The 144179-nt window shown below is 39.1% G+C and overlaps 1 protein-coding gene across 5 annotated transcripts; it reads right to left on the bottom strand.

Annotated features, from left to right (window-relative positions):
• Positions 1 to 37313: 37313 nt before the first annotated feature.
• On the bottom strand, positions 37314 to 111386 carry SATB1 (SATB homeobox 1; the record flags this gene model as incomplete). 5 transcript variants are annotated; one of them, XM_080715830.1, is made up of 11 exons in its annotated part: positions 37314 to 37829; positions 39444 to 39539; positions 40145 to 40348; positions 67954 to 68109; positions 76683 to 76895; positions 84441 to 84895; positions 87203 to 87314; positions 105498 to 105621; positions 106389 to 106515; positions 107287 to 107463; positions 111176 to 111386. In XM_080715830.1, 11 exons carry the CDS (start codon positions 111384 to 111386, stop codon positions 37314 to 37316), a joined length of 2391 nt encoding a protein of 796 aa, XP_080571956.1. The 5 variants fall into 5 exon arrangements, with proteins under 5 accessions (XP_080571956.1, XP_080571957.1, XP_080571958.1 ...); XM_080715831.1 differs by having other exon boundaries at positions 37314 to 37826; XM_080715832.1 differs by lacking the exon at positions 39444 to 39539.
• Between the last annotated feature and the right edge of the window lie 32793 nt (positions 111387 to 144179).

Raw genomic sequence — 144179 nt, 5'->3', positions numbered from 1 at the left:
GTGCAGGGGAAGGAAGTTTCTAATGGATGGCACTATATACGTAGCAAAAGGGAACTCTGACAATTGGTATTTCTTGAAAGTGCTGAGTTGTGCTCAGTGACCAAGTGGTTCCATCTGGCAAAGGGGGAGAAGATGGAGTGATTAGCATAAAATGTTCAATAGCAGCTGGGCGAGGTAGCCCCTGCCTGTAATCCCAGGACTTGGGAATCTGACATAGGGGGAATCACAGGTTCAAGGCCAACATCAGGAACTTAGCAAGGCACTCTGCAACGTAGTGAGACCCTACTTTAAAATGAAAAAAAAAAAAGGTCTGGGGGTGTAGCTTAGAGATAGAATGCCTCTAGATTTAATCCCTCGTAACACACACACACACACACACACACACACACACACACACGCAATGTTCAATAGAGCATAAAGATGCTTATTATATATAAGTTGTTTTGGGGTATATGGTAGGCATATTTTCAATAAATATTTGTAGATGAGAGTGTGGTATAGAAAGAAGGAGAGGACACTATTCTGCAGATATTTAACAAGCACTCACCCAATGCCAGGTACCTTTCCAACTGCTGGTAACAACGGAATGGAAAATAAGACAGACACAACCCGCTTCTATCCTAGCAGGCAAGACAAACAAAACAAGTTTAAAAACTAAAAAGGAAGCCACGCCTGCTGAGTGGGTCGCCCAGAGAGAGTGGCCTGGAAGACCCTGTCTGAGATGGGACTTCGGTACTGAGGTCTGAATGAGGAATCTCGGGAAACAGCATCCCAGGCAGGATATGGTCACAGAAGCCAGAACAACCTCGGCATTTCTGAGTAATCAGAAGGTGGTCACATGACCAGAACACAAGGCAGGGGAGAGAGAAAATAGGTTGGCTGCAGAAGCAGCTGCGTTTTATTAAACCCACAAATTAGGGTGGAACCCTTACTCCAGTGACTGTCGGACAAAGAACACTGGGATTGTAAAGAGGGGAATCCATTATGCACGGCGCTGGTGCTAGGTGCTTAGAGGAGGCAGAGCCACGTAAGTCCCAGTCTCTGCCTCTCAAAACTCCCTGGCTCGAGAAGGAGGATCCCAGATCAAAACTGATTCGGGAAAAATCTACAAAGAGAACTCACAGTGTTGAACAAAAATATTCTTAAAGCAGCAAACCATTAAAGAAAATATTCTTTTCATTTAAAACAAATGTATTGCTATGCTTCCGATGTGAAATCAAGGACCATGTTGTGTCTTCCAGTTTCAGTCAAGCTAGAATTTGGAGCTAGAAGTAATACCGGTTACCACTGATATATTTCTTTTAATTTAGAAAATACATTTTTCTACAGAGGAAACAAGAGAGGGTAAAATAGCAGCTCAAGATCCATAAACTGGCACATGCCCATCCATCTTTTTAGAATAGATCTTTTTTTCCTTTTTGCATATCGTAGTATGACCATAGATATTAACTTTGACCAACATTCTACACATGCTGAGATCCAACTTAAAAATCTGAGTCAAGCTGGGCACGGTAGTGCACACCTGTAATCTCAATACTTGGTAGGCGGAGACAGAAGGAGCACAGGTTCAAGGAAAGACTCAGAATTTAGTGAAATACTCAACAACCTAGTGAGACATTGTTTTACAACTTAAAAAATAGGGCTGGGATGTAGTTCAATGGTAAAGCACTGGTACTGGGTTTAATACCCAGTACCCAAATAGGAAATATAAAAAAGGACCCTCCAAAAAAATCAAGCTTAAAAAAACTAATAAAAAATAAAATAGGGCTGGCTGGCAGGTGTAGCTCAGAGGCAGAATATCTCTGGGTTCAAGACCCGATACCACAGATACACAAAAGTATGGGTCAACTGATTTTATTCCTTCATTCATCTATAAATATTTATTGAAAATATGCCTTCCATATATCACAAAACAACTTATATATGATAAGCATCTTTATGTTCTATTGAACATTTGTGTGTGTGTGTGTGTGTGTGTGTGTGTGTGTGTACTAAGGATTAAACCCAGAGGCATTCTACCCCTAAGCTACACCCCAGCCTTATTTGTTTTTCCTTTTGAAATAGGGTCTCACTAAGTTGCAAAGTGCCTTGCTAAGTTTCTGATGTTGGCCTTGAACCTGTGATCCCCCTGTCTCAAATTCCCAAATCCTGGGATTACAAGCAAGGGCCACCTTGCCCAGCTGCTATTGAACATTTTATGCTAATCACTTGGTCAAAAGGACCAAGTTAAAAACTTACAGTTGTTATTTCTCCTTATCTAACGTAATGGAAAGTAAGAAGTCATTATAAGTAGAACTATAATTTTTCCTGAAGCATGGCAGTAATTCTGGGCTTCCTGTCTATAAATAGGTCGGTCCACTCCAAATGGAATCCACTGCACTTCTTCAACTCACAATTACTAAGTAACTATCCACGAACAGCTGATGTTGGAATTACAGGATCAAGAGGCGCAAACTTCATCCGAGGGCATTTAAAGATATGTCTGTGTGATGACTAATCGCCTATACGGAGAGTGAAATGCTCAGCTGCTCAGAATTCTTAGCAGGTCTCTGAATTCTGTCTAAAAATATTGTCAGGAACATCTGCCCTCATTGTCAATGCACGTGGAGAAGGCTTTCACGTTTACCCAGAACAGGTAGGCTCTTGGCTTTCAGGAGGTTGAATAAAGATCCTCTACCCAGCAATCTGTATAGAATTTAAACTTCCTTAGAGATACTGAAAGCTACTGGAAATTTTAATTTTAGTTTCAGGAAGATTGGTATTTACTAAAGAACTCATTCATTGAAAGTCAAGAGATAGGTGACTAGACATCACTGATACAATCAAGAGGACCATGGATTTGATCATGGTTGTCACCCACCTGCTTACACCATGCCTTTGGGCCACATAGGAGCCATGTGTGGATGGTCTTTTGATTTCCAAATGTATAATTTTTTTCTCCCCATTTCCTTTTACCAAGCTGTTTCCTTTGTTCAGAAGCTCATTTCTTTATCTCCTTGTCTAAAACAAGAGAAAATGATAAAAACAAACTCCTCTCATCTTTGAAGGCCTTGCTCAAAATTTACTCGTAACTTTCATCAGGAAAAATGATCACATTTCCCCCACAGTTCTATAATTTGTCATAGACAAGCTCTTACCTTGTGCCATATATGTCGCATGTATTCACTGAATCCTATTCTCACAACTATTTTTCTCTCAACTACAAAGGAGGGAAACGAGAGCCAATACCTAGTTGGTAGCAACGTAGCAGAGCTGAGATCTAGACTCAGGAATTTCTGATTCGAGACTCCATGGAGTGACTCTTTTATTTTCTGGCTATCTTGCTTCTATCCTTCAAGTCCATCTGAACTAGCTTTTCAGATCTCTACACTATGAAGTATGAACTCTTGAAGGACCAGGATGAAGTGGAGTCAGAGTTTGAGGAAAAGATCAGCTCATTCTATGAATTCGAGGTGATGTTCTACAACCCTGGTGTCAAGAGTAAGATCTGCTATGGTAGTAGTAGTGATTAATTGGGCGAGTTTGAAACTAGAAAGTACTAGTTGTTATGGACACACAAATTTTGATACTTTTATAATTATTCATGTATCCAATAAATACCTAGTGAGCATGTATTATGCTCAAGACACTGTAGACGGTCCATAGGGGTGTAAGGCAAAAATATATGCCCTCAAAAACAAACATAAGTGAAATACAGCAGACGTGACTATAATGAAACTTTGCTAACCGTTCAGTTTTAGGGAAAATATTATTTACATTTCATTAATACAGAGTTTTACTTTTAAGCTATCATTGGCTTGCAATCCACCTGCATTCTCTTGCCTAGCAGTTGAAAGTGAAGGTCAGGAAAACTTAAGAGACAGACCATAGAAGGGACGATCGTGTACACGAAGGAAAAAAAAAAAAAAAAACAGGCATGAGACACCATGATCGTTCTGAATAAATGTCTCCCAAACTCATTTTCACTTGTGTTGCAGATGACAAGTTTAAAGTCAGAATAGTTAGAGTCAGATGGTGCACCACCCAAAACATTGCCCAGAATGGTAACAATATAAATACATAATGTTTTCTCCTCCCACATACATATTCAACTACAACTGACATAGAGTTGAGGTCATCAGCATCTCGCCAATCTGGGGAATTTTTCTATTCCTATAGTCCTCACTCTCATTCCTTTAGGCAAATTAGCAGAGTTCCATCAGAATGCATTCTTAATTCATAAGCAGATAATACTTTGAGCTGGCAAGTCTTGTAACTGTGTACGGCTCTGGCATCCATTTCTTATCCAACACACCAGCAAGCTTCATAGCCAAATCCCCCGTTAAGCCCTGCACCACACTGTTTACGTCTCCTGTAGGGCCTCCAGAATATATTTTGTGCATCTAGTTTTTGCCATTCCAGAGCTAGAAGCCCAGCAATATTGGCTAGGAGAAACAAGCGCTGGTCAATGGGTTATTTATTCTTATATTCCACATGTATGTTGACAACCCTTGCAATTCCTTTCCTGATATCACCATCCAGAGACATGGAGAGTTGGTCTTCCTTTGTATTTTTTGAACTCATGGCTATAAAGAACACCTGTTGGAATTTATACCTTTTTTTTTTAAAAAAAAGATTGTGGGGTGTGTGTGTGTGTGTTTTTCTGGGGATTGAAACCAGAGGCATTCTACATCCAAGCTACACCCCCAGCCCTTTTTGTTTTTCATTTCAAAACAGATTCCCATTTGGTTGCTGGGAGTCTCACTAAGTTGCAGGGGCTGCCTTCAAATCTGCAATCCTTCTCCTCAGTCTTCCAAGATTACTAAGATTACAGGCCTTGCACCACCACACCTGGCTTTTAAAAAGAATTTGAAAGAGAAAATTTATCATTTCATGAAACTTGTTTATCTCTTGGCTATAAATGACACCATAGATCTGAAACCCTGCATTTGTATTAAGGTGACACACACAGGACCACAAAGCCTTTGGAAAGAGAAACTGCTGTATTCACTGAACTCTGTTTCTATCCCTTGTCCTTCACCCAGTGCTTCCAGAATGGCTGCTCAAGACATTTGAGTTGAAATTGACTGCATTAAAAAAAAATGTGATTCACTGTGTTTATGCCGCAGATAGGAATCTGCTGCTGATGTCGCACAATGAGAGGGGAATTTGCTGGACTTTTAAAGAACTTAGGTAGCAAGACAAACAGCATATGACATCTACTCAGAAAAGTTTTGCTTGGAGTTCCCCAAACTTTTGCGAAGTCGTTTAATCAACATACTCCTACATTTGCTCCCCTGGCTGATACTATAGATCCTCCCCCAAACTAACTCATTATCAAGTTGACTCTTGGATGAAGAGACAATCCAAAGTGATGGTACCTATGTTTAAACCAATGGTGGGGAGTACTGCAGCACCATGTCCTCTTGTGCGCTAGCAGAATGCTTGACCTTTACAGACACTGCCTTCTGCAGTCTTATAACTTAAGTGCACACTTTAAAGCTGACCTGTTTTGTCAGGCATATGATAACTGCAGGAAGATATAGCAGTTGTGTGGCGTGGAGAGGGGGCAGTGTCCTGGCTTTTTTTTTTTTTTTTCTGCATTCACTTTATCAGCCAGAGGAGTAAGTTTTCCCCTGTGGCTCCTTTCAGCGTGGCCATCATTTTTTAGCAGTGAAAGCTCCGTCAACAGTGCAGCCGAGACTGCCGAAGAAAGAGGATCTGCCACTTTAAATTTTCAGCTGGCAACTGGCATTTATTATTTACGTATTTCATGTCATTATGTTGGATAATATAACAAATGATGCAATCAGATCCACGGGAAATTTAAAGTGGTGTACACCTGTTCTCACCTGGGAGAGGAGCAATAGCTCATACACAACTTCCCCAGCTGAAAACCAGCAGTACACAAAGCCTTTGCATAGAGCCATGCTTCCAGACTGACAGGCCAAGCTGGAGAACATGAAATAAATTCCTTTAACCTTCCATGATGAGCTTCGAACTTATTTTTTTTCTATATAAAATGGCATTTTTTGTATTGAAAAAATCTTTTTTTTTTTTTTAGGTAGTAAAATTGATTCCTTAAACAGTCCTGAAGACAGGATGGTGAGAAGCAAGCATAAAATGGGGCTGCTTTTTTAAAGTTCCTGGCTGAATTTGACTGCTAGCCCTAGAGGTGGACCCATTTGTCAGTAATGTTGTTACTTGGATCTGAGAAGTGTGTACAGGGAAATCATGATTGTTTTTTCTGCAGTTAGTAGACCAGGAAAATATGTTTCTCAGAAGAAATTAATCATGGGCATCCAGACAAACTGATTTTACCCTCATCCCTTTACAGAATTCTAGAAATTGTGTGTGTGTGTGTGTGTGTGTGTGTGTGTGTGTGTGTGTTATACTGGAGATTGAATCCAGGGAGCATTCTACCTCTGAGCTGTACTCTCAGCCCTATTTATTTATTTATTTTTATTTTGAAACAAGATCTCACTAAGTTGCAGAGGGCCTTGCTAAGTTGTGGAGGCTAACTGTGAACCTATGAGCCTCCTGTCTCAGCCTCCCAAACACTGGGATTACAGGCATGAACCACAATGCCTGGCCAGAATTCTGAAGTTTTTTCTTAAATGGCTTAAACACACAGGTGGCCAGGGGCTGTAGCTCTGTGATCTGTGAGCTGCATTGAGAGCATGATAGAATGGCTGGAGGCCTCAAATGGAAGCACCCGGATAATTCGGCCATTCACCTACTAGGCCAGCTGTCCAGACAGAGGAAGAACATTTAGGCAAAATATTTCTTTTCCTTTTTTGAGACTGTCACAAATCCTTTGGCCTCTCCTAGTAAACTAAGTTTATCTAGTAGGGCTGTCAGATACAATACAGGACACTCAGCCAAGCACGGTGATACATACCTATAATCTCTCAATATTGGGAGACTGAGAAGGATTGCAGGTTTGAGACCAATGTGTGGTTACCTAGTGAGACTCTCTTTTGAAATAAAAATGACTGGAGGTGTAGCTCATGGGTAGAAGCCCCTGGATTTAATCCCCAGTATCACACACCAAAACCAAAAACAGAACACCTTATTAATTTAAATTTCAGATAACCAATAAAAAGTTGTATAAGTATGTCCCAGATACTTCATGCTAGAGGTATATGATTTAATTCACACCATCCAAAATATATAGTGAGGTGAGGATGTAAACTCATGATAAATCTTTATCACATTGTAAATGTTTATAAGTAAAATAGTTTGTATATTTTATACAAAAATAACTCTTCCTATATAGAAAGTTCCAAACATTATTTGGTACATATTTATACTAAAAGATGAGTTATTAGCTATTTGAAACCCAAATTTAATTGGGCATTGGGGGTTTTTAAGTTTGCTTTTGTTAAATCTACAACTCTATTAAGAGAAAAGTGATTCCCAATGGCTGAGCTGCCTGTAAGCCTAGGGTCAGTGCCCTCTGGGCCCTTCCGTCTGGATGTACCCACACCTCCCCATCCCATACACATTACCTGCCCACGCGCTAGCAAGGCACACCACAAATGGGGAAAGAGAGAAAGAGGCCACAATAGGTGTGTGTGACTTGTTCAGCCTGGGCCTCACCACAAAGATGTCTCTCCTCCCACATAGTGGCTCAGTCAGACATAGATAAAGAGGAAGGGAGCCTGGGCAGGGCTAGCATCCTACCAGGTGTCTGAGCTCTGGTACCTTCAATCATCACCCCTAAATCTCTGCCACTAAGTGCTGAAGCCCAACAAATGGCCTTAGACATTAGCATCTTCCTTCCTCCGGGGTGGGGTAATGGCAAAGCACCACCACCAAAGCAAAGGGCAGCAGGTTGCTGGCCTCTGCTAATCCTTACATTATGATGCTGTTGGCCAGGTTCGCAAGGACTTTAGAGCATGCATCGTATTTTGTATTCTTTATTTTCCACAATAAATGCATATCCGAACTACAAAGGAAATGAGATTCTCCTTTGCTGAATAGAAGCTCTGCTGCTCACGATGTTTCTTGTTTCTTAGTGATCTTACCTGTAAACGGCTTTTGCCCTTCTCATAATGTCTATGCTACTATGTCTATGCAGTGGACTCAAATCTGAGTATATCAGGGCACATTAAAACACAGAGTTTAAGCCGGAATGGTGGCACACACTTGTATTCCCAGTGCTTGGGAGGCTGAGACAGAAGTGTAAGTTTGCAACCGGCCTCGGCAACTTGTGTGGCCCTCTGCAACTTAGTGAGACCCTGTTTCAAAAATATAAAATAGCCGGGCGTGGTGGCGCATGCTTATAATCCCCGTGCTTGGGAGGCTGAGACAGGAGGATCGCACAGGTTCAAAGCCAGCCTCAGCTACTTAGTGAGGCTCTCAGCAACTTAGTGAGACCCTGTTTCCAAATAAAGTATAAAATAGTTCTGGAAGTATAGCCCAGAGGTAGAAAGCCTCTGGGTTCCACCCCCAGTACCATCAAAAAAAAAAAAAAAAAAAAAAAAATAGGGCTGAGGGATTTAGCTTGGAGGTAGAACACCTCTGGGTTCAATCCCCAGTGACACACACACACACACAAACAACAACAACAACAACAACAACAACAACAACAACAACAACAACACTAGAGTTTCTAATTCAATCTTGAGGACTTGTGTTTGTAACATGAGTCCAACTAATGCAGCTGTTGGTGGTTCAGGGACCACATTTGGAGACCCAGTGAGCTTCCTTATTGTGGCCAAATATTGTCATTCTCACACATAGAAGAGACCAGTATCATACAAAGTTGCCATTGGATATGGTCAAGTCCATTCTAGAAGACACACATATATGTGCATTTGTGCACACATTATTAAGTATTAATGACTTGGAAGGACAATGAAACTGTATCTAACTAGTGTTTCATTAAACATGGAACACTGTGGTTCTCACATATCTTTGTTCTTAGTTGGACACAGATATTTCTCTGCATACCTCAGAATACATCTCCTTTTTTATCTCCCAACCACTGTGTGTGTGTGCGTGTGTGTGTGCGTGTGTGTGCGTGTGTGCGTGTGTGTGTGTGTGTGTGTGCATGTGTGTGTGTGTGTAATATTGTTTGGAGAAAATAGAACCTTTGTAAATACATTAATTTGTAGTTATAAACTGTTCATTTAGAAGTAAAGTCACTTTCCCTATTTTAATAAAAATACTTAATAGGCTTTTGATAAAACATTTAAAAATAAACAAGACAAAAATTTTAAATTGTAAACAAAGAAAAATGTTCAAAATGAAACATAAAAATTACAACTGATCCTGCTGACTAGGCAAGATTTGGGAATGCTTATATATATATATATATATATATATATATATATATATATCCTGTCTTTTTGCTTTCCTTTTTCCTTTTTGGTTGTTTATGAAATTAGAACCATATTGTACATACTATTGTATAATTTTTAACCAAATAATAAATTGTGGTCATTTCCCTATGCCATTAAGTATGTTTCGACAATATGATTTCTAATGATTATAAAGTATTCTTTCACAAAGATAGGCCATGATTTAGTTTTCTTGTCCTCTATTGGTGGGGGTTTAAAGTATTTCCCCTTTCACTAATATACGTAATACCAAGAGAGATTTCCAGATTAAAATGCCATCCTGGCTGGTCACCATAATACGGCTTCCTCTAATTTCCAACTAAAACAGCTATCGAGACCAGAACAAGATGAGAACTCACAGAAATTTCTAAAATTTTGATTTATGAACAACTTAATGCTAGAATCTGGAAGGAATGACTGCCAACAATAAAGAGAAACAACTGAATAATTTTTTAAAGCTATTTAAATTTTACCTTGTGAGATGCCCAACCTTTACCACCTGTGAAACAGATGCCATCAGAACATGAAAAAAATAAGAATCAGGAGAAGATTCTGCATGTACCCCACTGCCTGGCTGCGCCCGGAACCTCAGATATTCACCAAAGTGAGAAGCTGTTCTTTGGGCTGTCACAGTTGCATTTTAGGGTGTCACAATTTCCTTTTAGTACCCCTCTACTGTGCACCTTTGCAGAAAGTGTTGTACCCAGCATGCCACAGATAAGCAAATTGTATACTGACACTGAAAATAATTCCCATACTAGTACATGTAGCCTGGCTATAGACTCAAACCTTGGAACTGTGAGCCAAAAAGAGAATTCTTTCTTCCTTAGAGATTGTTTGTTTCGGGTGTTTTGTCACAGCAACAGAAAACTAGCAAAAATGAAAACTTGGGCTCTTTACCAGATTATAGAGGAAAAGAACCCACATAGTGAAGTTGCAAAACAGATGCAAATTTAGAAAACAGAAAATTGAAAATCATTTGCAGTAACAATTGGGATTCATGAAGAAAAGCTGAAGCAAATCAACAAAATAAAATGCCAAAATTATTATTAAATTTTTTTTCTAAGCTAAGGAAAGATAAGATTTCATAAGCTAATAATTTGTAGAAAAAAAAATCAGTAAAATAATTCCCACAAATGGACTTTTTCTTTGTGGTGGTTTTAAAAACAATGGTCACAAATTCTTTTACATTTCTCCTCCAAGAGGTGGAACTTAATTTTCCTTTCCTTAAGTGTGAGCAGATTTAGTGAGTTACTTCCAATAGAATAAGGTGGAAATGGTATAGTGACTAGAACGTCAATAACATAGAGACTAGAACATAAAAGGACCCTCCCATACCTTGTTCTCTTCTCTCTCTCTCTCTCTCTCTCTCTCTCTCTCTCTCTCTCTCTCTCTCTCTCTCTCTATTTTAAGAAAATATTCATCCTCATTCTAATTTAGGTAGAATTTCTCCTTCAACTTATTTTAAATTAAAATTTCTTAATTTAAAATGCAACTTACATATTTTAAAATGTATGAAAATCCATGAAATCAGCAATGTCAAGAAAAGTCCAAGAACAAACATCAAAGGGGCTTCTCAAAGCTATCAGGCTTTCTCATAATGGGAGTATCATTTAGAAATAGTAACAATACCAATAAGGAATGGCGGCATGCTATTGACTTTCATGTGTTCATAAGCCCCATTGACTTGCATGTGTTCATAAGCTAAGGACTTTACATTAATTGTCATTTCAACCCCAAACACCAACTCTAGAGTACAAGCATGATTTTTCTGCAGTTTCAGATGAAGAAATTGAGGACGGAGATGCTAGGTCACTTTTTCGAGTCATCCAGGCAGAATTTGTACTCAGGTCTGTCTGATTCCCAGATATGTAATTTTAAAGCATTGAGCATTTCTAGTTAAGACACTGTGTGACCTTACTAGGGGAAAAAAAAATCCAGTAGCTTTGCTGTCATTATTTGAAGCAGCACATGATTGATTTATGTACTTTATTCAAGAAGTCTCTAGAAGAAAAATGTTCAGCATTATAATTCATCTTTATATAAAGTGAGTGTTTCATAAGAATTATAAGCTTTTGTGAATTAGGATAAATAACATTTATAGTGCTCTCCATGGTTTGCTAAATACAAAACTTAAACATTTTTTTTTTTTTGCTGGATTCTTTATCCAGCATTTTACCACCTGGTGGGACCACCCCAGCTCCTGAGTGAATATTCCTAGTTTTCACATGTGTAAGAATACGTTTAAATGTTTGTGCAGTATTCTTTGTTGCTCATCCCCCGCCCCACCTGCACACATTTATCTTCCAGAAATAAATCTGAATAAAAGAGATGGTTATTTTTTTCCCTTTTATTTTTCTGGTAAGCTGTTTTAGTACAAAGGTCTCACTTCAAACACATTGCCCCAAATAGATTTCCTCCCAGCTTCCCCCTACCCACTAAATTGTCATATAATATGTGTGTCCCCATCACGTTGACCTTGCTAACAGGATAAAGTAAGTACCACTCCTCTTGGACTTTGAATCCAAAGGTATTAACTGTGAGTCTCTACCTAAGTCAATGTTTTGGAAGAAAAGAACCAACTCTTCCATTTTCTCTGCAATGCTCAAAAGATAAAGGGAAATAGATTTATTATTGATATATGAGATATGGTTGTTAACTTTTGCAGCAGAAATGCCCCAAATTACAGTGGCTCAAATGATGTTGGAATCGGGGGTTGTTGTCATTGTTATTTAGCATATTATAGTCCACGTTATCACGGCAGCTCTGCTTCATGAAGTTGGGAGGCTGCCCATCATTCTTCTACATTTGCCCATAGATATTTTGCCTTCAACCTCATGGTTCATGGTTCACATTTCCTTACATAGGGAAGAGCAAAAGAAAGCTTGCTGTTTTCTTTCAAAGGTGCAGCCTAGAAGTTGTGCAAGTCATTTCTTCTTATGTCTATTGCCCACCTAGTACAAGGAAGTCTCAGAAAGTAGATCTGTCTTGGGTGGCCATGTGCCATGACAAAATAATTGTAGGGATCGGAGGAACACTTTTGCAATCAAAGAGAAGAGGAGAATGAATATTGGGGGGGTATACAGAGCTACCTACCAGTGTGGTATGATGACAAGTATCATAAGCCTAAGATGAAAAAAATTTCAGCAGTTGGTTGCCCAACAATGGAGTATAGTTAGCACTACTGAATCAGATACTTAAGAATGGATAAGGTGATAAATTTTATGGTTCTTTGTATTTTACCACAGTGAAAAAAAAATCACAAAATTTAAACCACCCACCTTAACCTAAGAGACATGAGTTCTAGTGCCATCTATAACATAATTAGCTCTGTGACCTTGAGGGGTGTTGGTATCATTTAGGTTTAGGATGCCTCCCCCAAGCTCATATTGAAAGCCTGGTCCTCAGTATAAGATTCAGCAGGGAGGCATGAATGGAGGGTGGATCATCGGGGCATGGCTTTGAGAACTATACACATTCCCAGGCACCTCATCTCTCTTTCTCTGCTTCCAGCCACCATGACGGGATGTTGACATCTCTCACATGCCTTGCTGCCTGATTTTTGCCTTGGAGCCAGCCTATTATTGATTGAACCTCTATAACTGTGAGCCCAATAAACCTTTCCCTCATAAGCTGTAATTATCAGATACCTTGGTTAGGAGCAACAAAAGCTGACTGATATAGATGATTTTAAGTTTTTCTAAACCTAATTTTACTCACTTATTCATTTAAGGAGTATTATAGATTATATTTTAGGTATAATTTATTTAACTCTATCTTGGCTATTTTAAATAAAAGTGAATTAATTTTAAAAATGATTGGGAAACTAGAAGATCATGAGGGGCAAGGTGGCTTAGGTGATCTAGGAAAAATGACTCCTGCTTTGTAGATACACCAGGTCTGGCTTTGTCCACGCTACCACTGTGGTGAATTAATTCTAACATTCTTGCTATTTACATTAAAAAAAAGTCCTGAATGAGTATGTCCACTCATAGATCTGCATTGGTCCAGGGATAGAAAATAGGGACTCCCGCTCACTAACAGAACCCCCAGTGAAGAAAAGGAATACATCCTTAAAAGGACTTTTGCAACTATCTGCTCACTTAACTCTCCACCTTCTGACTTTTGAGTCCAGCCTACCCCACTAATGTTACTGGACTGATTCCCCCCCCCAGGTGGTACTGAGGATAGAACCCAGGGGCATTATACCTCCAAATTATACCTCCAGCCCTATTTTTTATTCTTTTTATTTTGAATCAAGGACTCACTAAGTTGCAGAGGGCCTCACAGCTGAGACTGGCCATGAACCTTGATTCTCCTGTCTCAACCTCTCAAGTACTGGGATTACAAGTGTGTACCATACACCTGGCTTGAACTGATCTTTCTAAACACAAGTTGGTATCTCCTTTTAGAACACATCCATTCCTTCATAGCCATTATATGATGGTCTGAAAATACAATCCTTCGTGTCTAACCCTACCACTCCTGACAATCTCACATGTCAGTCTATACTCATGCACATATTATATACAAGATTATAATACCCTTCATTTACTATCCTTCTCCTCCTCCTCCTCCTCCTCCTCCTCCTCCTCCTCATTCTTATTCTTATTCTTATTCTTATTCTTATTCTTATTCTTATTCTTTTGGTACTAAGGATTGAATCCAGGGATATTCTACCTCTGAGCTACACTCCTAACCCTATTTCATTTTATTCTGAAGTAGTCTTGCTAAGTTATTGTGCATCTCACTAAGTTGCTGAGGTTGGCTTCCTGCAACCCTCTTATCTTGGCCTCCCAAGTACTGGGCTTACAGGCACACACCACCACACTCAGTTTCACTATACACTTTTACACCAATAAATTATTGAATGTGCCTTTTCCCTTTGCCTCAGATGTTCTCTTCTTTATCCTCCTGGTGAAATCTACTCACTAATCACAACTCTACTTTGATGTCCACTCAAGAATCATCTTTTCTGCAAGCTTTTTCTGGTACTTGACCCATTCTTCTTTAAACATTAAGACCTTGCCAGGGCACTAACATTTTGACTTGTTCCTGACCCTCTTATTATCACAGTGACCCTTTCACTCCCTGCTCTCCTCAGGCCATCCTGGTCTCCTCAGAGATAATGCAGCATAAGCCAGAGTCAAACAGGTTTGAGTTCTGATTTTAATTCTGAGGTTCTCTGCCTCTATTACTGCCTGAAGGTTCAAAATGTAGTTGATAAATGATAAACTCATGAGAGCCATACACTGTTCATCTTCAACCTAAAACTAGTCAAAAGAGTTGAGGAGACCCTTTAGTGCAGTATACTTAAACAAGCGACTACTGGAGTTAGTATCTTTAAATCAAGCCAGAGAAACTGACCATTATTGCTGCTTATAAAAGAAGGTTTTGAAAGCTGCAATCATAATGCAAGTTAAGTTGAAGAAAATTCCCAATAAAGAATTAAAATGATTGTATTGTGTGGCCTTGTTTTAACTTTTTGAGTAGTTCTTCCAGCATTACTTTAAAAAAAAGGGGGGGAGAGTCATATCAGATGCCACAGTTACATTGATACATTGATTTAATATGTGAATTAGCTTCGGAGTGTTACCATTTTTAATCTTGGAAACGGTCCAGTTCTGCTGATTGGAATTTCATAACTTATTTGAAACTTTGCATCATATCTGATGGTTTCAGGGGACTTTTGGGGATGGAATTTGACCAGCATTATGAAGCTTTCCACTGACCACAGCTACTCAATCATCAGTATCTGTGTTGTAAAACTGTCAACATCAAAGGTCAAATGTTTAAACCTGAAAGTATAAATCCATAACTTAAATTGTCACTATTTAAAATAAAGAATAGTCAGACATGGGGGTGTACACCTGTAATCTCAGTACTTGGGAGGCAGAGACAGGAGGATCACAGGTTCGAGTACAGCCACAGCAATGTAGCAAGGCTCTCAGCAATCTAGCAAGACACTGTTTCAAACACACACATACACACACACACACACACACACACACACACACAGCCAGGCGTGGTGGTGCACACTTGTAATCTCAGCATTTGGGAGATTGAGACAGGAGGATCGCGGTTTACAGACCGCCTCAGCTACCTAGTGAGGCCCTCTGCAATTTTAGTGAGTCCCTGTTTCAAAATAAAGAATAAAAAATAGGGCTGGGATTGTAGCTCAAAGGAAGAATGCCCCTAGGTTCCATCTCCAGTACCACAAAAAGGTGGTGGGGGGTCTGGAGGTGTATCTCAGAGTTTCAACCCTCGGTAACATACACAAATAATAATAACAATAATATTAATTAAATAAATAAAAGATACTAATGCATTTGACTTCTATGTGGAATTAAGAAGTCATTGTTCAGTAGAGGTAGAAGAGTCTAGGCTGTGATCAGCCAATGCTTTCGATAAAACTCCAGAGTATGGTGGTGCATACCTATAGTCCTAGTACTTGGGAGAATGAGGCAGGAGAATTGCAAGTTTGAAGCCAGCCTCAGCAACTTAGCGAGACCCTCTGCAAATTAGTGAGATGCTGATTCAAAATAAAAAATAAAATAGAGCTGGGGATGGAGCTCAGAGGTAGAATGACCCTGGATTCCATCTCCAAAACCATAAAAAATGACCCGAATAAATGTCCCCTGCAGCTTCCTCCCAGTTTCTTTCCCCTCTGCACTTTCGTTTGCCACTTATGCAAGACTCTTGTATATAGTAGGTGCATATTTGTCCCTCTAAGGACTGATGCTTTTTTGTAAGCAGAAATGGGTATTTTTCTGACTTGGGATTCAGGTGACAACTGGTAGAAACAGCAGACACTCTTGAGCCGGTATCCAGTGGCATCCACTGACATTCATGAGAATGGTCTTTCTGTGACTGCTTGAGATAGAAGATTTGGTTGAAGGTGGAATCCACAAAGTGGAGGGCTTGAGTGCCCGGCAGAGGTGGTAACCCCAGGCATGCACATGGCACTGTGGCTGCATTCGGGTCTGCTGTGCAGCCCCTGAGGATGCTATGACTCCTTTCATAAGGGACTTTATGAAGCTCTGGGCAGAAGCAAGTTTTCTTCAGTTCCTAGGTGCCAAGCAAGGTGTAGCATGGAGTGAGAGTCAGGGTCGCACTCCCTCCCTTTGTGCAGTCTTCTTGATACACATAGAAGACTTGCTAGCCTGGGAGCTTTCAAAGCAAGCTTTTCCACACTGAGCTCCACGGGTACTGGCAGGAGTGAAAAATGAGAGTGGCTTTTTGAAAGACAGACCATTCCTGTGCAAAATATGTAGGGGAATGAACAGGGGCCAACAGCTGTCCATTGCGCATAGCCCAGTTTGTCAGCACATACAGCACATATTATGCATGCAAAATATTTTGGAGACTGGGGATTAAACCCCAAATGGTCTACCTCTGAGCTATACCTCCAGCCTTATTTTATTTTTTTATTTGGAAACAGGGCCTCACTAATTGACAGACGGTCTTCCTGAGTTGCTGGGGTGGGCTATGAACCTGTGATCCTCCTGGCTATGAACCTGTGATCCTCCTGTCTCCTCCCAATTACTGGGTTTACAGGTGTGTGCCAGTGTGTCCAGCCCAGCTAACTCAAAATATATAACAATTCATACAGCATGACACTATGACAGCCAATTAGACCAGATGCCAGCTGTCAAGAACTTGATGATCAGTACCTGGCAGCCAAAGTCAGGCAGTGTGTGTGTGTGTGTGTGTGTGTGTGTGTGTGTGTGTGTGTTTCTGAGGACTGAACCCAGGGACATTCTGCTCTGAGCTACAGCCCCAGTCCTATTTTATTTTTTTTTTACTTTGAAACATAGTCTTTCTATATTGCCGAAGGTCTGGCTAAGTTACAAAGGCTGGCCTCAAACCTGTTATCCTCCTATCTCTGCCTCCCCAAAACTGAGATTATAGGCATGCACTTGCAAGCCCAGCTATGTAGCAATTTTTAATCACTTCATTTTAGGATATTTAGAAATAATAGCAACTAATGGAACTCTTCCTCTTGGTATAGCTTCTCAATAATAGTCTTTTCCCAAAGTACAAAATTTATTAACAATTTACACAAATGTGCATTGGTTCAGGCATTGATTTTGCTTTTATCTTTATTAGGGCACTGTTCAGATATCGCTCAGTTAATATATATCTGGAGGTTTGTCACCAGGCTTCTCCCCCTCAATTTTCTCTGAGGTCAAAAGGAACTTCCATTTGTACCACTGACTCAACAGACAGGTACTGTGGTATAAAATACGGTCTCCACATCGACAACAGGTGAGAATTTTGGGTGGCAGTATACCAGCCAAAATAGGTTTGGGTAGATGTCTTATTACTACTGGGCATTTACTTCTGAATTCTGGTCTGGATTCTGTCATAAATTAGCTAGGGAATGTTGAGTCTTAACTGCTCTCTCTAGGACTTAGTTTTCTAGAAAAGAAATTGACATGAGAAATGTTTTATAAAGTGCAAAGGATGGGAAGCAGAAATTGAATGAGATGCTCCTTTTCAAGAGAGGCCTACAGTCAGAGAGGTTGGAAAATATCAGCATCCATTCTGAGTCCCTGTTATCACTGTCAAAAATCATGGAATCCTTTTTTCAGGTTTATGCCTAAAATCTACAGGGAAGCCTTAAGAACTGCTGTATTAAGTAAATCTACATGACTGTATTCAGCTCTGAAAATTTCTTACTGGTATTTTAAGCCTTATGAAAATTAACAATAATAAACAAAACCATTAAATAAAATTTTAAGTAACCTAAGACTTTAGGAAGGTAGGCACACCTTTATAATTAGAGATAAATAGTAAGGGAATACACAAAATAAAAAAAAATAATTCTGTTAGGATGATACTATTAGGCTTTTATCTTTCAAAATAAGTTCTTGGCCAAGATATTGTGTTATACTTAAAATAACTGTTGCTGTAGAAATGAAAGCTTCCTTTATGTATTTTGTTAAAAATGTCATGCTGATTTTAGGTTACTCTTTGACTACCAAACTCTTGGCTATCTTTTGGTGGGGTGTAGCTAACCTAAATAAGCAAGTGGACATTCCAAACATTCACTGACTACTGCTACAAAATGTAGCCATTACCCAGGGGATCAGAAAACCATCACAAACACATGCACACACACACACACACACAGACACACACACACACACACACACACACACACACACACACACCTGCTCCAACTTACTCGAGCTGCTTGGAGGCTTTGTTCACTGAACTAGAAAGAACACACTGAGGTCATCATCTCAACCTGTGTTCATAATCTGCCCTGCCTGCCACACTCAACCGATGTGTGTGCCCACATGGATGGGCCTCTGCACCCTCACTGGATTCCCTTTGCTTATCAAACTTTAGGTTGGGAGGCAGGCTTTAGATAGTGCCTTCAAGTATAATTGGTTAAAGATGAAAAGAGTTACGTCAGCTTAATTTCTGCTTTCAATGCATTTTGTAAGCAGAAATGGGTATTTTTCTGACTTGGGATTCAGGTGACAACTGGTAGAAACAGCAGACACTCTTGAGCCGGTATCCAGTGGCATCCACTGACATTCATGAGAATGGTCTTTCTGTGACTGCTTGAGATGTCAAGATGTGCCTTTGACTAAAATTTTAGCTGCTTAATGGGTTGTCTTTGGCAAGAGTCTCAACCTCTGTGGTATAATAAATAAATAAATAAATAAATAAATAAATAAATAAATAAATAAATAAAATAATGAAAATCGGTCTCAGTGAGCCAAGTAGAGGTTTTCCTCTCCGAAGAGTAATTCGTTGCTGATCCAGATAAAATTAATGTTAAGAGCAAAAAAGTCCTATTTTGTGATCATAGTGTCCCAGAAGAGAAAAAAACTTCTCTATTTCTTTCATTCTGGTGGTGAATCCCAACCTGATAAAGAAAAGTAGAACTGAAAGTAAATAGCATTTACTAGCAATTGGAAAGAGTGTGCATTAGGTGGAGGAAGAATGGCCAGTACATGCTGTATGCATGTATGAATCTACAACACCAAACCCCATTGATATTCACAATTAATACACATTCAAATTTTTAAAAAGTACTCAGAAAAAAAGGAGGTGCTCTCTTGTCTTTTCAATGACGATAGTTCAAGGAGCACATCACACCTCCAGAAGAATCTTCTCCCCCCACAGTTGAGGACAGTGTAAGAGCTTTGTCTTCTCCCAGAGCTGGCCCTACAGGGAGTGGACTGTTTTTCTACTGCACTTGTGGGTTGTTTCAGAAGCACTCGTGCAGGTCTGATGTTGCCCCAACAGCTCACTGCAAGGGTTTTCGTCACCTCTGACTCCGGTGTTCTAGTATTCTGTCAACCCCTTTTTTCATATTCCAGAAGGCTAACTAGAAGATATTCATTTCCTTACTAGCCCAAGATTAGTGGAACCAAACATATCTTGAAGGGCATTTAAGTTAAAATAATAAAAATGGCTGGCCGTGGTGGTGCCCATCTGTAATCCCAGCACCTGAGAGGCTGAAACAGGAGAATCACAGGTTTGAGGGCAGCCTCAGCCATCTAGTAATACCCTCTGCAACTTAATGAGACCTGTCTCAAAATTAAAAAAAAAGAATGTAAAGCTAGGGGTGCATTTCAGAAGTAGAATGCCCCTGGGTTCAATCCCTAATATCAAAATAAATAAGTAAATAAATGCAACTCCGGACCTCTAATTTTTGGAAAGAACATTAACTAATTCAGTCAATGATAAATATTGGATGTAATAGCTTTGCTTCTGTTGGTTCAAATGATTCTGACCTTTCCAGACTTGGTGATTGCAGGCCATGAGATGGTGAAATCATGGTCGTTACCCCTACTCTGAAAAATCTAACCTCACCTACAAGAGGAACAGTGACCTTCTTAAACACATTTGAAACCATTTGACTTTAAGTGAAGGCAACTGTGGTTTTTCAGAAGCGTTCCCAGAGCATGGGTCTACAAATGACCACGGAAATGCCCCAAATCCTGATTTGGGTGTTACAAATAAATGTTAGCAGGTTGGTGAATGAGCGCATGGAGCACTGGTGCATGAAGAGGATCAGCTGTACATGGAGTCATGCAGAAAGAAGGCGGTCCTTTGAGACCAGCTTTATTCTCTCAGCACAGTGCTTTTGTGATTTGCCCAACCTGTCTCACTTCTCAAATCTCATTTCTTTTCCTGTTGCTCAGTAGTAGCCTGTTATACAGATTTACTGTAGTTTGTTTGGAGAATAACTGGATTGTTTTCCGATTTTGATAACTGTGGATAGAACTACAGTAAACATTCATGTACAGATTTTTGTGTGGACATAAGTCTTCATTTTATTAAAGTACTTAGTAGAGGACTTCTGGGAAGATAGCGATGGGGAGAAGCGGTGTTTATGAGTCCCACTAACAATCAATCTCTATTACCACAAAATCAGTGCCTTTCATAGCCAGAAAACACCATCAGCAGAGAAATAAAAACTGTAAATACAAGGGACAGAAAAAAAGAGGGCTGGAAGAACAACCAGACACCAGAAAAGAAACCAGCCTGCAGTGCCGTGGCCAAAGCCAAAGCACGGAGCCGCGCCGACGCCATCTTACCTCGCAGCGCCAGGCTCCAGAGAGGAGGGGGACTCAGAACTGAGCTCAAAACCAGAGAGGAGATACACCGGCCTCACGGCCGAGGACACAGCAGCAGTGCCGTATTGCCGGCAGCAGCTGCAAATTCATCAGACGGCTCCAGACCAGCACACTCAACAAGCCACCAGGTTCCAGAAAGGAGGGGTGGACAGCAAGCTGAGGTGAGCAGCTGCAGAACAGCTGGGCTGAATTCAGCAGTTTTTTCAGCGCAAGGAGCATCTAACGCTCCCAGGGGCCGGGCTCAGCACACCCTGCAGGGTCTCAGAGTGGAGCTCAAAACCAGAGAAGAAATACACCAGCCTCACGGCCAATGGCATGGCAGTGGCACCATATTGCCAGCAGCGACAGCAGCGAGTTCACCTAGTCCACTAGAGCTCCATCAGCATACTCAACAACTGTGAGTCAAATTGAGGTCCCTAGAGGAGAAATCCCAGTACTGCACTCCCAGGGACTTGCGCAGATAGTCTCCCTGGGTCAGAGATTTTTGCAGTCCAAGCCAGTAGGGGAGTGGCAGCGGCAGAGATATCACACCATAGTTGCACCTCCTTGTGGGAGAACGCCCAGCCTGGCACCCCCATGGTCTAAAGCAGCCTCGATTGACTCCCTGGGTCTGAGACTTTGCAATACAACCCAGTAAAGGAGTAGTGGTGACTGAGATACCACAGACTTGAGATCCAAAGCATCTTAAGTGAACTCGTAGTGACCCAGGGAACAACCCAGAGAAGGCACAAACTTCCAAAATCATGGGAAAGAGGAATAACAATGGGGCAATGAATGCCCACAACCCCACAACATCAGAACCTGATAACACAGAAATTCAGAGATCTCTAAAAGATCAAATCAGGAAAATAACTGTAGAAATAATAGAGGACTTTCGAAAAGAATTCAGAGAGAGTCAAAAAGAGATAAAGGATGCAATGATTGAAGTAAAGTCCTCAATTCAAAGTATAAACAATCAATTAGACCACATGGGGAATAGAATCTCACTCCTAGAAGATGATCACTCCAAAAATGAACACATAGTCTCTAATTTAGAAAAAAATCCAGCAGCAGGAATTTGACATTGAAGAAATATGGGCCCATTTTAAGAGAGCTAACCTAAGAATAATTGGAATAGAGGTGGGAAAAGAAGGTGAAACCAAAGGGATCAATAATCTCTTCAAGGAAGTGATAGCAGAAAATTTTCCAAACATAGAGCAAGAGGTCGATACACAGGTCCAGGAAACTTATAGAACTCCCTTTAGACAGGATCAGATAAGAGGATCCCCACGCCACATAATTGTCAAAATGACCAATGTGGAAGCCAAGGAGATAATCTTAAAGGCAACAAAAACAAAAGGCCAAGTGACATTCAGAGGCAAATCAATTAGAATCACTCTTGACTTTCCAAACCAAGTCATGAAAGCCAGAAGGGCATGGAGTAACATATTCCAAACTCTGAAAGAAAACAACTTCCAGCCCAAATTTTTCTACCCAGAAAAACTATCTATCAAATTAGATGGGGAAATAAGAAGCTTCCATGGCAAGCAGAAACTGAAGGAATTTATGTCCTCAAAACCAGCGCTAGAGAAAATAGTCAAGGAGATTAACTACAAAGAAGAAATAGGTAATACATGCCAGAACCAAAGAAACAAGATTTCCCACCCAGCAGACAACTAAGCAAAGAAGAATAAACAGTATCTCAAACAGAAATAAAATCTTAACATGTTAGGAATTAAAAATTATCCCTCTATAATCACACTGAATGTAAACAGCCTCAACTCCCCAATAAAAAAGACATAAAGTGGCAAAATGGATTAAAAACCAGAACCCATCCATCTGCTGCTTACAAGAAACACACCTTACAAGTAAAGATAGGAACAAACTCAAGGTAAATGGCTGGAGCAAGGTAATCCATACTAATGGAACTCGAAGACAACCAGAAGTAGCAACTATGATATCAGACAAGTTAGACTTCAAACCCAACTTATTAGAAGAGACAAAGAAGGCCATATTTTACTGGTAAAAGGAATAATCCAGCAAGAGGAAATAACAGTAATCAACATCTATACCCCAAACATAGGTGCAGCTACTTTCATAAATCAAACTCTTTGTGACATGAAGTCACACATAAATCCCAATACAATAATACTGGGAGATTTCAACACACCTCTCACAACACTAGACCGATCTTCCAGACAAAGGGTCAGTAAAGATGTCTCAGAACTAAAGAACACCATTAACCAAATGGACCTGTTGGACACATATAGAATATTTCACCCAACTACAGCGGAGTTTACATTTTTCTCAGCTACTCATGGAACCTTCTCCAAAATAGATCACATCCTGGGACACAAAATGAGCACTAGCAAATTTAAAAAATGTTACATACTTCCTTGTGTCATTTCAGACCATAATGGAATAAAACATGAATCAACTATAAGAAGATCCAGAGAAACAACATAAACATGTGGAGACCGAACACCACACTTCTGAATGAAGAATGGGTCATAGAAGATGTAAGAGGTGAAATCAAGAAATTTCTAGAAACAAATGAAAATAAAGATACAACATATCAAAACCTCTGGGACACTTTGAAGGCAGTTTTAAGAGGAAAATTTATAGCACTGAGTGCTCACATAAGAAAAACAGAAAATCTTCAAATAAATAACCCAACGACACACCTCAAAGCCCTTGAAAAGCAGGAACAATTGAACCCCAAAGCCAGCAGAAGACAGGAAATTATTAAAATTAGAGCAGAAATTAATGAAATGAGAATAAAAAAATACAGAAAATCAACAAAACCAAAAGCTGGTTTCTTGAAAAAAATTAACAAGATAGAAAAGGAATTAGCCAACCTAACTAAAAAAAGAGAGAGAGAGAAAATCAACCCAAATTTATGAAGATAAGGGATGAAAAAGGAGAAATTACTACTGACAGTGTAGAAATCCAGAGGATTATCAGAAACTACTTTGAAAAACTATACTCCAACAAAATGGAAAATCTGGAGGAAATTGACAACTTCCTAGATAAATACAACCTTCCTAAACTGAGTCAAGAAGATATAGAACACTTAAACCAACCAATAACAATCAGAGTTGAAACAGCAATAAAGAGCTTACCATCAAAGAAAAGTCCAGAACCAGATGGTTTCCCAAGTGAATTCTATAAAACCTTTATAGAAGAGCTAACCCCAATACTCCTCAAACTATTTCACAAAATAGAAAAACTGGGACTCTCCCAAATACATTCTATGAAGCCAACATCACACTAATACCCAAACTGAATAAAGACAGTTCAAGGAAGGGAAACTACAGGCCTATATCTCTGATGAACTTGGATGCAAAACTATTAAACAAAATACTAGCAACACACATTCAAAACCACATCAAGAAAATCATACACCATGACCAGGTAGGGTTCATCCCACGGATGCAAGGCTGGTTCAACATACGAAAATCAATCCATATAATTCACCATATAAACAGAACCAAGGACAAAAATCACATGATCATTTCAATAGATGCTGAAAAAGCATTTGATAAAATTCAGCATACATTTGTTGAAAAGATATTCTTGCCCGGTGTGGTGGCACACTCCCATCATCCCAGGACCTGGGAGGCCAAGAAGGAGGATCACAGGTTCAATACCAGCCTTAGCAATTTAGTGAGGTCCTCGTTAACTTGGTGAGACCCTGCTTCAAAAAATAAAATAGGACTGGGGGTGTAGCTTAGAACTAGAATGACCCTGTATTCAATTCCCAATACTGCAAAAAGTAAATAATATATATAAAAATAAATTATACTCTACTGAATTGTTTTTGCAACATTGTTAAAACTCAGGTGGGCATATTTATGTGACTCTATTTCTGGCTTCTATACTTGTCCCACTTACCTCAGTGTCCATCCTGAGAATTGCTGGCCCAATTCAAGGTTTCTTATGAAGGTTCATGAATCCGTAAAACAAAATAAAAAAATTTTAAAGGTGGTATCAATAAGGTTAGTTTCTACTCATTAAACTACATAAAGAAGTAGAAAATAAATATTCATCTCATAAATATCTTCTCCTTCCTTCCTTCCTTCCTTCCTTCCTTCCTTCCTTCCTTCTTCTTTCTTTCTTTTGTCTTTCTGTAGTACTGTGAGTAAAACCTAGGAGAATGCCCCTGGGTTCCATCCCCAGTACCGCAAAAGAAAAAAAATTTCTCACTTTGGCCAGTGGAAATGCAGCCTGACATGGGCCCCTGTGAGCAGACGAGTGTAAGTGAGGAAACTTCTGTTGTCCGTTGCTTGTCTTGCAATAGTGATTTGTTTTGTTTTTGTACTGGGGATTGAATCCAGCGGTCATTCTACTTCTGAGCTACACCCCTAGCCCTATTTGATTTTTATTTTGAAACAGGATCTCCTTAGGTTGATGAAAGTTACTACTTGCTGAGGCTGTCCTTGAACTTGCAGTCCTCCTGTCTCAGCCTCCTAAGCACTGAGATTACAGGCACGCACCACTGTGCCTGATCTGGCAATGGTGATTTTGAACTAACCATGCCTGCCCTGTAGAAAGAAGAGTATAAAATGTTGCTAAATGAAATCCTCTCTAGATTCATTTTGTGGGGCTTGCAGAAAAAGGTAAAAAAAAAAAAAATTACACAATTGGTCTGTAAGAGCAAGTTGCGGGTGATTTCGTTCAAAGCACCCCGTCATGCTTTAGCATGGGGCTATAACTATCTTCTATATTTCTGTCTTTTTAATCAACTTTCTTAAATCTTTAAGAAAAAAAGAGCAAGTTGCTTTTTTTGTGCAAGACACTGAGACACTGTCCTACAAACACCCAAGTCTAGAGCAGTTGTCCAATATGGCATTGGAGCGAGTTCTGTGGGGAAGACTGAAATGGCAGAAGTTTGTTGCTATTTGGGGGTAAAGTTTGATTATGTCTTTCTTGTATTTTCCCATTTTTAAGTCTTTATTGATTTTTTTCTCGTACCCAGAGGGTATTTTGATGTGTGAATTGGGGGCAAATAATAAATAAATACAAAAATACAATTTAAATAAGCATTGGGTGCAATCCAGACAGAAAATTAGCCTCTGCAGCTGCTCTCCTGAGACATCCTGCCAGCGCTACCCCATCTCTACAGGTTTCGTGAGCCCGAGCTGAGAGCCAAGGCCAGAGCCCTGGGCTCCTCCTTGTGCCGGGATGTGGCCCATTCACTGGATCAGCAGAAATGGCCTTTGAGAAAGAGTGGAGGTTCTCTGTACAGGGAGGAACCAGGTGAATTCCCGCCGTCTTGGTTTACTTGAATAGAACTAACTCTCTATAGACTGAATTGTTTCCCAAAGGACCATCAAGCCAAGTGCCAATTTCATCTTCAGTCCTCAAAGGAAAAGCTTGCAGTTGTCAGTAATGCATCCTCCTTGGGATGGAAATGCGAGGAGCTCTAGCTTTCTGCCGGGCCAGGCAGCATTGATTGCAGGAGAGAGCGAATGCTCTTACAGTCTAATCAATCTCACAGAGCAGATGGATCCAGCAATTAGTGCAAAAATAATTTTGCCAAGAATATTAACACTTCTAGAGTTTATCAAGAAGGGGTGAAGTTTCTACTCAAAATTCTTCTAAATTTATAGAATATTTACTTGTGAGCAACAGGATTTAAGATCTCTGATATTATGCTTTTGTGTAGGCCGAGGTAATTAGAAGAAACAAAAGAATTAGCTTCTCTGCACTCACCAACTGAGGTGTAGGATTGAGAGCAGAAGAGAGTCCTGGTTAATACACAATATAACTCTTTTGAGAAGTACTGACATGATTTTTTTTTCATTTTCATTCGTGTGTGTGTGTTGTGTGTGTGTGTGTGTGTGTGTGTGTGTGTGTGTGTGTGTGTGTTACTAGGGATTGAGCTCAAGGGCATTCCACCTCTGAGATCCTTGTTGTATTTTTAATTTTGAAACAGGGTCTCACTAAATTGCAAGTTGCGGAGGGTCTCGCTAAGTTGCTGAGGCTGGCTGTGAACCTGTGATCCTCCTGTCTCGGCCTCCCAAGCACTGGGGTTGCAAGTGTGCACCACCGCGCCCAGCTTACTTTAGTTCTTTGCCTTTGAAAACCTGGTTTAATAAGCTAGGGCAAAAGTCAACAAACATTTTCTGTAACTGACTAGAGAGTAAATATTTTGGGCTTGGTGGGCCACACAATCTTATGCACAATCACTTTAAATCTGTTGTGGCAAAAGTCAGCCACAGAGAAGATGAAAATGAAGGCGGGTAGCTGTGTATCAATAAAGATTTCTTTACAAAACAGGTGGCAGGACAGATTTAGCCCATGGACACGTTTGCAGATATTTGATAAAGGGAAATGATAGAATCGTTCTATCTCTAATACGGTATAGAGCAAAACATCCTTTTTCCAAAATTAGGGCATTTATTGGAAGTTCCAAATTTTTAAAGATGCAGTGTCTCTACAGTCATCAAAAGAGATCAGTTTGCCTTGCAGTTTCTGGAATCTTTTTCAGAAGGCAAGCTTCCCCTTGAAGAATCTCACGAGCCAGTCAATGTTTTCTTATCTTCTAACAGGTCTTGTGTCTTTCTCTTCTTGTGTTCTTTTTCTTTGCCTGGCTCTCTTCTCTTCTTCCTTTCATCTTACCATTTTGTCCAGTCCTTCTTGTACTTCCCTTTCCATATTTGGACTTCATTTTGGTCAAAAAGGATTTTGTGGGCTAGCCTGAAAGCCCAGTCTAAAGCTGATGGTTAAAGCTATATCCCTGGGTCAATTAAAAGTAGAGCAGAAGAAGACCAAGTCACAATCTTCAACTGCATTTTGAGGGGCGAAGAGCTGTTCTATTTGGGGGGGGGCAGTTATATAACTTCTCTGTACCTCAGTTTCATCAAGAAAATAGCATTAAGGATGAATCTACCTTATATGTTTTTTATGCAGATTAAGTGAATTTGTATGGTAAAGGGCTTAACATTGTTCCAGTGCATAACTTTAGGAGCAAAGATTAATTTAGGAGCTCATGTCATTTCTATTCAACATTGAACTGAACATTGTAAAAAAAATTAAAAATTTCTTTGTGTTTCCCTGTACATGAAACCATTGAAAGTCAAAATTTAAAAAAATACAATTTGTAAAGAAATAAAAATGACATAATGTAAAGATAAACCTCACCAAAATATACAAGGACTATACACTGAAAAATATAAAACATTCCTGAGAGAAATTAATATCTAAATAAATGGAGACACTGATATGTTCATATATCCAAAGGTTAACTGTGAACATGCCAGTCATTCCCTAAATAGCCTCTAGACTTAATCAAAACCTAGAATATTTTTTTTATAGAAATTGACAAGGTGAATCTAAAAGTAATAGGGATAAGGAAATATCCATAGTCACAAAAATAACTTTGAAGAACAAACTTAGGAGACAGATGACCTAAGACTCACCATGAAGTTGTAGTAGTCAAGACAGAATAGAAATGGGTAAACTTCCAGACACACTTCAACCAAACTGGCCAATAACAAGCAATAAAATGAAAACAGTAATAAAAAGCCTTCCAACAAAGTAAAGCCCAGGATGCTCCACTGAGTTCTACCAGACATTTAAGAAAAAACTAGCATCAATGTTTCTCAAATTATTTTATGAAATAGAAGGAGAGACTGGAATATGTCCACATTTATTCTATGAAGCTAGTATCCTCCTGATAGCCAAACCAGATAAGGACACATTGAGGAAAGAAACTAGAGGCCAGTAAAATTCATAAACATAGATGTAAAAATACTTAATATTTGGCCAGCGTGGTGGCGCACGCTTGTAATCCCCGCGCTTGGGAGGCGGAGACAGGAGGATCGCGCTGGTTCGGAGCCAGCCCCGCTGGTTTAAGAGACCCTGTTTCCAAAAATAAAAAAGTACAAATAGGTCTGGGAGTGTAGCCTGGAGGTAGAAGGGCTTCCAGGAACCCCAGTACCACCACCACCAAAAAAAAAAAAAAAAAAAAAAAACCCACTTAATATTAGCAAGTGAAATTCAACAGGGCATAAATAAGATTGTACATCATGACTAATCTGGGCAATGTCTTGATTTGAGACTGTAGCTCTCCAGAACTATACAAGAATAGATTTCTTTTGTGTTCTTTTAGAGGGTTTGTTTGGTACTGAGAGGATTGAACTCAGGAACATTCTACCTCTGAGCTGTTACACCGCAACCTTAATTTTTCATATATTTACTTATTTATTTGTTTGTTTGTTTAGTTATTGTGTGTATGGTACTGGGGATTAAAGCCAGGGACATTCTACCTCTGAGCTACACCTATTTTATTTTTATTTTGAAACAGGGTCTGTCTCACTACTTAATGATTCTGTTCTTGAACCTGTGATCTTCCTGCCCCAGTTTCCCAAGTACTAGGATTATAACTTGTGCTACCATGCCCAGCTGTTTTTTTTTTTTAAATTCATTTTGTTTTGCTTATTTGTTTTGAAGCAAGATCTTAGTAAGTTGTTGAAGCTGGCCTTGAACCTGTGATCCTCCTGCCTCAGCCTCTCTAGTACTGGGATTACATTGAACGTGCCATGGCACCCCATTGAGTCTTAAAGACTATCAAAAGGTTCTCTGTATTTGTCAGAAGCACTACTGAAAGGATGGCCATGAAATATCATTCTCACTCCATATTATAGTCCAAAATTTCTGCTAAATTGTCTGATCTCATTAATTCATTCACCAAATATATTTCTGTGGCAGGATTTGTGTTATTCAAGCACATATCATTAAGTTACTGGAACGGATATGCTTGATTATAATGGTAGTTTAAGCATTCCATGAAAAACTTCAGACACGAGAAAGTCATAGTGACTTCACATGCAGAATTTCACCGTTGTAACGGTATTTTCTTCTTAAAAGTTCAGTGGGAAAATTTTTTCTCAGAATCATCTTGACATGTTCTAACATTTGAGTGGTTGATTTTTATTTGATGTATTATCCTTTAAAAACATAGGATAAATGCCAAATGCCTTTGTGAACTTCAGTATTTATAGCATGAGATTCTTAATTAAATTTAACTCTTTTGAAAAAATAAGTTTACTGGACTGTACCAATTGGAATGTGAATTAATTTGATGTAGTTTGAAAGACGAAACTACCAAATCTGTATAATTATCACTATGTTATTTCTACTTCTTAAAACACAAGCCCCTGTCCAGTGATATTTTTCTCTTCAGGCAAGGACAATTTGGGTCCTTTTTAATTTCATATTCTTAGCGTGTTGCAAATATTCTCCTTCACTATGTTTTTCATTTCTATTGTGGTAGAGCCAATTCTTCATTTTCTTTGCTTCTCGTCTGTTTCTGTCTATTTATTTGTGTAGAAGATGTCAAAGGAAAATGAAAAGTAACACCGCAAAATACCACCTTGAAAAAGAAAATGCCAACAAATTCTTTTCTGCACCTGAAGCTTTTAATTCTTTAATCCACCATGGACTGTTGCTTAATTACATATTTTATTATGCATAACTGTAATTTATGTACTTTAGTTTCAACAATGATATGAAAGCACGTATTGTTTATAAATAAAGAGAGGCTGGTTTTTCTTTATTTTTTATGTTACAAATATTTGCGGAATTCTCACAGGTTCTCCTAAAGCCTGGCTTTTTGAAAAGTCTGACAGAGCTCTGAGAAAAACTTCAGATATAGTTAATGTTTTCTTTGGAAATCAAAAAAATTCATTACTTTGCAGAAAATAAGATGATATCATAACATTATTATGGGCAAAAACCATTGAACATTGGATGTGTTGGTAGAAGCTTCCTCTCTATTGTAGTGGGGTTTTCAAAGTGTTTATTCATAGAAAAACATTACAGTTGTTGAACTAGATGATGAATCCACAAGAGTTCATTATCTCTAGTTCTTCATATGTGTTTGAATTTTCCATAATTAAGTTTGTGGATTGTTTTGAAAAATAAAATTTGGTGTATGTTGGGTGCAGTGGCACATGCCTGTAATCCCAGTACTTGGGAGGCTGAGACAGGAGGATGGCAGGTTCAAGGACAGCCTTAGCAATTTAGTGAGACCCTGTTTACAAAAACAACAAAAATTTAAAAAGGGGCCATTGGTGTAGCTCAGGGTAAAATACCCCTGGGTTCAATTCCTAGTACACACACACACACACACACACACACACACACACACACTGGTGTGTATAGATCACATACTAGAGAAGCATAATTTTAACATTATTTCCCAATCTTATGGTAATCTTAAAATTACCATACGATTGATTTCGATTGCTTAGAGATCAATTTTTTTATTAACAAAATACATGTTATAGTTTATTTCTGAATTTTGGAATTGCAACTGTGGCTTTCTGCATCTCAGAAAGCCTTCATTAAGAAGAAAAGAAAGCTAGACACTTGAAGACTCAGAAGCCTTGGGCTGGAGACTACTGTGGCTACTTGAGAGCTGAGGAGATCTGCTGACCTATTTGGTGTTCCCTTATCAGCAACCGCCTGCAGTGCCTCCTAGTGGAGTGGAGGTTTTGACACAAGATATGGTAGTGCCTTAGAAAATGAAACACTCTAAAAATGGTGCTATCATCATTTTAAACATGGTTGAGGCCATGCAAAAGCGAGCGGGTCTCAGGAGGGAGGATGCTTTCTACTGGAGCTGGCAAAACACCTGCAACTAAAAATTGGAAACAAAAGTAGAATAAGGGAACAGGTTTGTGCTCTAGACAAAAGCTCATTGGCTATAGACTCACTGAGTTAAAGCACATATCTAAATATTTGAACTAGGTGAAATCCATATTTATATTTATCTTTAAAATGTGGGACTAACAGCAGAGTAGGTTGTTACTGTAATATTGGGGGGAGGATGCTGAGACCATCTACCTGCCTTATACTAACTACACTTAGGAAAAAGTATTACATATGGTTATTTTGTAACTTTAAGTAATATTATTTTAATGTTTCTTAACCCTGTTCTACCATTTCTTGTAGGCCTGTTAATATAGCAATACTTTGGTGATAAACTGCACTTAAGAACTACTCTTTTTCTGTTTTGCCAAGCATGCATTATTTTGTAGATATACAGAGCAAGTATGTATACAATTTGATAAAGCTGAGGTCACAAATATTATTAATAGAAGATGTAAGAAATTCCTTCTGGTCTAAACGTTGGTGTACCCCTGTTTATAAATTATTTGCCCTGAAGTTTCAGAAAATAGTTTCTGAATTTTAAAATTGCTGCATTCGTGCAGCTAGCACGGCAGGTTATCAGAGATCAAAGGCTGTAATAATAATAATACATTTTGTAAATTATAAGCAAAGTTATTTTTATATTATATTCTTTCTAATTGCTCATTCTGATTATTTTTGTTTTCATCTAGGCATGGAGATTCAGTGACTGCCTTGGAAGCATACTGAATTTTCTTTGCTTGTGTGTTATTACTTTTATATGTAAACTCAACTTCAATTAGAAGACTATTGAAATATACATATGTTTCAGGATATTTGACCTGCCATTAAAAAAAGAAAACAAAGGTAAATATTTGAACTGTCTTAATCTAGCAGGTACTTTGGGTTCTTTTGTTAGTAGAAAATCAGAACAGCCTGGGGGTATATCATTATTATTATTAATTGTTATTATTAAGGTCTTGCTAGGTTGATGAGGGCCTTGATAAGTTGCTGAGACTGACCTTGAATCTGTGATCCTCAGCCTCCCAAGTACTGTGACTACAGGCCTGTGCCACCTCACCAGGCTATCATGGAATGACTTAGATTCAGTCACTGTCATTAAAACTTCTTATTTGAATATACTTCTGTAAAACAGTAAGTTCCACATTTAACTTGATGCAAAAAAGGCCACTTTAGTGTTTTGTCTTTACTTTGCAAGGCATGTCCTCAACAACCAACTCTTTACTCATTGACATAGAGCAGGGCCCAGGCCAAGTGCTTCTGACCAAAGTAGGTTCTTTAGCAGCCAACATTAACTGATGGAGAGGGTGTCATAACACACAGGCTTGGTGCACGGCACCAATCCCCAACTGAGTCTGGGTGGCGATCTTTTGATAAAATCAATTTTGGAGCTAGATTCTACATACACAGAGCAATGTAAGGAAGGTTTATAAATGTTGCTCCTCTTTTAAACATAATTCCAAACTTAATAATTCTACTTAATGTATGTTATTGTTAAAACAAGTATAGTGTTCTGGACATTCACCCTCTACGTTTCTTTAATAAAAGTACCTTATATTTTATAAAAAATATGCATATTAATAGACTGTGGTTTTAGCTTTTGTCAAAAGACATGCAAGAAGTTAGTGTTTACATTAAAATGATTGCTTCGGAAGAAACACTGAATCCATGATATGCCCCATTTAAAAGTCAAAAATATTTATTTGTAAGGTAGAATATAGTATCAATATTTTCTGGTATTTCAGATGAGTAATATTTTTGGACCTCTGTGGGTTTCCATACTGTCATGCAAATTTCTGGCTTGCTTTAACACAATATTCCTATTTCTATCAGTTATGGTAGGGTGCACATATTTAAACTGATCTTTTTGAAAATATCACCAGGCATTTCAGAGTATCTCATTTATTGAAAATATTGCGACAATCAAGGACCTTAGTACCAGCTAGACGTTAACAACAGGGAATAGGGCAGAATTTATAATAATGAAATTAATGGGATTCTCGTTTTTACTCAATCTTGAACCATTTAAATATTTTCTATTCAAGCTATGTATTTTAGATAAACACAGATATCGATATCACTACTTGGGAAAGGAAAAAAAAAGCTTCTTAAGCTCAGAATTCCTTAGTACTAAGTGCTAATCAATACATATTTTATACATAACATGTACAGAACTTTGTTACTAAGTGCCACACAACTAGGGCACACATATTAGTTACCTTGGTTTTCAAAGGTTATGTGTCAACTCTGCATATTATGTGGCAAGAAGATACTATCAACATTATTTTTTGCATAATGTGCAAGTATTATATGGCCACAGAGTGTAATACAAATTAGTGGCAAAGTGCTGAGTGGAGGAATCCATGACGGATTCAGATGCACAAGGTTGAATATTACCCGTAGACTACCTGACTCTGCGAAGGTTGTAACAGCGCAAAGCATTATGTTATGCCCAGCTTTTCAAAGTCTCTAGAAATACTTAGACACCATGGAGCTTGTCCAAGGGGTTTGACCATAACCACAGGCAGCAGGAGAGCTGGCTCCCGCCATAAACGACTTTGGGGGAGCCATATGATCGCTGGGACAAATCTTTTCTAAAAGGTGCCATTTTCCCTGAAAACCCTTTTGCTCGTGCCGTCCTGACCAACATTGTTTATTAACATGTGCTTTATACTAAATTAGCAAAATCATGCTGACCCTAAAACGTTCGGATATCTACGTGAGAATGCTGTTAGAAATAGTATGATGATTTTCTAACACCTTCATTTCATTGAAAACCTATTTCAGAAAAATTTAGGTTATTAGGAATGGAAAAAATCCTATCTGCAACCCAGTTTCTCTTTTCAAAAATTTGCTAAATTTGATTTATATTTAACACCTTATGTTAAGTGTTGGGCTGGTTAAGAAAAATAGATATTAATTCCATTCACTGCTAATCGAGCCCTTTCTCTTACACTTAGGGAAATATGAGGTTTTTTCTTAAGGGCATACTAGCTGATTTTATTTTCTGTTTTTTAAATACACAAAGTCTACCTTCTATTAATTCCAATTCCTTTGGTGCAAATGATTTCTGAATTCTCGCAAACAAGAAAGTTGCTATTTTCTCTTTGAGTAAAAGAACTGATAACTCGTTTGCAGCAAGCCAGTACCTCTGAGTTGCCCAGCTATGCTTCAAAAGTAAATGGGACTTTAAAGCTTTATAGGGAATGTCTGACAATCCCACTCTAGTTTCTTAAGAAAAAGGTCAACATTAAAGCAGCCCAGTGGCTTACCAATGAGCTTGCTGGAGGCAGAAAGAGAAAAGGGGAGACAGAGAGAGAAAAGGTGGCCGCAGAACCCTGTATCCAGGAACCCAGATACCCCAAACCTGAAGAAGAGGAAGCAAAGGAAAGGACACAACAAACAATTCAAAATTAAAAGGCCAAAGAGGCATGCCTCGATTCCTTCTGGACCTTAGCGCCTCATTTTACATCCTGGCTAAGTTTACTAAGGTTTTCATGTAACAGGAATCTTGAGGATTGTGCTTAAATTCCAGGTGTGTTATCTTCTTCTTGTAGTTCTTATAGTTATGATATACACAGTAAAATGAGCTTAGGACTTATAACTTGTCAAAGCAAAATAAGACGAAACAATGCTCACTAAGAATGTCCATTTTCTCTCCCCTACTTATTTTTTTTTGTTGTTGCTGTTGTTTTGTTTTTGGTGGTACTGGGGTTCCTAGAAACCCTTCTACCTCTGGGTTACACTCCCAGACACCTCTTTTTTATATTTTTATTTGGAAACAGGGTCTCTTAAGCCAGCGAGGCTGGCTTCAAACCTGCGTGATCCTCCTGTCTCCGCCTCCCAAGTGAGGGGATTACAAGCATGCACCACCCCGCATGGCTCCCCTACTTATTTTATGTTACTATTAATGACCTTTAAAAATACAACTCAGGTTAAGAAAAAGTGCTGCCACAATTGAAGGATTGTGAAATAGGAGATGAATCCATTCTAACTGCATGACTGCTGGAGACTAGTTTGTATTAGTCTTTTGACCTCTGCTTATTAAGGGAAATGTTAACCAAAGAAGTTAACCAAAAACAGGTTATCATTTTCTATAAGTAGAATTTTCATATCTATTTTAAAACATGCATACTGCCAGGCACAGTGGCACAAACCTGTCATCCCAGTGAGTTGGGAGGCTGAGGCAGGATGATCTTAAGTTTGAGGCCAGCCTTGGTAACCTAGCAACACTGTCTTAAAACAACAAATAGAAATAAAAAGGGCTGGGAGTGGGTCCTCCAGTGGTAGAACACAGCTGGGTTCAATACCCAGTACCATAAAAAGAAGAAGGAAAAAAAAGCTTATGTTTGTGATTTAAATTTACGGTGTTTCCAGCGATTTTTCAATTGCTCTTTTTAAAGTCAATAAAATATCAAGAAAGTTTGTACTGGCATACACCTAAAGGAGAGGACTATCTTTTGACTCTGTTAAAGTTACTTCACATAAGCAGACAAACCCTACCATGTCATACCATACAAACAATTTTAATTGTGTAGTTACAGTCAATAACCACTCCTAATCAGAACATTTCTGCATAAAGAAAATTGTGATACACTTATAAAAACAGCCAGCTGTAACAAAATAGCTGGTGTTTTCATAGCCATAAACTCATAAAAAAGAAATACACCTTTATACAGAAATTTTATACAGATGTAGCTTTAAAATTGATTGTAAACCAAAGGAAGACACATTGCAAACATCAATTATTTTCACATTAATTGCATAATTTTCTAAGGTGATCTATTAGTTTTATTTACCTAAGCTTATTTGCATGATAGTAAAAATTGCATACAATAATAAGAGTGAAGCTTATAGTATGAATTGCTTGGATAACATAGAGCACTTTTTATAGGCAACTGTGTAAAGCACATTTTCTCTATTTAAAACTTTTAAGACACTTTGTTTTACTGCCCATCAAAATACATTTATAAATAGAAAAAAAGAATCAGTATGGTAACAAGAGAAGCAATATTACATTTAACGGAAACTTCCAAAAAATTAATTACAACATGATGCTGCAGGTTCTACAAATAAATAATGAGGACTAAACTGTGTTTTCACATTTTCTTTTCCTTTTTTAAAAAAAATTCATGTAACAATGAGAATGAAAAAAATTACAGTGAACTTTTATTTCCAAAATAAAAACAAATTTGAATTACGGCAGTGCCATATAATACAAGGCATTTGTTGGCATATGTCATCTTTAAACTGCATTCCACAGTCAATAGTTCTTTTGTAACATACAATAGAGTAGGCAAACTCCTTTTTTCTTTTTTTTTTTTTTTTAAATAAGGGGCGAGTTTCCAAAGATCAGTGTGGAGTGTTACAGAAATAATTAAAGGAAAGGAAATCATAATCACAGAAGTTATAATGCTTGAGGCTCCATAATAATAATAATAATTAAAAAAAATCTCTGGTATCATGCTTATGGGGTGGCACACCTTGGCGCATCCCTTGAACACAAATTTTAATACCAAACAATCCTCGATGCTTCACCTGGGGCTGCTAAGCAGTTTGTAAAACAGAGTAAAACATTTAGTACAGTCTGTACTATGATTTTCTCAACACTCCTATTTGTGCAAGTTTCTGAAGAGTCATCGGCCAGACAACGGACAACCAATGTTTTCTGAGCAAACACAAGTTGGGCTTTGCGTTGTGTTAGTAAATACCAGTGGCACTGTTGAATGAAAATAATACTCGGGTCTCAGTCTTTCAAATCGGAATTAATGTCTGTGTTTCCTTCCGCTGAGAGCTCTTCTTCTAGTTTCACCGAGAAAAGGGTGTTGGCGTTTTTGTCTTGGCCACTCTCTTCCAGATCCTTCAGCAACTCCTCTTCTTTGTATTCTGCCACATCCACCTCTAACCCAGAATTGTCCTTGAGTTTGCCGTGATGCTTGAGATAATACCGCTGGTTCTGAAAGAACTTGATGATGGTGTACTTGGGGAGGTCGAGCTGGGCCGACAGAGTCTGGATGGCCTCCTCATCCGGGTACAGACCCACGTCTTGGATAAAACTCTGGAGGATGCCCAGGGCTTCCACTGAAATTTTGGTTCGTGGCCGGGTCTTCTGCCGGTTCTCCTCGTCAGACTCGGCAGGCGAGCCCACGGTGGGCTGCCGTGGGGGGAGCCTGGGCCCCGCCTGAGGCTGCGGCTGCGGCTGTGCAGGCGGCGGAGCCTGTTGCTGCTGCTGCTGCTGCTGCTGCTGCTGCTGTTGCTGCTGCTGCTGCTGCTGAAAAGAAACAAGCAGACGATCAGAGCTCCGCTTTCCGCAGTTCTACACAAAGGCGTCTAGAATTAGCACACACGTGCCTACGATTCCCACACTGAGCTTCCTTGACAGGGACAAAGATTCAGGGTAAAAAGGCAGGATGGCCACACCGCGGCATTTAGGGAAATAAGAAGTCAAAACTGCCCTTCCTTATCGGGGATCAGTGGAGGAGGAGGAAGCTCAGCGCCCTGTAAAGGTGAGGCACGATCAGCACTGGAAAGCTACGCATCAAAGGCAAAGAGAGCAGAGTAGGATGTAAATAATTAACACAGATTGGAAATGAAGACTGAGAAGCAAGGATTTCAAACGATTTTAGAAGGCTGAGCAACAGAGCCACAGGGAAAGAAGCTTGTGTTCTGCCCTTTCTCCTGAGATGGTGAATACAAGGAGGAAGGAGAGAATACGCATTTGCTCTTAGACAGCATTCTCTCCTCTAGGAGTCCAAAGGATGTGCCCAAGTCACACGTTTGCAAACTGTCTACGAGTTGGCTCCAATTTAATACACATATAAGTTCTTACCAAACTACAAGAGGCTGACACTGTAAATTTTGATTTCCTTACCCCCAAATAAAGATTCAACCCACCGTACAATGGCTAGCAAACTGTTTCTTCTACAATAAACTCCGATGTGATTAGGATTTAAATTTGGTGTATCTAGACTTTTTTTTTTTCATAATGAGTATCTGTATATGTGCTCCAATTTCCATACAGAATTACACATACAAAAGTGTGACACACACACCCACTGTGTCCTCGACACCCACAATTCTTATAGGCGGAGCAAATGGATCTGCGTAAGCAGCAAAATCCTAGCACGTTTGTACCATGCCAGAGCATCTCCTTTTATCCCCCTAAGAAGCAATTTTATTAAAAACAATTTACATTTTCAAACAAGTACTATTTTTATTACTTAACATATCTTTCTCTTCTTTGTTTTTGCTAGAACAGTAAGTTTTTCAGGTTTTCACGATTATTTTAGCACTTGATATCCTAAGGGATTCTGTTTTTCAATTGGTTTTATCTTTAATACACACTCAAGGATTTTTTTTTTTCCTGGTGGATGGGTAACTATTATTTTAGTTCTCATGCTCGCTTGCGTGCGCGCATGCGCTCCCCCCCCTCTTTTCTTTTTCTATATGTGCTTTTTTTTCTCATAGCAATACCAAGGAATAATGTAGGTGATCCAACAAAGTAGGATTCTAGAACTCTCAAAGGTGATGGTATTTTCCCACAAAGGAGAAAGCTAAAAACATCCCCTTAGATTTAACAGAAATAAGTTATGTAGTTCAAATTCAATTGGAACACGCCTTTTAAGCTACTGAAACCATAAGAGCCCCAATAAACTATCTGACCCCAGAACTTGCCCATGTGCATTCAAAGGGTGCCCTTCAGCAGATGAATCGGGACAAGTCCCATGCTCAGTGTGCTAAGCACAAGGCTGAATCCTTAGCCGCACAGCACGGTCGCTACGTCCCTCACATGTCTGAAGCTCCTGATCAAGGGAGGATTCTGCGCCACCCCCTCCTGTCCCCCTCTCTGGCTGGTATATAACCTGTGCCCGCTCACCTGAGGAGCAGCACCGAGCCATGGTGCAGGGGTCGGCAGGCCTGGTAAGAAACCGCCTCTAGACTCTCCTTTCCCAAGGGTGGTGGGAGAGGGGCTCTAAAGGAAAGACAAACAGATATGACTCACCCCTAACCTGTACTCTGTGAGGGTGTGGGGAGACGCTATGGGGCAGAGGAAGGGCCACAGACTGCAAAGCAAGGTTCCAGCAGATTTCCCTCCCCATTTCAGTTTTGGACAGAATCCAAGGCATAAAATTGTGATTCTACAAACTTCCTCTACAGAACCACAGTAATTCCTTTCCTTGGGGGCAGTGTGGTATTAATTAGAAAATAGGTGGTGTTTTAAAATCTGATTTTTAAGAAAAAAATACACATTCACACACACACAAATTTCTAAGTTTTCACAGTTCTCACACACAAAACCCAATACTAACAAAGACACATTTGTCAAACAAGAGGTGCCAAAAGGGGGTTCCTGCCACTTTGGGGGTGGGGAGCTGAGGGGCAAGGAACACAATACACACATTGGGAGAAGTGTGTTAATTTTCCTTGTATCCCCTGGAGCAAGATGGCAGTGTATTTTTATCTCATGCTAAAAAGCCCATGTTTAGAGTGGCAGGAAGAAGAGAAACACTAATTTCCCTGCTAAGTTTAAAGCTTTGTTTACTTAGTGCTATACTGAATTGGCCAAGGTAAACGAACCTGGATCTGTTCTGCAGGGACATGGATGATGTGGGGCGGCCTGTCGCCATGGTGATGCACGGCGTTGCTCTCCTGTTCATAAATGGCATCGCGCTCGGGTTGAGGAAGACTGAGGAACCTTCGGATCATGGACAGGTTCTCCCACAGGGTTCTGTTTTCTGGAGAAGGGTCTTCTTTCCAGCGCAGCAGCTCACACAACCATCCCTTAAAGACAAAGCGAGAAGAAAGTCAACTTGTGTGATGGGTTGGGAAACTGGCATTTTCCATCAGGAACTAAACAGGAAAGACCCTGGATATTAACTTGTTCATTTGTTCTCAACATTCCAATCTGCTTTATAATTTTTCTTTTCACCTGCTAACAGAGGACAGCTATGGTTGTCGAGGAGGCAGCCAGGCTGTGTCTGATGGATATTTGGATTTCTTGTAGGAAAGACTTATTTTTCATAAGACTTATCATGGATTTTGCAATATATGAAATAGGAGAACAGCACAGATAAGTGTGCTTCTGGTCTTGACTGACCTTCTCTGATGGTGGCCATCTGAGGACACTGGAGGTATTTAAAAAGGAGTAGGACAGTCTAGAAATAGGCTGTTTTTGCGCGCGCGCGTGTGTGTGTGTGTGTGTGTGTGTGTGTGTGTGTGTGTGTTGTTACTGGAGAATGAACTCAGGGGCATTCTACCTCTGAGCTATACACCTAACTTTAAATTTTTTTAAAAATAGGGTCTCTCTCACTAGGTTTCTAAGAGTCTTACACTGCTAAGGCTACCCCTGAAACTGTGATCTTCCTGTCTTAGCTTCCCAAGTACTATGATTACAGGTATGTGCCATACCTGGCTCACATGCATATCTATCTATACACACATACATACACATATATGTCTATGTATATATATGAAAACTAAATACGAATATTTGTGTGTATGTATATGTATGAGAGAGGAGGGGCACATGCAATGTCGTGAACACTGCACGCGCCACACAGAATGCTGTCTAGTTTAGGCATAATAAACAGAATGGGCAACAGGGAAATTCTCCAAGGAAGAACCTTCTGAAAAGAGACCTCAGAGTCTTACCCCTACGATGCGTCCTGAAGCCTGTTTTCAATCCTATAATTACCCTTAAAAATTGAGTGCTTCCATGGACACTAAGCAATGGGGTAAGGAGAAAGAGGGCGGTAGCAGCTCTCAGCTCCACTCTCCTCTGGAGAAATGTCTTGGAGCCGTCTCATTTGGAATGCGGCTTGGCCTCCTGAATGTTCCCCTCACCAGGAGGGGCCGTGGATTCTCTGACTTAGTGGTACAAACCCTTTGCCTTCATCTGGAGTGGACAAGTCATTCTACCTTCCAGGGACTCTCCAGAGAGTCGCCCCCCATTCCCTTGCGACCTCCCTCATCTAAGGCTAGGCTTTACCTGAGCCCACATCTTACAGGACCTACTCTTCCCACCCTCTTTGCCTCAGGGCACATCAAATCATGAGCACCGGAGGCCTGCCCTAGGCTCTGCTTGTTGAGAACCTGACCTAAGACAATGGGGTTTCTTGGAATGAAAATTTCAAGTAAAGTTAGTTGGATAGGGATGAACAGAGTAAAGTTTATTATGTGACTTTTTCTTTTTTAAGATCTAGCCAAGGAGGGTTTTATTTATCTGCTTTTTTTTTTTTTTAATATTACTGGGGAATGTGACCAGAGGATGACATGGCTTTCTTTCTTTTCTCAATCTGAAATTTCTTCTTCTATCTTTCAAGAGACAGTGAAAAGAAAACCAGGCCTGTTCTCCCCAAAATGGCCTACTGGAGAGATTTTAAAGAAAAGATGGTAATAGAATCATTAGCAACTCAAAGCCCACCAATGGGGACTGCCAGCCAATGGGGACTGCCACTAACTCTCAGGAGAGCTAAAAAACTTTTTAGAGTTTTCTTTATGTAACAAGTCCTTTGAATAAATGTATATATAGGGATGTATATATTTATTCATGAATTAATGTGGTGTCCCTGGAGGCATAACTCAAGATGAAGAGAGAAGGCAGAGAAACTGAAGATGTATCTTAAAAAATATCAGCTAAATTAAAAAAAAAAATTCAAGCCGGGCTTAGCGGTTCACGCTTGTAATCCCTGCATTCAGGAGGCCAAAACAGGAGGATTGAGGTTCTCAGACAGCCTCAGCTACGTAGTGAGGCCCTCCGCAACTCAGTGAGACCCTGTTACAAAATAGAAAATAAAATATAGGGCTGTGGGTGTAGCTCGAAGGTAGAATGCCCCTGGGTTCCACCTCCAGTACCACACACACACACACAAAAAAAAAAAAAAAAAAAAAAAATTCAATATTGGATCAACAGTGTCACCAATTATACATTTTATCCTCTAACTTCAACAATTCTATCCTTATCCCTAGGATACTATAATATGATGTATTTAACTCTATTTATGTGATCCAATATTAAATAAAAACAAGATATGAGTATTTAAAGTATCTGAGGTCCACCTGCTTTTGGTACCCTGGAGATGTTTATTTAGGTCTTATGGGTAAATACTTACTACATGAATTAAACCATACAAATATTCTGTGTTTTTCCTACATCTACGTTTGTTGTAATGCTGCACTTCTAAATTTTATTGCAGTGTAAGTTTAGAAACATATCTTCATGGAGGCTCAGATATTAACCACGGTTAAGATTATGGTCCCCCTGCATCCGTCAGCTATGACAACTGACAGGACCCTGAGCACAGCAAATCACTCAGTTTCAATTACCCGTCAAGAGAAGTTAGAAGGTTCCTCAAGAACAGAGCAGAAAAAGATTTTTGTCTTGACTTAGCTAATATTCTACTGGTGCAATAAATGCTAAGCACTGAGCTTCTACAAACCTCTTTTTTTTTTTTAAGAAATAAATGCTTGTAACTAAAAATTGCTAAAAGTTAAATTAAGAATGAGTCATGTAAGAAACACTTCTTGGAGAGAGCTGCAGAACTCCAATGATTTTCACATCCTTTAGAAACTTTTTAAAGTAATGCAGAGATCAGTTAGCACTTGGATATATGTGAACAAGCATGTGGTTCACAGATGTTCTTTGGAAAAGAAAATCATTAGTTCTTTTAAAATGGCTAATAATGATAGCTAATTCCTAAACAATCACACTCATGCTGGTTTAACAAATATTTCAGAAAAAGAGCCTTGACTCACTCAACAAATATTTTGCTTATATTGTCACTTCTGTGTCTCTATGCTTATGAGACGGATCCTTATTTTTATTAATTGCCCATGACTAACATAACATTTCCAGTAGTTTGCTATTAACCTCTGCCCTTAAATAATACTTCTAATTCCTTATCTAAAAATAATTTGAATTCTATGTTGAAGCATGTCTCCGCTAGCCTTTCAAGAGACACGATGATTTAAGAGACTGAAATCAGATGCTTGTTAGAAAAATATTTAGTGATGCAGCTGGGAACTGTTAGTTCTACACGGGTATTCCAAAAAGGGGAGGGAGGCTGCTTTTATTGATGTGCGTATCTCTTAAGAAATAATGGAAAACAGGCATTTTGACATGTTAGTTCTTTGTCTGTGTAGAAATCAACTGGCTCATTCCCAACTTACACTTGGACTATTTTGACTACTGACAGCAACCTGATCTAAGTTTTGCAGAAAGTGACTACGGAAGCCAAATGCTTTCTGATTCTCCAATGCCTTTTCTTAGGTAAGAATATTTGCAATATTTTTAGCAAATAATTCTCCAAAGTGCTGTGCTGTTTTTAACATAATAAGTATACGGGATTTACTTGGGAGAAGAAAATCAAGGAATAAAAATCAGTGCTTTGCTAGAAAAGAATGTGAACATAATTATGTTTTAAGAAAGGTCTCTGGGACTTGATATACTATGAGACCATAGGCAAGAAAAGCCAAAAACTAGTCTCGAAATAAAATGAGATCACAACTGCTTCGAATGGCAGAAAAGACAAGGGCTTAACAGCCTTAAAATAGTGAGACTGATCCATTCTCAGAAAACTAAAATGGTACAAGGAGCAACCTAAACTTTAAGTGTAGTAAATTTGCCAAGCAACATTGCACTGCATATAAAGAGGGCAAAATATAAACAGTAGCCACATGTAAATAAATTAGTAAAACTTTCAGGATGTTACTACTTTTCAAACTGACAAAGTTTAATTTGACACCTTCTGCTCTAAACCCTTTGTTTCTATTCAAAATCACGCCTTGAGCTGTTGCTATCAATCACAGCACTCCCCTATTACTTAAAAAAAAAAAAAAACAACTGGCATGGGCCCCCGAATACTCCGAAAATGTCATGCAGATGAATTCTGAGATAATATGTTCAAACCTGTTATATACAACACAAATCCTGTAAAGTTATGTATTGTAAACCAACATTTATTGAGAACTAAAAGTCTTAAATCCATCTGCCACAAAGGAAATACTGTTATGTACTTTATAGTAACCAACAACCATCTGTAAATGTCTTGCTACCGTAAGCAAGAAATAGTGCAAAAGATGCTAAACCTAAGACTGCAATAAATAACATTCTTTTGGTTAGGGATCTATTAAAAAAAAAAAATGTAACATTGGAGGGGGGAAAAAAAAAAGGAAAAGAGAAAATGCAAAACGACTGCCAAAACCAGTGCTGCAAAAAAGGAAAACAAACTCACTGACAACACAATGACGATTTATTATGGTCCATGAAACACATGACTGTATGCTCATTTTAAAGGAAAAATTAGCAGTTCTAAACTCAATATTCTAATGATGTGCTTTACTGACAAAATCTTGTTTTACCACATTTAAATAAAAATCCTGGCACCTTCGTCTCTCAGCTGCTAATTTCCAACCCAACTCAATCTCTGGTTTCGACTCCCCTCTTTTTAGAACCGTTAATTCAAGTCAATTCACTTCTAACATTTTAACGGAGAAGGGACGCACAATGATTTTAATTGAGTAAGGAAAGTAATGTCCTTTTATGAATGAATTTATTGTAACTTTAAAGCCTCACACACATAGAGAGAGAATCCATATAGGACCTGGTCAGTGCCGAAGCGGGGAGTTTTTTTTTTTAACACAACTAGTTTTCCAGGGAAAAACAGACTATGGCATTCGCTCAGTGGAGGAAAAAAAAAAAAAAGTCATTTAATGTAATATCCATATATGTATATATTACCATTATGTACCTATACATCTTAAAACTAAGCTATAAAGAGAGAAAGAAAATGACAAATAATTCTTGCTGCAACTAAGAAGGAAAAACACATTTAAGAAATAGAGTGGTAATTTAAGTTCTAAAAAGCAAAACATTTTATAGTCTGTATTTATTCCCCCTCACCCTCCTCTTTTATGTGTTATTTGCAGGAGTATTTTGTGTCAATCTCTGGGGCATATAGTATAATAATATATGATATTAAAAGAAATCAATCTAAATAGGAAAGTATTTGATACAAACATTTTAGCAGAAAGCATGAATTACATTTTTGCAAGTAGTAGGAACAAGGATTAAGTATATAATCCATTAAACAGTACTTCTTACCAAAAAAAAATCAGTATTGTTGTAGACTAAACTACACCAGGCATTCTGAATGAGTACATTTTCAACAACAACTAACTATAAAGCTAGCAATTTATCATTCACCAAATAATTTTCTTCCTTTAAAAGAATTGTAAGTGTTACTTATGCTAATGAAGACAGTTTTTAATCTGCCCACAAACATGCTAATAGAGGGCATTTTTTTTTTTTTTTAATTTACAACGCTTTCGGCACTCACGGGCAATTTCATATCAGTGTTCTAGAAGCCTGGGTGGGGGCTGGGGAAGATATGGGGTCTCATTGTCAGAGCGACAGAATCCTTTACAATATCACAAATGATGGCAACTGGCTGACTGCTGATGTTTTAAGCACAGCGTCAACATTATCAAGGGTTTCCACTTTCACATCTTTTATGCTTTATCCGCACTGTCCCTCAGATGTAGTGTTTAAACATATTACTTTTGAGGACCCTGAAAGCAGACACCCAAGACGCAGCTTTGAGCAACCCTACTTCTAAGTGTGAGGCCTGGACATTTCGCACACCAGCGTGCAATCTTTTTTTCTCCAACAATCATTACACTCTCAACAGTGAGAAACACCAATGGTGGCAAAGCCATACTGAGAGCATTTTAAATTATTTACTAGGTTAAAAGGGTGACACGATACTTTAAATACATCAAATTTCATCATCCAGGCCATTTTTTGGTGGCAAAGTGGTATTGATCTTTCCAAATGCTTAAAATTAACTATTTTCCAGACGGTCATTATTTAATTAAAGGCATTAAAGTTGAGGGCATGAAGCGATGCGCTTTTTCTTCTCCATTCAAATCACTCCATAATTTAATAAAAACAATCCCATCATGTCCTATAATAAAAACGCTTGTCTTAAGATACTGTTCTTTACCTAACATATTAACCTTTAAATGTTGTAAAGTTCTTCCGAAGGAAAAACCTTTGCTAAAACAGATTATTCTAGAACATAATGAGAGGCCTCTACCATTAACATTAATAAAGATACATGTTCTCCTCTATGGATTAGTAGGAAATGCATTAATCTTTTCCCCCAGTTTAATAACATCTACTTTGTGTCAAGCAAAGAGAATCTTAGAGCACAGGAATAACTTTTTTTCTGCTAAGTTAACACTGGTCTTATTAAAGAAACATGAAAAATAAGTCTGAACAGAGACTTACCAGTAAGTGCGTTTTCCATTCTAAAAGTAGTACATTACACTCATTTTATTCAAAGATGGGTTTTAAAAAGAAACATAGTTTAAAATGCATACCTGAGTCGGGCATGGTGGCACATGCCTGTATTCCTAGTACCTGGAAGGCTGAGACAGGAGGATCTCAGGTTCAACTTATTAAGACTCTCTTTTAAAATAAAATAGGGCTAGGGGTATAGGGTAGGAGATAGAATACCCCTGGGTTCAATCCCAGTACAAAACAAACAAAAAGTCATTTGTGCATATATATCATCCCCACAATATATTTATTTTCACAATGTGGTTTCTGATTCTTGTATTTGTTGAAGAGAAAAATAATGAAAACATTTTACATCGTTACTGTTTTAAGTTCCAACTTTTACTGTTTTTAAATGCTCCCAAGGCCTCTGGTTTATTTAAGGGACTCAATATCTTAGCCAAAAATCTGAGGCTTTCTATATTGGGGTAATAATAGGATGTAAATTGGCTCTGCAGAAATTTTTCACTCAAGTAAATTTTGCTATTCTGTCATTAAGAGGTTAAATAACTCTAGCAGAGTTTCTGGAGGTTTATTATTAGCATAAAAAAAGTCTAAGGGAAAAGCTTCCATTAAAATTCTGTAAATTTAGAAGGAATATTCAGAGCCACTGGTAAATGATCTAGATTTTTCAATTTCACTTAAAATTTAATCAGATAAAAAAATGAAAATACTTGCTGTTGTGGTTTTTATGTTCACCTCTTTTCTATCTTCACTAAGCCACTGACTTTAAGACACAAAAATATGGTGGGTTTCTCCTGCTACAAACTGTTTTTGTTCATAACAAGATTATCAAATAACAACCTGGCCAGAGTTGATACAAATGGTTTTTACTTAAAACGTTGGAATGCAAGGAGAGCTCACATTTTAAAGGATATATAAGGATATATATATATATATATATATATATATATATATATATATATATTTTTTTTTTTTTTAAACAGGAAAATTTGAAAAGGGAGGAAAAAGGAATGCAGATGAAAGTATGAAATTCTAGACAATCTATTACTAGCTAGCAAGAAGATAATCTCTTACTTTGAAATGGGTAATTTCCAATGGAGTTTTGACTTTTAAAACACTAGACTTAAAAAATACTTAGAAATGTAATTTTTACAAAGAGTTCAAACCTGCATTCGAGATAGTTTCTTTAAAGTGGAAACAAAATACATAAAAATCTGGCTCTTACATATCTGATACTTGAATAGGGATCCTGAAAAAGAATTAGAATTTACCTGTTTCTTCTCCTCAAAAAAAGAAAAAAAAAATATATATATATATAGTTGACAGTACATAAATTTCAGTGATATGAGATATGATCTGACTCTTAACTTTATACACTGTGCATACTGTGCATTTAAGACTTAAGTTTTTGTTTGCTCCTGATTCTTTATAGATGACATAATTTAAAAATAGAAAATAAGCCCAGGGTTCATGCTATAACATTTCATCAGTTTTAGTTTCTGCTTCTACCATCAAGAACTCTTCACTTTCTATTGCGCCTACCACTGACTTATCTGAACGGGGGCAGCTCTTTTTTGAATTAACCTCTTAAGTAATTAGTTCTCTTTTTAATTAGTGCCAATGGAAAATTGTTTTGATTTCTGAGCAGGAAAGCAGCTTCCTTTTCCTTTTTTTTTTTTTTTTAATACTGGTGATTGAATCCAGAGGCATTCTCCCTCTGAGCTATACCCTAGCCCTACTTTATTTTAAAACAGGGTCTCAGCTGGGCGTGGTGGCGCATGCTTGTAATCCCCGCGCTTGGGAGGCGGAGACAGGAGGATCGCGCAGGTTTGAAGCCAGCCGTGCTGGCGTAAGAGACCCTGTTTCAAAAATATAAAATAGGTCTGGGAGTGTAGCCCGGAGGTAGAAGGGCTTCCAGGAACCCCAGTACCACACACACACACACACACACACACACACACACACACACACACACACAAAATAAATAAATAAAATAAAACAGGGTCTCACTAAATCGTAGAGAGACATACTAAATTGCTGAGGCTGACCATGAACCTGTTATATCACGGATAGTATTTAACTCTATGAAACTGAGCAAATTGCTTTTTAAAGGTTTTGTGGAGTTCCTCCTCAATAAATTCCAGATAATAATGGTATTCATCCCATAGGATAGTATCTGGCATCAATAAAGTGACATATACTCAGCCCAATGCCTGGTCTATGATATCTTCAAAAAGCCTCCAATGGCCCCTAGTCTATTGAAGAAGATCAAGAATTTCAAACTACTAGTCCCAAGTGGTCTGTGATAAAAGGTCACTGATGAGCAGGTATCAGTGTGGAACTCAAGTGGAAGCAGCAATGGGGTGAGGTAGCCAAGAAAGTCTTCGGTGATACAGAGCAAAACTGGGTTGGCTTTGCAGAATGGAGTAGCCAAGAAATGGGGTCTAATACTAGCCTGGCTTTGCAGAATGAAAAGTACTTAAGAAAGTTGGGATATTAATGAAAAATAAATAAAACCAGGGATGAGTTAGCAGAATGCTGGGAAAAATACGTTAACCAGTTGCTTTTAAATTGAGTATGCTTCCTACCACCCTTTTACTATAGTTAACTCGTTACCGTATGCTTTTGAGCACAGAATTTAGTTACTGCAACGTTTTGCCTTCTATATACTATACTTCCAAGGTCTCTTTAAGAAGCCTGGGTTTTGAGTTGAATATCTACTATTTATTAACCCTACAAACTTGGGCAAATCTTCAACTTCTTTGGACTACTATTAATTCTTTTGTAAAATTGGGTCTCATTTTAGCACCTAATTCATAGGGTAGTGAGAAGTACCTGAGCTCATCTATGGAAGGGGCTGGGCACCTGCTAACAGCATAATGAATGTCAGCTCTTACCGTTTTTATTATTGTTCTCACTATCTTGCTTTATCCCAAAGGGATGTAAATATCTAAGCAGCTAATAAAAATAATATTAGCACATTTCAGTCTTCCTCCCAAACCAGGTTCACCTCCTAGGTAGTTTAACTTAGTAGCTTTATTACCCACCTAGTCAGGTAGGCTGAAAATCTGTTAAGTATGAACTGGAAGTCCAATGTGAAGTTGCAGCATGTATTAATGTCTAGATACTACCTTCACAACAATCTTTTTTGATTCCTCACTTTTGAGGGTTTATCCTAGCAAAATTATGATCAAAGAGGTGCACAAATATTTAACAATAATAATATTTACATTAACATTATTTGTGACTGCAAACGTTGAAAATAATCTAAATTCACCTCAATAGAGAATTAGTGGTAAATATAGCATAAAAATGCACTTAAGATGCACATACACTTGTGTAGCTATGCATACATATACATATAACTGCATATGTGTGCATACCAAGAACATAAGCCAGGATATTAAAAGTGTCTTTCTCTAGGTGATTGGGATTATGCATGTTTTTATGTCCTTCCTTATGCTTGTATTTTCTGATTTTTCTATAGTGGCTATGCACTGCTTCTATAATTTAAAAAAAAAAAACACATAGCAAATGGCTTTAATTAAAGACCTAATTTTTCGTGTCTGTTTCCTCCATATTCATGATTTCCTATTAATTCTACCCTTTCAGAACATCTCTTGGATCTGTTCCTTTCTGCCATTCCTACTGCACCAATCTAGTCCCTCAGCATTTCCTCCATGACTGGTGATTTCCTTCCTTCCTTCCTTCCTTCCTTCCTTCCTTCCTTCCTTCCTTCCTTCCTTCCTTCCTTCCTTCCTCCCTCCCTCCCTCCCTCCCTCCCTTCCTCCCTCCCTTCCTCTCTCTCTTTCTTTCTTTGTGGTACTAGGGTTCCTGGAAACCCTTCTACTTCCAAGCTACACTCCCTGACCTATTTTTATACTTTTAAAATTTTGAAATAGGGTCTCTTAAGCCAGTGCGGCTGGCTTCGAACCTGCGCGATCCTCCTGTCTCCGCCTCCCAAGCGCCACCACGCCCGGCAGGTGATTTCTTTATTCTAGTGCATCTGCAACCTGCAGAGTTACATACATCACCAGCAAATGTCAGCGTGAATAGCCCTTGGAGTGGCACACTCTCCCCTGTCCTTCAGGCCCGGGGACCTGGAAACACCCGTAGGCTCAGGCTAAGAGTGAGGCAAAGGACTCACTACAGCCAACTAAAATGGCAATAAGTTGAGGGGACAGAGAAAGATATACAAATGGCACCAGTGGGGCCATTTAGTTGGTGGTTAAAAAAAAAACAACACAAACAACTGTGCAAATCTCTGTGATTCTTGAGGGCTCAAGTACAGTAGCAAAGTCCAACAATGTAAATTCTTAATTATATTCCTATGTTTAAAGAAATAAGACTCAACCTGGATTCAGCTTACTAGGCTTAAGGAGGCTTAAGTCAAAAGCACATGCAGTTGGACATTTTAAAAAAGACGTTTAATGGGCTGGGGATATAGCTCATTGGTAGAGCACTTACTTGGCTTGCATGCCTGAGGACCTACTTTAATCATCCACACCCCCCAAAATAGAAAACTTCACTTTTCCCAAACCCCTGAACTCAAATGAATACATGTCCTTATGAAATAAATTTCTTATCACGCTGCTTCCTAGAGTCATTATTTAAAGTTTGCAATGAAGCCGAGCATGGTGGCGCACACTTGCAATCCCAGCATTTGGGAGGCTGAGACAGGAGGATCGCGGTTCTCGGAGAGCCTCGGCTACTTAGTGAGGCTCTTTGCAACTCAGTGAGACCCTGTTTCAAAAATAGAATAAAAGGAAATAGGAGTGGGGGTATAGCTTGGAAGTAGAATGCCCCTGGGTTCCCCAGTACCGCAAAAAGAAAAAAGAAAGTTTACAATGGTTATTTTTCTAAAATTCCTATCATTAAAAAATATGGCTGAATATTTGTGTATGTTTTCTGCAAAAAGTACATAGAATAAGAACTAATAAAAAGAATAAATTTTAGGTGATGATTTACCTGATAAGGTGGTTTGGTTGCTTACAACAATAATTTATTACATTGTTTTATACAAAGATTTCTGCCTTGCATGTTTAATTGATTTATATAAAACTTTTCAACACTGCAGATATCTTCTAAAATGAGCTTTATTCCCCATTATGCATATTCAGGGGCCGGGAATTAAAAATTTAAATCTTCCCTCTATGATGTTCTAGGAGAGATAACAAAGACTTTTTAAAACTAGAAGGCGGCACTCTGGGATTGTAAAAGTTATGGGAGTCGTATCCTAAGAGGAACAATCAAGCAGGGTCATTATGAGCTCCAACTTGCTTATGATTTTGCTGATAAAGTATCACCCATTCTGTGGCCAAAAACCACATCATTCTATCCATTATACAAACCTGCTAATCAGAAGTTGGCTTAATTTGATACCCAAATCTTATGATTCACAAGTATACATTAAAAAACAGAAAGCATAAATATTTCTAGAAGCATCATGTGGGCCCTGGTGATAATGTTTCGGTTATCATTTTACCAATAAACGGCGATAGGGAGGCTGAGGCTGTGCACAGGCTGTCTCAGCTACCCTCACAACTGCTGGTGCACTTTACATGTGGGGAGCAGAGAGCCAGCGGGAGACAGTGGGAGAGGAGGCTGAACCTACTCTGTCCTGAGTCCCCTTCAGCTTCTCCTAGCCCTTCCCATGCAAACTCCTTTAAAGTATTCTGCCTTAAACTGGGCGTGGTGGCGCACACTTGTAATCCCAGCATTTGGGAGGCTGAGACAGGATGATTGCGGTTGGAGGACAGCCTCGGCTACTTAGGAAGGGCCTTTGCTACTCAGTGAGACCCTGTTTCAAAATAAAAAATAGGGCTAGGGGTATAAATTGGAGGTAGAATGCCCCTGGGTTCTAGCCCCAGTACACACACACAAATATTCTGCCTTCTGTGAGGGCAAAACTGTGAGGAGGTGAGATCTGCTTTTGAATGATTTCATCTTTCCAGAAATAATTAATGAGTGCCATCTACCAGCAAGTTAAGAGGTGTGGGTTTGGTCATAATTTCCTCAATAATTCGTGTCCAGTGAAGTTAAAAGTGCCAAGCTTTTACTGGTATCAAAGGTGTAGTTCAATTGGCAAAGAGTTTCTAGTTGAGAGGCAAAGGCATCCTCTCAAAGTCCAGCACTGGATGTGGGTCTCTGAAGGAGAGAAGGTCACTGGTAAGGTTTCTGTTATTGATTTGAATGCTATTACAATACTGGAACCCTGCTTATGTATTTTGGTGTGGAGGCCACTTGAAAAAAAAAGCACACCAAAAAGCAATAAATAAATTTTTTTTTAAATTCCCCAAGTAAAAAAAAAAAAAAAAAAAAACAACCAAACAAAAATAAAACACCTCTTTACTCTCTTTTGTGCCACAGACCCTGCCTGCAGCCTGGTAAAATCCATAGCTGCCTCTTCAGAGGAATGTTTTTATGTGCTCAAAATAAAATACGGAAGACTACAAAGAAAACTAATTATACCAAACTACATAATTGGTGTATATATAACTAGGATAGCAAGGTTGGGGGTAGACTGGAATAAACCAATCTATCAAAAAGTTATGTCAAAATAGATGTTCTTTATATTAACACACTAAATAACAAGATAGAGCAATAGATCTAATAACCATTTTAATTTTTAGTGAAGAGCAAAGAGGATGTCTCAAGATCTCTACAACAATCTAATGTAATAGAAAAATATGCATATTTTTTATTAGTAAAAAATTCATACATATCACTAATACTACTGAGATTTGTTGCCTATGTTGATAACTGAGTATAATGCCAACTTCCGGTCAAAGGTTAGAGAAAATAAAGATGTATTTTTCCCACCCAACGTCATGATCCCCTTGGAGAAAGTGAGACACAGGTTAAGAATCTCTAGATGGGATGCTCCCTGTATGGTGTGTGTGTGTGTGTGTGTGTGTGTGTGTGTGTGTGTGTACATCAAATATGTAAACACATATTTCAAACATTTCCCAGAACTAACTTATATAAGCTCTGAGTAGATTAGAAAGCTTGTTAGGTCGGTTCTGCAAACCAATTTCCTTTTTATATGTGAGGACTACAGGACCATGCCTCCTACAGACAGGTTAGAGGAGCATAGTTCATCATAATGGAGGGTTCCTAGAGTGCATGCTGAGGGCCCCTGGGCTTCCATCAGAAGTGTCTCAGTAGTATCCTAGACATGCATGTGTGTAGAGTGAGGGCTGATAATAAGGTCAATGGAGAACGTTGATCTGAGATTTCATTCATAAAACAGTGGTTCTACCATTTATAAATGTTGATGGGTGATGGACTCACATATATACACTACCCTGTTTTTCTGGTCCTGTAACAAACTCAGAGAATGGGTTTATAAGTCTGAAGACAACATCAGCATTCTAACTTGGTTAACTTCATACCTCCCAAGTAACTAAAAAAAAAAATAAACAAAGATTAGAAGAATATCCTCTGAGAAATGTCTGTCATGAAACACTCAAATAGTCTTCCAAAGACACATGGGTTTCCCAAATGGAAAAGAAGAAACTAGCTGGGCAGAGACAATCCAGAAGCAGGTAAGGAGAGGAACAGTGGCACAGGGTCTGGACCACACACTGATCCTTGCTCCCCCTCACTTCTCCAAGAGCAAATGGCTAGAAAGGCAGCTGGCCATATGTAGGATAAAAGAAGAAAAAGTAAATAGGAAAGATGGTAAGGGAGGAGATGGGTAGAAGATAACTGAACCTGTACTCAAAACTTGGTATCTTAACACGAGTCAATGCCAAATCTACTCAGAAATACAGACATAAATCTGTCTAGAAATTCAGCTTGATGGATAAGGCTTTAGTTCTTATAGTTATCCAGGGCTCAAATTATTTAGTCTTTTTAATCAAAATGCTAAAATTTTTAAAATTCACCCATTAGACTATTATCCTTCCCCCAATCTCCAGATATACAAGCAAAAATTAATTGCAAGCCAGGAAGAAAGAAAGCGATTCTGACAGTAACAGCTCGGCACAGATTAAGCTGAATTTACTAATAGCATTTTTTGTTTATGAATGTATATTTTACTTACAGCCTTCACTTCCTTGACCTTACTGAGAGTAATTTATTTTTTACCTAATCTGCATTTAATTTAAGCCACCAAATATTGTATCAATGAACCAGCCGAGTACCACTCATACAGGCACCAGAATTGACTGGGGAAGGTCTAAAGGAGACATACATGTAGGGATGGGCACTCCTCGGCACTATTAAATACTACCGGTACCAAGCAATGAACCTGCAAGTGCAGGCTTCAAGATCTGCTCTCAAGTGGGCTGCCATGCCCTGCTTACTTTTTCTTTAGATTTATTCCTATTTCCCCAATGTCTTCTAAACCAGTGATTTCTCATAGAGCATACAATGCCCTGATTTTTCTGTCCTTCCAGAAAATCACCTATCAAAAACAAAACAAAGCAAAACAAACAAACAAAAAAAAGAAGCAGTTAAAGGTGGACTTTCAGGCACCGGTTAAGAAACACAAATGACATGTTTAAGGAGGAGACTCTTCAGTAACTTTTAAATCAGACCCTGCTGGTGACTACCACCCCCCACATTTTTAAGCCAAGTCCACTCCCCAGTTGAACCCAGTACAAACCTCATCCTTTGTACCGGCCTGGCTCTGCTAGGGTTCCCGTATAATAAAAAGGAGATGCTTCGATTGACTATTACAAGTCTCACATGAAGAGGAAATCTTGAGTTGATCTCACACTGTGTAGCATGGATTTATACGCTGGACCCCAACTATCAGTTCTCCTACGTGCCATGTATAAATAACCCTTTGGGGCTACATACCCCCAAACAGCATTCTTACCCCCAAACGAAGCCTTTTTATTATTACATCTCTTACCTCCTCTGTGACTCATTTCAATAGTAACTCACTTCTCAGCCACAAACTCACAGAAACTAGACCTACAAAGGACATTAGGAAAAATGTGACCCCCAACCTATTTTACCTTCCTGAAGAAGTAGTTCAAAGACCAAGAGGTTAAGCAACCTGCCGGGAGCTACAGCACTTAGCAGAGGAACTGGGACCGACGTGCTGCAAGTTTCGATGTTTTCCCTGAAAAAGGAGGTCCCTACACACATTGTTGCATAAATCATCTGTGTGTTTGCAAATTAGCTACCATTACCCTCTTTCTATCTGATGAAGATAATCAGGAGCCATCCCCTCCAATTCCTTTCAGCTCAGAATACAAATGTGAGTCACACTGTAAATGATATTAATGACTTCAACAGACTTGATAAAGAATGAAGATGGTGAGTCCAAAAGAAAACAGCGGAGAATATGAAGAGAAACCAGTCTTCCTTCCTGCACATTTTCATGCAGATCTGAGAGCCTGGACGAGGGCATTTACAGATTTACAGAATTAGGGATTCTGGGCTGTGTTAGGGCAGGATGAAGTCTGTGAACTATACTTTATGGAATCTTCATTTGTGACTCGTTTATGGTTTATAGAAACCATCTCCTTGTTACAAAGGAACTGAAGCAGTGTCTATAAAGAAAAATAAAATATTTCTTTGAAAAGAGAGATTCTCCTAAGAAAGTTTAATGGAAATATGTGCTCCTCTTCCCCTTTCCTCAGAATATTAAAAATTCTCAAATTTCATACACAGCACAAGGTCCCTCAATGACAACTTGATTTTTGCTCCTTTTCTCGTTCCTTTTTGCATCAACAGGTGTGCCAGGCACAAAGAGATTCGAGCACACAAAACCTCAAAGCTTGTAAACACAAGAAGCCAGAAGGTGGTTTTTTTTTTCATGTTGTTAAGTGAAACTTCTCATCTGCAGAGAAATCCAAGGCTCTTTTTAATAGTGACGTCTACCAGTGATTACAAAAATTCTACTCATATGCGGTCTATTCCTCACAGACCTTGAAGTAACTGTGGAAAACCTTCCGTGTTATTAAATAAGGGCAGTAATAACAAAGTCCTAAGTTTTTTTTGTGTGTGTGTGTTTTGTTTTCACTTCCACTTTTCTTGATTCTTGGACTCAGCCTCACACAACTATGTTATGACTATCGAACCCTTCTTGGGAATCTTTTGTTTTCTTTTGGTTTTTGCTTCTACTTTTTTTGATTCTTGGACTCAGCCTCACACAACTATGTTATGACTATCAAACCCTTCTTGGGAATCCTAAAATATAAGTGACTATGGCAAGGATGGGCTGCCTCACTGTCAGCGATGGGCACCTTCTCTTCTGGGTCTCAAAGGACTCCAGGGTGATATCTAGACTCAACAGAAGAGTGCTGTGAAATGGGTTATGTGGGGATTCAATCAAATCTTCTGCCATAACACCATCCTGCAATCGACTACAAAGGAAGGTGAAGTCAGACAGACGGGCAGAAATAAGGAAAGAAAACCTAATTATGTGAACTCATTAGCAGCTTAGGTAGAAGGTTCTGAATAAAAGGCCAATACTTTATTTTCCCTTTAAAGCAATATTCAGGCCCAAAAGAAAGAAGAAATAGAAAAATGTCAGATTTTAAAGTCAGAAGACAGCATGGGGCAAACACAAAACACATGGAAAATCGGCCGGGTCCAGAAAGTTATAGTGAAAAAAAACTAGCAAGCAAAGATTAAAGGAAAAAGAAAATAATTTCAGAAGATTACTAAACAAGAGGAGAAAATGTATAAGTGAGAGAAGAAAGGAAAAGACCCACTCCTCTACGGGGAATGGCATTCTTAGCAGTCGGATAATAAGAGCCCTCACCGAACTCCAGGAAGCTTCTAAGTCAGGTTCATAACTGAAGTAGTAAAACAAAAATAAAGATAAAAAGAGAAGAGTGCATTTTATTTGGCACTAAAAGACATTTAACTAGGCTATATCTGTGCTTTAAATGTTCTCCAAAGTAGATTGTTGCAAACCTCCTCTAGAGGTCTGACGCTAAATCACCACCGATCCTTTTTCCCTCCCTCCTCTTCCAGGTAGGTTTCCACCCGTTTATCTGCCTGCTTATGGCTCCAATACTCTAAATCCTTTCGTGGCTGGATTCTTCCAACACTGGTGGCAACTCTGGTCCCATACAGTTACCTACTGTCGGGGCTCTCCAAGGCTCTCCAGGAATCGTATTTCATTTCTACCTTTCAAAATGATTCTGCAAACTAACAAGCATCTCTAAGAAGTAGATTTCCTGATTGGGATCATTTTTAAAGTTTTAGGATTGTTTGCTATCTGACTAGAAAAACTAAAATAACACCTTTTCCTAAAAAAAAAAAAAAAGAAAAAGAAAAAGAAAGAAAACCAGTTCTTTAGAAAACTACATATGCCCAATCTTAGAAATCCTTTCAGCATTTATATCCAAATAAAAGGTTTAACACTGGAAAAATAAAAAGACATAGGGTCAAAGGAATATTATGCTCCCACCAAAAGAAAAAAAAAAACTATTAACAGGGGAAAAAATGTAGAGTCCAATCGGAAATATGATCTTTCTTTCCTCCCATTTGAGTTCTGGTAAAAGTACCAAAAAAAAAAAAAAAGAATAGATGAAGGTTTTGATAAAAAAAACCACCTGGAAAAAAAAAATCTAGGCAACTTCTCCATTTTTCTAGACACTTCACTTCTTTGCAGTGAATTTTACTTTTATTTAAGCACATCTTAAATACATCCGTTTATATACCCCAACCCTTAAAAAAAAAAAAGGGCCTGAAATTTTAGTTACACCACATGTGGTTTTCATTTGTGAAAAATGAACAAGCTGTTTGTGGTTAAACTGTCTAATCGCCTGTTATCAATCTAGCGCTGCATTCAAGATTTACAGGATACATCAGCTTCTGTGCCGCATTAGCAGCAAAGGGGGGGTGGCGGGAGGAAAGAGGAGGAGCGAGTTTATCCTGAGGAATAATATTTCCAAGGCAGCCACACTCACACTACATCTGGTTGTGCTGGTAGCGGCAGTTAAATTGAAATATTTCACAGCGTGTGTCAGAAACATGCAGAATGGTAATTATGACAGATCTGATTAAGCCGGAGTGCCACGAGCTCCCTGGCCAGCGCCGGTTGTGCAGGTGTGACCTTGTGCGTGCCTGCGTGTGTAAATAAAATTAATTACAAGCGAGAGGGTGAAGGCTTCGGTGACATCACAAAGCGGAGAAACTCCCAAGGGGGAGACCTAATGGAATATTTTCCCTCAGTCTAATAATACAGTTCATATTGACTTGAGGTAATTAGTGGGATCATTAAAGCAGTTTTCCCCGCGTATTTGGCTGCCTGATCAGATTAGTGAAAATGTTCTTCAGAACAAGCCCTGTGTGGTCTGCCAGAGAGGAGGAAATAAAAAGCAACAAAGCATATTTTGGAATGATAAGCAGCGCTGGACTTTAACTCCAAGCATTAAAAAAAAAAAAAAAAAACCAAGCCTCGACTTCTCTCAGGAGCCTACAGATGTAACTGGACTGTCCGCTTTAATTCTTCTACTCAACTCGTGTGTTCTTCTGCACATGCTACACTATTTCTTCATTTACCCTTTCCCTCTGCTAAGTCAGACTGCTTTGGTACTAGATGCCATCCCCAACTCCCCAACAAATCTCTTCTAAACAAGGCTATTTTAAAATTGGGGGGAAAGTCTTTTAAACGACTGCGTTACCATTAACAGACAATATGAGACACTTGGGAAAGATGAAAACAAAACAAAAGAAAAACAAAACAAAGGGGAAAGCATGCCACTTAAAATTCACCTGCTAAACAAAAGATTCCTCTCCTCAGTAACACAAAACAGAGATTTAAATATTTATTCGCCCTTGGATCTCAAAATGGGTTTGGCGGAGGGCAAAGTTGGGTCACACATTCTTCCAGCTGAACAGAACACAGAACCCTCGTCAAGAAAAGGGCCGTTTGTTTGGAAACACTCTATCGAGCATGCTCTACCTTGCCACTGGAATTCGCCAAGCGCTGTCACAGATGGCAGGCTCTGACAGTTCCCATCCGTAGCGTCGATACTCGACAGTTCAGCACAAGATCGGTGACATTCTGTCTCATTAGAACCACGCTAATTATCACAGCTAGTTTCAGGGGAAACCATGTGTTGCAATGGTCAATTTGAAGGAGTCTGTGCATCAACAAACTGGTAATAAGGATCAGACACCTTATTATGTGACAGCATGCCGCCTATGATCTGATTTACAGAATCAGAGGCGCTGGGGCGGCCGAGGAGGCTGGCGCTTTATGAAACAGTGTGTTTAAATCCAATTCCTGAAGCACACTGGTTGAAAAGGGAATTGTTAAAAGAAAAAATCCACAAAGGCAACTGGAACTGTTGCATCAAGAAATCAAAAGAGAATAGATTTTCTATTAGCCTACAACAGAAGTAGATTTAAGACTTAGGGGGGAAAAAAAAAACAACTTCATCAACTTGACAATTGCATGCCAGCTCTAAAAATAGTTGGGAGCTTGTATTTTTATAAGGCATTTAATGATAAATTATAAAATCATTCTGGTTCCACGGATCTTTAAAATATAGACATTTATTTTTAAATGGCTGGTCTGTGGTTTTAGTTGTATCATTTTGCCAAGCAAAAGAATTCCACGTGTAAAAGTATAACAAGTATACTTAGAAAAGTGAGTAATCTCTAAGGTTACTTTTTCAGAAGATACTCTTGGTAGGGCAAAAAAAAAAAAAAAATCTACGTTAGATTCCTATTACCAATGTGAGCTCCTCCATCCTCTCTAGCATCTCTCATTGATGTGAAATTCTAATAGTACAGTTTCTTTCAGAGCTATTTTTCTATTATCATTTTGCATAAATGAATTTTCATAGCTCATTCACTTCATAGGGCCTTTATTTTCATTTCTCACATGTGGAAAGAAGAAGATAAAGTTAAAATAAAACCCACCTTCCTTATCAAAAACATAAAAGAGACAACTATTAAGACTTCTGAGAAAACACCTGTCTTTTAATTTGGTCGTTTGTTAAAGGATTTTTATCAGTGCTACGGTTATGTGCTAAGTTTAACTGAAGGCACCACGTTTTAAGACTAATTCCCATCATGAGCTAAAACCCACTGGTTTGCTCTTTTCCCTATACATATTTTTGTGGTTGCTTCGTCCCAGCCCGAAGAACTAACTCCTCAACCGTCAAAGCTGAACACAGAAGAGTTCCCCAAAGAATCTAACTGTAGAGTATTTTTAGTCTACATGTTTTAGCTTATGTTACCACTTAAGGACAAAGGGTGGCCTGCGAATGAAGTTGAGCCTATGAATATATAATTGGCGTCCCCACGCTTCAGAACACACACGTGCTGGGCTCCTACAAAGTGGCCGCTCCTGCGGTGACCATTCTTGCCCTTCCCTATGTGGCAATCCTCTTCAAAGAGTTGGCCCAACATTTACAAGTCGGTTCTCTACAAATTTTATTTAAAATTTTTCTGATGTTTTCTAAGTGGAGACACTAGGCTCAATGAGTTATGATTATATCTGTAATAGGTCAACTTATTAAGTAGATCAAAGAAAAAAGTGTACTTAGGGCTTTTGATTAATCAATATTAAATTTAGAGGAAAAAAATTTAAATTATTGGAAAGTAGCAACAGGATACCAAAGATCTTTTGTTCAATGTGATAAAGTAGATAGCTTCAAGTGTCCAGATATAAAACAGCTCTTTATATTACTTCTTAGCAAAAAATATACTTGGCCATGAAATGTTCTATTTAACAATTCTGACTTCCTTGATCAAACTCTAGACTTACTAAGACATGCTTATTTTTAACAGACAGAAATCTGAAAAGGGCTCATATTTAGATTCATAAATTTAATTAGATATTTATTTGCCTATGTATTTATTACTGGGGATTGAACATAGGCATTCTATGTCTGAGCTCCAGCACCTTTTTTTTTTTTACTTTATTTTACCTTATTTTATTTTTGTGGTAATGAGGATGGAAGACAGGGGGATTTTATCACTGAGCTACACCCCAGCCCTATATTTTAGTCTTTATTTTAAAACAGGGTTTCACTAAGTTGCAGAGGGCCTCACTAAGTAGCTACAGTTCACCATAAACCATGATCCTCCTGTCTCAGCCTTCCAAGTACTGGGATTACAAGCATGAGACAACACACCCAGCCCCAGCACGTTTTTTAATTTTTTATTTTGAAGCAGGGCCTAAGTTGCTGAGGGCCTTGCTATATGGCTGAGGCTGTCCTAGAACCTGTGATCTTCCTGTCTCAGCTTCCCAAGTACTGGGACCACAGGCATGTGCCACACCCAGCTAGCTAGGTCTTAAAAACAATCATATAACATAAAATCACATAGCTTTCGACAGAGTATGTCAATATCGAAAAGCCACTAATTTCAGCAGTCCTGTTTGGTATTCAATTAGATATACAGAGATAGGTCAACATTTTAGAAAACTAAAACCTATATAGATCCAGCACTTAAACATAAGAGACTTTTAGGAATGGTTATTAGTGCACAACACTTTGAACAGGAGACAGAAGAACTCCACTTTCTTCTTGAGAATACACCATGGTGCCCTCCAAAATATGTGTTCAACTTAATCTAGACAGATGGCTGAGATGTGAGACACAGGGTTATATTCTGGGCTGCCTCCCGTCCCTCTTCATTTCTCCTATGAATTCCCCCCTTTGCCCTTCCTTCTCTAGACAAACAGATCTGGGGAAATGTACACTGTATCTGCTCTGCCCAGGGTCTTTCCTCTGTCTAGTTCTTTAAAAAAAAAAAAAAAAGGACTAGACAGAGAATAGGAAAGGTTCTCTCTTCAAACACTGGCTAGAGGCAACTTGGGGTGCCCAGGACACATGGGACTCTGAGGACACAATGTATGCGTCTCACAGACTGCTACAGAAGGATGTGGCACCAGAAATAACAGAAACCGTGACTCTCACGTCTGCAGTGTGTGCCCGAAATAGGAGCCGACACAGGTGAGATCGTGTTGCAGTGAAGTCTGACGTGTGCAGGGCGCAGGAATGAATCAGCGCCCAGCTCCAACAGTGGCTTCCATGAAGAGCAACGGACTCTTAGCACAGCGAAAGCGGCCCTCCCTTACATGCGAGAATACAGAAGACAGAGTCACGAGAGAGCTCATTCCTGGTATTGTCACTGTGAATTCCAATTCCCAACAATAAAAGCTATCCGTAGCCTCATCTCTAGCTCCACTGGCTTGCAATGTAAGTCCTAATTATATTTAAGATGCTTCCATCACCATCTAAGAATCTCCAAACCTCAACGCTGGAATGATGCTGTTTTCTTCTTTTTAACTGGTAAACACAGAATTATTCCCTTTGTCACTCTACCTCCCTTCTTGCTCTTCCAAAGTCCTGAATCTCAAAGATGCAAGTGTTGGAAAAGGAAATGGAAGAAAGAAAAAGATTTTAAATTACTTGGGTTTCTTCTATGAGTTTGTGCTCTTTGAGTAGGGTTGGAAATCCTAACCTTTTCTCTCTTTTCTTTTCTCTTTTTGGTACCTGGGTTTGAATCCAGGGGCATTCTACCTCTGAGCTACCCCTCCAGCCCTATTTTATTTTGAAACTGGGTCCCACAAAGTTGCTGTAGTCTTGCTAAAGTACTGAGACTGGCCTCAAACATGTGTTCCTCATCTCCTCCCAAATACTAGGATTATAGGCGTGACACCACAACCATCTTTCTCTATTTTTTTTTTCTTGAGGTGTTAAAAACCATCAGTCCAACCCAAGTTGTAACAGCTAGAGTCCTATAATTCTAAGAGACTAAGAGATTGCAAAATATTATAAAATATATTCAATCAAATAAAATCTTCATCATCTAGCTTTTCACCTTAAAAAAAGAAAAAATGTCATGTTCCATAAAGCAGGAGAAAGCAATCATTTTCCAAACGCAATCAGTGCTGGTGCCGCATTGTGCTCCCTGCAAGCCCTACACCCTCCTCCATGCTCCTGCAGCTACTTGCTGCAACTTCTGCAAACACGAGAATCAATGTCACAATTCGGTGGACAAGGCAAGGCCTATGACTCCGCTAATGTCCCCTTGCTGGACACACACCTCAAGTCTCAGAGCTCTCGAGGGGTTTGCTGGGGAATAAAATTAGATTCCAACATCTGCCACTATTAAGGAAAAAAATTCCATTTCCATCGCCCATATGAAAACACTATAACCAATGAACAGTAACTGAACCTTGATACCGTAATGGTTATTACCCAAATCAACTATTTTTTTTAAACAGTAAAATTAGCAAATTCTGCTCTCGTAATTATTTGAATGTTATCAGATTAAATGTTTGATAAAATTCCAATATGATTCACTTGGAAAAACTGCTGCTTATTTGAATATCCAGAGAATAAAGTGTATTCATTTGCAGCTATTCACATTATGTTTAAAGCGGATCATCTTTTTAAAGTTTGCATTAGCCTACGTTTCTAACCAAGCACAGAAAGGAGCCTACCTTCCGTGTCTACCTGCATATTTTATCCAGACATTTCTATTAGAGTTAAAAAACAATCTCATTTCTATTATTCATTGAAGAGAGGATATAATACATGTGAAATGGTGGAATCGACATGAGTTGGATTCTTTTACTGAAAATACTTTGTGCATTAGTCACTGCAAAGCTTGCTTTACCTTTTAAAATAGAAAGTATCTGAGATACATAAATACATGATAAATAAGTCATTCTTTTCCATGTGGAGAACTGAAACTCTTACTTAGCACATTATAAAATGTTATCCATTTGTGTGTAATGCTGTATAATTTAAGAGCTCTTTCTGCACATATCACAGCATGTGACCTCCTTCCATGTTAAAAGAATCTTGGGCTCAATTAAGGTTAAATAAGGCCCCAGTATCATGGTGCTAGGGACACAGCTTGGACCGCAGCTAGCCTCCTTGTACTCTTTCAACATGTGTACCCACTTCTATTAGGCATGAAAAATCTGTGATTGCAAGGGCCCTATGTTGGTAAGAACCTGTGTTCCATGAAGGAGTCCATGAAGACAGGACAGCCTCCCCTGCTCCAGTATCCTCTTTCCTGGAGCTGACAATGCCCTGAACCCTCAGGAGATACAAAAAGAGCATTATCCAGAGATGCAATTTGGAGCTGGCTCTACGGTTTACTACCATGAGACCCGCATGTGCAAAGAGAGGCAAATAGCATTCGCTCACAGGCCACTAAGTTAAAAGTAGATAATACATAAGGCACAATAGGGTCTAGCATAGAAAAAGTGATGCTGAGAAGGGGGTGCCAACAAGCAGGGGGAGAGGCAGGAGCAGGTGGGGGCAGGCCAAGGAAGGGCCTCTGGCTCTTCTCACTTGACACGCCCCTGCTTCATCCTGACAAGCCCTAGAACACAGGAGCGGAGGCCTAAATAACCATTGTAATACGATACATATTTTGATCAGAAAAAGGTCAATTTGAAGATGGGGGGAAGTCAGTTTGTTAATTTTTCCATTTCCTTCATGAGATGTCACAGAAAAAGAACAGAACTTAAGTGGATGGCCACCTTTTATTTATTTATTTGTGCTACTGGGGATTGAACTCAGGGCTTTCTATCTCTGAGCTATACTCCCAGCCCTATTTTTATATTTTTTTATTTTGAAACAGGATTCTGCTAAGTTGCACAAGTCCTCACTAAATTTTGACACTGGCTTCAAACATATGATCTTCCTGTGTCAGCCTCCCAAGTACTGAGGTCATACGCATGTGACACTCCCTGTGCTGACCATCTTTTCTTGCTAGTCAGATTCCCTGTTAGTGACAGGTGTAGTTTTTGAATGGTCTTATTTTGGCAGTCACCAATATCTGTATTTATCTTCATAAACAGAGCAGTGCTAACACCTAAACTGAAGAACTAAGAGGAAACTACACAAATGTTCTGCTAAGAAGACAGAGTACATTAGAAGTTAAGGAGTAACTATCCAAAGGAATGAAAGCTCACAGTTTGCTGGACCCCCAAAGCCTACAACTTATAGTATCACTCAACCAACCACCAATGAGATTGAGCAAAGTTTTGGTGGTCTTGGAAAACACACAATCATTGCAGATACTTAGAAGTTGCCAACAGACATTGCTGAAATGGGGACTTAGGAGGACATGCAAAGAACAGGGTGTAAAGAGTAAGAATGTTTTAAAAGCTCCCCAGACTACATGACAGTATTAGCCAATTGTCATTACCTTTTTAATAATTCCAAAATCAGTAACTCAGCCCAGGGGTGGAGAATCTAGAGTATCCCTTAAATTAACAAAAGTACTAAGTCAAAACTAGCAAAGGGGCCACAAATCTTATCTAGCTATGCTAGAGATAAGAAATGGGGGGGGGGAGTACGTGACTTAATTCAGTGACAGATGACAAGGACTAAGCGATACACTTAGAAAAGATTTAATATTATCTGTGTTGGTTTAAGGCCGACCTGATTATAATAATGCATGTCTAGTCTCTCCACTTTGGAGATCCTGGGTAAAGTGCTTGGCCCTTGTCAGAATGTAGTCTGTTATTCCTGGTAATTAGATAGGTCAGGGGGGGAAAAAAAAAAGATGATCAGAAAGAAAGGCAAGATAATATATATTTAAATAAGAGATCCTCATCATAATTAGGCTAAACAGTCAACAGAAAAATGCACAGGGTAGATGGAGAAAGTGGGAAGAGGATATTTCTCTTTAATGCATAGTCTTGGCGTGTAAATGAAGATATCTCAAGAAGCACACAGGTTTGAAGCGGCTCGAACATTCTATCATAATTAGAAACATTTCAAGAGCCCTGTAATTTCCAATCAAAATTACAGTAATTTCCGATATACAAGCCATGATTCATGACAGAATTTTACATTCCATGAGAGATTACGGTGGCCTGATGCATGACACGCTGAGTGCAGCACTAACATAAACAATTCAGTTTAATGTTTAAACAGCACTTGATGTTTAGAATCTCACAATAAAAGAAACATATTATTGTAGAAATTATCACTTTGACAGTGATTGAAGGGTAGGCAGGCATGTGGCCTATAAAGCTATAATTTTTACAGTCCACAGCTTGAGTTTAATCATTTTTATATAACATTTCCAAGATATCCCTTAAGTGTTTCAACCAGCCTATAACTTAACCAAGAACAACATTTTCCTAAAGCAAAACTCCCATTAAGTACCACTATTGATGTTGACAGAGTAAATTTTAGGAAAAGCCAAAAAGGTAATGGTATGATGAACATGTAGTGTTGTAAATATTCCCAGGATTCTGTATTTTATCAAAATTTGACAAAGAGTCAGGATATTATATAAAAGAGGATTCATTAGTGATAGTGAAAATATATGTGTGTAGAATTTCAAAGTTGTTTAAATCTCACCTGGAGCCCTTCACTGTCTCTAAATCTCACCTTGATGGTGTTATCAAATCCTTTTCGAAGAAAAAGAGAGTTTATTTTTCTCCTGGTCCTTTGAAAAGTACTCTTGGCTTTGGAGAAGGATTTATAGATAATTGTGAATTCTTTCTTACAGATAATTCTACTTTTGATGAACAAAAAGTATCAATCTATGACAATTATACTGATAAGAGGCTGCATTATCTTTTGTTTTAATCTTATTTTGTAGAGCTTTGCGACTCTTCCCATTAAAGTCTATTTGGGTGCAATTCATCAGAGTTGGACAAGTTTTCTAATTGTAATTCAAATTGTGTATCTTATGGACATCTACAGAAAAACCAAAATCATTAATATGCAAAGAGATGTGTGTACAGTATACCTAATAGTTGTAAAGAGCTGAGTTGGAATAGAAGAAACTGCATAATTTTTGTAGTATTTTAGAATGAAAATCAAGGTCATTGAAGTAATAATACAACAACAGTAATTTAATTATTCTACTACAATAACCTAAACCAAGAAACTTTCTCTGCAGTAGGATATTCTTCCTCTGCAAGCAACTGTAAACTGACTCGGGGAGTGACGGGGTAATCCTTGGTGTAGAAGGGGCTGGTGGGGGGAATAAAATCAAGCACCTCTAACCTCAATCTAAGCGTTGTTCCATCTCAGAGCTCTAGACATACTCCGAAGATTGTGACCACTCAGCGATGCAAGTTCATGTTGAAAACAGACACCTCTGCTAATGGCCATCCTATAGGCACCACAGGTAAGCGTTTTCAAGACCTAACACAGGCTCTTACCTGGCTTTTGGTGGCCGCAACCTTTGCAAAGAGCGCTTGGGACACTTTAGCGCGCTTCATTTCCTGCTGAATCTCATCATAAATGGAAGCATTAATGTTCATGGTATTGTTCTCCGGTTTCCCATTCCTCTCCGTGGCAATAGTAGCTGTTTTCACCTACAAAACATTTCGAACATGGCTGTCATTTTTCATTGGCCAAATTGTTTTGAAGTGTCTCAGGCTCAGCATCCAAACTGGACACTGTTGCTCCATTATGATCAAGGTGGTCAACAGTGCAGCCATTCGACGTTAGTTACTGCCCCGAGATCAGATTGCGTAAGTTAAGGAAGTCACATTGTCACAGGTGATTGCATCGGTAATGTGACAGCAACGGCCAGCTGACATCCAGGAATTATAATGCCATAAAGTAACTTTGCTGGAAAACAGAATAGTTCCAAAGACTTGAAAAACCCTAAACTAATTGTCTCCCAATTACCTTCCATTGCTATCCTAACAAAGGAAATTCACAATTAAAATCATAATGCACGGTGCTCTATCTTCACTGGGTGCCCAGTGCCTAATAGACAATTGCATCACTAATAGCTATTATATATGATGGCCTTTTTAATTTTAGACTCTTTTTTGTGTCGTTTCCTCTTATGTTTCATTTTAAAAATCTTCCATAACAAAGCCATTTACAGAACTGCGTATTTTAATCTTCTATCCATCCATGAAACAGGTAGAGTGCCTTGCTTAATTATCATAAAGGCTGGTTGCATTTTACACGTGCATGTCCAAGCTGTTCTATATAATTATTTCATCTTTTCCTGGCACCCTTGTATATAACTATTTCCTTTTAACTTGTGGAATCAGACAAAAAGAAAATGTTTCACAACATTTGATAGAACATTCCTGTAAATTATGCAAAATATATAATCAGTGATTTTACAAATATATTAGTGCCAATGAAAAATTAGTACCGATAGAGCTCTGACAATAAAATTTGGTGGGGGGGCGCAAATTGAATTTAAACCTCAAAACTTATTGGTAGTACTGTTATTTTTAAACTCCAAATTTAATTATTATGCAGTTATGTGAACCAGCCTTGAAAATTTACATATGAACGATGCAGCTGATTTTTTACTGGGAAACTGATGAAAATGTAAGGGCAGAGTTCTGAAAGATAGAAGACCACGCTGATCTCAGCAAAATGACCCATTAAGGACCTTATTTCTTAGGGTCTTTTACAGAATCCAGGTACCTGTTCTCTACAGACAGCCTTATCAACTTGTGCAAATGCTCACGTCAACTATGAACAACAGAAAATGAGGCACACTACAGAATCAACAAATGGCTTTCTTGGCATTAGAAAGCCACGCCTCTAGTCAACCTGCAAGCATTCCACATTTCTTCTACTCAACCCTCAAAATATCTGGCATGAAAAGAGAACCAGAGGTGACCTCAGAAAATTCAATTCTCAAAGTTAATCTATGTCCTCATCTGAAATGTAACTTCTGAACTTCTCGCCTGTTTGCAAAAATAATTCACCATTTGTTCATCTTGAGAGACAGGCTCTTCCACCATGACATTACTCCTCCATGTCTAGAAAGAATAAGGCTGTGAACTGGCAGGCTCAGAGGACGCAGCAGGCGAGGCAGGGCAGGTGGCCCACTAGCTGGGCCTCTTGGTCTTCCTTAACTATCACCTGGAGAAGAACATCAAGAGTCCAAGCTAGATCTCCAGGTTTCCCTTTCCGGTGCTGGTCCTTCAGAAAGCTAGGGCACTCACAGAGGTGAACTAGTCACTGGAGCCACTAAGAAAGCACACAGGGCTTTGAAGCAATAATCTGCTAAATACCACTTCAGGAGCCAGAAGAGTTAACACATTACCATAAATTGCCCACAAAGTTGCTTTGGTGAGATTTGAAACTTTGCTCTGGGGTGGTCTTGCTTTGAGGCAGAGGGATAGATTTGAGCACCCCATGGGGTCCCTTTTAATACCTATTTTTCTCACAGCTTAAATGAAAGGGAAAAGAAAAGCCATTTCAATCGCTTTGAAAATTGAATGTTATGGAAATGGGGACATGAAGTCCGGTGCCTAGGAAGAAACAGTTCCTTAGCAGCCATCTACTTAGCAATAGTTAAGAGCGCAAGCTTTGGAAGCTTGGTATTTCGGTCTGGTGTGTTTTTAAAATAATTTTCATTCTTTTGTAAAACTTACATTTGACAATTTATCTCTGAGTTAGGCTATAATCATTTGTTTCATCCCTACGATTCCATTTCTAAAAATTTCTTTGGTTATTTCTTTTTTATATATAAAGCAGTTACACCTCGGACCAAAAGGCAAGATATCTCTGTATCATAAGACATCAAATAATCATTTCCTAGACGCCAACCCCATCAAAACAAAAGTGGAAAACAGGCATACATGAAACATTAAAAAAAAAAAAAAACTCTGTGGACAAAACTTTAAAAATATGAAATTAGAAAATATATTATTCATTTAAAAATATTTAGAAGAGCTCTTCAAACCATCTTTCTGGCCCGGATACACATCTTATCATAGATAAGCTATTAGAATTCTGGAATCACATATTTTCCCCCCCAAAACACCAGCTCTTTGCTTAAGGGGAACTGACTTGGACAGCTTTTCAAAATATAAAAGCTGAATTTTCCCCCAGGTAAAAATGGAAACAAAAATCTTTTATACCTCACTCTACTAAGTACTATTTTAGCTTAGTACAAAAAAATCATCTTTAATCCTGGTTTAGCTTTTAATATTATATCACACATTAAAATTCATAAAGTAGTTCATTTCAGGCAAAACAAACTACTCTTTGGCTCTTCTCGGCAAAGAGCACAGGAGGTGAAATAAATGCAGTTGTCTTGTGAATAGCTTTTATCAAGGCAAGGTGTTCTACTCCATTATTAGCACGGCGCCAGGGAAGCACTTAAGAATGGGAGCTTCTGCCGGGCGGGCATGGTGGCGCACGGAGGCGGAGACAGGAGGATCGTGCAGGTTCAAAGCCAGCCTCTCTGGTTTAAGAGACCCTGTTTCCAAACAAAAATATAAAAAATGGGTGTCTGGGAGTGTAGCCCGGAGGTAGAAGGGTTTCCAGGAACCTCAGTACCACCAAAAAAAAAAAAAAATAGGGAGCTTCTACTATTTACCTCCCCCTGTGGAGATAGGGTGCCGCGCCAGTGTCTGCTTTTCATTTGACTAAATTTGTGCAATAAAACACAAATTTTCCATGAAAATCCTACTTTGCTTCTTCATGGATTGCTGACTGCATCAAATCATACTGTCAGGTTGCACCAAGTAAACTCTCCTTTGGTCTTGAGTGGTGAATGTGCGACTCCTCTTTGATGCATGAGGAGCCGCCTGCGAGCACTTAGCTCTCACGTGCACAAAATTAAACTTTTATGGACTTTTAATAATTATCATAATAAAAGCTGACATTTATTAGCTGGTTATTATGTGCAGGGCATTCTCTGTTAACATATATTAACTTCTTAACCTACACAACAGCCCAATGGAGAACTAGACTCACCCCATTTTGAAACTGAAAAAATATTTCTGTCATTAGAAAGAGGTTAAATAATTTGTCCATGGCTCAAGGCTGAAATTGTAACTGTGGCTGGCGCTAGTGTGTAGCTTACAGGCCACCGAGTTACACAGAGTTTGTGCTGTGTATGGCCATTCCTTCCTCAGGAAAATTCTTACTTATTAAGACATGTTAGACCTGTGTGTTTGTTTTATGGTGGCTACTTTTCAACTTATTTTTGTTTTTGGTGGTCACATCTAAGTTTTAGAAGCAGATGGTTTTGTAATTATTATTAAAAACCCAATCTGAGTCTTTTCCAAAGAATTCTCTATAAATGTTTTCTTAGTAATACTGTATACGAAGTCTGTTATTCTGTGGCATGCTTACTAGTGACAGAAAACTCTGTTTTTTAGATTTGTATAAATTTACACTCTCTTCAGTGCCATAGCTTGACCTCTTTAGACCTTTCTTTCTTTTGCAAGAACTAAATTAGCTACTTCCTCTATTTGTTTTCTTTTAGAAGTCTTTTAGCTTTTAAAAAGTCTTTTAGCTATTGATAGGAAATATTTTACAAGCACATACGATTTTAAAATAATGTTTCCAAGGGACCCATAACAAAACTTTGATCATGTGTTAAGTTTGTGCCTGTAACTGAACCTGAGTCAAGATGAGCTTATGTTTACTATAGCATAGAGGGATTTGTTAAAAAGAGATGGAACAGTACAGCAGCCAGATTAATTATATATTCCTTATATGAAATTTGAACATTTTCTAAAGCATGGATATAAAATATCATACCTTACTAAGAAGAAACTAAAGAATTGCACAGAGATATAAAAAATGAAAGAAGGAATTGTATGATTCATGTATAAGTTTTAACTTGATAATTATATGCTTTCAAATAGTCCTCATGGAATCCAAAGTTACAAAATTAATGTAACTCCAAAAATCACATACATAAAATTAAACAAATAAAACCAGAAGAAGCATATATCTAAGGTAGCAATAACCTCACAAATGATCTGTTCTGCAGGACGAATCATTTCAAAAAATAATCTCTAGCCATTATTAATAAAATTCCTCTAATGAACTCAGTAAGAAAATTAAATGTGTGGTCAGAAAAAAAAAAAAAAAAAAAAAAAAAACCTTTAAAACCAGAAAGCTTTGACAAGATTGGGTTCCAGAGATTTTCTTATGACCTAAGTTTGAAAGGAGTATTTTCTCCATAATCACAGCAATACCACTGACTAAAGTCCTCCCAACTGGGTGTTTGTCAAATGTTTCATTTATTTTATCATGACAGTGTTCTCTCTTCCTAGTATAACAATACAATTTCCCATCCTCTGTGACAAACAGGAAAATTCCTAAAGTTTCATTTGCCCCTTTCTAAGATAGTTCTGTTTGTATTCAGAGGTGGTGACTTCAGGTAGAAGAAAGCAACATACTCAGGGGGTTTGGAAACTTAAGCCTTACACTTAGGTTTTCATTCTTTTCTTAGCAAAAAGTATGAAGATTCAGCAAATTAACGTAGATGAAAGTGCTTAGAAAACTGTAAACCATTATCAAGTGCAAGGTACTCTTACTGAATTAGAACATGTAAGTGATAAAAATACACGCTTTCAGCAAATAGGTGTGGCCCACAGCTTGCTACCCCATGGCACAGGGCCCCTACTGGAAATCAGGGGAATGACTGCAAAGCAGACATCAAACCTCAGCTGCAACAGCCCAGAGCTTTGTTTCCTAAGCCTCCCACCTGAGGTCCTTCTAGGAACTATACCTGGAGCCCCCCATGCTGGAGAGGTCCCTACCTGAAGATGACTTCGAATCCAAGGATCTCAGTCATTTAGGTGTTAGGTCTTGTATGCCCCAGAGGCATTTCAAAATAGGTACATAGGTGTGACCTACACTCTAAAGAGAGTCACAAAGGAAATCCAGCTTCTCAGGCCCAAAGGTGGGCCGCATCTTCCCTGGGACACTATGGGCCTTCTGTCTTTAAACCGTAATTCTTTAGAAAGAAATCAGAGTTCAGGTCTAACTCAACCCCAAGGTATATGAGTTTCACATCTCTTCCTTTGGGGAGAGAGGAAATGCACGGTGGTTTTACACAAAATAAAAAGTTAAAGAAGGCAAAATTTTGCAGTCTGTGTATCTGTGGTTTCCTCCATTTTCCCCCTCCATTACAGTCATTTGTAATCACATATCATAAAACAACTTGTGTGGGGAGTTGGTTCCAATTTAAGAATATGATTTCAACTCTAATGCAAAATGGTACTAATTCAATGCTCTATAGCATGTTTGTTTGTTTGTTTCCTAAATCTGAAATACTTATTTTGCAGCAATAGTTCAAGTATCAAGAAAATTTAATTCATTGAATCACTGTTAAAAGGGTAAAATGTGAATAAATTGATACTGAGTTTCATAATAATAATATTAAATAATGCAAAAGAATTCCCCATGGCTGGGTGTGGTGGCGCACACTAATAATCCCCGCACTTGGGAGGTGGAGACAGGAGGATCGCGCAGCTTCAAAGCCAGCCACGCTGACTTAAGAGACCCTGTTTCCAAATAAAAATATAAAAATAGGTCTGGGAGTGTAGCCTGGAGGTAGAAGGGTTTCCAGGAACCCCAGTACCACCAAAACTAACTAACTAACTAACTAACTAACTAAATACAGAATTCCCCATGAAACAAGTAAGATACTTTAGAGATTTACGCTATAGCCATGAAATAAAATAATACATTACGCACATATAGCAGGTAATCATTTCAAAATTTGGTTAGATGGCTGTTAATGTTGTATTAATAGAAACATTTCTTTGAGTTTCACCATGAGTCTGCTAAGGATTTAATCTCAACCCCTTTTTATTACTTATTTTTGGTATTGGGGATTGAACCCAGGTGCAGTTTATCTCTGAGCTACACCCCCAGCTTTTTAAAAATTTTTATTTGGAAACAGGGCAACCCCAAGTTGCTGATGGTCTTGCTAAGTTACTGAGACGGGTCTTGAACCTGTGATCCTTCTGTCTCAGGCTCCCAAGTACTGGGATTATAAGGTCATGCTACCATGCCCAGCTTCAACTCCTCATGAGAACAAATACAACTATGGGTAGCTCAACTGGATAGTCAGTAATTCAAACCAAAATAAATTAGATATGTTTTTCTATCGCAACTTATCATAGCAGATATCTTTGTACAAATACAAAGGAAGGCTACCCAATAATGTCTTAAGAGTACATAAAAATACATCACTTGATAAGAATTAGTGTAACTCTGGCTAAAGAAAACCTTAACAAACAACTATGGCATAGTCACATTTGGAAAACAACTAAAACCTTCAAAATCCTAGAAAAATTAAGAGAAAAAGCTGCATCTAGGGGCCACTAAGCCAAATATGTGTGCAGATTAAGAGGGAAAGATGCTTAGTATTGAAGTTCATATTGGTCTTAAGCAAGCCATTCTTGTATTAACACTGCAGATGAAATGATGAGCAAAATAACCCTCTTCCCATCAGTAAGGAATACAGGAACAAAACTAAAGCTGGTACCTGTGCTCACACTACATACTACACATCAACTGTTCAACCAAGTTCACAGCAAAATAAGTTTACTTAGTCCCTGTTGCACAATGATACGTGTTTATGAAAAACTCTTCATGCTTCATCTTAGGAAATATCTTGTAGGGGCTTTACAAAAACTCAGTTGCTGTGTGGGCAGGTAGGTAAGGAGGCAGCTGCCACTCTCCCCTAGAGAACAGGACTTACAACAAGGACCTCCTTATAGTCTGCTCCTACAGACATGAAGACCAGGCAGATTTCCGTTCAATCAAATGGGAGAAAATGAAATTTTGTGACATTTCTAAACAATAACTACTCTGTAACATTATAATAAACAATTTAAGACCCTTGACAAGTAACTGGATATTATCTTTTCCTCATTTATGGAATCTACACAAATGCTATACAAAGCAGTTTTATTCTTTAGTGTTTTTTTTTCTAGATTACTATATTTGATTTTTTTAACTATTGATGAAATAATTAACTTCAACATATTTCTTTATATTATGTTATATGAATATTTAGAATCTGTGTTCCATATTCAATTTTTATCCACTTTGAGTTGACTTTAAGAACTGTATATGCCACCTTTTAAATGTTTTGAAAATACATTTGCTTGTAGTATTTTAAGTCTAATCAACTATCACACTTTTATCTAATAGTTTGTACTAAAAATCCTTTCTTGAATTTGCTTAATAGTTATACGGCTACTTTTTAAACTTGACTTCAAAACTAGCAATACAAACATACCTACACAGTTACCTGAAAGGTGATTTTTTTTCTTTCTTAAAAGTAAAAAAAAAAAAAAAAAAAAAAAAAAAAAATTGGGAGAAACTGAAAATGTGCCCATTTCTGGGAATATAGATGGAATTCCTTATCAGCCTCATTTAAAGCTGCCTTCAAGGACTGTATTAAACTTAATTATGAAAGATTACAAATGAGATGATGTGTAATTGGTACCAGCTGCAGTTCGTATTGGAAAGCATAAATACAAATGGAATTACTTATTTATTTTTATTTATTTACTATTCAAATGGCAGTTCTAAAACTGGTAGGGCTAAAACTGACTTTATTCTTTTTATTTTTCTATTAAGTTTAAAATACTTCTTTACTTAATAATAATAGTAGAGGCAAATATTCCACTTACACCCTCCTTACACCCCTAAAGAACCCAAAGAATGGAGCAAAACAAGCCATTTTCTTCCCTCTATGTGATTAGGAGTTTGTTTTCAAATGAGAATTAGTAATTTGGGACCAAATTCTCCTCAAGCACTCTGAGATTTTTGAAAATATGTATGTATGTATGTATCTATCTATCTATCCATCAAATTTCTTGTTGAGATTTTTCCTGATGCATTAAAAAAAATAAAAAGAGTCAGACGCAGTGGGGGACACCCTCAGGTATGAGGCTCATTGTAAGTTTGAGGACAGCCTCAGCAATGTCACAGTGGGACTCTCAGCAACCTATGAGAACCTGTTCAAAACAAAAATAAAATAGGGCTGGGGGTATAGCTTGGAGATAGAAGGTCCCTGGGTTCAATCCCTAGTACCACGAATAAATAAAGAAGTAAACGAATGAATAAACAGAATTAAAGAAAAAAAGGAGGAGGCTGGAAAGAGAGAAGAGTAGCAAGGAAGGGAGAGATACGGCACCTGGGGAGGGCGGCTGGGCGGTGTGCTTATCAGAGGGGCAGGACCCATGGCCGAGGCAGCGTTCAAGCTCCTTTCTCTTTCATCCTGGTATATCCGGTCTCTTTCAGCTTCTGGTAACTGCAAGAAATTCTGCATCGCCCGAAGGTTTACCAGCAAAGACTGGGATGCAGTCTTGGGGTCCTCTTCCTTGCGGAGGATTTCTGAAAGCAAGCCCTGTAGAGGACGAAAGGCAGAGGGTGAGCCTGCTCCCGTGCTCCCTCCTGCCAGCAGTGATCCTCCCCCTCCCCTCCTCCACTCTGTTTGGAAAGTGAACAGTCAGAGGCATTAAATCTGCAGAAGAATATATTACCAACAATTGAAGTGGTGGAGAAGAGAGCCTCAATTGTATTCTTAATTTTATTAAGCATCTGCTTTACATATAACATAAACTGAAACTGCCTAATTGGTCTCCTTCTTTTGAGGAGCTTAACTTGCCATGAAATCTTTCACAGAGAGTTGATCTAGGGAAGTTAAGAATAAATGAAATTCTCCTACTACAATAGCATTGAGCTGTAGCGTTCTCAAGCTGCCCTGACAAAGGCAAAGGCATGCCAGCAGCTCAGTATGTAAAGATGCAAAGCCATTTCCAGGGCAGTAAGAACTTTTAAAGAAAACACTAAAAAATGAACTGCAACATAACAGGAAAAAAGTCACTAAAGCATTATCCAAGATTCATGCTATATTTTCCCAAACAATACTGCAAGTTATTCCTTAATGTAATATGCAAGTTATACCTCAATCGCCAAATTATCAAAGTAAATGACAGAAAGCCCCTTCAATTTGCCATTTAAAGGAAGCCACAGACTATCCCAAGTGATTCCAAATACAATCTTGCTACAGCATACCGCTAGGAAACAGGGTGAAATCTTGAACTTCATGAACCATGAAAAAATCTGAAATATACAACCACTATTCCACAGTGCAAAAAAAAAAAAAAATCACCATTAGCACAGGAAAAGGGTTATCAAATTCTGTAGTACTCAAATTTCTTAGAAAATAAATATAATTACTAGTAAAGGGAATAAATTTGCAAACCATTAGAAAATTCCTATAAAGTCTCTCTCTTCCCCATATAATAAAGCATTATTTTTCAACTTAAAAAAAAACAAACTTTTGGAAAAACACTTAAAAATGGGTGGTTTTTTCCCCAATTTATTTAAGGGAGAATATACAAGTATTTGGAAAATTTTTCTGACCATTTTATCAGGACTGAGCAGCTGAGTGTTGTACATGCAGCAATGCCTAGAATATCAAGATGTACTCGTTTTCATCACTTAGCTAAAGGCTCAGGTTCTTGCAATCTGACAATAAAATTGGGTCAAGATTTCTATATAATTTGCAAATCTATTTTCCCTTAGCCTTGCAGAAATGGTGAAAGGATACCTATGAGTGAGGGAATTTGAAGTCTCTTGTCTAAACAAGGAAGTTCCAAGCTTATAACATTTAGAATTTGGGGTAAATTTTTTTCCCATGGTTTCCTAAAAGTGCAAACTGGGTTTTGGTCACAATTCCTCATGATAATGTACCAGGCTGCCTAAATATAACAGTTCAGTGCAGAGCGTATCAAAGCACAGTCCACTTGTAAAATAATTTATAAGCTGGTATAATAAAGAACTTCCCAACAGACCTTGGGGGCTTGAGAATCAATTTTAAAGAAACCTCTCATTTGGTCTGTAACAACCAAAGCCCAGAAATTAGACCTGAATTTGCAGTTTCATCCTGAGATGTGACTGAAGAAAGAAGGACATATGTCCTTTTATTCATACTAACGAATGCTGCAACTGTGTCTACATCAGGGCAAAAGAGCGAGTCCATTTAACTAAAATTTAGACAAACAGGCAGTCAATCATTCAGCTATTTGCACAGGGTCAACTAATTAGATTGACTGTGTATTTGATGTGTCATACTGAAACCCAAACATGCAGGTCACCAAGGAAAAAAAGTCTGAAAATAGGTACAATAAAACAGCCCTTGCCTGCCACCCCTCCCGAACAAATATTATGTATTAGAATGTACTTGGCAAAGAAATACATATCAATGAGACAGAAACGGAGATAGATGCAAACATTCAGTGTATATATATATATATATATATATATATATATATATATATATATATATATTGTGTGTGTGTATGTTATATATGTTATAAATTCTTTGGGTAGAATATTCATTTTTGTCATTCCAAAACAATGCCACCAATTAAAGTGTTTGCTATTTATTAGGTTATTTATGTGTATAAAGACCACAAAAAGAAAAAAAAATTGCAAACGGGTGATAGGAACAGAAAAAAGATATGCTAGTTCTGGGTAAATTCTAATGGCAATTATTAGCAGGTAAGGTGGGCCTTCCATTAAAAGTTGTGCAGCACTCTCTGAGATGTTTATATCAGTTGCTCAGTAATTAAAAAAAATAGATTAGGGCAAAAGATATTCCATAATTATTTAGGATGTTTTTATACTTAGGAAGCTTGAAATTAGGTGTTTTTAAAATCTTAAATAATCAAGTAATATATCACATATTTCTATCAAAAAAAGTATATCCTGCAGCAGCAGAGAAAATCAAACCCAAGAAAAAATACACAGTATTATTTTCTCTTCAAACCCCCATCTAACATGCGAGAGTCTCCCTGCTGTGGCTCTGTGGAAGATGCCACGTCTCTTGGGAGATGATTTAGAAGCTGTCTACATACTGTCCGTATTCTGACACTAGCATACCTTCCCATTTAAGCATACAAGTAATGCAAGGGCAAAGCGTTTTATTTCTACTTAAATTAACTGTCCTACTAGAACAGGTGCATTTTTTCTGCTTAGAACATGTTGATGGTCTGAAGCAATGTTTCAAACCCTGCAACTCTCAAAGAGCTCTAAACTGGCCAGTGTAGACAATCTCCTGTGTTTTAAAACCTTTTTTTTTTTTTTTTTTCCTTTTGGCCCAGAACTTTCAATGAGGGGAGTGCCCCCTGGTGGAAATGCTTGAAAATATTGTGAGAAAACATTTGATTAGTGTTAATTACACACACATACACACACACAAAAATCACATCCCTTTAGAATAATTCAGGGTGCGATATCACTACTATCAGAGCCCAGAGAAAGGAATGCATGTTGTGGTCATGCTCAGGTTATTATTATTTGAAAAGCTGCATCTACAGATTAAAGATGTTAGATCGCCCACATTTCCCATTTTCTATAGTTGAAAATAAGAGTACAGAGCTTGCCAAGTTAGACCAAGTCATCTGTAACAATTCCTATGGTTAACAGATCTTATCAAAAATCATTCTCCATACAAAAAAATGTAGGAATGCAAGGCTGTAATGTACCTTACTAGTTATAGCAGAGAATATGCTGAGACATCAGGCTTAAATAAAACATCAATATTGTATATGATAGGTGCTCAATAAATTGGTTGAACTACATTAGACTAGGAACTTGTAGGTTAGGCAGGAAGTTACCAGAACCTCATGAGTATTAATTTTACTGGAAATGTAAAGTTCAATGGAACTTTCAATATTAAAAATAATTAAAAGTGTGCTATCTATATGAAAACATAAAATTATTCTGCATTGTCATTAATGTAAAGTAAAAATCCCAATTTTTTTTTCAATGACAGAATGATTTTACTGATGAATTTCTAAACCTTTTTCACATTTCAATTAAGAGTTTACAAGTTATTACAAGTAAAATTCATTAGTATTGTAAAAAAAAAACCTTCAATAATTATTATCAGTACTTCCAAAAGCTAATTATGAATTCTTTAAAATCACAGATAAGTAAAAGAGACTGCAAATCTGAACAAAAAGTCTGTCTGGCCTCCCGTTTGTCTCCTCTTTGAACATAATCACTGATTCAAATAGATTTTATCAGCGTGATGGAACTTCAAAGCCCTCAGAAAGAAAATATGATTTGGCAAAACCTCTCTCCTAAAAAGAAAATACACAGAATATTCTTCCAGGCTACCTGCCTCTGATGTTCGGAGAATTTTTAACCACATGTCCAGGTGACTATTTTCAAACTCCGCCTACTCCTGGACTCCTGCCAAGTAAGTTATAAGTAGATGCATTTATCTCTGTCCTTTGGTAGGCTAATCAAGAGCTGTCACATTGGGGTAATAGCACCTTTTTACCTTTTATTCAATCGTGATATGGATAGTGGACTTTTCTTCAATTACACTGTGAAGAATTATAGGAACACAGTAGCAATTTCTGTTAAACTTAAGCAGGCAAATTTCTCTCCATCACCTAATTTACAGAAGTCAAATTCAATAAAACATTACATGATGGTCCATTACTGTTATCAATTTTGAATAATCCATCTTCATTCTTTATTTTACTGGAAAATAAAGCGTGCCAAAGACAAGAGAAGGGAGGGAGAAAGAGAGGGAAAGGCTGGAGTGGGATCAGAGTTAAACTCTGGGTTTTTTTTTTAAAGACATAATATTTAAGAATATATTTTCTTATATCACAACCTTTAAATAGCAATATGATAGAAAGGTTAATTGAAAATTATAAATCCAGAAGTTCCGGCAATTACTTTTAGCTATAGGTTTCCATTAAAAAGGCACCACGTAGACATAACTGAATAAATGACATATGCTAAAAGCCAGTATCCTCAATAGTAATTAAAGAACATATGCCCATCAATTCAGAAAGGGGAGGATTCCTAAAAACAAGTACTTATATAAATTTCACCAGAGATTTTCAGAAAAGGTAGGCTTTTAGAAAAAAATTTCATGTGTGAAAGTCTTAAAAGAGGATTATGTTTCAATCTCAGAAACCCTCGCAGGATGATTAAAAAATTCTCAATTAAGAGTTGAAACACGAAATCCAAGATATGAAAGTTATTCAAGAGCTGTCAATGACTAAAATAGTTCCCAAGTCATAACCATGTTATTACATTGATGTTTTAAAATAATGTGTATAGGGTGCACTGTCTTCATTCAACCAGATACCTCTGCATTTTCGTGTACATATTTTACAAAAATTTTTTAACTTGGAGTTGGAATTGCACATTGTAGTAAGTGCACAAAAATGTGTGATGTGTGACTTAACTCTGCACAGCTCCTTGTCTATACATATGCATTAGCATGTGTATTTTCGTACGCCAGACTCACACCATACTTTCACTCTGCACCTGCTTTTATTGAAATGCATACACTTTGAAATAAACACACTACATGCATTCATATGAATGTATAATCACTAAAATAAATGCAGCTGTGCGCATGTAAGCGTGTGTGTGATTTTTAAGTATGACTGCTGAAAATACATACATGCTTGTGCGTGCAAAAGCTAGTTCTTCACCAGTGAAGACATATATATATATATATCATTCCGACTTAAACCAAATAGCGTCCAGCAACTACTTCTACTAAGGTGTACCGATTACCAATACATAAAGGTTTAAAAACCAAACTCCTTTATAACTCAGGACTCCAAATAGATTTTGTTAATGATTTTTTTTTTCTAAATTGGCTACTCAAAAAGAAGCATCAGTGTGAAGATATTTCAGGTATACATTAACTTCTTAACCTCAGGAAAAAAAAGTCATTTTTTTTTATACTAACCACAGAGACAACTATCTTTACAAAGAGATTAATTTGATATAAGAAAATTCTACCTCTCGTCTGGTAATAAATCCTATAGATATTTGGGAAATTTTTCAGTGTAAGAACCAAAGGCAGAAAAAAATGATCAGCTCTTCATAATAATAACCTAATTATGTAATGTGATAACCTCGAAGAAAAAACAGACTGATGGGTGAGAACTCTCCCCTCATCTCACCTCTCCAGGCATTCTTTGCCATATAAAATGTACTCTTCTTAATGCTGGAAGATGTAACTATTTGCTTGATTTTAAAAACTTATCAGTAAATCTATGCCTATAATTTGTGTCTATGTCAATGCTGCCTTTGTCTGTGGGCTTTTAATCAAATTCAACAAGCATTATCGGACTTTTATGTACAGCCCTATTTTTCTTTTCTTCTTTTTTTCTGAGAATTACTAGTAGTTATTGTATTCACACAAATAAAGACTACCATCAGAAAGCAAAATATCTAAAGGGATGATATTTGATTCAATCATTCCTTTTATTTTTTTTAAGAATTACTCCCCCTAACTGAATTTAGGTGTCATATTAAGTTTACTATCTAATAATGAACATATTTTTTAAACTGCAAAAATATGGAGCAAAGTAAAAACCATACAATTTTAACCTGACACATAACCCTGTGTAACTGGCCTTTTATCAGACCAATGATGTGTGTGCCTTTTAAAACTAGATGTATATTAATGATGTATATTAACATATATTAGTAACAATGAGGAAACTGAAAACAAACACTGAATTAAAGGCTTTGTCAGGTCTCCTAACTTCCAATCTGGTTAAGGCAAGCCAAAAGTAAGTCACACCTGGGATCTCCTCAGTATGAAAACTCTGCCAACAAGGAATTAATACTAGATTATTTTTCTACCAGAATTTTATTCTTATAATCAATCATGTAATAAACAAAATAACTTAAAAAGTATAAGTGAGGCAAAATAAATAAATAAGTCGAAAGGAGAAAATAACAACAAAACAAGTTAAAAAAATATATCCTGTCCTCAATCTAATCAAAGCTATAGGGTGGTTGGGTAAGTGGATGTGTGTGGGGGAGTGTCTATTTTTGACCAAAAATAAATACCATCTATATCATACTAATTTTCAAACAAAAGGAAAAAGCCTCTTGTTCATTTTAGTTGAATCAATTTGTTTAGGGCTTCTCAAATATATCTTATGACTTATATCACTCTAGCACCTCCCTCTCTATATCTCTCAGGAATTTGCCCAGAAGGACAAAGGTGTAAACACCAAGACTATATGCAGATCTCATTTGGAAGTTCAAAAAACAGGTAGGCAAAACTAAAGCCTGCAGGCTAACCAAACCCTGCCTCATGGCCAGTTGGGCAGATAGTTTGATGGGAATTCCACCACCCCACACCCATTTGTTTCTTGTCTTTGAGGATGCTTATCACTCTACAATGTGACAGAGATTATAAGGCCCTTAAAGCCTAAAATATTTACTCTCTGGCCTCTTACAGGGAAAAAAAAAAAGTATGATCTTTGGTCACAAGAATGAGGTTCAGAAAAACATTAAAAATGACATAAAGGAGAAGACAAAGATATCAGAAACATTTTGTTAACTAGCCATATTAGTTTTTTTATTTCAAAATGTATGTTAAGAATTAAATGCAAGACATTTTTATTGAGCTCCAAAACGTCAGAAAAAATTGTAGAAAAATTTCAATAAAGCACATTTATATATTGAAATTGGATAGATTTAGAAGCAAGGAAAAGACTATGCTAAGATTTCACTCATGCTGATGACCAAGTCACAAGACTTTTCTTAATCTTCTATTACTAACATCTTCTGATTCTCTTATATAAGATCATAAGTAATGCCAGTTTAGAGGGTTTTTAAAAATAGTTAATTTATTCATTCAAGGCCCTTGACTTAGGATCTATTTATACATGATTTTCCCTTGACCTAGGAGCTATATCATAGGGAGGAATGATAAAATTCAGGTACCACCACCACAGGAAGAGATAGATAAAATGCCAGCAGAGTAAAAGAATAAGCATTAGCACATATGGGATTAAAGAAAAAAGAGAAGGGGGGAGGGAAAGAGGGAGAGAAAGAGAACAAGTGTATACAGAACTGTTGACAAATAGAACCAACTGACCTGAGTTCTGTTAAAAGCCACACGTGCAAATACTGCCTGGGAGATTCCTGCCCGTTTCAGTTCATCTCGTACCCACTGGTAGATTTCGGAAGACACCTCTGTGTTGGTGGACACCTGTTGCTCCAAAGGCTTATTCATAGATCTACTGACCGGGGGAGGGTGGTTCAAGTACTGTTGATTTAAGGACTGCTGGGCTAAGAGTCTGTTCACGGCATACTGTTGGTTCAGCAGCTGCGCCATCACCAGCTGCTGGTTGACCAACTGAGGACTGATAGGCGTTGACACAAGCCCAGGGTGCAGGTTTGGAAGAGGGGTCCGGACAGAGGGTTGGCTGCCATGGGAGAGCTGTGCGGGGGACGGGGGCTGCTCGGCTGTGTTCCCTGGGACGGGCTGCTGGCCAAAATTGACATGGTTGGCGCTTTGTTGGGATAGTTCAGAAAGACTATCCATTTCCACTAAAGAAGACACAAAGGAAAATTCAATTTAGCCAACAATGATGTGTACTAATAGAGATTTGTGATCATTCCTAAATAAACTAAAAAAGAGAGTAGGCAGAAGACTGGAAGAAAAATGGATAAAACCAAGACAGTTTCAAGGTGGAACTCCCCAGGATGAGTTTTTGTTTTCCCCTTCTGAATAATACCACAAACTCTAAAAGTAGGACAGCGCTCCTGATCCCATTATACGTAGTTTATATTTAAGGTAAAAAAAAATCTACTTTTAGGGTCAAATTGCTACTTGTTCCCACTTACTATCCCTATAAGGAATACTATTTCTATTAAAATGACTTCTAGAAGAATATCATTTGCTTAAGGACATCTAGAAACAATGACCTGAAATAAGAAAATAAGCTTATGGTAACAGGCGACTAGAGAAAAGAAGTTTACACATATTTTCTCATGACATATTGTAACTTTAATAATCTAGGCAAATAGTATGAAAGAAAAAAGATGTTCAATTTTTTATGAAGCAGTATACAGAAGTAGTCTATACTGACTACTAAAAAGACATAACAGTGAGCCCATCAACAGTGTTACACTGAGCATCGTGCAGAGTCTTACATGGCTTCTTTTGGTTAACTCTAAGCATCATGAATAAAAGTACATCTGCAAATATTTCTCAGAATGAAACAAGTGACTTCTTATATAGCAATCCCACATTCCCAGTGGTGCTAAGACCCAAATGTTTTTCAAGAAGCTATGACCATCACCAGATGCTAAAGATAACCTTGCAAGGAAGGAGCAGGGAGTCAATCTGGTACAATGGTGATGCTGCTACCATTTTGCAATTTATTCCCACCTACCCAGAATGAATGCTTCTCCCTTGGCTGGGTCCCTCGTGTGGATTGGCTGAGCGTCAGCTCTAAGGAAGTCAAATGCTTTGCTGCTACAAAGAGGAGACTGGTTGGATGCTCTTGACTGCAAAGGCTGAGCTCAGAGCTCTATGTAAAAGAGGTAAGTCTTTCCAAATTTACATCCTACTTCCCATATATAGACTCTATTTTGATTTTAATCATCATTTCTCTTTTCACTAAATATGTAGGCTTTATATTTAGAGGAATTTATCATATTGTTAGAGTCACTGATATATGTAAAATATAACCAAGACTTGAGGAAGAAACCTTCAATTTCTACCAGTGATATCAGCCCAAGTGGGCCATTCATAGAGAACAGTAATTCAAGCAATTATTCCCAAAATGATGCATGGCCTTCATTACAGCCCTAAGCTATAAAAGGCAAAGAATCTGTTTTGGTAGATAGATGGCTTTTCTTCAAATATTAAAAGCTAAAACATGCTCAAAATTTGGTTGTCTTGTCTCTTAAAATCCTTAGGAAAAGTTATTATTGTTGTTTTTATTAAATGACTAGAATGGAGATAAACAGAAATAGATTTAAAACAGGGCATAATGCTAGGCATATTAAACACCCCCTTCGTACATTATTTTAAAACATATTATTTGGTAGGTACGAGTATGTGAGAGAAAACCAAAAATGAAAACATTAACCTTAATTACAATGTTTGCTTTCATGAACACCGTCAAACTGAATATGGATGGAATGTACATCTAAGTGTTTAGGTACAACACACGACCTTTATCCATCATTTTATATGGCAGATGACTATTGTATTTCCTACACAGCAAACACTGACCGAAAGTTACATGCTAAGGTAAGATGCTACATTGAAATTAAAATTTTAGAAATGATGCGGTGATGACTCCTATTAGATGTTAATAGAGTATGCTTACCATGGTGCCTACCTATGGCCTGGGAACCGAAGCTATAAAAATGACTTGATCTCAATTGTATATATAAATACAGTTGACTGCATTCAATGTTATTTAGTTTTCTTAAAATTTGAGTGCAGAAACAGGCCCTTTCTCTTTCTCTCAATCAAAAAAAAAAAAAAAAAGCCCTAAAAACACATGATTTATCTCTGAGAGGAATCACAGCTAATATTAGTTATTCAAGGCCTGGTTAGGTCTTCACTGAGATGTTAAAAAATGACAGCTCCCCCCTCACGCCTCGATTTCCTGCATGTCTGACAACCGAGTCAGTTTGGCTGATTTAAACACAAACATTTATTGAATTTAATTATCTCATTATACTCATACCCACTCCCCACCCCCCACCCCCAAAGAAACATTCTAAATTGATCTCTAATTGGGCAATCAAAAGACCTGGCTTTAGATGTGACTTTGATAAATCCCCAAATGACACGTAATGGTATGTAGCCACTGCGGGCAACGGTTTTTTGCTTACCCATCATATCTTTTGTCTTCTTGAAATGTTTGTACCACCTTCCAAATTCTTGACATTTTGCTGCTGAGACATTTGCATAGTAAGTGCTGTTCACAATGGAGGAAATCATACTCTGCAGGAAGAGGGGGAAGAACATTTGTAATACATAGCACCACACGATGGAACACAGAAGCGATTTCACGTGTGGAAAATGGTCTTTTTTTTTTTTTTAATCAATTGAGTACCAATACAGTTTTGCTTTATACTTGAGCCTAAAGCTTCCACTTCTTAAAATTCACTAAATAGACCACCAAATGCCTTTTTAAGTATCATACAACAGCCCACTGAGACCAGAAAACAGCTACCGAGCCCAGGGACATTGCTAAAGCATAGTTGCCCAGTCTTCATCAACGTCGTCTATGCCTAGCCTGACAACGGTCACAGAGCAAATACATCCAAACACATGAAGAGAACGTTATGTCTGCAATTCATAAATACACGATACTTTTGAGGTCTAGAGGCTGGTCTCTACATCCTTGCTACTCAAAGTAGAACCCAAGGACCAGCAATATGAGCATCATCTAGAGGAAAGCTTGTTAGAAGTGCAGAATTCTGTGTCCTACCCAGGAACGAGGCAACAAGCACCTGCCTTCTACCAAGAGCCCCAGGGAATCACATGCACATGAAAATCGGAGAAACATCACTAGTAACACTGTTCACAGGCTAACTCATCATATTTGAGAAGAATGAACTATTCATGGAGATCGTTCATTAGAAGAAAAACACATCCTGCAATCTTATTGCTGGTTTAATCTGTTGTAAAGTTTGAGTTTTAAATTTCAATTGTCCGGCCGGGCGTGGTGGCGCACGCTTGTAATCCCTGCGCTTGGTAGGCTGAGACAGGAGGATCGCGCAGGTTCGAAGCCAGCCTCAGCTACTTAGTGAGGCTCTCAGCAACTTAGTGAGACCCTGTTTCCAAATAAAGTATAAAATAGGTCTGGGAGCATAGCCCGGAGGTACCACCCCAGTACCACCAAAATAAATAAATAAATAAATAAATAAATAAATAAATAATAATAATAAATAAAATAAATAAATAAATTTAAATTGCCCATAAAATTTTAAATGTGTACATTTAATGTTTTTTAAATTTCTCAAATTTAAAAAAACATTAAACATAAAAGTGACCTATTTTGTTACTTTTTAAAAAATCTGTCTTTTAACAAAAGCCCTGAAAAACAGTCAACAATTTAACACATAAACATGAAGACAATTATTTTTACTGTATTATGAAGAGGTGTGTCTTTAATTTTCAAAAAAGAAAAGGTGCTTTCTTCTCAGAAAATTTTGGTTATGATCATTTTAGCGGCTTAACTCCATGTTCTTTGAAGCCATAATGCCCATATTCTCTAGTAGCAGCTAAATTAATTTTCTGTTGCATCTTAGGAATGAGACTTGCAGTGCGGATCTGTCCTCTCACCCAGCAAGTAGGAATATGAGAACTTACATTTCAGACTTCAGTGGGTCTACACGGAAAGAGTTTACAGAAGGCCACACTGTTCGGCAGGCAGTGACCAACCAGAAAAGCCAGTTTGGGGACAAAAGTATTTTTATATCATTATCTTCTAGAAGCTACTTCTAATATAAGGATCTTTGGGTTATTATTAATTCTCCTGACATCCATTATCAGTGTTAATTTTGTAACATACACATCTTTTAAGTGATAGATAAGCCAGAGGTGCATTATTTATGCAAAAATGGCTCTCTCCTAAGAGGCCCTGTTATATCTTTCTTTTTTTTTTTTTACACTTTCTACTTTATAGTCATTTTCACATTTTATTTCTCTAAAAAGACATTCTTAATGTGCTCATGATGCTGTCATTAATCCAAGAGCTTGCAATTTCACTAAGAGCCTCCCCCCGGCCCACAGTACAAAAAGACACTTAGCAAGGTTGCTAAAACCAGAGCCAGCAGATTACCTGATCCAGTTAACAATCCGTCAGCCTCAGTCACACTTACTCCACGGTAATAAAGGATCAATAAAGTCAGACACTAATAAAACTATCCGGATCACTGATGGATAATGGCGATTCTGCAAATGGATGACAGCTGATGTTCTTCCACTTTGGTCTAATGCTTTAAAAAATGATTATTCTTCTCCTAGACATTTTGACATTTTCTTTTATATTAATATAATAGTAGGGCCAAGTTTGAGATGTAGTTTGTATCTTACTTTTTAGAAATGTATGAACTATCTAAATTTTGTGGAGGTTTCTAACATACAGTCTACTGCAGTTTGTCAATAGTTCTACATATGAAATTTTCTCTTTGGTGATACCTACTAGGTGCCTGGCTAGTACTACAGTTATAAAGATGGATAAGATATAGTCTCTGTCTGTAAGAAGTTCACTATCTATTAGGGAGACAGATAATGTAAACATTATTTCAATTCAATATGATTCAGTGTGGCAGCAATGGAAAATATTTTGGAGGGGGGAGAAAGAATCTATAGTATGTTTAAAATATCCAAAATATGTTAATAAAACTAGAGCCAATCTGTAATAGTAGTTCATTATTACTCATGTAAAAAATATCTCCATCATCATCATAGCTTCCCCTTGCCCGACCCTAAAAGGGGTTTAGTGATTTCTCAGAATGCCTTCTACTCTGTTAAGTAAAATGTGCTTAGAAAACTGTTACTAACATAAACATTAGTTTAAACAAGGCATCCATAGGTTATAATGCATGCCAGAGCAACTTTTGGGGATTTCCTATATTTCTGTGCTTTTCGGGGCTGGAAAATATTCCATAATTCAAATAACTTAGGATCACCTCTATTTTTATTGGAACAATATGCAGAAACCTGGTGAAGCTTTTTCCCCCAATGGTAAAACCTTCACTTCAGGCATAGGCATGGCATCTCAGTAGACCAGTGAGTTTGGGTGGGAGGAAGAAAGACTACAGAGAATCCCGTGGTGTACACGGCTTTATCATGTTCAATACTGTAATCTTAAATTGTGGGGGGGGGGGAGAAACCAATTACTTCGGCAATACGAATAGCAGAAAGCTAAGGTTGGTGATATTTTTCTAGGTGGTGGTGGTGTTGCATACAAGGTAGACAGTCTCGTATTTAGCTGAGAAACCTTGGGATTCTTATGTCAATCAAAAGGCAATGCTGGTTTAAAGATATTGCACTAGGCTATGAATTACAAAGGACTTGGATTCCAAATTACTCTCCAGCCCAATGCCTGTCATATACAAAATACACACTGAAAGTTCAACTGATAAAAAAGAAGGGAAATTACTCTGCATTCAAGCACAAGATGTGTCCCACACTGGAAGTGCGACCTTGAGTCAATTAAGGAACAATTCTATACTTCCTCATGTTAAATGGGATGATAGCATTGACTTCATGGGGTGGTCCTGAAAATGCACTTTTAAATCACTCATTTAGCATGTGTTTATTGAAGTCCTACTATGTGCCAAGCATGGAGTAAGTCACTCGGCAATTAATGGCTTGAGAAGTAATACTATCTACCCTTAGACAGACAATAAATAAAATAAAGACGGTGATGTCATTATCACTGAGCCTGGAACGTATGAAGCATGAACTTGGGAGACCTTAAGCAGTATGACAATGCCCTCCCTCCTCCTTACTGGGCTTTTATTATCCTACAGATAAGCCAACTAACCGAGTAGCAGATAAATATAAAAAAATGATATATTTTAGATCAGTTAAGTTTTCTTACAAAAACTAAAGAATGTACTAATTAAGTAACAAGTCCAGTCAAGGGTAACTAGGGAAATACCAAGGCCAAAGTATTTCTGTTTGTTTCAATATTCCAATCTGATGGTGTTTTCAGAGGCTGGCCTGAATCTGGTAGCCAACAGCAGGAAGACATGCAGGGCTCCTCTGCCTGTGAGGCTAGACCTGTTCTCTCTGGGCTCTGGCTAGCAGCTGCTCATCCTTCAGGACATACTGCCAGCATCTTTGCTTCTGAGAGGTCCTTCCTAACTCCTCAAACATCGTGCACATAAAACCACTATGGCAGCTAGCATGCTGTTTATTTCCTATTAGATCATGTGCCTTAGGTCTTATCTCATGGTTGGGCCCAATTAAAGGGTCACTGAAATAGGTCATTACTACAGGCCACTAGGAGATCCTTCTCCCTCTGCCCCCTTAAAGGTCATAGGTAATGGCAGCGTAATTGTCACATGAACTTTTAAAATCCTTCACTTTCAGCTGTCATAAAAGAAGTCCCAATTTCAAGAACCTTTATTCATTAATTTGCAAGAAATCCCTTCCCAGGTTTTTCAAAATACATCCACACAGATGTCTCGGAAGTTGCAGCGCTTGGTGGTTATGTTATTGCAGCTCCCTCTCGGTGTCTATTTATATGAGCTCTCTGAAGCACTTTGAAAAAAGACACAACTTGTATGGCAAGTTTCCTATTCAGTGGCCAGTCTGTATAAATGCATCGATGTTCAAGGCAAAAAAAAAAAAAAAAAAAAAAAAAAAAAGAATCCAACTGACAAAACTCAGGCAGTCGAAATCCCAAGTTCAAATGCTGCAAAGGACACCAACCAATAAATAGGCCACAGCTTCCCATGTTGGGGGAAACAATTTGGAAGTCAGTAGAAATTGGCTGTGGGTCTCATAACCTCAGTGTGACACGATATTCTCATCCTAGGAGCCAAGTTGTAAGCTTTTCTAAGATCCATAAAGCACATGTCTACTCCCTATGAGGAGCTTCGGATCTTTCTGCGAGTCTGCTGAAGTTCCGATCTGAGAGAATGCCATCCTCACAGAAACCCCAGTCCTCTAGAAAGATACCATCTGCCACAGGCTGAGCTTCCTTTTCAGCCAAATACATTATTTATAACCTTTCTAATTGTGAAAAGGTAAGGGTGGAATTCTTCTAAAGCCTGACTTTCAGAGAGTTAGAACATTCTGAACCTTTGCTCTAAAATCTGCAGGTCTGTCAATTTGAAAAACAAAACAAAACAAAACAAAAAAACCTGAGGAATTGGTTCTGGTTACATAATGTTTCCAAATGCTGTATTCTTTCAAACCCCTGCTAGGATGTCACATAACTGTAGGCATCTACGTCTAACACATTTAGAAAATGAAGGAAGTCCATTTTATTTTTTTTCTCGCTGGTCATCTTAGGAGCCAGTGGATAGGATTTGGATAGGTGAGACCTTGTCAAAAAAAGATTTATCAACTGGAGGAAGGCAGTGATCTGATTACCCTTAAAACTGCTTTGTTGTGCCTTTAACAACAACCAAAAAAAAACCCACCCCAAAACAATGCTAATCAGGTTATTCAATCATTTAAACCAAAACTGTTCATGCTTTTCTGCCAAATCAACCAACCACAGCAAAATCTGTTATCTCTGATTGCTCAGCTTCCAGTCAAAAAACAGTTAACCCCCACTATACCAAAAGTTTTCCAAAATACCCGCAGAGCACTGCATGTTCACAGAGAATAAAGAGAAAACCATGCCATCTTTAAAGGGTAATAGGAGTGCTGTACCATATTTGCATATTATAATAAACTCTAATAAACTACACATCCTGTACCGAAAGCCAGCAGCTCTCTGGCACTTTACGTGATCTCTATCTATACTGGCTTTTTGTGCACTTTTTTTTTTTATTAATAGACTGTGATGCTAGGATGAAAACTTTTACTAAGGACTTGCAGACGGGTTAACTAGGGTGGGAGGAGGTAGAAAGAACATTTAGAAAATGGTGGTGCATCCAGGCTCCCTGAGTGGAGAGAGGGTAAGGGCTACAACATCTTATTTACACAATTATCTAAATACGATTAAACAGCTGATGGACAAATATTAAACTGGAAAATGTATAGTCATTTCAGCTTAATGTAATCCTCTTTCTGTAAACACCCAAGATGATTTTTTTCAACCAGAACAGTCCTGACATCTCATAAGCCTAAGGGTGAATAGCAAGAGATTGTTTTTGATAGTTATAAATATTCAAAAGACATGCAGACCATCTGCTTTCATAATACAGGTAAAGCAAGACTGAAATGGTGACTGCTGTATAAAAATGATTCTTTTAACAAAGTCTTCCTCTCCTCGAAAACTATAAAGACAGATGTCAAAAACTGTTTACACAGAGCAATCAGGAGCGTGCAAAATGTAATATTCCTTTTACACACAGTGCTTGCTAAAGAGATTTTTTTTTCTTTTTCTTCCCATCTGTGTGTTGCAACACATTTCTACAAGTTAAAAACATTTTTTTCAAACAGAGATCTCATGAATACCCAAAAACATGCTATCTGGTTTCTGAATGCTAATTAATTTCAACTAAGGAATCTGAATATCTTTTTCTGTAGGAAGGAATGTATGTTTTGAATTGGAATACTCCAGAGAGACAGCAAGGGGAATAATCCCGCACAGGTTTAATTCAATAAGGTTCCATGGTTCTACCTTGTCTATAATATGTGTCTGTTACGCCTGTGTTTTAAGTAAAAGCACATCATTGCTAATGTCTTTGGCATAAAGTCTAAAATAATTGTTTTCTAAAATAAATGACTGCACATGCAAAATGTGTATTTAAAAAACCTTTAACTTCCCAGTCTACATAGAGTGATGTATAAAGCCCTACAGTTAATTTCAGGGCTGGAACACTAATCTTGACAGTAACCTTTTTATGTATTGTATTAATGGTACAGAGGCATTAAGTACCTTTTTATAATTTTCAATAAAATGAGCATTTACTGAACAATCTGTCAAACTACTGGCTTTTTATTCTTTTAGATTTTCATTTTCTGAGAAGTAAAACTTCCTATGGCCGGATCTTCCTCTTGTTCTTGCAAGTCCTATTTACCTGTGGCCTGGATTTCTCTAGCAGCTTTCTATGTGCCTGTGAAAAACTCAAAAGCCAAACTCTTAACTTCAACTCCACCAAAAACAATTCAATCAACTCTACATTCAAATACAATTTGAAGAGAGATACTCTTATCAACAGGGTTTTCTTTGAATCCCAAATGATAATCAAATAGCACAAATAAGTTCTCAAAAAAAAAAAAAAAGGCCCCATACAAGATACTGCATGGAGTGAATTGATAGAAAATTAATAGGAAGTACCCCACCCCATCAGTACTTGGAGTGAGAAGATAGGAAATAGGCTTTGATTTATGAAACTGAATGGCCAGATTTCTAAGTAATATTGTTTATGCTGGTTAGCGTACATTTCCCAAATCTTTCCCTGGGGACCCTCTATTCTTTCTATGCTATTCTTTTAGGAGAAACAACTGGGGTATATTCCAAACCCCAATTTATGGAGACGGGACTAATCACTTCTAAACTGTACTTACACTCCAGGTGTCATAGTCATGGCTTTTGACACCTTGGTCAAGCCAAGTGCCGGAAAGTGTCGTTTTCACAGAGTAACCCTGACACATGGCTAACGACAGAAATTTAGTACAAAGCTTCCAAAAAATACAGAAGAAAGCATTACAGAAAAAATACTCAAACTGTTGTAATTTTCCTAATCCGTTTCCTAAAGATAAAAATATGATCATTTCAAACCATGGAAATGACTGGTTCAGCTCTGCGTGGTGGTGCATGCTTATAATCCCAGTACTTGGGAGGCTGAGTTGATAAGGAGGATCACAGGTTTGAGGACAGCCTCAGCAAGTAGTGCGATTCTCAGGACGTAGCGATACCCTACTTGAAAATAAAATAGGGCTGGGGGATAGCTCAGAGGAAGATGCTCCTGAGTTCAATAATAAAATAACAAAAAATTTAAAAACTGATTTATAACTTAAAAAATGCTGACAGAGTTAAGATGCCGCTTCCCTATGATTAAAGTAATTGATATAATATCCAGATAATATCGTTTGACCAGATCCTCTACCTACCTGTCCTTCTGTTTCAGTACCTATGTAGATCTCTTTTACTTTACCTCTTCACTCAAACCAACTGAACGTTAGTAAAGAGTTTTAAGTTATATTTCCTAAAAGGTATATTACTAATTGCATGTGATATTTCAAGTTAAAGGTCATAATATAAAGGGAACTGAACAAGATAATCCACAGTGTCTACTAGATAAATGTAAGCCAATGTCACCTCTGGATTAGGACATAAAGAAAAAAAATCACACTAATCTGGCTTCATCGCTATCAGTACTATGAAAATCCTTCAGTGTCGACAAATGCCTCCTGAGGCAGGCCCACCTTCAGGAGTTACAGCGAAGCGGTGAGTGTGGGTTGGGGGATGGGCTTCGCATCATGCAATGAACAGCCTTCATCTCCACTGGGTGGGCTGGCGATGCGGCTGGTGGACACCCCGGGTCCCTACGGCCCCTTCTGGAATGGCTGAACAGTTATCTACACTTGCAGCTCCTCTCACTTCAGGCGACTCTGGACCTTTGTATGGCGGACTCTAAAACGCCCTACATGTTTATAGCTCTAAATGGAGTCTCCCACGCCAAATGTGGGCTTCAGAACATCAACTGAGGAATGGGCGTCGGACGCGCACGTGAGGTCCTGCTGACTGCTGACATTCCACGTTGGCAGCCTTAGGACCTTTGTCTATAAATCATCTGACTGAAATGTTTCTGCCTTTTGTCTTTTTCTTAAGTAAAAGAAGAAAATGGACAAATGGAAATGACAGTAAAATGAAGCGTGGGTCTCAGGTATAACACGACCGAGTTAGAGTCAAAATTATTAGCCAGGCTGAAATGCAAATTTCTTTCACAATTTCGAATTGTGAAAGAAAAATTTTACTTGTGCACAGAGGTGCCAGGAGTTTGTTGTCGAATCCTGTACCTAACTGTGATATATAACTGGGTCCTACTTGTGTTTTTCGGGTCTCTGGGTCCCCTTCTCTCCAAGACTAGTTCTGCTTATAAATATGTGAAGCTTTGTACATGTACTAAAGAACATAATAAACTATGCAAAAACATGGGACAATTTGGAATTACCAGTAGGTTTTCCTGAAGAAAAAGTCAGAAGTGATTTGCTCTTGGTTACTTAAACTATAAATCGACAAATAAGTGTAATAGATAAATAGTTTATAAGATAGGATATTAAAGATGAGTATTGCCAGGTGTGGTGGCTCATGCTTGTAATCCCCGCACCTTGGAGGCTGAGACAGGAGGATGGCATAGATTCGAAGCCAGCCTCAGCTACTTAGTGAGGCTCTCAGCAACTTAGTGAGACCCTGTCTCCAAATTAAATATAAAATGGGTCCGGGAGTAGAGCCCAGAGGCACAAAGCCTCTGGGTTCCACCCCCAGTACCACCACCAAAAAAAAAAAAAAAAAAAAAAAAAAAAGATGAGTATCAACAGAGTAACTACAAAAAAACCTATTGATATCATGTACTGGTTCATGAAATAAACATGCTATAAATCCGACAGGATCTGACAGCTGTGATTAAAACTTTGTCTTTGTCCCTTTGGCCCAGTTCATTACAGTGAACACAGACAGCCTAGTTAGTTCACATATAATTTCAGAACAACTTGGAAAGTTATGGGTACATAAAGGAAGGACAGAGCCTTGGGTGTTGGGGAAGAGGGTGAAGGTACCAAAAGACAGACGCTCACATCCTGATGGCCATTTCATGAGGCCTCTTTCTCCCTCCTTTTTACACTGTCTAGTCTTACGTACTTGTTCAGTTAATTTGCAAATGGACTTATTTAAAGCCCAAGCCTTGAATCTCCCCTTATTGCCACTTAAAAATATAACTTTGTAATGATCGTAAGGTGGTGCTAAAAGGATCCATTAAAGGTGAAATGAGTTATCATATGGTCTTTTAATTTTTCTCACAAATAAAAAGGTTTTGGTTGTTTCCACTAAAAGTGAAGCCCCCATTAAAACGTTCTATGTAGCAACAAAGGTTCTTAAGCCACGTGGGCTATCCAAGTATGATTTCAAACTCTCAATGCCCATATTATAACCAGAGATACTGTATAGTTCAGAACTGACAGCTATTCTAAATGCTTTTTAAGTATTAACTCATTTAGTTCTTGCAGCAATTTTGAGAAACTAATGCTATTCTCTTCTACCTTTTGTTTTTGTTCTGGATTGGTCTTTTGTTTGCTTTAGTTTTTTGGTACTGGGGATTGAACCCAGAGGTATCCTATGTCTGAACCATACCCCAGACCTTTTTATTTATTTATTTTTTTTACTTTGAAACAGGGTCTCTCCAGATTGCTGAGGCTGACTTTAAAGTCCTGGGATTACAAGTACTGAGATCACAGGCATGCACCACCATGGCCAGCTTCTCTGCCTCTTTTAGATGAGGAAACTGACGCTTGGAGAATCAGTTACTCAAACTCGTAGAGATGGCCGTGGTGGCTCACATTTCGATCTGTTAGGATGCTCTGAGCTCGCTAGCGGACGTGATGGTAAGAGCAACGGCACACAAAGACACATGTAAGAAATGACAGAAGGAAGCTGTTGAAGAACTACATCACTCCTAGAAACAGCCTCACTAAAAATAAAAAGAAAGTGAAATCAAGCTGTCATGTTAACCTAACCTGGGAGTTTCTATGCAAGAAAATTCCCATTGTGATGTTTCACAAAGTTAATACTTGTTTTGGTTTAGCAGTCCATTTTTTTTGTTGTTGTGTTGGAACAAATATGGGATTGATACTAGAATATCATGAGCCTTGGACAGTCACTGGTACCCAATAATTAAGGACCACATCTTGTTATCTAGATAAGAAAACAATCTACAACTGTAATGGCAATTAAAGCCTTAATCTTCTCCTAACTTCTAATGTATCATCTAGCTTATATCTTTAACCCCTCTGAGTAAACTAGATTAGATTAGCATTTCTATGAGAAAATACTAAAATATAAAATAATCAGTATTTTCTAAGAAAAAAAAGATGGTTAAGGAGAACAAAGTTTTAGTGTAAGAATGAGAGAAATAAAAAGAAAGAAAAAGGCTGTAACAGAAATCAGCTACCTTTTCTACAATAAAGAATTCTGCAACCTTATGAATTGTCCATGATAAAACTCCAGCACCCCATAACACTGCATATTAGAACACAATACCATCTTCTGCTTCTGTAGCGCCCTTCATGCAAGCATCCCAGGGTGCTTTACAATCATTATGAGTTAAAATTAAAACTGAAGCACATACAATTCCTAATAGGACCGTTTTAAAAATGCTAAACAGAACAAATAACTTTTAAGTCTAGATTTAAAAGTCCCAGCAGCCAGAGCGTTCCTTCCTTCAATTGGCACCAAGTTGCGGAGCAGGGCTGTGGCTCTCCCCTGTTATGTTAAAGGCTCTCTTATGTTTTTTATACTCAGAGCATGTTATAATCAAGCAGTTTCCAATGAAAGAGGGAAAAACAGGGTGTGCATATCGGTTTGTTTTCATTATTCTAAACTTAGGGGGTTTTGTTTGTGTATCTGTCTGTCTGTCTGGTTATGTATGAGTTTTTCTGGGGCCCAAATCCAGCATGAAATACGGCCGCTTTATAAAACCGGACAGAACCCACCTTATAATCTCAGTCGTAATTGAGGGGAAAATGCTCAAAAAGTACTCTAAAACTAGTTATGCTTAAGAAAACTAGTTGGAGAATGATTTAAGTTTTTTTTTTTTAATTAGAAAATAGTATCTGATAGGCTTTCTCTCCAATCATGTCTCCGAAGCCTTGGGAATATTTATTATTCTATGCATCAGGGAAAAAGAGGAAATGCTCTCATAATATGGTAATTTTCCTTGCGTTAGTGATTTTGAGGTCAAAGGAAACATGTTCAAATATAAAACAAGGCATAGGTAAAAATCTATTAAGTGAAAATGAAGTACTTACATACTGCTAAGAACCCTCGGAATTGGTATGGCTTAAATTCTTTTATGTTTTACTCTTGTGAAAAGATAGTGGCTATAAAATATTTGAGATCAATCTGTTTTAAGTTAGATGCTTTATTAAGTTTGGTGCTTTTGATTAATATATCTGAAAGGTTACAGAGAGCTCACATCAAGCTGTTGTAAAATTCTTAAGTATCTAAATCAGCTAAAAATGAGCTGGATATATTAGATTCCAAGAGAAACCCTGCGATTTGGAGGTACTTGCTTTGGAGATTAGATATTTCATAATATTAGCATACAGCCAGCCTCTAAGCTGAAGAAGGAAACACAATGATTTCATGACTGGTTCAAAAAAGGAGGCAAAAGATTTATTTGGTAGAAGTTTTTCAATTCACATAACTACTCAGATAAGACTGGCTTCCCATTTACTTTATGGAGCCCACCACTGAAAGTGGTTATAATAAACAATTATTATCAAGTGTGTCAATACCTGGCAAAGCAAATATGTATAATCTCAGATTTCCATGGTCAATGGAATAAGGTCTGAAGAAGAGTTTTGTAATTTTAAAAATGGAAGAAGATCCTCTTTTCAAGCTTTTTCTCAAAATACGTGATGTTTAACCACGAGATTTATAATGCCGCACTGGGAAGAGGCAAGTGTGAAAGCCTCCCAGTACATTTCAAACAGAAAACTTCCTATTTTTAAATGGAACTGTTAGTTGTATCTTTTGTCCGTCATACAGGCCAGACTGATGATGAAGGTCTGTGCTTTCAAACAGACTCAAGAAACTGAACTAACCACTATTGCCAATGAAAATGCTTAACATTACCTCAGACTTCAAAGCAAAAGACACTGAGCTCAGTTATTCCTCCTGATCTCAAGGGTGTATGAGGATAGGGAAGAGAAGTCTGGGCACGGGGCTGAGCATTCAAACTTCGAGGACTCTCCCAAACGCCAGATAATTCAGCAGTCAGTCACTACGGCCCTAATCACGCCCTTAAGCCCCCCAAATTAGGGGCATAAAATGATGGTAGTATTAAAATAAGTCAATATACAAACAAGAACATCAAAGGCACAAAAGCAAACCACATCCATCACAGAAAAATTTCCATCCTGAGAACAAATACAGTTGGAAAACTATGAGTAATCAATACTTCAGAAAAATCAAAGTGTATTATGAAACTCATAAAATTAATCTAAAAAGCCTCCCCTTCTTTTTTATTTTTTTATTTTTTATTTTTATTTTTATTTTTTGGTGGTACTGGAGTTCCTGGAAGCCCTTCTACCTCCTGGGCTACATTCCCAGGCCTATTTTATTTTTGGAAACAGGGTCTCCTAAGCCAGCACAGCTGGCTTTGAACCTGCAACGAACCTCCTGCCTCCGCCTCCCAAGTGCGGGGATTACAAGTGTGCACCACCACGCTCGGCCTCCCCTTTTTTTTTTAAACACCCTGTATCTATATATGCGTGGCCAAAAAGGACACTTGGTTAAGCTCCCAGGGCTTGGGTATGACATCTATTTTTCCAGCTAGGTAGCAACAGGCACTAAACTCATTTAAACATTTTGTGCATTGGGCCCTCATGCAAACACAGGAACATAAAACTATCTACTGCTTAGGGTAACAGAAGCACCATGTACATCAAAAGCCCTAAATGAAAGTTAATCATATATCATTATCTTAACTATTATGATGTGTCACCCTTTTTCTTTTTTTGGTAGTAGGGGCAGTTTACCTAAGCTACATCCCAAAACTATTTTTTTTTTTTTTTTTTAGTTTAAAATTCTCTTTTTGAAATAGGGTCTTGCTAGGTGTCAAAAGTCTCACTATGTTACTGAGACTGGCCTTGAACATGTGATCCTCCTGCCTCCGCTTCCCAAGTATTGAGATTATAGGCGTGCACCACCACACCCGGTGAGATGCGTTATTCTTACTAAGATATAGGAAATAAAATGTCTGGCACAGCAATGGTCAAAACACTCTAAAAAATACTTTCCAATATATACTTTTTAGTGAATAAATGTATAAACATGTGAATAAACTTCATAGTCTCTAGTACGAAACACAGTATATTAATGCTGATGCTGGGTACTCTTTTTGAAAGAATATGATAATTAACATTTACTTAAAATTTTAAGAAATGTGTATTTCCTCCAAAGATGATGAATAACAAAGTATGTTGCTTTTTTATCCATAAAAATATTTTTTTACCATCGCTGAGTGCTTAATTGTTACATCAGTGTCATTCATAATACATAATACAGACTGAAAATCAACTGAACACCACTTAAGTTTATTAAGAACCTATGAAATGATGGTCAAGTTTCAGGACATCAACCTTGTTAAGTGCTAAGCTTCAGGATGGTGGGCAGTTTGCTATACTATCTATTTTACCAATCACCAATAAAAATCCCAGCATCCTCAGATGCTATCAGAAAGAAGGAAATCGAGAAGTCAACTTTCTCAATATTACTTCAAAGTGGAATGTTCAGATTTAAAATTGTTTTATATATATATATATGTAATTAATAATTAGTAATATACATTTGTTATAGGTATATTACTAATTTAAACATATATTAGTAACATGAATAATACTAATTATTAAATTCATTATATATATATGAATAGTTAAAAACAAAAATGAAAATCCTCACTTGATAAAGGATTTGATTAGAAATATATCCTCCCCAGGTGAGAAATAAAATAGAAAATGATTCAATGCCTTAAAAACACGAGATTTGTGGGATATATTGCGTGTGTGTGTGTGTGTGTGTGTGTGTGTGCACTTGTATGTAGTGAAAGAAGAAGTAAAAATGCACGTTGCAGATTAAAATCTCTCAGGAATTATTTGACTGAAACATTTTTAGAAAGAAACCATTAGGCTGGGAGAAATAATAATTGACCTTTTACTTATGGTATTTTTTAACAAAATGATCTGTCGCTTCTATCAGAATGTATATATTTATCCAATGTTTAAATTCAATTTCTAAAACACCAGGGAAAACTAGCATCAAAACTTAATGTTTTATTGTTAAATCAAAATGTTTTCTTTTTTAACTCCCAATTTACATCCCAAGTCCACACCCTCAATGTTTTATACTACAAGCTCTTTTACCTCCAAATCAGACTTTATTTTTCCCTACTCAGCTGCTATTCAGAATACAACATTCAACTTATCTAACCACAGCCACTGAAAAAAAGCAAAAGCAACAACAAAACACCTAACCTCAGATCTATAATGAGCTAAGCATAGGGTTTTTTTTATGTCTTAGAACATATTACAAAAATAAACACGTGATACACAGAACTTAATAAACACACGTCAATCTATTTGGGCAGATTTATGATAGGAAAGTAGTAACAGAAATAAAGGTATGAATCGTAAATCATACCACATACCCACTTATAGAATTTCTGCAGCTGGAGAAAACCTTGCAAAATATTATCAAAGCATTATTGCATCCAAACACACATATCCATTATAAAATTAACACTTGAATGCTTAACATCGGGCAAGGACACAGATTTTGCAAATCAGAACTTGGGGGTCAGTTATTAACCCGTACCTTCACCTTAATCTCTAGGGACACAAGCTCCTTCCTTTGTCAAAGGAGGAGCCTGGGAAGGATAATCCTTTTTAACTCTAAGAATCCACGTCCACTGGACATTGGCTTAGCAAGTGTTAGACAATCCTCCTAAGAGTGTTGGAGGCAGCGGTTGTCAAACACCAGGCAAATTCCTGGTGGTTTCCCATTCCCCTTCCTCCTAGCCTCTACTCTGAAAGAGTCAACTTGTTCACAGGGCAGACTTCCTGCTAACCATAATATGTAGGGAACCCACAGCTATTCTTGGTATTGTATCCTATTTCAACAAAACACTTAACATATAGTAAAATGTGTATGTTGAGTTATATAGTAAGGGTTCTCCCATGAATGAATCAAAAAATCTCCTTGGGCGCAGTAAGCCTTTACACAGCACTTCTTGGTATTAGGTTTCATTTGGTCTAAGAGTGAGGTAAGACTTATTTGATGGGCATTTTTTACCATTAACCCCTAACATCACCAAATCTTAAACACGGGGAAAAGGAGGAGCAGTTTTTTTCCAACTCAGCATATCTTTTGAGCATAGGCATCAGGAAGCCTTTATCATTCATCTTAAATAACTTTAGAGAGGAGAAAAAGAAGAAAAAAAAATGGAGAAACAAATATAAAATAATTTATAATGAAAATGCTGAATATCAGATTCATAGATCCAGTCTTGAAAAAGAAGAAGATGAAACAGCAAAATATAAAATCCCTCATTTAGAGAAGTTAAATTTTTCTCAAAATATTAAATACTAAATTTCAAATACTTGCTGCCTCTGCTAAAATATACATTTTTTTCCAAAAAGAATGTTTTGTTGTTGTTTTTTTTTTTTTAAAAGAAAGGAAGATCGCAATTTTAACTCATGGTACAACTGCAATTACGGCCCAGTTCCATACTTAATTATTCGGGTGGAGTCTTCAGCTACATGAGACCATGTGTTCCTCCCAAACCCTCTCTAGAAAAACTCACCAATATATGAGACCAAAACCAAGTCCTGAATTTCATTGTCATTCTGTCTCATGTTATAGCTGTCTGTATTCATTTCATTTTTCAATATAAAATCAAGCAAATTCACAATTATATTTGTAAGGTAGAGTGGGACAGAGTTTATTGACTGAGTATTGATGTCATTTAACAAGTAGTTTTCACTGATACTAATAGTTGGACTAGCAGCCTCTCCTCTAGTTCAGAGTAAATATCTTGACTCTTTTTCTGAATTTACTTCTAAAATCAATGGAACATTTAGTAACATATTTCTACACTGGGTGTTTATATTATATTTTAACTGAGCAAAAGAAAAAAAGACTTTTTTTTGCTAGGTCTTTTCAAATTGTCAAAAGCTAACAATCAAATAACATTATCTGGAGTTATCTACATATACAAAGGCCAGAAGTTAGAGTCACCTGTTCCATGATATCACCCTATTGACTTAACTGTGTCTAATTAATTTAAATTACTTTTATTTGATGGCTATAAATTCACATCCTCTCTATGCCAAAGGTGAGAAAGGCAAGACAGAAAGAGATCAGTTGAAACTATAACTGAATTGACAAAAAAAAAGAAAAAATCTCTAAATTGCAAAAAAAAAAAAACACCTGATACTCAACAATATAGAGAATATTTAATAAGTAGCTATAGCTAGATTTAGAATTTGCTCCATTCCTGAAACGGCTAATATCAAAACCAAGCTACAGGACTATGATGCAGCAAACCTGAAAGGCTCGGAGTCTCCATAAAAGAGCCGCACAAAAGCCCACAAGCTTCCTTCTAAAGGTACTGGTCATCTTCACGAGCCTAATGCTAAACACGCACCTTCTACTCAGAAGATGGAGGAAATACACTTTGATAATTTCTCAACTGCGGAAACGTTTACAGCAGAGTCATACAATTCAAATCCAAATCTCCAACAGACTACTATTCAGAATTACATTTTAAACTTGAATTAAAAGAGAACTTAAAAATCTAGTTAGACCAGCACTTCAATTCTACTATATCATGGGACAACCTTAAAATGGATCTGGGCTCTGAAGAACAGAATTATAAACACATCACAGAGGGACCATGGAAGCAGACGATTTAAAAAAACAAAGAGTAGGCTCACTATATCCTTTTACTTCTTTTCTTATTTGAAAATAGCTGAGCATTATAAAAATGATGCCTAGTTTTACTTTTGGAAACAAGGGTAAGTCCCCACTTAGAGCTTCTGTTACCTTCCACCAAAATCCATTTCCCAAAAATGAAGTACAATAATAATAAATCTGTCTCATTTCAAAAATCCCTAATGGTGCCACAAACAGATATCTCAGAGGAAAAAAATAAGATTCCATTTGAAAAAAAAAAAAAGGAAGGCAATGCTTCAAAACTGGTTATAATTCCCAATGAGCAGTATCTATTCAACCTTTTGATCCAGGCAAGAGGTTATTTTATCATTTGTAGAATTATTTTTACTAATCATTTACTAATCATTTTTCTACTTTTCTGAGTTCCACTAAGTAGCCAATAACTAGACTCTTGTCTTCTTCAGACAGCACACTGAAGTTTTGCATGTTAACACTGACACTGCTGTTCCCATGCACCTACGCCTTGAGAAAGTACTACCCTGACTTCCTTAAAAAGGGCTCAGGAGAAGCTAGCTACCATGCTCCTGGCACTCAGAAGGCGAATCTAATCCCCAGGCAGCAGAATCTTCTGCCTGCCTGTTTTTCCTGTAAATAGTCCTTCCTCCTTCCCCCCAAAGGGAGAAAACACATGAAGGCTCTTGAATGAACCCGGCACATTTTAAAAAGCTCACCAGTGGTCAAGTCACCTTGCATTTTTGGCAAGTTCTTGCTGTGGATACCAGTTGCTTGAAACCATGGAGCCGCAGCATCACACCTCAATGGAGGCTGCCCTGGATGCCTTATTATTTATTGCATGCTATGCTAAGTACCTGTGAAAGGGGGCACTCCTTGGCCAACGAACTCTGGTTCATATCTTTCAGTAAGTCCTTCAGAGCATTCCTGACTGTGGTGTGCGACCATTGTTCAGGAGGCAAGTCTTCTAGTTTGGGGCAACTATTCGAGACATAGATTAGAAAGGGGATTATTACAAGATTGCATCCCGCTGCAGAACATTCCTTTAAGACAGACAGATTTCATTTTGCGCATCAAACAGATGCATCTGGAGATTGCTCTCGGTCTCCTGATTGTTCCGATTAGTTAATTACTTTATACAACACATCTGCTGTATCGATGCATGAATTATACATCAGCTGCCTGTGGTGGCTATTTTTTCACGTTACTTCTACCCTCCTGCTCTGATGCGCTTGGGAAGACAATTTAAGGTGTCCTGCTTTCTCACGAGCCATCGTGAAAAGCATTAACGTATTAACTGATTTCCTTTCATTACTCTGTTCATACGAATTAAAATGGGAAAAAATATATAAATAAATAAGATCGCGGCAATAGCAAATAAGGCATTCTTTCACAAAATGTACACAGATGGCACTGTTCATGATATGCAAAAATATTTTTTTCTTAAGTAAACTTTATGTAAAATGCCTTCTTGTAATGCATCATTTAATTGACTAAATGAAAAAAGTCTTGTCTGTTGATAACCTGCAAAAAGAAAAAAAAACCTATAAATTTGGGAGGGGTCGTTTTTAAATTATACACTGAAGTTGAGGGAGAAAAAAAAAAGCAGAAAGAGGTGAGGTGATAAAATCAATTTGGATTAACCTTTCTGAAGCACAAGGTAAATAAAAACTGAAGGTTGCCCGGAGCTGCTTCATCCAAACCAGGTAAGAGGAACATTTCACCCCGGAATTGTAGGCTGGACTCACCTGTGCAACTGAATTTTCAGTGTGACCACATGATACACGTCCTGAAGCATATCTGCTACTGTAGCATCGGGGGCATCTGTCACATAAGACAGTGGGACTGGATTCCACTTTCCAACCTGGATTAGCCCTGGTCCAGGTAGAGAGAATATGTCACTGAGTATTTTACTCTCAGATAATATATCTAGTAGGAGGGTTTTTTTTCCCCCCTCTATTCCCCCCACCACAAGCCAATATTGTTATTTCTGTTTGAATGATTCCTTTCCCTCTAAAAGGCAGGTCAATGAAAATATTCACAGCTTAGCTTTCCAAATTGTGAAATTATGTAAATGACTATAGGGTTGTTTATTATTTTGGAAATAAAGCCCCATCAATAAAACCTATGCATAAGGCCACATTTTCCTAACTTACAGGAAGTTCTAATAAGACATAGCCGAACCAGTTCTAAATGGCTTTACGATTTAGATAAGATTCTCTATTGCAGTGGGAATCAGCATTGAAAAATACTTTACAGCCCATAAAACCATCAGAAACAGAATAAAAGAAACAGAACTAGATATTCAGTCATAAATGCAAATTGACTCTCAACAGTCCATCTGCTCAAATACGCTCCTCACTTCCTTGTGGGTCCTCAGTGGAGCAGATTATTAAGGTCAATAAGCATACTAATGATTCAGCTGAAGTAATTTAAAAAAAAAATCTACCTCGACATTCCACATGAGCAAAATGTGTGTTAACTAAACCAAACTGAATTAATCCAATTTTTTAAAGCCATAGTCTATAAGGAAGCAATGTTAAAACACGAGCTACAGTTCTCTGAATAAAAATATTCACAGCTTTCACTTCGAGGTAAACAAAGGATGCCAAGCAATTTTTCCAAACCCACGTATGCATTATTTACCTTTGGCCTGGGCAGCAGAGCTATGCGAATAGCCCAGAGACAGCAATGCCATTTCTATCAGCTGGTTGAAAAGCATATCCTTCCTCACCAACACAAACTCCGCATGCTCCTCCTTGCAATCGTATTCAATGGCGTTTTCATAATGTTCCACCACGCAGAAAACTGGTAGCATGGTTCCTATCAAAAGGCAGAGAAAAAGAGACAGAAAACCAACACTCTTCAGAAATACAGTCTTGGGAGAAGAAACTAAGCTATGAAAATAAACCTTCACAACAGTGAGCGAAGAGGCAGAGCTTCCTATGCAGCCTGAGTAGAGAATACAGGCATACACACACACACACACACACACACACACACACACACACACAAATATATATATATATTACACAAGCCTGTCATTTTTAAAGTTGTAAGAAAAATATTTAAATAGAATATGAACCTGGTCCTAAGATAACTCGGTCTCTAATTTGAACAGTGCATTTTCCAAACACAACTGATGCAGAATTACCTTTTTGACCAAATAATAATGCTAACGAGAGGGAAACAAGTGTGTCTTCTCTGATTTGCTCTGAGTGGTACACAGTATGCAAACAACTAACTGCAGTTGTCTGAACCCACCTTCCCACTGCCTACACGCTTTTGTTAATAATAAACTTTTCCTGTTGGAGTCCAAACAAATTATCTTTGACTCTAAAATGATCATTTTCTTCCCCTTTCAGATATTTGATCAAACTGGTTTCATAAAAACAGCACAAAACCTAACCAAACTTATGCTCAACACCTACAATCCCAGTATGTGCATTATGCAGATAAATAGCATTTTTTTGACTACTCATTTAATCTACTGGACTAAAAAGATATCATAGAAGCCATAAGTCTTTAAAATGAACTATCTGTATTGTAAGTTTAAAAAAAAAGATGAATGAGCAAGAGAAAGGAAACTGGGCCTCATTGGGACATATTAGGATCAAGGAATCTGCGTGGATTTGATGCGCTCGCTCTCTCTCTTTTTCTCTCTCGGTTTACGTTAATCCAGTGTAATAACTCAGTAGCCAGATGATTAATAAGCATAGGCCACACCACTGCTAGAAAAGAGGATTGTTCCTAGAACTGAAATCGACTGCTGTGGCACTCCAGGTGTTTACGCAGTGCACCATCAGACTCCCAGGGCTAACAGAAAAGGGTTAAAAACAGATGCATCTGAGCTGTACTGTGGCAAAATGCCAGGAGGGTATCATCTTTAGCATAAATGATGACATGGGTTACTTTAACAGGGCACCCAGGATCCCCAATTAGTCCTACAACATCCAGGCCTGCATCAGCTCTCTGTCCTCTGGACTCAAAGAATCCTACCAACTTCTGAAGATGTCTGGAGCATTCCAACCTTTGCTGAAAAGCAGGATTTCCTCCTAACACCAAAAAGACCCTTTACAAATTCTCCATTTGCTTGTTTCTAATGAACAAAAGCCAGCAATAAAACAGCTACATTCTTCCACATGTGTGTCTTCAGCAAAGCTCTCTCTGAACTGTTCACAAGAGACTCCAGCTCTGACAACTCAAACCCCTTTAGGTTTACTTAGAGAAGCTCAAAAACTCACTCGGAAGTACCAACAGGCTAGGCATGAGAAAACAAGCTATGGCGCTTGCCAAAGTTCTTGTCATTCACTCAGCTGCTTTATACCAGAGAGAGAACCCGTCAGGGATCAGAAGCCGGCTTGGGGAGACCACAGCAAAAATAGCAATATGCAAACGGGTGATTTCTTCCTTGGCTTGAAGGTATTTTGGCAAAATCTCCTAAACAAATGAAAACATTCAACCCCTTTTTCTTAGCAGTGCTTTCTCATCTCAGCCACAATTTTTATCTAGCACCTGTCAAACAGAAACCATGCTCAGGAAAAATAAGATACCAAACCACCCAGCAAAAGGCTTCCATAAATTTTGTTGTTTGGATTAAGCGGAGACCCTTCAACAATTAAAATGCATTTCAAATAACTCATGATTACATATTTTTTAAAAAAGCATTTGAGCAGAAGTGAAATTACCATACTTTGGTTCTTCCTCCTCTGTGCTGATGTCTTCAAAGAGTTGGTTTAAATATGACAAAAACATATACGCTGATTTTTTTTTTCCTCTTACGGAGTAAAACAGATGTGTTCTATTATCTGCTGCTTCTCAGACCTAGGAAACAACTTCTTGGACCTATGGAATAGCTCTATGCTTTTTGAACTATGAAAATCTACGGGATGTACTTTGTATCTACCTTATTGATAAAATTCAGAGGTACCCGATAGCTAATAAAGGTGACTACTGATAAAAGTCACCGTAGTATCCTGCAATTACAAACCCAGCTGCTAGATCTTCTAGCAAACTGTCACGGTTGCCCTCCTGTTTCTTGGAGTAATGCTAAACAGGAGCCTTCTCTGAACTGTCTGATTATTCATGCTAGTGTTTGGCATGACTTCCAACTACAGCAACTTCATAACCTCCCAGCATTAAAAGGGGAGAGCACTGGTCACTGCTGAATGCTAAAAATACCACATGATTTAAACCTGAAGGCAGTCTCAGAAGCTTTTGCTGAAGGTTTATGAGCCTGTGTAAACAGCACGTCTGCCATAAGGAGCAGAGAAGTCTGTAGAATCCTTGTCTAAAACTGTCCTGGCATTAAAGTTTGCTGTGCAAATATCACATAATACCAGAGACAGCTGAAATCTCCTATTTAGGAATTTATGGAACTTATATGTTTGCAGGCGTCAGAAAGTCTTTTTTATAGAGCCCCAGTGCTTCACAGCACAATATTAATGCACTCTGTTTGAAAAGCTGTAATAAATTATATTTTTAATGCTCTTACCCTGGCTTTCTTAAGATGCATACATTCTTGGCAAACAATCAATAAATAGGGTAATCATGAGTAGAGGCCAAAGAATTTGCTGAAGTGCTGTTTTTCCATTTTTAATAGATAAAGATCTAACAATACGGACTGCTGTGTCTGTTCATTTCAGGATCAATATATTCTTTGTTTTCGCCAAACCAAGAAAAAATAAATGATTGTATGATAAATGTTATGCATCACACACAATGAAATTCCTCTGCCTTCTAACTTTATCTACTTAATATTCTTGGTTGCTAAAAGACAGCATTTTTATCCTTTGCTTAGCAAATATAAGGAAAATCTGTTATCAATATATGTTACTCACAGACAGAATAAAGACCCTTAGGAGGCATATATATTTTACCCAATACAAGCACTGCTTTGCGTGAACACAGTTGTTGAACTTTAGTAATTTAATACTGGTAGAAAAAGAGTCATGAAGTTTTACATCTTCCCTTTATAAACTTGACTAAAAAAATACCCAGATATTGCAAAAAATTGAAAAACTAGAATAACCAGGTTTTTTTGCTGCTAAACAATGAGTTTGCTCTTCAGAAAAATAAACCACACACACACACACACACACACACAAAATGACATGACCAAACTTTAATACCATCTTATGTAAGCTTTCCATGCTCTCTGAAATTGCCTTACAACTAGTAATCGTCTGAAAAATCTAGTATGGTTCTCAAACAACCTAAGTCTTCATCAGGGTGAGTGCAAGCAACAGCCACCTACATGTCCCTTACTGTGGAGACAGCTCGCAAATGGACCCTGTATTTAATTCACTTGTTATCATTCAAAAAGCCCAGTGATTGCAATCTAGAGTAGAATAGGATGCTCCACCTGAGAACAGAGCCTCCAACACATGATTGACATTACAACCCAGAATGTAACTAATTTCAGATCAGAAAGCACCCAGGAAAGAATACAAGTAGCGTGTTCTGCCCTCCACCCCCACGCAACACAGCCTTGGGTAGACACCAGCTTTCTAGGATTTGGCGGGCAAGTATTTACCTTTCCTAAGGTTGGTTTTCATCAGATGGCCCGAGTGTTTTAAAGGCACTCCCTGCATTTTTGCACCGGTACTCCCAAGCCTTCCTCTTCCTAGCGGGCTCCCGTTCTGCTCCACGCGGGCAATCTTGGCTGGTGGACCCTTTGCATCGCTTACATTGTTAGACATTTCTGAATGTTCTTTCCCCTGAGTTGCCTCGTTCAAATGATCCATACTCAGTCACTGTCTAAAGATCACCTGCCAGAATTTAAAAAGAAGACACGTTATAATTGGGTGGGGGGCTGTATCTGTATGTGGCCCACTTGACTTTTTTACCTCGAGACGTTTCTCTCTGTAAATGCATTCATAAAATTGCCTACCTATATATAACATAAATGTTACTATATTTCTAGATGATAGCACTACATTTCTATTCAAATTAACAGAATAACTTGTGGAGACTGTAACAACACACAGAAATAAGAAAGGTAATAATCTGTCATCTACAAACAAAACTAAGTGGAAAAGACAGGGGCTTACTTTTAGAACAAGATTAACCACAAGCTAAAGAGAAAGTAACCAATTGTATGTATGTGGTCCCAACTTTTAAAAATTAGAAACTCATTACAGACTACAAACAAAAACATTGATAAAGGATAGAAAGATGATCACAGTCCAAAATTAAATTTAATGCATGCGTTGACATTTTTACATATTTATTCATTTTATGAAATAGATAGATAGATAAAATATCTAAAAAGAAGTCAGCAAACATCTAAGTGCTCTTTAAATTCCCCACCTGCTTTAGAAGCTAATGCTGAGAAGTTTTCTACTATCAAAGTTTCAAGAGTTACTATGACCTGTTAAAGACCTAGTCAAGCCTTGGGTCAAACATGTGACTCTATTTTTTTACCACTAAGCTAACAGGAAAAAGTAGAAGGTTCCAATACCCCAGGTACTGAAACATTACAACTGGTCATTTAAAGTTAACATTTAGGTGTCCATTACTAATAGAATGCTGTAAGGATTTTAAACAGAAAAAAAAAAAACTTGAAAATACTTTGCGATATACACAACAGATTCAGGTGCCAAGCTCACTTACTAAAAAAAAAAAAAAACCTTAATGATATTGATAAGAACACAACCACTAATATTAAAAAATATCAGTATGCAATAGAGTTAACATTTTAATTAATTAAAAGACAGATAATTATTTTCAGTTACATATTGAACTTTAATTTTCGCAGTTATAAAGTAAGTAATAAAACAGCCAAGTCACTTTCAAAATACAGTTTTAACTGAAATTGATAAGAACAGGTGAGTAGAATTATTTCATGAACTTTTGCCATATATGAACTGGTGGGCTGTCAACACTAAGGGGGAACATATTAAGGAAAACCTGAAAGAATATAATTACCAGTTTTTTTCCAGCTGCCTAGTAATTTGGCCCATCTTGTACTTCTTAGAAAATTATTACACCAAAGATATTTAGATCTGGATTTGCCGAAAGCCAGTTTGTATTAGCATGGCTTTTCTGTAAACATTCGTCTCCTCTGTTTAACTCTGGTCTACTTTGTTGCATATAATCAAGAAAAGTGGGGAGCAATGTTAATCTGAGGCTTAAAGGCAACCTTAAGAACATCAACTGAAGAACTATAAAGTTTGAAAAATAATAATGGCTATTTATCTTTGTACTCCAGGGTGGCAGGCTGAGAACCAAAGGTTTACCGTTGATCGGGGTCCCATCTGTTTTTGGTTATGAGGTTCATTAACAATAAATGCGCCTTTTTTTTAACCACTTTTTATCAAGATTACTCCTTTCCATTATATTAAACTGCAGTCTAAAGCCAAAATTAGAGAGTGATGATTATTAACTTATTCAAAACACTCTTTATAATGTTTCATGTGGATTATAATGCAGAGCTGCTTTTGCTAAAATTGGTTGCCTTACCCTAGAGCAGAAGACGAATTTTAAAACATATGATTTGAAAAGAAAATCTTTAACCCTTGGGGCAACATAAGAGGGAAAAAAGGGAGAAAAGTAGACAACATCAAAGTCAATGCTACAAAACATATTAAGTAATCATGAGGCTTAACAGCCCTGGAAAGCTGTACAGCAAACGAGAGTGATGGATTATAATTTAGTTAATGTATTGACAATCAAAACATCATATAGGTCACGCAAAACTGTCCTTTCAAAACCCACCTATAAGCATCTATTAAACACTAAGTCATCCTGTAAAAAGCTTTACAATGTAAAGCAAAATTACATGCACGTAAAACACCCAATTTACTCTTTCAAACTCTATGCCCAAGGCTAAAGTTCAGCAAAACCTCAGTTTAGAATTGAAAAGAGCAACCTCCAACAGGCCTGCCTACCCTACCAGCAGCAGGAACTAACCAGGGTCTCAACAGATGCCAGGCTCAAGAGTTTCTTTTGAGTTACACATCTTAAAACCCATTTTAGCACGTCTCGTTGGCACACGGAAAGCAGGCTACTTTCTCAAAATCCCATTCCCCTGCCCATAAACTAAGACTAGAGATGATAATTACTGAATTAAACAGTGAACTCAGTCTCAGCAATTATTCCCCTTAAAAAGAAAGAAATCAAAGCTCGAAATTCCGGTTTCAAGAACCTTTTTTTTTTGGCATCGTGGGAGCCTTTTCAATGAGTCCCCTGCTAGATCGCCTTTCGCCCCCACACAACCCCCATAATAACATTTTAAGAGATTGAACCCTTATCCATCCATTCCATATGGCCGGCACGATCCAGGCCAAGCTTTCGCTGTGACCTTTTAAAGAGACAAAGAAGCAAAGTACTATCTAGAAACAGAAACACTGCAGTTTTACTGAGTGAAATTAGCAAAACCGACCTGAAACTCACCACTTCAAAACTTGACAGCTTATAAATAACAAAAACAAAGGAGATTTCCTTTGCAGCCCGGGTTCTTGAAGTGAAGTTCAAGACTGATGTTTTCTATGTCCTTTTTTTTTATATTAAAAAAAAAAAAACGGCAGCAGACCTGAAGGCGACTTCCCCTGAAATTGTATTATTTTCTCTTCCCCTACCCCCGCCCCCCGTAAGCGGGGGAAGGGCAGAAATAAACGTCTAGAAGAGTAGCCATGGGAGAGCAGGTTAAAAAAAAAAAAAAATCACAATTCGAAAAACAACATATAGGGTTTGTAAAATGTCTAACCCCAGAGAACGGGGCTTTCGATGGGGAGGGGGAAAGAGTGGGAAGGAGGGAGGAAGGAGAAAATAAAATTCATCTGACGAGTGATTCGCGGGGGTGGGGGGGGTCGTAAAAACAAAGCAAACCCCGTTACGAGCTGTATACTGTCGTGGTGCTGGGAAGGACAGGTGGTGTCAGAGTCATCTCTTAAAAAGAAAAAGAAAAAAAAAATGCTGCGGACCAGGTCTTCAGAAAAAATAAGGGGAGGGAAGAAAAAAAAAAAGGTCCCTCTTTTCCGTCCCTCCCGCTCGCTCGGGCTCTTCGCTGTGCGGACAGAAAGTCTACTTCGGGTTGCCACTTGCAATATTATTCTCCAATAACGCCGGAGAAGGCGGAGAGCGGAGGACACCGCGCCTCCCTTCCCGCGCCCCCCACCCCCTTCCCAACAATCGCGACTAGGACGAACAAACCTTAAACTTTTTCCCCGCCGCCTCGCCCCCCAGCGAGGGCGCCCACCGGGGGCGGCGCGGGCGGGGGCCGGGGGCGCGCGGAGCCCCCGACGGCGCTCACAGGCCACCCCGGGGCCCGTCCGCGCCGCCCCCGGCCCCGGGGACCCTCCGGCGGCCCATGGGCGCGCCGGGGGAGGGGGACGCGCCCCGCAGGCGCCCCCGCGCCGGCCCCCTCCCCCCGAAGCCGCCCCCCCCGCCCCGCCGGAGCCCGGGCGCCCACGGCGCGCCCACCACAATGGCCCCCGGGCCGGGGCCGCCGAGCAGCCCCGAGACCCGCCACCCCCCAAAAAAGAGAAACTGGAGCGCAGCCTCCCGGCGGGCCCTGGCGGCGGGCGGCCGCGGGGCCGCGCGTGTGCGCTCGCGGGGGCGCGCCTGCGGCCGCCCCGACCGGCTGCCGGGCCGCGCGCGCCCGCGCCCCCCCCCGCGCCATCCGCGCCCCCGGGCTCCGGCCGCCCCGCGCGCTGCCGCCCGCGCCCCGCGCCGCGTCCTCCTCCGCGCTGCAGGGCGAGCCGCCCGCCGCCCGGCAGCCTCGCCGCGTCCCGGGAGCGGCGCGGGGGGGGCGCGGGCGGGGCGGCGGCGCGGGGATGGCGGCCGGGCTGGAGGCCGGGCCGGGGGAGGGGCGCGCGCGCCGAGGACCACTGCGGGCCGGGCCGGGCCGGGCGGGGCGCGGGCGGGGAGCGGAGCTCGCGGGGAGCGGGCGGCCGGACCCGAGCGCACACAATGCCGGGGGCCGGGGCGGGGGGGGGGGGCGAGGGCAGGTGCGCGGGAGGGGGAGGGGGAGGGGAGGGGAGGGTGGCGGGGACGGGGCGCGGGGCTCCCCTCCCACTCGCACGCCACAAAAGCCTCCGCGGGGAAGGCACCCGGGGGCGTCGCGGGGGCGCCCTGGGGACCCGCGGGGGGCGCCGCAGCCGGGCGGGCCGCAGGTGATGGGCGCGGGGACTCGGGTGGGGGCACTTCAGGAAGTGGCCGGAAGGTTGGCAGGGCGGTCGAGGCCGGGAGCTTTTTTGCAGAGCTCTCCCAAATATTGATTTCCCCAAGGAGGGTGGTCCCTGGACTGTTGTAAGAGTTAACATTAAAAAAAAAAAAAGCTAAGTAAATGCTTTCTCTGCAAGTCAGAGGTAGAGAGCAGTTGGGACCAAGAAGAAATTCGCGGCCCATAGAGTGGTCGAGTTAAAAATTTGGGTCACTTGAAAGAGACCTGACTTACTGAACGACAAAGGAAAAGATGTCTTCGTTCTTAAAAGTAATTTACACCGGGGCAAAAAGGAAAGTTTGGCTTGGTAAACAAGGCTGGTGTGGCAGTAAATACTTGGGTGCAGTCAGTCGCGAGTAAGTTCCTCGGTTAGATAAATGGTCATTATCGCTCGGGTATGATCTTCTTGTCTAGATAATCTATTAAATGTAGTTCATATAAATGGAAGAACATTACCGTCTCACCCAAAATAGAAGTGCGTCATTACCGTTTGGGTTTTAGTACCACCATTTTAGCACCCTGAAGGCAGTTAATCACTAAACAAGAACAGAAATGTTAAAAGAATTATTTTTGCGCAATACATTGGTAGGGGAAAGAGAAAAATCAGTCAGATAAACATTTTGGTACACATTTAAAAAAACGCAACAAGTTAGCACAAGTACCGAGATGAGAGGAAAATATGCAAATTAGGCTTTTTAAAGCCACCAATACACTCTCAGACACACTGTTTACACTGGGAATCTAAGAAAAGTAGAACATAAAGTGTAGGCAATTATGGCCTCCTGAGGGAGGACAAGTTTAAGAAGAACACGATGAAAATATATCACTCTAATAGCACCCAGGTCTCACCGGCAAACCAGAAAGGTGAGTCAAAATCCAGGAAGGCAACCCTGAATCTTGGACACATAAAGCCCAGCCTTGAGCGAGAGAATGTGTGACCGTCACACACCAAACACGCGTGCAGAACAAGAAAAGAAATCAAAGGCAATTTTCACTCAAAAGCCTAGACGGTACTACATTTTAGAAAGTTGAAATGTGGGGAAGTCGGAAGGAGGCTATTTTTTACGACAGTAGTAAGTATAATCAATAAGGAAATAGACAAATAGGACAACATGTACCTGATTTGGATTGTGGAAGGAAGTACTTAAACTTATTTTTAAAGATAAAATTACCTCTACAATGACAATTACTTTTTTCAATAGAAGAGAGGTTAAATTTGAAATTCCTATATGGATATTTAAATAGTTGCTTCTAATTGATCATGTTTGGCATGTTTCCCTGAAATCTGACTTGTTTTCAGTCGGGACAGCACATCTTGGTATCACATTGTACAAATTTACCAACAAGAGCAAAATTTAAAAAAAAAAAAGAAAAAAATGATACCAGACTACAAAAGAATGTCCTTTGCCCATGCAACCTCATCTCAAGTTGAATGACAAAAACAAACAGAAAAAGATAAAGCTGTAGGGCAAAGCAAAATTTGAGCTATGAGATAACACTAAAAAAAGGTTACTGAAAATATCAATATTAAGACACATTGGAATAAAATATTGTAAATATATTTATCCCATCATTTTACACAAATAAATAAGAGAAAATACCTCCTGATTGCCTTAGCCTCCTAATGACCTGATCAATGCTAATGTAACGTGGGATTAAAATAGTAGTCTTTAAGTCTGAATGGCACCTTTTATCCAGGAATCACAAACCTATTCATAAACACAAACCATTAAAGTATGTAATAAAGGCTGACATGGCCTTGGAAAATGACAAACAGAATAAATGAGCATAAAGGCATCTAATAATGACTTTATTATAAAGAGTAACAATGTAGCACAATCATGAATGTATTAATCACATATACATGTCAATTTTCCCTGAAACACAGTCCTTATTCCAGAACTATGTGATTATAAGAAATGACGTAAGTAAAAAGGCACATACAGGTTTATACCCTCCTGGTAACCTACACCGTTGATTACTACATATTATCTACTCCTTTAGAATATTCATTATAGTCACTGAATAGTGGTCAGCATAAATTAGGATTAAAAAAAAGAAGAAAGATAATTAGGAAAATACCACCTTCCTGGACATATGTTAGCATTAGCGATCATGATGGGCCACAAACATCAATGGATCCTAAACAGGCAGCTTGTATTCAGCCATAAAGATGTAAGCAAGTGTTTTAAAAAGTTAAAGCAAAATAAACTTGGTAAATCTTGCTATCAAAATAAAAACTTCACGAACATGAAATACTGCAACTCAAGTAGCTGAACTGTTTAACGTGGATGTACAGAAAACCGAGCTCGTCAGTTTCCTCTCATGAGGCTTTTTTGCTGGCTATATGAAGGAAGCAGGGATAAAATATTGTAAGAGATACAGGAGATTTTTTAAAACTTAATGAAAGGACTACTGCATGTTTCAGATGGCAACGTATTAAGATAAATATGCAGGCAGATATCCGAAAGCATTAAAACACATTCAGAGTTCTGAATAGCACATACATTTGTAATAAACAGAGAAAGCATTTAGAATTCGAAAGCTTTTAAGATACAGCAACTCCGCCAGTGACTGTTAGTAAAGCGATGCTTACCACCATAACACTTTCTAAGGACATGTTCTTTTTTTTTCATCTCTTTTAATTCAAATACAGTTGGCTATCTCTCCGCACTCTTAAAGCAGTACAATTTGTGGAGCATACTGCTCTTTTTGTCATGTCAACTCTTTGTTTTTTTGGCTTTAGCTGCAGGTGGTGTTTTCCATATATGCATTTCTGGGAATATGGTCTATGTTGGCCATATAAGGATGTCTATTCAAGCCATATGTTTTGCTGTCATGTGTCTCATTTTGTCTGTCTGGGATGTCAGTACTGATTTCCACGTCGTTTCTTGAATGGACCGAATTCCAATTTGTAAGAGCAGGGAGGAAACGCTGGGGCTGCAGCCCAAACAACTTTGTCAAAACATATATTGGGGAGGAAATGCGATATCCTGTCAACACTTGCACTCTCTTATCTTATATTATCTACGACCAACATCATCACAACTGCAAACAGTTTAGGAAAGAATTTGCTTGCTGAGTTCAGAAGTTTGTGATATGTGTGTGCATGTAGCTCCATCACACAGATCCTGTGTCTTTGGAGGTCCCCATACTGACATGTTTACCTGTCTTTCTCTGGGAGCCCTTGGCCTGCTCCTGAGCTGACCCAGCCTTGAACTTGAGCTTACAGGGACACTGCTTCATGCTCTTCTCTGACTCAACTCTGACTAATCCTACAAGAAGTTCTGGCCCCAGCATATGTTCTCGTGACATCTTGTATTTCTCCTCTGTAACAGTCTTCACAGTCTTAATCAATTGACAACTTGGATAACGACTGGTTTAATAAGTATCTCCCTTACTAGACCGTAAGCCCTTATGGTGATGAAAGTGTCTGCCCACTGCTATATTGCCAGGAACTTTATGCAGTATCCCTATAACATTTAAATTATGGGTGAATACAGAGGAGCCCAAAGCACCCAGTGTCACTTGGAACCAATTTCTATGACTAACCGTTCTGACAATACTTTTTTAGAGATTGAAGAAGTGAAGAAGATTTGGGAACAGTGGAGAAGATGGCTCTATCACTTAAATTTGAATTAAAATTAAAGTTGGAAAATGAGTTCCTCTGTCATATTCCAAGGGCTCAATAACCCCATGTGGCTAGTTGCTACTATAATGCACAGTACAGATTATAGAACTCTTGCCTGTGACAGAAGTCCCAAGGGAGAGCATTTACCTGCAGGACTCCCGTAGAAGACAACTCAGTGAATTCCACAACCTGTTCAGGAGGAGTCTTGGAGATGCTGACTGGCTTTCGGACATCCTAATGATGTGTGAATCAAGATTATTTTCCATTTTAGAAGGAGCCCATAGAGCTGTAGAGGTGCACGGGAGGAGACCTGTGTGCTGCTAAGCGCAAATTTTAGATAACTTTCTAGACATGTCTGTACTTGAAAAGGCCCTGTAATACATTTGGAATAATAGCATTTACTCCGAATGCTGCTTTCCATGAGCATTTAAGTATCTCATAGGTGAAGTTAAAAACCACAGAGTCATTCCCACCCTTATCTTGGTCCCCACATTAAGTAAGCATGGCTGCCCTCAGAAATGGCGCTTTTGGAAGCTGTAATTGTAGATACTCAAACTGGGAGGGCATCCAGATACCAAACAAATAATGGTATCCAGCAGAAAACAATGGCAAAGGGCTTGAATATATTTCAGGAGAGACAAAAGAATAATGATAATTGACTTTAAATATAGAGCTTATGTGTTTTTGTTTTGTTCCCCCACATAAGTTGGATTTCAGTAACAGGACAGATTGATAGTGATCAGAAGTTGTCTCTTAGTTACTGTGGGATGGATACAAATACCCACTGGTAATTTTATGACAAGGTGTTAGTAAACAATGGTCATCATTATAGAGAAGCATGGAAAGGTCAAGGTTTATGCTAGTTTGGGGAGACCTGAATAGGAGCAGCCATTGTAGTTGGCTTCTAGAATGTGACAAGATATCATCTGTGCCTTTTACCAAGAAATACTGCTATTTTTAAAAATTACTTTTCATTAGCAAAAAAAAAAAAGATATTGGACCCAGTTTTTCAAAAGCTATCTTTCCTTCCAGAGATGTTGGTTGTATTAATCACTTCTTTGACAAGCACGGTGGTGAGAATTCCATCTAAACTGGTCATTTCTATCTAGACCTAGATCCAAACTTGAGTAAGAAGCAGGAAAACTCCCTGTCATTGCCCCTGAGTTCGCCAGTGTAGGTCACCACAGCAGTGCTTCGGAGCTTCAGGATGCCTCCTTTGGTCCTGGGGCTCCAGGAGCTCTCTTCCTGTGCCTTCCCACTTGGGGACCTCCCTTCTGCTATCTGCTTTAATATGCAGCTTGATTTCACCTCTTTGTCCAAAGGCTGCTCCAGCCTTTGGTCATTTCTCGGAGTCTCCATCATTCTATCTGTCCTGCTAGCAAAGTGGCGTTCCAAGTGTCCATGTGCACAGCCTCCAGACGCAGCACTTACTGTGTGTATATGGGTCCTAGAGTCTTCACCATGCCTGCCACCGCAAGGAAGAAATTCAAAAACTGTTTTTATGAACCAGTGCTTCTAAGAAGGCTGCTTAACAATCTTAGGAAGTAAAGCCAGGTGCCAGGATCACAATCGGATGTCCAAGCTGCACCCCACTGCAATTAAATCGGAATGGGAGTCAAGCCTTTTGTGTTTTAAAACTTCTAAGGTGACTGTGATGGGATCTGCCAGGCTAGGTCATGTTTTGAGGATGGGGAATCAAGGATGCCTGCTAGGATACCCCTGCTATGAGGTTTCTAACCCTGGGGTCACTTGGAAAAGTTAAGTCTGTTCTAGGAATGAGCCGTTGCCCAAAATTTAAGAAATATACTTAGAGGCAAACCACTTGTTTCAAACAAGCAAAGGGTGAGGGTGGGGTGGAGTGGGGTGGGGGCCAAACTATCAGATCACTGATTTGGCGAATAAAGGCATGCTATTTGAAGAACCATGATAAATTACCATTTGGGCACTTGCTTGAGATTTACTGGGGTGCCAGAAATCCTGCACAGGTATGTGATTTATCATCACAGACATAAGCGACTAACCACAAAATTACACATGGAAGTACAGTCCTAAAACCAGTCTATTATTTACTGGAGCCAGAACCATCTGAGTTTCCTCTGATTCTTTCTTCAACGTAGTTGGGTATAATTTTTTTCTCCCCCTCCCCCAAGAGACTATTCAACCTTGAGTGGGCCTCGCCTTGAAGAGTTGAGAAGTGTTCAATTTAATTCCAGACAAAATCACTGCATTTGAGCAGAAGCAAAATACCCATATTGTCCATGCCTGGAGCCAACTACAGGGCATCGCAGCCCTACCTGCTGGGCTATTCACACTCACAGGAGGCTCGCAGGGGGCTTTTCATTCCACCCAAGTCAAATAGCAACCCTTTCCAATCAACCTTACGCCAGGGTGTACCAAACTGATTTCCTCTGTAATGTGAATATGATTGTAAAATAAATTTTCCCTGGCTTTGGTGTTAGGGAAAAAGAGTTGGCAGTTACAGTGGACCTGTGTCCTGGTCAAAGACATTTTTCGTAGGACATTGGCCAAAGGCAGTATCTGATACTGTACTATCATGCCCAACACCACAAGATGCTAGACCAGAAACTGTCCACGGGAAAGGAAAGTTACCACCAGAAACAAATGCTTCGCACCTGCACAAGGATTAGACACCACGAGGATGCCTGAGGTTTAAACGCTGAAGCAAAAGGGAAGTTTTAACTCAGAGCGAAAGGGCATTCCATTTGGGCTGATGAGAATCAGAAGCAGAATGGTAATGGCTACCCAATGCTCTAAGTGTAATTAATGTCACACCTACAAATCATCAAAATGCTTTATGATATATATATATATATATCTTTATGTTATATGTATTTTATCACAATATGATTAAAAACAATCTTTCTTCTAGTCCTAAGATTGGCAGAAATACATTATTGTAAAAAATATCATGCCAAGCTTAAGAGAACAAGTGAGCTACAACACACTGAAAAACCCTGTTCCATCCTTGTCTCCTGTAGCCACAGTCTGGTCTACGCCAGTTCATGAACTTATAGAAGGAGTGCCTGACCCAAGGATAACTAACATGGATTGGGCACGAGAGACCAAGACCTCACCCAATTTGGGGGCTCTCCAATGCAAGAAGATGGTTCTCTTTTAAGGGTTTATTCAAAACAATAACTTAGCAGAAGAAAAAGGCAGCGCAGATGCAAACAAATAAGAATATGTTAAATCCAAGAATTCTTTTTGTATTTTTTGAAGAGTACGAATCAACTACACTCATGCAATAGTATACCTTCTGAGTTATACAGTGCTTAGAATGTCATGAACTCAGGTGCTGCCCAGCTGCATCTACAACAGCTGGATAAATGCAGTCTATATAATGCATAAATCGCACACAAAGACTTTAGATACTAATTTTTAAATAAAAGGAAATGTTTTAAGGCTTTCAAATGTAATTCAGTTAATTTTTAATGGTAGCGATAAGGATTAAAGTACTTGCTTCTTATACAATGAAAAATATCTTTTTCTATGCTGTACTGTCCTCTACTCAGTTTCATATCATCTATTCCCACTGATTTTCTACTAGGGACTTTAATATTAATGATAGCCTTTGTTGATGAATTTGAAATTCATTTATAAATTATATCTTATTGAAGTTCAGATCTTTGTATACATATTTTCTGGTATGCATGGCTAAGAAATACAAATGCAAAGTAAAGCAAAATTAAAATTATGTGTAAAAGCATTAAATAAGATACTAAAAACTAGTTTTGTAGTATAGCTAAAGTTTATTGAGTTACCCATCTTGAAGGTGCCTTTAATAGTGAGCTTATTGTGAAATTTAATTCATTAGATAACTAACAAGAACTATAAATATGCATGCAAATTTCCAGCTGATATGAAGGAAGAAGTTTATAAATAATGCCACAGTGTAACTTTAAAAAAAAAAAGTAACTAGAGAGCCTTGAGGCTATTTTTTAATCATTTATTTTTATTTATTTCGTAAAACTATTTTCATTTGTATTTTTTATATATATGAATACACGTGGGAGAGAAACAAACAGCATATTTATTCAAAATTTTGATGGGGACCAGCTTGTAACTGTTTTGAGATTGCATTGCTTTAAAAGTGGCCAATACCTCCTCCTTTACTATTACTTCTTTTTGTGTGTGTGTGTTTGTTGTTTTGTTTTGTTTTGTTTTGTTTTGTTTCCTGGGGATGAAACCCAAGGGCATTTTTACCTCTGGGCTACTATTTTTATTCTTTATTTTGAAACAAGGTCTCACTAAACTGTGGAAGGCTTACTAAGTAGCTGAGGCTGGCGGTGAACCTGTGTTCCTCCTGTCTCAGCCTCCCAAGTGCTGAGATTACAAGCGTGTGCCACCATGCCCAGCTTACTATTACTTCTAATAGTAATAACTGAGGAAGCACTACATATCTGTGTCATCACTAATGAAAATTAAATTTACTGTCTCTCCTTGGAGGTAATAAGGCTCTCAAAAATAACTTTTTAGTTTACTTTTGCACACAGGGAATTTGTTCCCTGAAATTTTACAATACTATCAGGGAATGTACATGCATCTTCAAGGATGGCATATGCCACGATTTAGGATATAGGACCAAATCTTGTGGCGTTTTAATGAAACTGAGAAATGCAATTGTTTGGCCAATATCCAAATATGAACAAGTGCATATATATATATATATATATATATATATATATATATATATATGCAAAATACACATATACATAGTATAACATACATGTACACAGGTCATAAGTGCACATCATGTGAGACAGTATTGTGCAACTTAAAACGAGTCTACCACTGTTTCAACCAGGAATCCTTTATACCCACAGCGAATGTAACACCTGTTATTAAGCAACTCTGGCAAAAAAAAAAAAAAAAAAATACACGAAATAGAGGGGGAAAGTTGTAGAGAAAACTTGGTTCATGCTTCTAGATGGTCCACTAATTAGCTAAGTGATCCCTCATCAGTTGGGCAGGATTCAGTTCCATAGCTTAAAATGATGGGGCAGAATCTGATAGGATCATCTTTAGGACCAGATGAAAAAAAAATTCTCTGCCTTTACATTTAATTTAAAAAACAAAATAAGTTCACTTGAAAGATAAAGATACAAGGAAATTTCTCGCACGCTATGCTAGATGTTTATCTATCTATAAGAGACAGGTGTCAAACAAACAAATAAAAAAAATACCACTAAGGCAAAGAGAAACTTTAACTCACCAGATTCCATCTGTTACATCTGAATTCATGCATAATTGATTATCCATGACTGGTAAGTTCTTTTCTCACTAGCCGACCACAGTTTTCTAAACATTATATATTAAATCACTACTAAAGTAGACTGCATTTCAGAAATGGGGAGGCAGAATAGGAATATTTTAAATGAAAAATTACACGCCGGTTAATAATAATACAGCTGACCTATGTTTAAGGGAGAGAAATTTTAATCATGTGCATATTAAATATTAATAACCTATTCTGTTATTGTTATAATAAGGTTAAGTAGGCTTCTCCATGCTTAAGGACAGAGGGAGAAGTAGGCACGCATAATGTACAAAAAGATACAGAGACGAGAGACAGACAGAAGGAAAATGTGTCAACAATAAACAAGAGGAAATGAGAAAGAAGGAAAAGATGAAGGTGGAAACTAATCTCTATGTGTCATTATGACTGCCAGGGTACTGGCAAAGAAGCAGCATCCTTTTATTTCAATTTTAATCATTTCTGAATTTTAATACCCGGCTCCTTTTGTAATTCTCCTGGCATTCCCCATATGCCTCCATCCCAGCCAACACACCAGTGTAAATTAAATGGCAGGCAACCACACCACTGATGTAGTCTCCCCAAAGAACCTACCAGGTGACCAAAAGCAAAAAAAAAAAAAAAAAAGGTATGTCTACCTTTCATCCCAGAGGACCTCCAGCCAATTAAGTGGCTGAATGTTTGCTACTTTCTTTAATTTTGAAAAGGACAGGAGTTCCGTAAGCTATAGATAGAGAATCATTAAAAAAAAAAAAAAGCAAGCCAGTAGTAATACAATAATCAGTGACCATCAGGGCCTGGAAAAATGAGTTTGCTCTCACTGGCACTAAGGAGCATCACATGATTATTTAATTACAGCTCTAATTTTTGTCTCGTGGATGGCAACATATCAACAATTAATAGGGCAAATAGAGGAGACTGGGTTTTTAAAGAGACAGAATGTGCATGATAATGCAATAGGTCACACAGCACTGCGCCACTTAAAATAATACTGTGTGTGTGTGTGTGTGTGTGTGCGCACGCGCGCACACATGTGCAACTAAATAGGAATTGCTTGCAAATAGCCCCACACGTTTTATAGAGAAATTTTTTTAAAGGGAGTATATTTTTGTAAGGTAACTTTCATTGAATGTCTGAACTTTTCAAGATGTCTTAGATGCAGCTAACACAACCCATTGCAACTCTCGGATTAGCATGAAGGACTGAACTGAAACACCTTGAATCTCAGAAGGTTTTTTAAGCCATGTATCTAGTGCCAATAAAAAATGTATGCGATGATTATCGCTGACATTTATTAAATGGAATCTTGAAAAATATCATGATTGTAGGAAAGGACAGACAGAGGTCAATCAGCCTTGGCCACTAGCGTCCACTGTAATCCAAGTTCTGCAATATTAGAAAGACCACTGTATGGTGACCCAACCACAGGAACTTGGAAGAATGTGTTGACTTTGGGTACTGTTTAGTAGCATAACCAAACAGCAAAGGACTATGGAGATACTTAACCTAATTGTGAAGGTCAGATCATGAGAGTAAAGTAGAAACCCTGATGCTCCTGTCAAAAAAACCCAGACAGAACATAAAGCTAAAGAAAAAAGGCATCCAATTATCCAGAAAACGGGTGTGTGCAGATTAGGTGCTCATATAACCCCTGCAAAACAGTAATTGAGAAAAGTCTCTTTTTCCCCCAATAAGTCTCTATCAGCATGAGCTACATCCAATCTTTATTCTGTCGTTAATTCGGTACTTATTGAATAAGTGCTTACTATGTTCAAGCCGCAGAATGCTAACTGTGAAGTTTCTCCTATTTTATAGAGCAAGACATGTACCTTACATTTAATTGCTTTTTTTGTAGTTTAATAACTTGAAGTAAAATACAATAGTGCCTGTGAACTTGAAAAAGTGGGAATACTAGTACATTTCAAATGTTGGGTTACAAGGCTACAAGGTTACGAGGTCTACAACGTTGAAATTAATCAAGAGAATCTAAATAGGTAATCCATTTGGTAGAACTGAACATAAGGATAAATCCAGCTTTAAATTACTCTCACCCATCTATTGTTTTGCCGTGATAGAAGGAAGCCATAGATAAAATGTAGGCTTAAGATTCGGACAATGAAATAATCTTAGAAATAACCATTGTAATCAGCTGCTCAAATGTATTTGGAATATTAGGTTCTATAGGGTTGTAAGAAAGCATAATTTGACTAAAGAAATGGTGCTTAAAAATGATTCTACAAAATGAAGTACTGAGAGGTGCTAAGTCAACTCAAAAAGCTTCGAATGGTTTATGTTGGCCAAAGTCATCAAAAAACAAGAAAATGGCATCTCAAAATATGCCATGGGAAGCTAAACCCACGGAGAGGTAAGCATTTCGAATGCCATCATCAAAAGCCATCAAACCAGTACTACTTGCAAAGAAAGGAACACAGGGAAGACATTTTATAGCCCAGTGAAAAGTTTTAAAATTAAGTTGCTTCAGTAGAAAACCTTTGGTAATTCTGTACCCCAAATCTGACTCCATACATTCTAAAAGAATTTTTTTTAAGAGTCTAGCAAGCAGCAGCTTGTATGAGAGCATATACATCATTCTTTTTTTTAACATGATTGTTAATATACAGTTAACATGTCTCAGAAAAGGCTGTAATTAACTGTCTACTGCTCTAATAACACTAATAAGCGTACAGTATTATTAAAATACAATGACTCCATACAAACTAAAGCTGTCATTTTTAAACTTTTAAGATAATGTTCTAAATTGTTTTTTAGTCCTCTTAAACCACCCAAAAAGGAGCCCACCTCTAAGAGGTTGTTTTTTTTTTTTTTCTTCCCTAAGCGTAGTTATTAAAATATTGTTTCTTTCCTCCCACAGTCTGGATCAACCATTAAACAGGTCATGGAAGTACACTTCGGTTGGTGAAAATACAAGGAAAATGCTTCGATTATGCTATCAATTCTACAGATTCTTTAGAATTTAAAGCCATCAGCATTCTGACTTAGTACTTTATTCACTGATACAATATTTTTTGGGGGGGGAGAAAAGCTTGCTTTATATAGCAAGAATCACATACCCTGCTGTTAATCCCCAATGAGTTCCATTGTCTGGCTCAGTGGAACAGAAAATCTCAATTGCATTCAGCATCAAACAGCTAATTATGGATATGCTATCTTCAAGACTACCTTCATTTCAAAAGATATCTGCATATACCAGGTTCTATTTTATTTACATTAATTATTACAATAAAGCATCTACAGCATGAATCCTCTCCCTACCTTAAAGTCCTTAACGTTCTAAATAATAAAAGGCCAAATTGTCATTTACCTGATACCACTGAGCAAACTCTAGGGGACTCTCAAGCAGTCCCCTCTACTGCATGCCTGGCTTCCAGGAAAATGCTATTGACATCTCAAGAGCCCCCATCACACAGTTTATTGACTACCTTTTCTTTAAATATCTCAAGGAAAGAAGGTACAATCATTTCCCCTGGAAAACTGCTACCATATCTCAGTAGCCCCCCAAAACACACGTCCACTGTGGAATCATCCTTGGTATCTGGTCCCAACTCATCTAGAGCTGAGGGGGAAAAGAAGCCACCTCCCCCCATAAAGACCGTCTCTGGACACTACATGCCTGTCTCTCACTGTGCCTGCAGCCCTGACTCTGCCTACGGAACTGACCGTAGGAACTTTCCTGGCACTTACCCTCCAAATATCAGAGGCTGTTCTCTGAACCTAGCCCTCCAGCAGAGGTCTGACGAAGTAGTCTTTGATGAGGTGATGCTGGGATGAGGTTCTCTCTGGCGCTGCTAGCAAGGCAGAAGCATCCCCAAATGAGGTGGTTACCAGTTGCCTGTGAAGCAGCTGGACCATCACTGCAGCTCGGAGGGTGCGTCACAAATCAGGTCACAGCTCTGGGTAGAGTCCACCCACTTCACCCGGTACAACGCCCTCTACTTCCTGCACACCTGGGGGGGAAGGGGTGCAAAGCAGTGGGGGGGGGGCAGCTTATGCCCACAATCATTCTAGTAAAGGCACAACCAGATGCAGCCCTACGTCTGCATCTTCTGTGAGCATTTCAGGCTCACTGAGGGTGGGGGGAACCTGCACCCCCAGGTCCTCAAAAATGCATGCAAACCGTAAGGGGGCTCTGAAGTGAGGGCTACACCTAATAAAGTACTGCACGGTTAAATGTTTTATCGAGCAAGATCCTTCCTACACTGGAAACTGAACCAACTCTTAATTTTTTATTACAAGACACTTCTCTACCAAATGCCAAATAACTGGACTGGATAAATTCAGCAGGAACTCGGGACATAAATCCTGGGGTGCCTGTTAGCTAATTTTCGTCTCTCGCGTAAGTAAACTAGATCACAGCCTAAACTGAATTACATCCTTGAAAGTCCATTGAAAGAGGTGATTACCATTTCTATTACAAACCTCAGACAGGAACAACTGGGAAAGTGATACAGAATAACTTGAAAGAATAAAAATAGGCCAATATGCTGGAGAAATGTTACACTACTAAATCTCACCCTGAATATATATACACACAATCTGTATCTATTTACTCTGAGATGAAATATCTGATCTTAAAAAAGACTTAAAAAAATAAACAGCAAAAGGTACTGTTGGCATAAGTTCAAAAGTATGAAATAAAGTGTGTTCATGTGTTGTTCACACTCCATGAAGACATGAAGTTTAAATAGACTTACCATTGAGAATCCCAGTTAAGAACAATATATAAATCACCATAGTAGACGCTTTCTCTTTGGTGTAGTGAAGGCAAAGAAACTCGTGTAACTGATTTGACGTATATGCTGTATTAAGGCCATATTCTGCCCTGATGGCAGCAGGCTATGTGATTGAAGACTGACAACTATGAACAGACAATGAGTCTCAGAGCTTTTTGGAAAATTTAAATGAAAGTAAGCATTTTCTCAAGTTGATCGTCAATCTGGGGATTCCACTTTAACAGGATTTGATGTTTCAAGGGGGTTTGTAAAAGAAGGGACCTCTGGTTTAAAAGAAACCAGCAAACATACTTAGTATTATAAGAAAGTACAAATCTCCCTTCTTTTTAAGTATGGCAGATTAACAAAAAGACAAGTAAAGGAAGCAAGACTGTTTTCAGAGGAAAGCTAAGAGAATCAATCAATCAACCAACCAACCAACCAACCAACCAATGAGCCCCACACAGCTCCAGTAAAAACTGAAGCATTCCATCTAAGGCTTGGAAGAGAAGGCACTTTATCATGGTTATTATCTAAGAAATCAAATAGTTTAATCTATTTGAAACTTTGTGGAAGGTGCACGAAGCAAACACACACTTGAATGTGTTGGAACATATCTGTCCCGAGGTTGCTTTAATATGACTGTTTTGAGTGGCATGCAGGTTCTTTGGGGTTTTTTGATGTTAGAGTTGAGGTATGCAAAGGAAAAGTGCATACCATTTCTTTCAACTGGTTCTCACACGACAGAAATGAGAAGATGAAATTACTCTCCTTTAAAGTTTTGCCACTGGGAAACGATAAGAAAGAAAGAAAGAAAAAAAAAAAACTCCTCTCGACCCTTACTCCCAACCAGGAAGAGTATGAAGCACTGGATTATAGCACAGGTAGATATTAAAATGGAGACAGAGCCGTTATTTAGTGGTGACAGGAATATAAATACGTGCACTAACCTATAAACTGGTATTTACTTCAGGAAGGTAAGTAATATTTTTCCTCTGATTGCTGAGCTGTCAGTTTAATGCAGCGTAAATAAACAGTAGGTGCCTGCTAGCTCCAAGTAGGAAGCGTTCATTCCACAGGAGAAACAGATTACTAAAGCCTGATGTGCATCATGCAGAAACATAACTTTCATTTTACCAGAAAATATACCCTACCGTGGATGATTCTTCGTGCCTGATCTATTAATTAACTTAACTCTCTTCTGTCAAAAATGTAAACCAATTTGTAAAAATCATCACAGAGTTTGGGAGTTTGAGAACCAAATCAATTTGAAAAGCAGGAGTAATGACTGTTCTATAATCTGATCCCAAATGCTAAAAATGAATACTTAATAGAATAAGCATCCACCATTCAAAGCCAAAAAGAGACAAAGAACATATTTAAATAACACAGAATTTCATCATCTGAGTAATCTAATGTGCTCAAAATCCCCCTCTTTGGCTAATTAAAAGCAACTAACACCTTTAATATTTTGCAATCTTATGCTAGTTTGATATTCTCCATATATTTTGCTCTCTGAAATATCTAAAGGTAAACCACTCATAAAAATTAAGCCACCCTCCCTAATTCCAAAAGAAATCATTCTTAACGCTCCTGAGGGAAGTGGCTAGCTTGGAAAGCAGAGAATGCTACCCAACAGCATTCATGTAAAAGAATGTGGTTTTCTTCCTATTTTATGTATGTCACAAAGCTGTGATGATACAGAACAACTGCTCTTTCCCTTATATATGAATACCGAGAAAAATGTTTGTGGCATCGTATAAAAATGAAACTCATCTGAAAAGTGTAATAGGTGAGTTGAAGAGGCTTCTATTTAACACACACACACACACACACACACACACACACAAATTCTAATAACTGATCAATAGACTGTAAAAGAAAAAAATGGGGGTTAAAAAAGAATATTCTTCATCCCACTAACAATTTGTCTAGATCTAACCTAGAGATTGATTTAGTCATATGCATTTATGTACTTCGTCAATTCCAAGTACTGATATAATATTAATTGCAGTCATCCAAGACAACATGTATGGAAGAAAATGATGCATGTGTGGAAAGGTGTATCTATGTATGGTCCTTTTGGAAATTTACAGAGGAGATTAAAAAAAAAAAAAACACTAGAGTGCTTTATTGAGTCCCTGCTGTATATCCATGTTGTGTTTAGCTTAATAGTGTTTGTAACCAAAAGATTTTTACAATAATGAGGAACAGGTGCCTGTCACCTGACCTTTTAGGCCTAATTTACAATCCACAACCTGTCACATAAAAAAAAATCTGAAATTCTCCTCTCAGTATTTCAGCTTTTGCTAATGCAACACAGTGTCTCTTAACCATCATTCAGCAGATCATAAGTTATCCAATCACAGGTTCATACATATAGCTGCTTGGCAGAAAGAAAGCAATATTAATTTTGTTGTTCTTCTTGTTTAAGATGCTAAGAGACAAAAGAACTACTTTTGTAGATTATCAACCAGAGAGTATATTAATTACAGCAACTGAACAAAAGACATTCCTTTTGAATACTTTTACATACAAAGAACTATTATTTATTACATATTTCAGCTTGTGGGAAAGTGAGGAATGCATTGATTCTGGAAATAACTATTCAGACTTTTGGAAGTTCTTTAGGTTCTTATCTTTTTTTTTCCTCCCTCCACCCCTCACATTTTTGAGGAGCTAGTACTCTAGGAGGGAAATCCCTATTTGTTCTTTTTTCATCCATCATTTGTATTCATTATTCAGAAAGAAGTACAAAATTGAGCAGCAATTCCTCTTGCATAATCTTGTTACATGTAGCTATATTCAAATTTAACAATGTTTTGTATTTTATAGCTACTGTTTACATAGAATGTATTACAGACAAGTGAACAAGTCTATATTTAAAATATTGTTTCCATTAGTAAAAAATATAAAGTGCTAAGTGTCAAATGGAGATGAAGAATAAACATATTTGGTATATTTACAGAATGTATAATCATTTATGATGTATGCAAATCGGCTACATATTTTGCTACTGTTACATGTTACATAGTATGCATATTGTCTGAAGTGTAGTTAATAATGTGCTCAACCAAGTTAATTAAAGTATTTATGACTGGTGATTGTGTTAAACACTTGGAGAGGTAGTGAAAGATACAGCCAGTTACTTCTGCTAACTAAAGTTGAAATTATGCACTTATTATAACCTTTTCTAACAATGTGAGAAAAACAGAGTAAATATATTAAATTTGTTTCACAACAGATGCTTAGGTTGTTAATATTTAAGATGCCTATTCATGCTATTCCTGTCTGCACATTTGTCAAAAATGTAAGCTTGAATGCTAATGTTTGCCAGCACTGGAGCAGTCAGTATATGAATGTACTACTGTTCTCCTAAAATAATATGCAATAGAAATAAAGGACCGCTCTAAATCCTGAAAGGAGCACCACACAGGAGATTCATAGAGGTTTTTTGGGGGCCAAACACCTCAACCTTGCCTTTCTGCAGACTTTAAAGTACAAGACTACTTATTTATTTATTTACTGCAGCAACATTTGGCTATAGAATAAATCTCACATTCTCAGAGAATCCACTTCAGATAGGGCGTAAATTTCAATAAAGTTTCGACGGGTGAGTTACTCTGTCAGCAGTACAAACACTGTAAATTCCAGGGATTGCCTTGGACCAGACCTGGCACCGACCAGAGGTATTTTGCCCATCTTTCTCCCCTCCTCTGACCTTTGGGGAAAATCAGGTCGGGGCCTTCAAAGGATGCTAACATGGAAGCCCAGTCAGACTGGGCAGAAAGGTTGTCTCCTGGGGACTGAGTCAGTGTGTGTCTCTCTCAATCTCTCTCTCTCTCTCTCTCTCTCTCTCTCTCTCTCTCTCTCTCTCTCTCTCTCTCTCTCCAACCTCTTTTTACAACCCTGTGGCATCCAAGTCTTACACCACTTGACCACTTGTCTAGATCTAGAAATCCTGAATGGTGCTGAGAAAGTTCTCCCAGGAAGGACGCAGAGGTCACAGCTGCCTAGCAGGGCGCCTGTGGTCCTCACTAGTAAATGAACTGTGGCCCAAGTGGAGGCCAGAGCCCAAACCTTCAGCCAGAACTCCCAGCCGCTCTCCCCTCCCGGTTTTCTGGGGACATCTCACGAGGGTCCCACTCAGTGCTTATCCCCAGCACGCACGTGTCACTCCGGACCCGCCACCTGCCTGCTTCATCCTTCTCAGTAGGGGTTTCCTCAGCCCGGTTCTGCTGAGGCTGAGCTCGGAGTGGGGAAGCCCTCGGAGGAGGCCGCTGCGCTCGGGTCTGGACCGCGGGAGGGAGGCGCGCCGCTGACCCCGGGCTGCACCTGCGATGCCCTGGCCGTCGCCACGAGGGCCGCCCTCCGTCCGGCCCGCAGCCCCGCTCCCGGCCCGCACCCACGCCCGCAGCCCCTCCAGCACCCACCTCGCTGCTGCCGGCGACCCCAAGCGCGCCGCGCTCGGGCTGGCTTTGCAACTCCGGGCTCCAACTTGAGCGCCCCGGTGCCCGAGTGGCTCCCGGGATGGAGAAGTTGCCACAAACTTCCCGGGCCCCTCTCCGCCGCCGCCGCCGCCTGCCAGCCGCGCTGGGGGGAGCGGAGGAAGGCGGAGACGGGCCGGGAAAGGATGCTGAGCGGACTCCCCAGCCCACTCCGCCCGGCACCGTGCCGCCTCCCGCGCGGCTCGGGGCGCACGGGGAGGCGCCCTTCCCCGGGTGCTTCCTCCGACCTTTCCCACTGGTGCCCCCTTTCTCCTCCACCAGGGGCCACAGCCGACCTGAAGGAGCGCGTGAGCCGGGGCTGCGGGCAGGTGCGTGGGTGCGTCGGTCCCCGAGCCGGGGGCAGCGTCGGGTCTGGCATCCCGGCCGCCCTCCCGCGCTGCGCTCGCCCACCCCGCGGGGCCCAAGACCCGGAGAGGGGAGCGGAGCCGCCCGCCCGGGGACAGGGGGCCGTCCGGGGCCGGGGCCGCTGAGAAGTTTGGATCCATTCCGGGAAAAAAAAAAAAAAAAAAAAAAGAGACGGGAGATGCAGAGATGCAGAGACAGACCTGGATGCGCAGGATCCGCGCGGGGGGGAAGGAAGGCGAAAGGGCGGGGAACTCACTCAGGCATGGGCGCCGGGTGCGGGCCGGAGACCCGGGTCGGCTCCCGGGCGTCGGACTTCCCAGGCGGCGGCCGCCGCCTCCCTCGCCCGCCGCCGCCGCCGCCGATCTGCGGCTGCCGCGGAAGTTAAAGGCAACTTGACTCCAAGTTGTCTCCGGTCCCCGTCCGAAGTGGGCGTTTAAAGGGGAGAGCGCGGCGCGGCGCCTGCGAGCGAGCCGGAGCGCGCGGGGCCGAGGCGGCGGCGGCGCGGGGGAGGGGCGGGGAGGGGCGGGGGCGGGGGCGGGGGCGGCGGGCGGGGGCCGGGAGCCGCGGTCGCCGCCCGCCCGCGGTCCGGAGGCGCGCGGGAGCGGCCGGGGCGCGCCTGCGGCCGCGGCGCCCGGGGGCGGGCGCGATCGGGGCCCCCGCGCCGCCGCCGAGGCCGCCGCGGAGCTCGGGCGGAGCGGCCGGGGCCCGGCCGGCCTCCCCGGCGCCCGCCGCGGCTTCTCCCCCTGGCGGCGGCTGCACCGAGCCGAGCCGAGCCCGAGCCGCGCCGCCGCCGCCGCTCCCGGCGCCCTCCGTGCGCGCCGGCCCGGGGTGGGGGGCGGGCGAGGGGCGCGCCGAGGACCGGACCCCCCGCCGCGAGGGGTAAGTGCGGGCGCCCGCCGCCCCGGCCTGCCCCTCACCTTCGGGGGCCCCACCGCGCGCACCCCGCCTCTGGCCGCCCGCGGCTTTCTTCTCTGGTTGATGGAGCTTTGCCTGGCTTTGGGGGTGGGGGCAGAGAGAGGGGGAGACTGTGGGGAGGGGGTGCCGGCGGAGGAGGAAGTCAGGTGCGAGACGCCGAGGCACCCCCAATCTGACCCGATGGGGTGCCTCGCTCCCCACTAGGGGCTGGGGGCCAATTTTCCCCCCTTGTCGATGTTCGGTGCAGAGCGGTTCTCCCAGAGGGCCTCCCCCTCCCCCTCGCTCCTTCTCAGCCCCCCACCCCACCCAGGAGCTCTGCACCCCAGTTGGGCAGCACGTGGCTGAAGGCGGACGAGGGGGCCTCCCCCGCAGCCCCCTCCCGCGCGGCGCCCCAGGCCATTTGTTTCAATATTTATCCTCGGGTCGACAGTTGTACTTTTCAACCCACAGAGATACCTAAGCTGATGTCCAATTTCTCCCCCAAAAAGCTAGAGGCAAAGAGTAGAAATGCGGACTTCATTAACCGAGGACTCGGAGGGCAGGGCGCTGGGTGCCTTTCCGAACGGAGAAGTTCTGTAGACCTCGGGGAGAGGTAGATGACCCGAGGCCCGGCCCCGGGCGAAGGAGGAGAGGAGTCGGGTCAACTTTTACCCCCTCCCCTGGCCACGCCCACCCTGGCTCCAGGGAGCAAACAGGTCTTTTGTGCTGCGTTGCCTCTGGAGAACTCGCCTTCTGTGTGACAGCAGAGCATTACTTCTGTTTACTCCGAGTTAAGGGGACTGCAGAAGGACAAAACACAGCTTTTTACTTTTTCTCTTTGTACGTGTGTCTTTTGGCAAGGAGCGGAGTTGTTAGGTTCTTGGGTTCGAACTGCAAAACTCAGTTGCTGACTGTAAGGACTGTAGACCTGGCTAGGTGTATTTTTAGAAGCTGCACCTTTCTGAATGCCTTTCACACAAGGCTTGCTTTCTCATTAAGTCCCCATAAATAATCGTATTTAGAGAGAAAGAAACTCTAGAAGCAAGAGAGAGAGAGAGATTTGCTAAGATTTCCATTCCTACGGTACTTAGCACTGTTTGCAGGGAAGTTCCTGGAAAGTGGCTGTGGGCTGGGAATTCAGTTTTTCCTAAAAGCTCTTTCAGGCCCTCTTCTGTCAGATGCCTAGGAATAAAGCACACTGGGAGAATCCAGGTCTCCGTGCAGTCTTATTTTATCTTTTACCCAGCGGTTGATTTGGGTTTCAAGCCCTGGTAACAAACACATCAGGTGTGGTGTGGTGTGGTGTGGTGTGGTGTGTGTGTGTGTGTGTGTGTGTGTGTGATATTTCTAAATAAAGGAGATTTGTGCGTATGTATTAATAATTCTGCTTTCGGATATTACCTCCCCCCCTTTCAACCAGAGATATTAAATGCAGTGGAATTTATCCATCTTTTTCTGTTGATCATCATTTTATGCACAGACAATTCCAAAGACACAAGGATATGAAGGGGGGAAAAATCTATGGATTAGTATACTTTTAAGGAACTAGCTCCTGAGTGGAGCATGGTGGCGCGCACTTGTAATCCCAGCATTTGGGAGGCTGAGACAGGAGGATCACAGGTTCGGGAACAGCCTCGGCAAGTAGTGAGACTCTCATCAACCTATAGCATCCCTATTTCAAAATAAAAAATAAAAATTGGGCTGGGATGTGTAGGTCTGAGGTAGAACATCCCTGGGGGCCATCCCCGATACAAAAAAAAAAAAAAATGTGCCTACCCGAAGTCCTAGTTTTGTAAAGCAAAACAAAAAACATAAATTACTGCAACAGGCAAAACAAAGTAAGACACAAGTTTCCTTTCTTGGATCACATCTATTCCCACAGATCCGTGGAGACATCAAATCTTCTTGTCTTAATATTACCAAAATGGTGAATTGCCTAGCCAATGCCAATATCCCCATCTGAGAAAGACATCAGGTTTGGAGTGGGGTAAAAAATACATTTTCAGTCTTAAATTATTACTTCTTAGTAATATCTTGAAGCAAGTAGCTGATTATCCAAGTCTAAAAGCCTCAGATGAGAGGCTTAACAGAAATTTGAAATTTAAAAAATCACTTTTTCTGCCTTACACATTTATATACTTATCTATGTTCCCAAGTTATCAGCTAAACCCTGTAACTTAAGGTACAATATATTCCCTCGAGTTAAACCAAGAAAACATTTTGCCAACAACCATTTCAATTTGCTTTTTCTTCCCCACTTCTTAGAGAGTTCGTAGGATCTATTATAACACAGAATTATTTAATTCTGGATGCAGTGCATTAAATAACATAGTTCAGTAAACTCTTAGGTAAGCTGTATCCCCTTACACATAGTAGGTATTCATTAAATACTGAATTTAGATAGTGAAATACTGTAATTGACTATGAATTACATGGCACCATACTATGGGCTTTTTCCAGAAAAAGAGAACAGCCTAATTGGAAATTATTGGGTTAATTGCTATGTTCAGAATATTGTTCTCTTCTCCCCCCAGTTTCATATGTTGGAGCCAAAAACTGAGTTTGAAGGTATTAGTAAGTGGGTCCTTTTGGTAGTGAAAGAATCTTACTAGGTGGCTGAAGGGTCCCTAAATTGCTGAGGCTAGCCTCGAACCTCCGATCCTCTGTCTCAGACTCTCAAGTACTGGTATTACAGGTGTGCACCATCATACCTGATAGAAGATATATATATATAATTTTTTGGAGGTAATGAGGATGAAATGCAGGGCATTCTACCTCTGAGCTACACCCCCAGCCCTAGTTTTTATCCTTTACTTTGAAACAGGGTCTCACTGAGTTGCAAAGGCCTTGCTAAGTAGCTGAAGCTGTCCACAAACCGCGATCTTCAGGTCTCCACCTCCCAAATGCTGAGATTACAAGTGTGCACCACCATGCCCGGCAATAGAAGTTATTTCTAAAGTTAACTTTTCTCGTTACACTTTTATGGGTCATTCACCAAAGACATCTTGTCTGAAGGGGAACTCCACCATTTATGTCCATTTTACCCCAATAATGGCAGGGATTTTATCTACAGTATTTACTACAGAGTACAGTTCAATAGGTATTTATTAATAAATGAATCATTTCCAAAGTAATTAATTCCATATTTGTACATGTCATTACATTTTTTTCTTATATTGTATAAAATTGGTCTTCCTGAAACTTTCAACAATAAGTCTTAGTTCTTATCATTTACAGCAAAACAAAATGCATCTATTGTACCAGTTAGGCCAGTCTATGTTCTGCTGGAGTAACAAAAAGTTTCACTTCATAGTGACCAATCAACAGCAAAAATGGTTTTCTTGGTCATGTTATGAGTTTGTTGGTAAGCTACTCCGTTCTGTGTCTTCTCACTCCAGGACCCAGGCTAATGGTACAACCACTAGCTTGAATGTTTTAGGTTGCTGTGGCAAAAATAAAGCTCACTCTGGAAGGTTTCTTGCTGCCAGTTAAGTGCTATGGCCAAGAAAAGGTACACATCATTTGAGCTCACTACTAAGTAACCAAGACTAGTTGCATGGCTTCACAGAAGCATCACATATCCACAATATGGTACAGCCTACCTTGTGTCTAAGTGTGGGGAGCTGTGAGCCACAGCTCTGAGTACTACTGTACTGGGAGTAACCCTGCTCCTGTTACCGCCAGCCAGCTAGACTGTTCCCTCCCATCAAGCTGTGGCCCAAATCTTCTACTCTCTGGGGTAAACATTGACAGAACCATTACCAGCTTATAGAGTAACATGATGTGACTTATTTTACCGTCTCTTCTCTTTGAATACAGCACTATATCTCCCAGCCCACCAAAGTACAGCACCTTATCAATATTAAGTCTTTTGTAATATTACTAATATTATATACATTTTCTTTTCCTTGAGTCTTGTTTTCCTGGCAAGGGTACAATGAACAAGAACTTTTAACAACTATGATCTGAAAGTTTCATAATCATCAAAATTCAGAAGATTTTGAGTATTTACGTTTACAATATAATCAAAGTGTTATTTGAGTATTTTGAGTATTGTAGACATCACATGCTTTATAAAGTCTTGTATGACACACGCACGCACACACACACACACACACACACACACACCATTCATGATGGTATTTGTTCATTCATCCACTTATACGACTTTTTGTTCATTCAATAAAAATTCAGTGTATACCTAGTAGACGCCAGGCTTTCTACTAAAGACCTGAAAGACTGGGGATACGGAGATGATTAAGAGTTCTCCTCTTCAAGGAACACATTTTCCGATCGGGCAGACAAACATAAAAAGTCATTACGATGCTAATGGAGGCCCTGCGTGTGAGGGGAACGCTTGGAAAGAAACAAGTAGCTAGCTGGCAGGATATAGGGAACTTCTGCAGAGGAACTGACACTTGAACTCCATCTTTAGGATACCTGAGACTCCCCTAGGCAGGAAGGAGAGGTGGAGGGAGGATCTTCCAAGCAGAGACCAGCATGGTCCTAGGTACTGAGGGTGACATGGCTCCTTGTTTAGGGACTTACAAGGAATTCAGCGAGGCTGGTGCACAGTCTCTGTAAACACTGAGGCCGAACAGCTCCGAATTGTGAAGGACTCTGAGACTCATTGACAAAGCAGGTCAAGTTAAAACCAGCAACAGTGGTGGGAACTTTGACACTCAGAATCCTCTGTCAAAACCTGAAAGTCCGTGGCAGGGATGGCAACATCAGATATTCCCATTTTTGAAGAAAAGCTCAACATTTGGATTTATATGAAAAACTTGAAATTAAATACTAAATGATGACAACCTACCTACAGGTTAAAGTATTCCAGGAGCTGGGCATGGTGGCACACATTTGTAATCCCAATACTTGGGAGGCTGAGACTGGAGGATCACAGATTTGAGGATAGTCTCTGAAAATAGTGAGATTCTCATCAACCTAGTGAGACCCTGTTTCAAAATTAAAAAATAAAAAAAAAAAGAACTGGGGCTGTAGTTCAAAGGTAGTGTCCCTGGGTTCAGTCCCCAGTAACACACACACACACACACACACACACACACACACACACACACACACACACAGATGCACTGGAGCCCAGCATAATGGCACATGCTTGTAATCTTAGTACTTGGAAGGCTGAAACAGGAGGATCACAGATTTGTGGACAGCCTCAACTACTTAGGCCCTTCACAATTGAGACCCTGTTTCAAAATAAAGGATAAAAAGAGCCGGGCATGGTGGCACACACTTGTAATCCCAGCGCTTGGGGGGCTGAGACAGGAAGATCACACAGGTTCGAAGCCAGCCTCAGCAGCTTAGTGAGGCTCTCAGCAACTTAGTGTGACCCTGTTTCCAAATAAAGTATAAAATAGGTCTGGGAGTATAGCCCGGAGGTAGAAAAGCCCCTGGGTTCCACCCCCAGTGCAGAGAGAGAGAGAGAGAGAGACAGAGAGAGAGACAAAGACAGGGAGAGAGACAGAAAGGGAGAAAGAGAAAGAAAAGAAAGAATGAATTAAAAAATCAGGCTGGGGATATATCTCGAAGGTAGAATGCCCCTGGGTTCACCACACACATACACGCACACAAGATACATGGGGAGGCCTTCAGCTGCAGCTGTGTTTTATATAGCTAACATATATTCATGTGTACCTTTCTAGTAAAGTCTAAACCTCTTCTTTGGAGGAGGGTACAGGAGGCTGAACTCAGGGACATTCTACCTCCCAGCTACACCCCCAGCCCTATTTTATTTTTATTTTGAAACAGGGTCTCACTAAGTTGCCGAGGCTTGTCTTGAACCTGCCATCCTCAGTCTCCCAGGTGCTAGGATGACAGGCATATGGCACCACACCCACCTCAAACTTTTTATTAATACCATGAGAATTTATTTTATTTTTGTGGTACTGGGGGAATGAACCTGTGGACACTCTACCTCTGAGCTTCAAACTGAACCCTTTTTAATTTTTTAGTTTGAAACAGTGTTCCCTATATTATGACATGCTGACCTCAGACATACAACCTTCTTGTTTTAGTTTCCCAAGTATAGGGATTACAAACATGTACCACTCTGCTCAGCTACCATAAGAGTATATATTTAGCTCAGTCTTTCCCACTGTCTTGAGAAAATTTAATTTTTGTTATTTAAAAAATTAGCCTGGTGCAGTGGCGCACACCTGTAATCCCAATATTTGGGAGGCAGAGACAGGAGAATTGCAGGTTCAAGGACAGACTCAGCAAGCAGTGAGACCTTCAACAACCTAGCAAGATGTTTCAAAACAAATAATAAGCCGGGCATGGTGGTGCACGCTTGTAATCCCGGTGCTTGGGAAGCGGAGACAGGAGGATTGCACAGGTTTGAAGCCAGCCGTGCTGGTTTAAGAGATCCTGTTTCCAAATAAAAAATATATAAAATAGGTCTGGGAGTATAGCCCGGAGAAGGGTGTCATCCCCAGTACCACCAAAAAAATAAATAAATAAAAATAAAAAAGGGATGGAGGTATAGTTCAGAGGTAAAATGCCTCTGGGTTCAATCCCTAGTACCAGAAAAAAAAAAAAAAAAGTTCACTCTCCTTATTCTTTGTTGCCCCTGTCTTGTTTTGAAGACCTGTGTGCCTGTTACTCTACAGTCAGCAGTAAGAAATATTCGGCAACACCTCCACACTTTCTCATAAACTTTTTGTGTGTGTATGGGCATGGTGCTGGGAGTTGAACCCAGGAGCATTCTACCTCCAAGCTTTGCCCTCAGCCCCATTTATTATTTTTTTAATTTGGAAACAGGATCTCACTAAGTTGCTGAGAGCCTCACTAAGTTGCTGAGGCTGGCTTCGAACCTGTAATCTTCCTGTCTCACCCTCCCAGATACTGAGATTACAGGTGTGTACCACAATGCCTGGCCTCCTATAAGCTTAAACTTTAAAGTGTTAGAAAAATACTTTTGTAAGGCATGCTGGACAGTTTCTTGTAGGTTTTGTCTCTCAGGTACAACCATATTCGTGTGTGTGTGTGTGTGTGTGTGTGTGTGTGTGTGTGTGTGTGTATGTGTGTGTGTGTGTTGAGGATTCAACCCAAGGGCATTCTAACACTGAGCTGCATTCCCAGTCTGCTTTATTTTATTTTGAGACCGGGTCTCAGTATCTGGGATTATAGATGGGTGCCACCCCTGGTGCATCCATATTCTTAAAGCCCTTCAATTTACCAGTTGGGCCTTCAAATTCTTAACTTGGGCCTGCAAGTCAAAACCTTTACTCAATTTTCTTGACTAAAAGTCAGTTTTCTTGACTTTTTCGTTATATAACTTACGTGCAATATGTCACCCATTTTATGCGTTCTATGACTTTTGAGTACAAAGGCGTGGCATGGGCGAACTATATTTTAGGTGGATTCGGGGTTAAATGATGAGCTAAAACAGTCTCAAGTGTCCATCTGCCTGGGTTTTTTTTTTTTTTTTTTTTTTTTTTTTTTTTTTTGGTGGTACTGGGGTTCCTGGAAGCCCTTCTTCCTCCGGGCTACACTCCCAGACCTATTTTATATTTTTGAAACAGGGTCTCTTACGCCAGCACGGCTGGCTTCGAACCTGCGCGATCCTCCTGTCTCCGCCTCCCAAGCGCGGGGATTACAAGCGTGCGCCACCACGCCCGGCGTCTGCCTGGGGTTTGAGTCTCGTTTCAACCAGTTAGTACCAATGTGACCTAGAGCAAGCCTCCTCATTTCTTTCTGCCTCTGTGATTGCTTCACCAGGGAGCTCTACTCAGCAGAGGGCAACGGGCGGCTTCCTTAGCTACTAATGTGAGGGTCATCATTATTATTCTAGTAGAAAAGAAATCCAAGGATATAAATGAGAATAGAAAAGTGAACTGGCAGCCAGGCGTGGTGACATACCCTTGTAATCCCAATATTTGGAAGGCTGAGACAGGAGGATCATACGTCTGCATGGTCAATCATAGAAAATTACCAAGGGCCTGTTTCAAAAATAAAATTAAATAGACCTGGAGGTGTGGCTTGGGGGTAGAATGCCCCTGGGTTCAGTACCCAGCACCTCCTCCCAAAGAAAATGAAAGATAGATAGAAAGAAAGAGAGAGAAAGAGAGAGAGAGAAAGAGGGAGAAAGAAAGAAAAATGAGTTGATTGTGATACAAGAGGTAGAAGTTGGTACTTTCTAGATGAGTTAATGGTGTACTGGGGATAAACAAATCAAATCATAATTGTGGCCTCTATTTCTGAAACATGTTTCAGCTTAAAAGTTTATAGTAAACTGTTGTTTTTTTTTTCATATTAAAACAGAGTTATAAACCGGGCGTGGTGGGACATGCTTATAATCCCAGTAATTGGGAGGCAGAGACAGGAGAATCAGTTTCTTGGACAGCCTCAGCTACTTAGTGAAGACCCTCTGCAACTTAGTGAGTCTCTGTTTCAAAATAAAGAATAAAAAGTAGGGCTGAGGGTGTAGCTTGGAGGTAGAATGCCCCTGGGTTTCATCCCCAGTACTGCAAACAAACAAACAAACAAACAAAAACAAAAAAAAAAAAAAGAGTTGTAGAGAGGCATGGTGTTGCATGCTTGTAAACCAGTATTTGTTAGGCTGAGACAGGAGGATTGTGGGTTTGAGGCCAGTCTCAGCAACTTAGAGAGACTCTGTTTCCAAGTATAATAAATAAATAAATAAATAAATAAATAAATAAATAAATCCAGTAGTGTAGTTCAGAGGTAGAATGCCCCTGGGTTCATTCCCCAGCACCACAAAAAACAAAAGATATAAACAGAGTTGTACATATATTGAAGTTGATGTCCAGTACATGGGAGGCTGAGACAGGAGCGTTGAAGGTTCAAGAACAGCCTCAGCAACTTAATGAGAACTTATTTCAAACTAAAAAAGGTTTTAAAATTGGACTGGGGTTATGGCTCAAAGGTAGAAGGCCCCTGGTTTTAATCCCTAGTACCACCAAAAACAAATTAATGCAATATTTTTTTTTGTGTGTGTGTGGTACTG

This window comes from Muscardinus avellanarius (genome assembly GCF_963383645.1).
Source record: "Muscardinus avellanarius genome assembly, chromosome: 18".
Classification (NCBI taxonomy): Eukaryota; Metazoa; Chordata; class Mammalia; order Rodentia; family Gliridae; genus Muscardinus; species Muscardinus avellanarius.
This window is presented reverse-complemented; position numbering and strand designations above follow the sequence as displayed.